Here is a 144179-nt window from a genome sequence, read left to right on the forward strand (position 1 = left end):
GTGAGTGAACAGGCACTACTACAGACATTAAAAATAGCCATGGCTTCAACCCCCATTACAAAGTTTCAGGAAAGCGAGCAGTATTCTCACTCCTTTCTTGGGAAAATTATGTGTCCATGCCAAGTCCTTCATGGGATTCATCTTTGGATGTTACGATGGCCACAGCTATTATACTTACAAATTCCACACAGAACCACAGAACCAGAAACTGAACAAAATAACCTTTGTGTTTTAATACAAAACTATGAAAATATTAGAAGGATAATTTATATTTCTGTAGAATGGGTACTGTTCTGTTGCATAGACAAGCATAGACATTGCATAGTCTTGGTGCAGTCTGGCTGGTCTGTTCACGGCTTGTGCGACAGTTGATGTTTCTTTTTTTCTTGAGAACCATATAACAAGTGGATAGACATTTTCCTTGAACTTAATCAGTACCATGACATTTTCTGGTTAAATCTCGATATAGGAAGTGTAGCAATCCAGCTTCTGATGTGGACTTTTGTGGCAGGAAATATATTTATTTCAAGAACATTCCTTTTCCTTTTTAATGAGTCCATTTCTCAGATATGACTAAATGTTTTTCATTCCCCGAGACATCTCAGCTGAATTGCGGAGGGGTTGCTTGTTCAAACTGCAGAGCACTTGCGCATGTGAGAGCATGCACACAGATGTGCTCCTTCCCGTAAAATAGGGATCAATCAAGTATTGACTCACAGAGCTAACTAAATGGTTTATGTCATTGATTGCTGTGGCATGTGATGAGTAGTCATCATAATAGCTAGTGGCCATAGAACAAAAACATCTTTTTTCATTCCAGGGACCATTTCATTACATCTCCACTCCACTTGGGGTTTTAATTCATTCCTTTCTGTGAAATAGGTGAAAGGGGTGGTTTGTGAATCACCTTGTACCATTCCTGTGTTTTTATTTAATGGGGAGAAGGGAAAGGAATTTAGAGAAAAGAGTTAGGGTGTGGAGCAGATGGACATAAATTAAGGGACTGCAGGACTAGATATTCACCAGAAGCATACCCTATTATCTACTATATGCTAGCTGATGCTGACTGTCTGTCCACACCCAGTAGTTGACCGTTATCTGTAAATTTGTATACAGGCAACATTTATTATATTATATTATATTATATTATATTATATTATATTGTATTATATTATATTATATTATATTACAGACAACCAATGTTGCATGTTCACACGCATCCTAGTTAGTATCTGTACATTACAGACAGTCCATGTTATCATTTCACAGAGATTGTGTGTAATACAAATGCTCAGGTAATATTATCTTTCCACATACAGTATATACTCAACCGCAAGAAATTTCAAAATTCATTCAGTATATTTAAGCTGTTCTGTAGTTTTACCCTTAGGTTATTTCAGTGCTTGATCATGATGTGGAAAACGTTCCTTCATTCTTTCACAATTTATATAAAGGCAGTTCCTTCCATTAGATTCTCTCCTTGCATTAATATGCTGCATTGTTTTCTTGGTGAAGTGTGCAATAAAAAGGTAAAAGTGCCTTTGTTGAGTGTCATGTGGTCACAGTGCTAAACCTCAGTCAGCATTATTTACCTTGACTGAACTAACCTTCCCTTCCATTTGGCGGTGCCTTACTTTATAACACACAAAGCATTTGTCAGCCTGCTTCCCAGACTTGTCTTGCGGTTTCCATGGAGCGTGTGCGAACCGTGGCTCATGTTCAAATGAGTCTTCTCATCTCCAGGCTCCAGCGAGTACCAACGAGCGCAGAAGAGAGCTGTTACAAATAACAACAGTTGGATTCATTATTCTCCGAAAAAACAATACGCCCCATCAAATCTCAACAGCCGGGTCAGGGGGCACCTCTGAAGTGCCTTTTAATCACGCCTTTCTAAATATTTCAACAGCGCGGGTAGAGAAAGTCAGCTCACACTTTTCTGAAACACTGGTGAAAATACAACGCCGTCGACTGTCATTAACAATTTCATTGGGTTATCCGAAAATAACCACAATGCCAATTTACATCTGCAAGGCATAATTAGGCGACAGATTTTTGGGCACAGTTCCGGCACTGTTCATTTTTAGGATTACATTTATTTATTTTTCAGAAACACATCTAAATAATGTATGTGAGAGCATAATACATAAAAATAAATGAGTTTTTGTCTTTATGTCCTGAGCTTTAATACTTTCAATGCTCATTTTTTCCTCATTAGCACATTTTGATAGAACACAACTTTTGCTTTAATAAACTGCATCCAAGCAACATATTAAAATACAAAGGCGCATTTTTACACATATAAAAAAAGGTTGTTATTCTAGCAGCACAAAAATGCACTGTTTCTGTGATACATTGTTTAATCTATTCGTCACAATGCCCTACTTCTACTTCAAATAAAAGCTGGTTTCCTATCTCATCATTTTTTGCTTTTAACATGTGGACTTACTCATGCTGCGGTCTGGATGAGGAAGACAGCAGCGGAAGACACTCATCTGGTAAAACCTGCCTTGTGTAATCGCGTAGAAGCCGCACTCAAGACCCTTTTATGCTGCAGGCCTTGCTGGAATAAAATCAGAGGGAAAACCTGCTGGAAAAAAGTCAAGCACTGTTGTTGGATAACCTAGGGAGAAAAAAAGGAAATACCATATATATGGCACTGTACTCCACAATTTATGTAATCAAAGAATTCAGATGTGGTTAAGTGCATATTCTCAGCTTTTATTTAAGGGAGTTTGTATACATTTTAGTTTCACTGTGTAGAAATTACAACACTTTGTATACATAGCCCCCATTTTAGGGCACCATAATGTTTGGGACATGTTAATGTTATGTAAATGAAAGTAGCAATGTTTAATACTTTGTTGCATGTGCTTTGCATGCAATTACTGCTTGATGTCTGTGGACACATCACCAGGTGCTGAGTATTTCTGTTGATGCTCTGCCAGTCCCATACTGCAGCCATCTTCAGCTCTGACTTGCTTCAGGGGCTAGTTTCGCTATGTTTTCTCCTCAGCATATGGCCAGGCAAATATTTTACCATTTTTGGCTTGAAAAAACAGTTATTGCTTTAACAGTACAGTATGTTTTGGATCATTGTCTTGCTGTAGGATGAAGTGCTGTCCAATGAGTTTGTTGGAACATATTAGCTCATTACAGACATGACTATAAAAAGCTATAGTGAGCTTTTCACATTAGTGACCATGGCTGTGCTAGCACTGTTGGAAGACCTTGTGAATGTGGTGATACACCGTGAATGTGCTTTTAGGGACCCCGGTAGACCTCCTTGCACATGAAGACGAATGTCTCATGAGCCGATATCATTTAGCCAGCACCTCTGTCAACAGCTCAATCTGTGATTTACATTTGTATGCACATTTTATGAATCATGCGTAAGCTATGCACAATTTATTAACTGTTTGTACAGTAAAATTTAGCATGAAATCCACGCAAATTGTTTGCATGAGACCCCCAGTGTCTGGAGCTGGCTTACAGCCTCCAGCCTCAAAAGGGGAAATCTCCAGTTGGCATTTTTATATACTTTCACATAAAAATACCACTATTTTTGAAAGCAGACAATAATAGCAAATAATACATAACAAATTATGTCGCTGAGAATTTATCATATTAAAGGTGACGTGATGCCCACACTGTAAGTTCGATCAATTTTACAAGCTATGGTACTTTGTCTTTTGGAGCTTCTTGTTCCATTTCACTCCACATATAAATTCTCCGACTGTGGTTTCATAAGGTGGTAAACCTGTTTTATGAAAGCCCAGACAAAGGGCATTGCACCCAAGTAGATACAGGGTTGAAAGCAAAAAAAAGCAACATGTGGCAACCTTACCTCCAGCAAAAATGCAACTCAAGACTTCAGACCAATCATATCATTACATTACAGTGAGAGCATGTGAGGTTTCTCAACGATGATGCAGGAGACAACAGGGGATCCCCCCACAACCAACTAGTCCGCCCTAGAATTATTACCACCTTTCTCCTCACTTACAACAGCACTGCCTATGGAATAGTTTATATTGGCGTATGGGTACAGCATTACCCCAAGACAGACATACCAGCTCCCACTGAAGGGACTGCTAGGGACAGATTTTCCACAAAGGCAGTCTCCGCGAAGCCCAGTTCCTAATCTTAAACAAAGCATGACTGCGCAGCGGGCGGCTAAAGGCCACCGCATCAGTAAGACGGGTTCGCTTGAGCGACGCGGCCTTTCTGCACAGATCAGCTCCTGGCGGAAGACCAGCCGCTAGCGCACGAGCTGGAGCAGCGTGAGGAAGCGGAGAGCCCGGTGCTCAAAAGCACAGCCTCATTACCCTGCCTCAGCAGGCCCTGCATGGGCTCAGGCGGGGAGGTCTCCACGGCTGAGATGACGGACAGCCTCCCGCCTGCCTCGTGTCACCGCTCTGCAGGGTAGAGCAGCTCCCCGCACGAACGTCTCAATCCTCAGCTGCGATGACAGCGCCGCTGCGAGCTTCAGAAGTGGGCTCGCCGCGCGGGACAAACTCCGAGGCTAGCCAGAGATTAGTCACAGCAGTGATATCCCATGCACAGTGCAGGCTTTATTAGTCCAGGGGATAAGAGAGAGGGGGAGGCTCTCGTCTCCCCCAAAAAGGCTCATTTCTGCAATCCGGCTTCCATGAAAATTTAATTATCTGTAGTGACCAAAGTTTCAAAGGGCAGGCAAGGAAATATAATAGTTAAATTCTTAACAAAATTACTAGAAAAACTATTTTGGATATGCGGTGACTTCTAATTACTGCAGAAACACAATTTCCACAGGCAACTGCAAAATTACAATAAATGTAATGCCCTGCAAAACGTGGCGTAATCTACATTTGCATATACAATTAGAATGCATTCTTTAGTTTGTCCATAAAAAATAATATATATATATATGTATAGCCTAGGTACTTTGTAATTGGCAAGCATTCTTCAGGATCGAGACATAATAATCCAAACTTTTTCAACATACATGAAATTGAAAACAAAGCCTCTCAAGAATTAAATAAATGTAACCATTTTATTTGTGAAAAACTACAAGCATAATTCATAAATAGACATTTCTATTTGAAGCAGAAGAAATGATAAAGTGGCCTCTAACAACAAAGTCGTGCACATGCCAGGTAACATGTATATATCAACATTGTATTGTATATAGCGAGACAAGGAGCGGTGACCATTTAAAATTCCCCAAATACATAGAGCACAAGGAAATGAACCTGACCATTCCACAAAATCACCAATGACACTTCGGCAAAGTGGGGAAAAAGGACCAATGGGGAAAAAAGAAAAACGGGATAAAATAAAATATATATTTATATTTATACTTTTCATGTACTAACAGACCCTACATAATTTTACAGAGCAAAAACTTCAAAAGCATTGTACAAGACATCGTATTAGAGAAAATAAAAACAGAGCTTGTATAATACAATAACATTAAAAATTCACAAGATTGTTAGACCATAATTGAACAAGCATTCTATATTTGGGTCTCTGACAAACAAAGCTAAAGAAAAAAATGTAACCATCTTTACACAGTAAATTAAGGTTACTGGTCATACACAAGAACAGAACTGCTTGCGTGTTAAAACCTGTTCAGCTCCATTGTCATTCTCATAATGTTGGCTCTTGTGCCATTTCAAGTTACATACAAGCAAAGTTCATATATTCAGCAAATATTCAATTTTCAATAATTTAAGATACAATTGATAAGTTTTACAAAAGTTGACTCAATATGCATGGAACTGGGTAAGGCAAGTGAAAAAGATGGCTATATGAATTATATGAATTTAATGTATTGCAATACATTGTCAAGCATGTCCATTGGGAATAATATTCTTATATTCACATGTTTTTTTTTTTTTTTTTTTCAATCAACACTGCCCCACTGTATTTGATTAGTCCCATACAGGATATTTCATCCGCAGTTCAACAGGATGTCGCATTTATTCTGTTCACATAACATGTTAAACGAAAAGAAAAGAAAAAAGATTCTCTAATCACATGTAATGCAGACATCCTAAATCTTCTCTCACTTAGATACAAGTCGCTTAATGCAGTTTAAATAGTACATTAACAACAAATAAAAAAAAAGTTTTAACTCCTGGTTCTCAGTTACATCAGCGCTGTCCGCTTTAAGTATTTTATACAAAGCCATGGATCATTTCACAACTGAAAAATGGTGGAACGGCCTTTGCTAATATGCTTTAGTCAACAGCCACCCCTGCGCATGTTCCGTGTGCTATACGCTCGATTACATTTCAAGTGTCCCTGTAGTGTAGTTGCCATCGGTGCCAGGTTTTTAAAAACTGTTCACAGAATTTCAGAAAGCAAACGGGATTCTGTCCCAACCTCCGATCGGAGGAAGTTCATCTTATTTTTTATCACCTCAGAAAAACTAAACAAATATAAAAGAAAAGGAAGAACACAGTCCATCATTTCAGTTCCCTCAGCGCAAGAGACTGCCCAGATTTATTGATGATTTGGATTTGGATCATTAACAGTGCCTGATTGCATACTTTTAACAATTATTTTATTTCGTTATTTTTATTTATTTTACCAGTTAAGCCAACAGGAAAAAGGCCGAAGTGCACGTGTGTGGATGTGTGCACATGCGTGCATGTGTGTGTGAATGCGTGTGTGCGTGTGACTGTGTGCGCGTGTGTGTGTGTGTGTGTGTGTGTGAGAATGTGAGTGTGTGTACGCATAAGGTGTGTGTGTACGTGTGTGTGTGTGCACGTGAGCTTGTGCGTGTGTGTGCGTGTGTGTGTGAGCACGTGAGAATGTGTGTGTGTGTGTGTGTGTGCACGTCTGTGTGTGAGCACGTGAGTGTGTGTGCACGTGAGCGTGTGTGTGTGTGTGTGTGTGTGTGTGTGTGGGCGCTGCTCAGTTGTACTGACACACACAGGGCTATAGGAGCCCCAGGGCTGAGGTCACTGAGCGCAGGTCAGCTCCGCCTCACAGCTCACTCTACAGCTGCAGCTCCATTACACACGCACACACTACTGAGAGAATGGGCCAGCGTCCCACACACAGACTACACCGAGCATGGAGTGGTCCGCTCATATCCAGGTACGTTTTACACACAAAAACAACCGAATGCATTCTTTATATAAAGTGGACAAGAATTACACCATTTAAATGGATTATATTAGACTTTATTTAAAATGTATTTTATATCACACATTTTATAATAACATTTTAAAATTGTTATTAGTCTATGTAGCATATCATCAATATCAAATTCCTTTGGTCCTTCAATAAATAAAACTAAGATATTGTATAAACATTTTTTATTCTTTATACAGGTTTAGTACAATTCAAAACAAAATGTGTTGATCTTACTCTACTTTAACAGGAAACTGAACTGTAGAGAACTTGCCATTTCCTACAAAGGTAGATAGTGAGGAGATAAAAAATAAAATTTTAGGGAACGAAAAGCCGTTTTTATTTGGTTAAATCAGTCCAAGGTTTGCGATCTGAGCACTGGGCACTGAGAAGAACGCTTCATCGTTAGTACTGTTACTAAGGTTATAATCATTACGTTTTAGTTCCCTTCACTAAGATATTGGAGTCTCAATACATTTGTCCATCACAGGTTGAAAGTATTCTTCATTAAATGTCCGGCTGCATTAGCACTGTTAGAACACAAAAGAAACATCTGTACATCGGCCTTCGCGCTTCAGGGGCAAACTGACTCTTTAAGTTCGGAGAGAGAATTCCAACGGTTTAAAGATAAAATAAAGAACTGAATCCAGTGCAGCGAGGGCTGCAGTTTGGCTCCCAGGTCTCAGAATTGGACCGGGTCCGTTGGTTTTGTTCTAGCGTGCGGAACCGAACGTTGTGGTATCCCTTTCCCTCTGTTCTGAAAGGACCCATGTAGCACCGATCGTGAAGCCGGCCGTGGCCGCGGACCCGAGGGGACATTAGTGTTCTCTTTCCTGCGCGTCGCCAGGCCGACGCCTGCAAGCGGGGCTAGCGCAGCGTTAGCGGCAAATTAAAGTCCAACCCACCCCCCTGTGAACGCCGCGCGCGGGACCGTGGCGCCCGGCCGCTCTGCCCCGGCAGACCGCGCGGGGCAGAGGGGTCTCTCAGCGCTCCGTCCCTCTCAGTGGACAGCCACCCCGGAGCTGAAGCCCATTCACAGTATAGCCCCATCTAGCACCAGTGTTTGAGATTTCTGCCGTTTCAACTTTTTAACAACAACAGGAAAGAAGGAAAGCCTTGCTATTTAGTAAAAGTTGAATGAAGCCGAACGAAATAAAAAGAAAGACAAAAAGAAATATTTAAATGTGTACAGGTGCAACAAGCAATAAATAAGGATGAAAATGGGCCAGAATTGTTAAAAAGCAGGTGGAAAACTGCACAGCATATTTTACAAAATAAAAAAAATTGATTAGGCCGCACATCCACTTACACATATAAAACAATGGAATACATACAAGTGTCATGGTGTCACCAGGGGGCGCCATTCCCACAGGCCCCCGCTGTCCTGCCAGCGTCATGCTCGCACCCGTGAGCGCAGGTCCCGTGAGGACAGATGTGTGGGTGAGGCGTGAGCGCAGCCGTGTTCTGTCTGCATCCTCCAAATCCAGGGACGAGGCCGGGGAAGGGGCGGGAACGAGGGGCGGGGTCAGGAGGAGGAGGAGGAGGAGGAGGGGGCGGGGTGTGGGACGGGGGCGGGTTCCACTCAACCCCTTCCCTGGGGGATCCCAGCGTGTGGGCCGAGCGTCCGGGGCTCAGAAGGACTCGTCGTGCCCCAGGGAGAGGTCTCCTTTTGGGGTGGAGGCGCGGGACGAGCCCTTGTCCATGCTCTCCGAGCCCGAGCTCTGGTGCTGCTGTTCCGAGCCCGTGCTGGACGTGACGGTGGACGAGGACGTGGACGAGGTGCGCGTCTTCTCCTTAAAGTCTGTGATGATGACCGTCACGTTGCCCACGGTTATGGCCAGCTGCTGCGCGGTGCTCCGGTCGATGTTCTTCAGCTTGGGTCTGGGGCGGGGTGGGGTGGGGGTGAGAGGTGAGAGGGGCAGGGGGGCGGGGTGGGGGTGAGGGGGGCAGGGAGAGGGGGCAGGGGGGCAGGGAGGGGGGGTGGGGAGGAGCAGAGAGTTCTTTAAGCGCTCAGATAGCGAGGCCCTTATCTTACCCCACTGCTCTGCCCTGACACCAGCAGCCGTGTGTGCTGAGGACAGGGGGGGTCACTCCAGTTCACAAGCACAGATCTGCTCAGGGAGACGCCAATGCTGACTATCCTGCAGCTTCCCAGTGCGTGTTCAGCTCTTAACAGCAGTATTTAATGAGAACCACCGCTTACTACACAAAACAGCACTGCTGTCAATCATCCTGATAAATGTATACATCAGACCACCCTCTGTTTCTTCAATTTCCAGTCAAATCAGTCACTCATTGCCATTTTGTTTTTTTGTCCAGTGGCAGACAATAATGCATGAAACATATTTAACTGAAAATGACAGAATAGCCTCCACCACTACATGTACTATCAAATCTATCAGCCTTTGTCCTTTGTGCACCCTACCACCACTAAGCCTTCCATCCTTCCAATCAACAAACAAGCAACAGCTGTGTCCTCCCCACAAAGAATTGTTCCCAAAAGTGTCAATGACATTATGCTAGAACTATTTGCCTTCAAAAGTGACTTCAGAGTCCAGACGTCAACATCGCTGAATGTGTTTGGGATTACTCAGTTCGAGATGAGCAGAAAATGCAACCAACTTCTGAGAATGAACTGGAGGTGTTTACAAGAAGCATGGAAAAGTATCCCTGTATATTTCTTTAAAAAACTCAAAGAAAATCAAAGAATGGAAGCTGTTATAAAGGATGGACACACTAAAAACTCAATATTGCACACCAGTTGTGGTTTTAGAGTAGTTAAAACCACAGTTGTGGTTTTAGAGTAGTTTTGTGTTAAATATATTTTTGCTGCATCATGTTCTGAAACTAAAAAATAAATGACTTACACTTACTGGCTGTTTTCACTGGAAAGAAAATAAAAGAAAGGGTGGCCTCGGATCTTTATGCAGTACTGTATATAAAAAGTATATGCTTCAGAAAGGAAGAACAATGCAATCAAATTTGCTCCTATGGATGACTTCATAGGAACTATTGCCAGCATGAACACCTGCATCTTGCAGATTCAGAAAAAGAATGAATAACTGATTCCATCTGCCTTAAATGGTTGAGCAGTTGTAAGAAATAGGCAACAGAAATGGAACTGTCCACTTCACTGTTCTGCAAAAATAAAGGCATTTTAAAGCAGGGATAGTGATAATCACAATGACTCATGTTTATCTAGACACACTAAAGACAAAACAATCCATACTTTACCTCGAAATGTGGGAGTTGTTGGTCTTGATTGTTGAATTTGCTGACTGAATGCTGCCGGGTGGACTCTGATGAAAATCTGACTTGGGTCTACAAAGAAAAAGGAAACACATCTTTGTCCGAAACATTGAGTCCAGCCTACGGGTAGTCCACAGGTCCCAAGACGGGATCATGAGTATGTCCTCCAATGATCTGGACAAGCCTCACTTCTCTTGGGTTTTTCAGTGGATAAATGTAAAAAGGGCTTTATTGGATAGATGACAAAGGCATACAGGGATTCTGGCCGGACCATGGAGCAACACCGATACGTTTTAGTGAGGGAACAGGAACATTGAATTTCCACAGCAAATCAGTTGAAATGTCTCAAGAGGAACCTCCTACAGTACAGTGTCTTGGCTTTGAGCCACTAGATTTAGACAGAATACAGACAGAAGAGCACCCCCTACTGGTTTAGCACTTCTAGCGATGTTGTGTCTGAGCAACACCTCAGACACAGGGGCTTGTGCACGGGCTGTACTCACTTGGTCTTTTTGCTGCTGGGTTTTTTGGCGACTGGGTGGCTGATGTCTTTCTCTCTGTCCGGTTTCTCCTTTTCGGGCCTGTCCTTGTCGGGCTGCACCCCCTCTCCCTCGGGACGGCCCGGGTCGGGCCTCTCTCCGTCCGCGCGCTCCTTCTCCGGTCTCTCGGCCTTCTCCTTCTTTTCCTTTTTGAGGGGCGGGGGGGTGGCGTACTGCTGCGCCACCTGCTGGGCCACCAGCTGCGAGTTTATCCTGGGCTTCCTGTGGGGTCCAGTCAGGGAGGAGCGGTCAGTGAAGAGACCGCAAAGCGAGGAGACCAAACGCAAGCGCAGGACCGCTGGGCCCCAACGCTCTTCACCTGGCGGTGCCCAGCCAGTCGCCAGCAGCCGTTAGTCACGCCGGCCTGTTTGAGCTGCAATGCTATTATACGGGCTCTTTAATGAATGAAACTCATGATTCCACACCGGGACCTTTGCAGTATGTCACTCCCACTGACTCATCTGAAAACTACCAAGATAGCTGTGTTTGGAAGGGGCCAGACTGGGATCTCTCTCCCCCTCCCCAGATCCACACTAGGGACTTTAAAAACTGACGGCTGCAGGTACAACTATGGTGACCAGAAATAAATCTGTGCTCTCTTCTCTTTTGCTCTTTTCTGTGCTCACACATGTGCTCTCATGCGTGAACTGGACTTGCTCCCAGTAGCTCCAGTAGCCTGCTGATCTGCTATGGGGGAAACACTACTTTCACCACTTTTGGTACGTGTTTTCTTGTGTTTTGAGATAAAACTTGTTTTACAATAGATGATGACATCATACTTTCAATGATTTCAGAGCACTTTTTTCCAAAGACACTAGCTAATGAAATCTACTTTCCCATTCTTCCGAAGCCATGTCATCTGCACCTCAAAATGAATGTGGTGGTTGATTCCGAGGAATTGTTGTTTAGCGATGCTTTGATTTCTGCGGCTATGGCGTAAACACAGATTTATTTCCGGTCACTGCAGCTGACGAAGCTGAAAATCACCGCAGCACTACACAACACTGTGTTCAATTCCACTCATCTGTTCAGGAAACTCATCTGCTCAACAACTGGAAATTTTGAGAATTGGCCATGGGAGAAATCAAAGTGAAAACATCAGTGCTTTCAACACCAGTGTGATACATCTCACAGCAGACCAGTGAGAGGGTGAGTTTTTCCTGGAAAGGAGCAATGAGGCAAACTTTCTGAAGATTCAGTGCGGTCTGAGTGAAATGCCTCCTCAGGCTGGTGGCACTGCTCGCTTGTATTCGCGTGTGTGTCTGCGTGTTTGTGTGTCTGCGTGTGTGTGCGTGTTTGTCTGCATCAGCATGTGTGTGTGAAGGTCTCATGAATCAGCGGAGATTAAAAGGCTCTCTGAATAGGACACATCAAAGTCCTTTTCTTTGACAGTTAGTGCCATTATAAAAAGGTGAGGTCCCTGTTTTGCATTTGAAAGCCTGCAGGGAGCTTTGCTTCTCTTCATGCCTGCGTACCTGCCTCTCCCTGGCCTGCCTGCAGAGCTGATTAAGAGTTAAGGGATGTGGAGATCAGAGGGAGAAAGCGTCTGCTCCGCTCCGGCCTGCTCGTGTTTCTCCAGCGTAATGCTCAACATCTGGCAGCAGCTGCTGGAGAGAGGAGGCGAGGAGGCGAGCGCACGGTCCCGCCGGCCCTGCCAACAGCGCCCGCCGCGCAAATAATCACAGCCCGCCGTCTGCCAGCGCGCCGAGCGCCGCGCCAGGACACACCGCACACGCACGCGCCGAGCGAGCCCATTCACATACAGCACACACACACACACACACACACACTACCATGCACACAGGCACAGACACACACACAGACACGTACGCACACACACACATATACACACACATACACCACACACACGCACACACACACACACTCACGCATGCACGCGCACACACACACACACACACACACACACACACAGACACACACACACACAGACGCACGCACACACACAGACGCACGCACGCGCCGAGCGAGCCCATTCACATACAGCACACACACACACACACACACACACACACACAGACACGTACGCACGCACACACATATACACACACACAGACATGCGCACAGGCACAGACACACACACAGACACGTACGCACACACATATGCACACACGCATGCACGCACACACACACACACACACACATCCATACACGGAGACAGATGCACAGACACACACACGCACAACCACACACACGTGCATACAAACCCACACCGACGGAGACCGACGTGCACACACACACACACACACACACACACACACACACACACAATCAGCGTCCAAGGAAAGGGCTGTGATCAGACTGCCGGGCTGTGAGGAGATCCCCAGGCGACAAGCGCTTCGGAGAGCGCCAAACGCAGGAGTTTCTGCTGATTTAGTGGGAAACACGGCCACTTGTGAGAGCGTCTGCGAGAGCCTGCTCTAATTACACAACCTGAGGGACGCTCACTGTGAGTAAGTAAACATGCCCCTTCCCTAACCAGCAGGCTGAGGAGACAGCCAAGCTCAACAGCAAAGCAGCTTCTCTCTCATTCCACCACACACTCCAGTCCACTCACACGCACCAGGAAGCAACACTCCGCCCCGTACGCAGAACGGGACTGACACACAGGTGGAAGTGATGAGTGCCGATTAGTATGAGCGCCAGCTTCCACCGCGCTTCACAAACGCATAAGCAGAGCCACATAAACGCCACCCTGCCCGTGTGCTCCAGGGCTCCCTGGCGGCTCTGGCTGGTGATCACTGCTCTTGGCTTGGGGGCGGGTGCTCAGGCTGGTATCGCCGTGGAGACCGCGCGACTCCCGCCCGCTCGCTGCCTCCACTTGACTGATGGCTCGCAGACGGCGGAGATCCTCCCGCAGGAGCCCAGCCAATCGCGAGGCGATCAATCGGCTCATAATGGGCAATCATGTCACAGCGCCGGCTCGATGCGGCGATCGATGCGGCGTCTGCTCTGAGTGCCGATGAGGGCCGGAGCGGCCGCCTGGCCCCGCCCCGCCCGCCTGGCCCCGCCCACCTGGCCCCGCCCCGCCCGATGCTTGTCCTGTCCGCCGCCGGCGAGGGGACCTCCCGCGTACGGAGCCTTCCCTGCCAGATTGCCAGCACCACAGTCACTGCGCCGTTTACGCCACGCTTTCCGATTGGCCCGGCTGAACGGGAACGCCGTCTGAAGTGGAACTGAGAGCGCAGATCTAACGCTCGACAGGAAGCTGTCAAAGCTGCGTTTGAAGCTGCATCACAGGACCCGGGGCCTGCTCGGCCAAGACTGTGATGAAACCCCAATTTCATCTAATAAGCCGAGCGACAAATTACAACCTCTCTACAGAGAGGTGACCATCAACAACAAGATACAGAACCTTCCAGAAAAATCGACACACTTACATATCTGGAGTTTATATAACAGGAACATCTGAGACTAACGTTCCCGGTGACGTATCTTCAATAAATAAGCAAACTGGTGCATGAAATGTGAACGCAGCTTTAATATTATATACCCCTGATTGTGCGCTCTGTTTCCACACCCACATCTGTCACCCACATCAACAGCAGTGCGCTGAGAAACAGCCAGTGGTCCAAAACGTCACACCGCTGCCTTTTAATGTTGAAACAATGACATAAAAAGTACAACCCACAGCCGGTACGACCGCTGAACCAGAGGACTACAGAATCTCGCTCTTTAACCGCCGCAGTAAATCACAGCTGGGATGAAGCTCGGCAGTGCTCATCTGAAGCCTCGCAGCTTCCTGCCTGAAGCTGCTGGTGATAGGGTTCATGTCCAGAGCTGGGATGAAGCTCAGCAGTGCTCATCTGAAGCTTTACAGCTTCCTGGCTGAAGCTGCTGGTGATAGGGCGCATGTACGGAGCTGGGATGAAGCTCGGCAGTGCTCATCTGAAGCTTTACAGCTTCCTGGCTGAAGCTGCTGGTGATAGGGTTCATGTACAGAGCTGGGATGAAGCTCGGCAGTGCTCATCTGAAGCTTTACAGCTTCCTGGCTGAAGCTGCTGGTGATAGGGCGCATGTACGGAGCTGGGATGAAGCTCGGCAGTGCTCATCTGAAGCCTCACAGCTTCCTGGTTGAAGCTGCTGGTGATAGGGTTCATGTACAGAGCTGGGATGAAGCTCGGCTGAGCTCATCTGAAGCTTTACAGCTTCCTGGCTGAAGCTGCTGGTGATAGGGTGCATGTAGAGTTGGGATGAAGCTTGGCAGTGCTCATCTGAAGCTTTACAGCTTCCTGGCTGAAGCTGCTGGTGATAGGGTGCATGTACAGAGCTGGGATGAAGCTCGGCAGTGCTCATCTGAAGCCTCACAGCTTCCTGGCTGAAGCTGCTGGTGATAGGGCGCATGTACAGAGGAGGCGGGGCAGCTGGACACCAGTCTGCACTCCTCTTCCTCTGGGTCCTCTCTTTAAAACACATGACTGCTCTGTGCGATCGGGCCGCTGGCATTAGCCACACTGCGAGCGCTCATAATCTCATACTGGAGCCGCAGAGCATGCATCACAACAATGGGAACAGCAGTGAGACGAGTAGGATTACATCAGTGTTAAGCTGCAGCAGCTCTCAACACAGTCATTACAGTGGCTTACCGCTATGAAACACAAACCAACGGAACGAGGAACACAAGATTCCAAAATGCTGCGGCTAAATATAAAACACATCTCAAAACTTTGTTACGCATCTAAACCTCCAAATTCACTGATGAGATAGTCTGTTGGTGGACTTAAGTCAAAAACAAATTCCATATGGGATTTAACATTAAGCATATTTCCACTCTATGCTATGTTACTTAAGGTTTTAAAGTTTTTCAGTTAGGCATTCATCCAGTTGTGATGAGTGCCAAAAATGATGAAACAATTGAGGAATCCATCACAAAACAAAAACAGAGAAAAGGATTCCTGCTTTAGACACAAGAGACCAACCCAATCTCTTCAGACTGTGATGTGGACTTCCATACTGTTATCTGGTGTAGCCCGAAAAATGGAAATCGCAAACAAAAAAATCTCAACCTCCACAATTTACACGGGAGTCGAGGCGTTTAATCGATATTTTCAAGTGAACGCCGCGGATAGCTCCAGGGAAAGTCAGACCATTCACAAGTTCCTGAGGGGGTGGGGCATAGCCGCCAGCCACCGCCTGGGGGCATGGCATCATGCACAGGGAGCCGGGGCTGTAACTGAGGCTCTGCTGACTGATGCCTTCCTGTTATTGTAATGCTTACGGAGGGCAACTACTGCTGGTGGGAACCATAACGGATCACATTTTCATTTTAAAAAATGGCCTGAGCTCATGTTCTCATCTGCTCAAGGAGCTCCATTTGTAATCTGAAGAGGGGGACAGGATGACATTATCTGCAGATAAGGGGGAATGGGCCATTTCCTTACAGTGGAGAACTGCTGCGTGCAGGAACAATTCGGCTACTACAACATACAGCTCCTACCCTCTCCCCTGTAGTCCTAGCCGTACTTTAAAACAAGGCGCCCAACTGCACCGCAGACAATGGACGACTGAACAGATCTCCTGTCCCAGTACAAACAGCACTGACTGCTCTCAGTGGATTTACTACAGAGATCAGTGCCCCGTCCTGCCTGTGGATCATGTCATCCAGCGACAGCGCGCAGGGACGCCCGCGCGGCGTAGCGCCGGTAATCTGTCACGCCGTCCTGGCGTGCGTTAGCGCCGCCCGACCGCGGGGATTTGCAGGATAAGCGCTCAGAACCACGTGTGCGCGGGCCCTCCGAGGAGCGCGGCGCCGACTGCCGATTGGACGAGTGGGCGTGTCCGCCCGCCAGGCGGGTTGAGCTCTCTGCAGAGAGCAGCGGGGCTGGACAGGAAAGCGAGAGAGCGACGTGCCTGCGCCCGTGCCGGACCGGCAGGGAGGCGGAGCGCAGCGGCAGATGAAGAGGAAGGCGGCGGCGGCGGCGGCCGTACGTCAGCAGCGGTTTCGGGCTGGAGTGTAAATACTGGCGCACAATGGCACACCGCCGGGCTGTGGCTGACACGCCGGACCAGTTCATCAGAGACATTAAGCGTGCCGATCGTCCTTTATTATTGCTGCCAACAAGGATACTATTGAATCATGACCTAGGCTAGTTAACACAAAACAGAGAGCTAGCAAGGAGATGTTGGCCACTGTCACAAAAGACTCAGGTTTGTTCAAGAGCTCATAATTTTCCATTTCTTGAATGAAATCGGTCTTCAAGGATTTAGCACGGGCCAACACAACAAAAAGCACAGCCCCAGGTGCGTAAACAGGTCAGTGTCACACAGGGCAAGCCAGGACTGCAGGGTGTAATAATCACAGTCATAGCCACAGCAGCATTCTGCCTGTGACTATTACACACTGTGACTAATTTTCTCTGCAGTCCTGGCTGACCCCTCTGTGACACTGACCTGTTTACACACCTGGGGCTGCGGAGAAGCACTCACAGTCCTTCTTACCCCCCCCACCCACTCCCCAAAGCGGACAGCCCATTCTATGCATGCCCCTCCCCCATACAGGACAGCCCACCATACACAGGCTGCTCCCCCATAGAGGACAGCCCATCATATGCAGGCCCCTCCCCCAAAGCGGACAGCCCATTATACGCATGCCCCTCCCCCATACAGGACAGCCCACCATACACAGGCTGCTCCCCCATAGAGGACAGCCCATCATACACAGGCCCCTCCCCTATGGTGGACAGCCAATCATAAGCAGGCCCCTCCCCCATAGAGGACAGCCCATAATTTGCAGGCCCCTCCCCCATAGAGGACAGTCCATCATATACAGGCCCCTCCCCCACAGCAGACAGCACATCATACGCAGGCTCCTCCCCCACAGCGGACAGCCCGTCAAACGCAGGCCCCTCCCCCACAGTGGACAGCCCATCATACACAGGCTCCTCCCCCACAGCGGACAGCCCATCACACGCAGGCTCCTCCCCCATGGCAGACAGCCAGTCATAAGCAGTGCCCTTCACTTCCTCTCCTGCTTCCTGTGTTAGGCAGTAAGCGGCTGCCCCAGCTCTTCCAGCTTCAGCAACTTCAGCAGCAGCGGCCGCCACTGAGCGCGCTCAGATTACCTCCGCCCACGTGCTCCCGCAGAGTCCCGGGCCGGCGTTTGACCCGCGCCCCCTCGCTCCCCGCGGGGGATGCGCTGCTCAGCGCCGCGGACGGGGCGCGAAAGTCAATAAAGCAGCCGCCGCGCGGAGATGAATAAACAGACCCAGAAACGTGAGCCGGGGCCGCGGCCAGATGACACGGAAACAAAGCGCTTTTCCGATACGCCCCGCGACAAGACGGAGCGCTCCAGCCGAGGGCCCGCCGCGGGAAAGCCCTCGATTACCGGCCCTCGTGTTCTGGAGCGCGCTCAGGAGGACGGGCCATTACTCACGGGCCCCGGACTCCTCACACACGCCCCCGGACTCCTCACACACGCCCGCACTAACGAGAGACGGGCTCTCCCCGCGCCGGGCTAACGGCGCTTAGCCTTTCCGTTATCTGCGGGTCGTGTAGCGGTTCTTATTTACGATGTTTCCTTTAAAGCCGGTGAAAGTTGGCTGAGGAAGCGCGGGCGCGTCTCTGGAGCGGGGCTGGAGTGTGCGCCGGGAGGCGGAGGCGTTCATTGGCGGGATAGCGCCGAGCCGTGGCGTGGGCTCTGGGGAAGAGCCTGGCAGCCGCCAGCTGTGCCGTTCACGGCTGGGACTGAAACCCCGCCGCCCGCCAGCGCCGCGCAGAGCGTCCTCGGGGATCCCGCCATTCCGCTGGAGCGCGGCTCAGCGGCCCGCCACGCTCACCCTACCCCTTCACCCCCCCCCGCCCCCCCCCCCCGCCTGGGACTTAACACGCAGAGGAGAAGCCCTCACACAGCCCACTCCGCCAGGACCATGAGACAGGAAGCAGCTCCGCCCGTCTCCTGTCAGGTACAAACAGACATCCATTTGAGAAGAAAACAAAAAGGACGGGTGTCACCCTGCTCTCTGTCTGTCTCTCACTCTCTCTGTCTCTCACTCTCTCACTCAAATTGTCTCGCTCTTTCCGTCTCTCGCCCTCCCCATCTCTGTCCGTCTCTCACCCTCTCCATCTCTCGCTCTGTCCATCTCTCGCCCTCTCTGTCTCTTGCTCTGACCTTCAGCCTGTGCAGGCTCCCATCACTGCGCGGGACACTCACAGACTCAGGCGATTCTGAGCATGTGGGAATTCTGTCCATCCACAGAACGCCACACTCCTATGTGGAGAGTCTGTCGTGCTGTCCGTGATCTCCGGTGACCCTTCAGCAGTTCATTTCCCTGGCCCCTCCCAGGGGAGATGCTCCGTGGGGGGTGGGGGTGGACCCCCCCGAAGAAAATGATAAATGAGAAAACACACCTGCCGGGTTCCTTTACATGAAACAACCCAACGGCAACATGCACAATGCACAACACTGAGATCCACACAACTGTGAGCAGCAGTTTTACAGCTTCACACCTCCTAATCAAAACATAAGAGGTAGATTACATTTATGGTCCACCATGGCACTACCCCAAACCCTCCCCTGGTTACTCAAACACATCCCCCAATGAGCGCTTGTGCACATTCACATTATTTTCGCATACACACGCATGCACAAGTACACACACGCACGCGCAAGCACACACGCACACACAAGCATGCACACACACGCACGCACGCACAAACACACACACGCATGCATGCACAAGCACACACGCACGCACATGTGCGTACGCATACACACACATACGCGGAGGTGCACACACACACACAGAACAGACACACACGCAGCGCAAACACACACGCACACACACACACACACACACACACACACACAGCGCACACACACAGAACAGACGCACACACAGCCCGCACACACACACACAGTGTAAATCTCAGCGGAGTTTCTCGCCATCATCGCTCATCCTACCAAGCAGCCGCAAACAAGGTGCTGAAATATCCCTCCTCTCACGCTCAGTCCCTCCAGCGTAAAAGAGGAGACTCATTCAGATTCCAGTCTGTGCAGCACGCTCCCACTCCAGGGGGATGAGGACCTGTGAGTGCTCAACATCTGTGCAGGCCTGCGCAACATGCTCATATTCCACTTAGCAGCTGAGAACCACGCGCTGTGCAGCTCACAGATCGCAAAAGCTGTAGCTGTGTGACAGCGCCTTCCACGCTGAGCGTCCTCACTGCTAATCAGCATTGCATCCGCACGCGACAAAAGCTACCAGCGCCTGCATATGCTTTACATGTACCGCACACGTGAACACAATACACACCCTACATGCAAGAGTGATACCACACGTATACGCAGCGTGCGCCCTGCGCATGGAACAAGCAATGACATCCTGATGGTTGTTACAGTGTGTAAATGAGCAGCTCGTAATGAGGATTAGCGATTAGCCTGTTATTTAAAGATAATGCTCGTACTTGCTTGGATGGTTACTGAAGACGATCGTATCCCAGTGCAGTCATTTCAACCCTCGGCTTGCCCCATTATTTCAGGCTGCCGGCTGCCGCGCTGCGAGTCTGAGTGTGTGTGACTCAGTGTGTGTGTGTGCGTGAGAGCGCTGTGCTGCTCCTCTCTCAGGTAATGATGTGCTGCATTTTGCCCCCCCCCCCCCCAGGAGACGCGTGGCAGATCGAGTGTGAACCACAGCCGCCATCCATCACCCTGTCCAGCCACGCGCCTCTCTCCTCTTCCCCTCTCCCCTTAACTTCCCCCCTCCATCTCTCCGATTCCCCCTCTCCTCTTCCCCTCTCCCCTCAACTTCCTCCCTCCGTCTCTCCGATTCCCCCTCTCCTCTTCCCCTCTCTCCCCTCAACTTCCACCCTCCATCTCTCCGATTCCGCCTCTCTCCCCTCAACTTCCCCCCTCCGTCTCTCCGATTCCCCCTCTCCTCTTCCCCTTTCTCCCCTCAACTTCCACCCTCCATCTCTCCGATTCCCCCTCTCCTCTTCTCCTCTCTCCCCTCAACTTCCACCCTCCATCTCTCCGATTCCCCCTCTCCTCTTCCCCTCTCCCCTTAACTTCCACCCTCCATCTCTCCGATTCCCCCTCTCCTCTTCCCCTTTCTCCCCTCAACTTCCACCCTCCATCTCTCCGATTCCGCCTCTCTCCCCTCAACTTCCTCCCTCCATCTCTCCGATTCCCCCTCTCCTCTTCACTCGCTCTCCATCACTTTCTACCCTTCCTGCCTGATGTCAATCTGCGAAGGCTTTTCATCTCATCAAAAGTCTATTTAATCACCGCTTTGAGTGATGCCTTTCAAGGCAACAGCAGGATCTGTGCTAATGGTAACAGGAAGAGTGCAGAAAAGCCATCCATTAGGAGAGCTGTGGGTAAAGTTTTGATAGACGCTGTTAATGACGAATAAGCGGCAGAGTTTCCTGAAAGGGCTGCTGGGGTGAGGGAGGGTTCCAGGCACAAACGGAGTGCGTCAGTGCGTCACTTCTGCGTAATTATCACAGAGTCGGCGTTAATGCAGTTATGAAATTTCCCTGATAATGATGACTCCGCTCCAGCGGGTAAACTGGTGTGCTCATTACCGCTTTCACAGCTGTAAAGGGCTATTTTGACTTGCCAGGTTTCTGGGGGAGATGCTGCATTTTGTCACCGCGCCGTTACTCAGTAATTCTTCCATCCCGCTTTTCGTTGCTCTAACTGAAGCCGCGCTGCTGCCAGACCACACATACCAGATGAGTAACCGTAGCGACTGCAATACCATGACAACTGCAACCACCCCACCCTGCTTAATGCCATTAATCGCGTATGCATCACTCTAGCCTCTTTCACACATGGAACTCCCAGGTTAGGTTGTGGTTTTCCCCATTCACAGATAAATCATCTACACAGAAAAATTCAGTGATGAGCCTGTTCACACATTACATGACCGCTCTGGATGGCTTAGGCAAGGCAGGACGTCTACCCTCCAAAGCAAAGCACAACAAATACTAGCTAATGTTAGGTTATTTCATCTTTAAAGCAGCTAGATATTTCAGTGGCAGTCAGCTTCCTTGGAATACATTTTTTTTCTTCTAACACAGCCAATTTGGTAGCCAGCTGGCTAGCGAATACAATCTAGTTTGCCATTACGCTGTCTTGCGCTGCCTTGTTAACATAAACCAGTAGCCTAAGTTAACTCCTGAATCGGAAGTCCAGTAATGTTCTCCAAACTTCATAAAAGCTTTTATGTGAAACCTAGCCAATGTCATAAAACGTTTTAAGTAAAATATTTAACATTCACTGTTGCACATTTACCTGTGACCACCGAGCAATAGCCTACCTTCTCGTGTGAATCTAGCCAGCGAAAATGTAGATAATTCCTTGTTTGTTCGGTTCCGATATACATGAACACGGATTCCATCATTTCTATAAAAGTTTTGTAACACTGTTTACACATGAGGGCAGGTGCAAGACTTGGAGCACCACACTGAGGTGTTGATGCAGGAAATTTGAGTCAGTTAAATGCATGGAAAGATCAGGGGTCAGTCAGCTAATGGAGCAGAAGTGACATTTTCTTTAAGGTTTAAGCTTTACATATTTGCTTTATAAATGCCAGGCACATAAAATGGCCACACGGGCACAATTCCTCCCATTACTGAGGAGCCAGTGAACTGCATCTGCACTCCAAATCCCATATTAAATGCCACATCATCTCCCTGCATTTACCCTAAGATTCAAAAGGTGAACCAAGAGAAGAATAATCCATAGCAATCATTTCTGTTCACTGCATTAGCTGCCGTTAGTTAAAGTTTGCAGACTGCTCTGGTACGGCTGTTGTCTATCAGCCTTGAGAGCAGAAATGATCTCAAATGAGTGCACGCAGCTGTGCGATCCAGTTAACTGCTCATTCATAGCCACACAACCTTATCAGAGAGGCATGAATATTGAAAAATCATGCTAGTGTCAAGGAATTTAGCACGGGCTTCATGTCTTCATGCAAAGGTAAAGGTAGCCTCCGATGCAGACCAGCTTAACAAAGACGGCAGGAAGACCCCACGGAAAAGCCTCTGGCAGCCAGTGAGGAAACAGCAGGCATGGCCGTTGATAACCGTCACGGTTGTTCACCAGATCCAGCTGGGTGCATCTCCCTGTCACACCGTAAGACCGTAAGCATCGCGCAAACAGGAGTGAAGACAAAGCGCAGCGTAGGCTTAATTCAGTTACGCGTTTGTGGCCCACTCCAGCTCTGGCTCGGCGGCAGCATATAGCCTAGGCAGCAGCTAAGTCAGCCACACAGGGCACGGGGTGAAGCTACAGGTCGTGTGTAAAACGAGCCGCAGTCAAAGATTAAAGGGACACTGCACAGCCATCAACACTCCCCTTCATCTGGGGACACGTAAATGGTCTTAATGGACACATTCCATCAGCAGCACGTCTTTGAGACCCAGCCCATGTGAAAGCAGACACTGAACTGAGGTGTCGCGTTCTTTTGGCAGCCCTCTGGTTCTGCATGGTGAAAGCCCGGAGGCCTGTGGCCACAGCAATGCGAGGCATGCCTACCTGCCCCACTGCAGGGCTTCCCACGGGTGCTCAACATGAAGAGGTCTAATCACGTTCGGCTATGCGTTAACGACTCTGTCGCAGACGAAATGCATAAACCAGCTGTGAAATTCAGAGGTCTTCCGTGACCCACGCAGAGGGCGAGTAAAAAGGCAGGAAATTAGTGCCACGTGACCAACCCCATGGGACTGGGGGGGGGGGGGTGGTAAAAAAGATACACCATAGTATAGCAATATTTTCTTCTGCTATACGGTATTGCTACAGCAGTGCCATTAATGCTCAATGCGGAGGCAAAAAACCACCCTCCGCAGAGTGCATTAAAATCACGTAACCACGCGTCTTGTGTATTACCTCATTTTTAACATGGTAACTGGTTAAAAAAATTTATAAGAGCACTCACTTTCATTACACATGTTCAAAATTAGAGATCACCAGCAAGAGAGGAGCTGTTTCCCTGGCAATACATGAGGGTCAGACTAATGTCTGGAAAACAACCACTGCAATCCCGTAATAATACGGGAATAAAATAAAACAAGAATTTTCTTCTTTTTTGTCACTTCCTCCCAAATTCATCATGACTTAATGGACACAGCAACAGGAACACAATTCAGGAACTACCAAGGTTTCCTGTACGGATGGATCCTCAACTATTTTGTACAATGGAAAATGGCCATTATTTTACAATGAAAGCACCCCCTCCAACACAAAAACAAACACACACACATGCGCACAATGCGCACACACACGCCTCCTTGTTTGCGTTGTGGTCTCACTGTTGTTACCATAATAACAACAGAAGTCCCACAGTTAACTTGTTGAGAATTGCTTCCAGTATTGCTTCCAGTAAACGTGTATGTCTGGAGTGGTACACAGTGCTGTCCACAGAAGTGCACAACAGTGCAGGGCCAGTGAAACCAGCTGTACTGAGCTCTGGAGTGCTCAGCGGGTCATGTGCAAGAACACAAGCACAGGCTAACACAGGCAGCCATGGGCACAGTGTACTGAGCGACGACAACAGAAAGAGCAGCACTGCTTTTCTGAATCATCATTTGCCCTCAGAAAACAAAAAATAAACAGTAAGCAGCAATGAGAAACATAAATGAATTAACCGGTCTGAGATTTACTGCAATACTTATAAGAATCAAAACCTGTTTGCCAGTGAGGTTGTTATTAGCAGGTGTACCAAAACGATCAGGCCATAGCAAGTTAGCAAAGTCTAAATATGCCCACTCACTATGTAAGTCACCTATTTGCTGACTTACTGAGTGAGTGTAGTCAAAAAGAATACTTATATAAAACCAAAATTGACATGAATTTGGTCACTCTTAGACACCGATTGAATCAATTAAGTCATCAATAAAAGTCCTGCTATTAAGCATATGAGCTAGGAAGATCTTAAGATCTTAGACTGGTAGGCAGTTTTAAGGGCAACTGATCTTGCAATATAGCCTAATATTGAAGCACATGTACAAGTTATATGTCACACTTAAATGTGCTTTCTTTTCCATTTCCTTTAAGTAACCGGCAGAAATCATACAACTTCTATTGAAAGTACAGCATTTTTGATGATCCAAACTGATGGGTTGACAAATTTGAGAAATAACCCTTTAAACAGGCACTGATATCAATCTCAAGTACTCCAACAAAGGTCTAGTTAGCTACACCGAACCCACACAACCAAGCTAGGCTATAGAACATAAACCAATAAACAATACAATTAGTGAACCAAGCAGGTTACATGAGCCAACAGGCCCAGTTACAACATGGGAATGCAAGAAAAAAGGAGGAGGGGGAGGGGGAGGCTCATAAATGTGGATCATTTAGCTGAAAGCATGGCACTTCTGTATGCATGACTGGAATACATCAAACACAGAGGACAAGATAGCTAATTAGCGTTCATCATAATACGATTCTGCTTTCTTATACAAGAACAAAATTGCATTAATCAAAGACTTACCATTTATATCAAATGAGAATATAGCAACCACTTGAGAAGTGTCATGAAATTCCATTCACCATACTAAGAGAATGGGACGGTTGCCAACAGATTTTTGGTAAGGGGCTAAGATAATTGTCACTTCCTGGCATTACTGTAACTGACAACATTTCCCAATTCGGAGTTGAAAGCAATCAGCTGGTTTCTTAAGTAGGCCTACCAGAAGACAAACACTAAAGGAAGACGGCAAAACCAAAAACAACTAACAACTTTCAAAAGCGGTAAACTCCTCTGTGTTTCCCCCAGTGCAGTGTGCGTTAGTAAACACTCATTCGAAAACCACAACAGCAAAAGGTTAATTCGTGGGGCTTTCGGGAAGGATTACACAGTACTGATATTACTCAGTGACATTGCGTCACACAACAAATCAAAATTTTAAACTCTCCAGCTGTGTTTGTACACGTGGTTTTTTTTTTCTGGGGGGCGGGCGTTATTGTAATTGACATATCTGTGATTCTGCTCAGAGGAAGAACTGCATAAAAATGTATCATTTGGAAAGGTTATGTATGCCAATATCACAATCTCTTACAATGCTCTCAAACCAAATTGTGGTTTCTCTAGATCAAATGAAAAAAACATCTAGCCAATCAAGACCTGCTTTGTAGGCAAATCAGGTAAATCAGAAGAGACAATCATATTGCAGGAATACTACCCCTAAAACAGAAAAGTACTTCAACAATCTTTCCAAACTCAAAGAAATCCCCCACGTGCATGTTTTCACTGAAGAGGACAATTACATTATACACAGGGACTCTACTGCAGGAAGACGGTCTCAAACCAACGCCTCGTTAAAAAAATAAATAATAAAGAAATAAAATTGCAATTAAGAAAATGATTTGCAAAAAATAGGGGTGGATCCCTCGTTGTGGAAAAGTGGTCTACAATCAACAAGTGTGCCATTTAAAATATGAAATTTTTCATATTCATATATTTTGAATGGCAGGTAGCTCATTTATGTATTGGAAAGTGCTAGATGTGAATAATTCAAGGCAAAGAAAATCTGAACAGTTTGCAAAATTTAGACCCCATGTAGTCAAGGAAATACACAAATGAAATGCCTTAACTCAAATTTGAGCCACACCGCACTTAATTTGTGAAAAAAACTGACAATCCATACATGTTTTTTCTTCTGTTCTTTGTTTCACTCAGAATACCATCCTTTGCTTCATCTATTTAACACGTTCTCTGCTGCTCAGTTGTAGTGCTTGAGCGTTTCTTTGTGTGCAAGTGGCACTGAAAACAGTGAGTGCAACAGTAGTCAAGGAAACAAGTTCAATAATCGGCATCACTATTTGAAGTGGCCATGCATATGGCACATATAGTCAACTGATCAGAGTCAAGGGACGACGTGGTCTAGCCTCGTTTTTTCAATAGCAAAGAATGCTATTTTTGGTAGGAATTTGTATTAGGCTAGGTTTTGGAATGAAACATCGAATACCTTCATTTGAGCCAATAATACATATGAGCCTATATGACTTGCAAATTGAGTGCACATTCTAGCTGTACGTGGTACCCAATCGCAAAAATATAACATTAGAGATGCAAGCGTCGCTGCTGGACAGTGCGCTTGTTAAATTACCTCATAATAAAGAGATTTTACCCCATGAAAGCAAGATAGGATGGCGCTGGTTTACAAGCCATAATGTTACAGCTTAGCTATTGCATATATAAATTTAAAGGTCATTCGACAGCAAAGATGCGATTTTCGCATTACACCATATGTACTATATTGTTGTTAGCAGAACCCTGAAACAAAATGATCCCTACTCTGGGCAAATAAACGGCATTGAAATCTCTAGCTAACTCGCCAGTCAGCTTTATGGCATTGCGTCTAGCCACACCGGAGACGCAGTCGGCGAGTAACGCTGGCTAACGCAACGTTAGCTCACCGACTTGCTACCTGTAGAGATAATAAAATATTGCTGCCAAGCTTGACATCTCGTTAATTTGTACTACGGTCGTTGCTGACTTGATTATGCATAACACATCAGCAAGTCGGTTAGCAAGATAGCTACCAAGCTAAATGTCTGCAATCTCGTAAATCAACAAGTCATAATCTCACATTGCTTTAGTAAAGCTTACTGCGTTACCTAGCCAGAATCGTTAGCAACGTAGCTAGTTAGGTGACCAGCTGGTCAACATTAGCGAGAGCAAACTGCTGGGAAAAACAAGCATGCGGGAAAAAGACGCACAAACCATTTCCTAAAAGCGAAGTAAAAAGCCATACCTTGTCGATGTGCCCTTCCGCACATCACAGATGCTGCATTTGAAGGCTTCGGCACTGTTTCTGAAGGTGCAGACACTACAATCCCAAAAGCCGTCGTCTGCCGTGGGTTTGGCTTGTCTTTTTGGCCTTAAGAATTTAACAAAATAATGATCAAAACAGCGTTTACTGCATTCACACCTAATCATAGCCCCAGTAAAATACACATCGTGAATCCACAGAGATGAGCTGTCAGAGGAAAACATCGAATTAGCAAGACAGTCAAATTAGCTATGTAGCTAGCTGGCTAGCTATCTCGCGACCAAGCTGGCAAACCAATAGCTGGGTTTTCTCGGTTACCCTCACTAGGCTAGCTAAGCCACCTACCCATGTCCATTTAATAAAGACGTTCGTCGTCGAACGTCGAAAATGTCCATTCCACACTGGACTTTAATCGAGCTATTCTATGACCAAACTGCACTTCCGAAAAGAGCCAGGCGTATCCCCAGTAAATTTCCCTTTGTCTGAAAGTGAGTCGAGAGTAGAGAGAGAGCAAGGCAAGCCGCCATAGCTGCACTGTTCTAGCCCTGGCTAGAAACTGGAAAGGGAGAAACACTCCTCGAGAAAGCATCCGAATATCACCCCCAAAACGGCACGGAATCCTTCCATAATTTCCATTAATTGGCAAAAAACGTTCTGAGCTAGACGGGTTCCGTACCTGCTTGGGCTTTTCTTGTCGCCCATGATGAAAAATGTCTTCCAAAAGAAGAAAAAGGTTTCTGTAATTAATAGTAGACTAACTGTTACAGCTTGTGTGGAGGATCCAGATAGAACCGCTGCTAAAGCTGCCTGGCAAGCTCACATTCACTGACCGACTCGAGGCAGGGCAAGGCGACTGCGCACGTGACTCCAGTTGTCCTATCACCGCTCGCCTCGGTTTAAAAGTCTTGCTGAAATACAAAAGCGAAAACGGTAGGCTATCAAGTTATATGCCGAGCTGCTTGTATGACGGTAACATTAAGGAGACATTAAATAGCTAACATTACCTTTAACCAAGGAAAGAAAATATATAATAATAAATTCCAGTTCTGGTCCGGTGTCATAATTTCGTTGAGACGATCTGCTTGCCAACAAGCAACAGATTATTCAATGCAGTCTCACATATTAATCGGGATGGGAGTGAGGTCATTTTGGGACACGCGGCTGAACATTTCCTAAATTTGTCGTTAACTTTTATACCAGAAAGAAACACGTTAGAATAAAGCAACGATCCCATAACATGTATTCCGTTTCAACTCTAAACAATACATCTCAATTGATGAGGGTCATTTTCAGCACCGACGTCCAAGACACGGATTTTATTTGCCTGTCATCGGCGCATTCCTCATTCACCTGGACGGTGCATGACAAACGAAGAGAAAAAAACACAGTAGCCTATTGACAGCCATAGTCCCCGAGGTAGACCTATAATAACGCGAGCCAATTATATAGTTAATAGTGAGCTCATAAACTAGTCATTCACGTATTAGTCTACATGGAATGCTTGCATACTTGGCTGAGTGAAGCCTATGGCTTTAAAGTGAAGCATCTCTTAATCTGTTATGATCTACTGTATGCCCTGTGTATGTATGCAATGTCTTTAGAAAGCACAACGATGTATATACTGTATGAATCACATCACTATTATTACAGTGTGCTGTAGGACATTGCACTGAAACACATAGGAGCGGGGTGCCCTCATACACCATACATGTTTTGTTTTTGTTTTTTTCACGAACGGCACCTTGTTACTTAAGAAGTACAACCCATTGGGGCTTTTGCTGAAAATGCAATGTAATACAAATTGATTGTTTTTTTTTTCTGTTTCAACCATGATTCAGACAAACATTAAAAAATTTAACCAGAGAAACAATTCACAATTACTGCAAATATTTAATATGTAATTACAAATGTGCATAATTATTTAAAAAAAAAAATACTGATGACATTTTGAAATTAAAATATCTAAAAAGCAAAACTGCATGCTAAATTAACAGTTAAGTAAGCAGTTCCTTTGATATTTGATTAATTTATTCATTTATTTTGGAATTTTATAGTGTACTCTTTGCTTTATCTTTTATCCTACATATATACACGGACAGGTGACAAATTAAAGAAAAAACTTGAATAAATGAGTGGAGAAACCTAATACAAAGTTATTCCGAGTGATCACCTTTATCCCATGATGAAACATTTCTATCTTGATGGGAGTGTTCTCTTCCAGGATGACAATACCCCCATCCACTGGGCACAAAGGGGTTACTGATTAGTTTGATGAGTATGAAAATGATGTGAATCATATGCTATGGCATTTGCATTCACCAGATCTCAACCCAGTTGAACACCTATGGGAGATTTTGGACCGTCATCAAATGAGGGAATATCTTTTAGAAGAATGATGTTCCATCCCTACAGTAGAGTTACAGAGAGACTTGTAGAATCTATGCCTAGGTGCATTGAAGCTGTTCTGGTGGCTCATGGTGGCCCAACACCTTACTAAGACACCTGTTTGCATATGCCTACCAGCTTTTCAATGATGTGAAAAAAAAAACTGTGGAAAAATGTTGTCCACTTTTCCACAAAAAAAAATAAAAAAAATAAAATGAAAAGAAGCAAGCAAGGTAACTGTGGTGCTTCTGTGAACAGAGCTATTAACAATCACAAGTGCTGCGAGGGCACCTTCTCTGAACCATCAAGAGGATAAGACCTTGAGGTTCAATTACTATTGAGGTCTGAAGACGAGTGGCAATTTTCCCTTTCACAAAACCAGCTTTTCATTGAAGCTATCCATGTAGACTTTATTTTTAAGATGAATGATGAAGTGGCCAATGGTAGACTAATGGAGAGAAACATCAGCAGAGGCAATACATTTAATATTTTTATGGTGTAAATATATAAAATAACATAAACAATATTACATTTAAAAAAAAAAGAAAATTAATTTAAATTTAAATTCAGTGTAAAATATTTCAAGTGAACATAGTCAAGAAAGTGGAAAATATTGGGGGAATTGTTGGCTGTTCCCTCTGAAGCCTTCCTCTATTCCAGACAAGGCTCACCCTATGAGAGGCGAAGCCTAAATCAGGCAAGCCGTTAACACGTTCTCATAATTCTAAGTACTATTGTGCATTTTTTTCTGCTCCACTAAAGCCGCGTTTCCACCGCAGGAACTATACCCCGGAACTAGGAACCTTTTGAGGAACTCAGTGCGTTTCCACCGCAGGAACTAGGGTCTAAATTTAGTTCTGGGGGCTTTGTTTTACCCCCCAAAACGTTCCTGCTCGGGGGGTAGTACTTTCCGAAAGTACAGGAACCTTTTGGGTGGAGCTTGCAGCGCTGAACATTTCTGATTGGTCGAGTACTCGTAGCATTTGTGTTGTATTTATTTTCCGCCATTACCCGCTATGTTTGAAAATATGCAGCGGCAAACCAATTTATTTTCATAATAACTTCAAATCAAACTTGTATGTTATGCGGCGCAGTAGCCTACTTTTGGTTATAGCCTGTCAACGTCTTGGAATTATAACGTGTGCTCTTCTGTTCTTTTCTTGCTTTAGTATTCGTTTTATAAAATGCTAAGCATTCATGCTGGGACAGCATATTACGTAGGCTACCAAAACATTCAAACGGATTAATTCGGTTGCTGAATATTTTCTTCCGGATTTTCTTTGTTAGCCCGTTGTAATTGACTCAAAACGTTTGATACAGTTATGTGAGGTATGCGGTAGTTCTGCATAATTAACATTGGTGATACAGTACAAGCAAACTGGAAATCACCTTCCGCACTTTTTATCCGGGTAAAATAACAGGTTAATTCTAGTAATCTTCCCTTTAGCTTTTTCAGACTGCCGTAATTTTACTCAATTTTACTGCCATTTTTCAATTCCACGAAAAGACCAGGAAGACTATGGACTCATTTATGGTGCATGGTTCGCATCTGGAGGGCACACTTCGCTGCTCGGCTAGCAGTAACTTCGAAGGAAAGCAAACGGTGGCTGTACCACTACTAATTTACATTTTCACGCAAGTCCGAGTTTTCGTTCTATTCTTGTCATTTTGCGATTAGCCTATATGGAATTGACGACGAGAAAGTAATAAAACAGCAAATTGTTTACAACGTGTGCATGTTTTCTGCTGTTAATGAATGTGTTTGAGAGGATATATGAAAATCAATAAATACAAAAGTAATCATATATAGTCATTGTTGGTAACCCGTTGTATATAAGTGGAATAAACCCCTCCGGGCTGTCCCGGTTATTAGAAAATAATGTAGGCTACTTCGGTGGTAGTATGGGGTTATAGAAGAAATCATATGACAGATGGACCGACGACAACGTCAGTGGGCTAATTTGCCTAATCTTCGCGGTACTTTAGACCCCGGTGGAAACGCAGACAACCATTGGCTGAAGGAACCTTTTAGTTCCTGGTAAATTAGTTCCTGGGACTGAAAGTTCCGGGTAATTTTGGTGGAAACGCGGCTTAAGTAGCACATTTTGGCCTCAAGCTAAAAAGACCTCCATATTACATTTTAGGCACTTTTTTCTTACTTAAAATCCACTATTATTTGTCAAAAATGGAACCCCAAAGCATTTGCCTCCCAAACATACTTTTGTTAAAAGTTATTTTGTCAGTCTGTGAACTCAATGTTACTGCCTCCAAACCCCCCCCCCCCCCCCAAAAAAAAAAAAAAAAAAACATTCAATTAATTTACCTTGACATTTGCACACACAACTGTAACATTGATATATTTAAGCTCATGCATCAAATTTATCAGATATGCTCTCAGGTTGAATTGTTTTTTACCCTCTTGATGAGAACAGTATGCATCAGTTATTATTTATATCTTTATTTAAAGAGAATTCAAGCTAAAATCTTCAGGCACAAAATTTGAAAATCAGAGCTGCAATGTCACAGTGCATTGTAATCCCAGTTAAAAGGACTTTATTGGAGGAATTATCAGAGATAAATATAAATGTTAACCAAGAATTGCAAATGCCATACCTAGACAAATAGCTCTTAAAAGAGAATATAAATTAGATTGAGATAGACGTTAGGAATCCTTAAGCACACTCCCCTTTGGTTCAGTTAATAAAATCTACCTCAACTAAATTTTGATATTGCAAGAGCATGCTCTATGATTGGCAAGTTGCCAAGTTGTCATTGACAAATTGTATTGTTAAAGTGGCTTATACTCTCCTCACTAACTGACTTTTATAAGTCAGCGAATAGTGCTGATTTTTTCAAAGTGAAGCATACTTTAAAAAATTGTTCCAGATAAGAGACATCAGAATATGACAGGGCTTAAGATTCAACAGCTAAACAAAGCTGAGGCCTCTTTTCTCTGTAATTGTTAGCTTTGAGACTGAAACACTCCCAACTCCGTACCCTAGCTTAAATGACATAATGACTATTAAAACAAAGTCTGTCAATAAATCCACTCAGTTCCTCTGTTAGCACAATTGCCCATCCATTATTTCCTCTTTTTCTAAGTCCACTAGGGAGAGACTGGTTTTGAGTGAATTTCTCTTTCATAACTTTTCATCACATGAAGTGTCCCGATTACACATTATTATTTAAAAAAGATTTGAACTTATCCATCATGTAAGGAGAATCTTAAAAAAGGATATGCGAGTCCTGAATGAAAATGAACGACAGCATTTTATATTCACTTTAGCAGTCACTGTTATTCAAATATTCCAATGCATAGGCATGGCAACTGGCCATCCCTGTAAATGTCTGGTCTAGTGAGGAATGTGTAGGAAACCAAAATGTAAAGTGTGTTGCACTTTACATTTTTTCAATGCAGAAATAAAAATCAAATGCATTTTACAGCAGTAAATTATCAATGTAAGTTAAGAATAATTTAATATTATTCAGCCATTGCCATGTTGTGAACCCAGACATTTATACTGTATTATATACCAATCCAAATCATTTTGGCATTTAAAACTATTTGAAATTAATATCTCAGATAAACTAAATGCTTTTTTTGCACCTCATATGATTACTTATCACATATTTCTAGATCATTTTAGAGGGCAGGGGAGTAACAGAAACAGTGGCAGTAGAAGGGGGGAGTAACAGAGACAGAGGCAGTGAGAGAGGGTGGAGTAACAGAGACAGAGGCAGTAGGAGAGGGGAGTAACAGAGACAGAGGCAGTAGGAGAGGGGAGTAATAGACACGAGCAGTAGGAGAGGGGAGTAACAGAGACAGAGGCAGTAGGAGAGGGGGGAGTAATAGAGACAGAGGCAGTAGGAGAGGGGAGTAACAGAGACAGAGGCAGCAGGAGAGGGGAGTAACAGACACAGGCAGTAGGAGAGGGGGGAGTAATAGAGACAGAGGCAGTAGGAGGGGGGGGGGGTAATAGAGACAGAGGCAGTAGGAGAGGGGAGTAACAGAGACAGAGGCAGTAGGAGAGGGGAGTAACAGAGACAGAGGCAGTAGGAGAGGGGAGTAACAGAGACAGAGGTAGTAGGAGAGGGGGGAGTAACAGAGACAGAGGCAGTAGGAGAGGGGAGTAATAGAGACAGGCAGTAGGAGAGGGGGGAGTAACAGAGACAGAGGTAGTAGGAGAGGGGGGAGTAACAGAGACAGAGGCAATAGGAGAGGGGAGTAATAGAGACAGGCAGTAGGAGAGGGGAGTAACAGAGACAGAGGCAGCAGGAGAGGGGAGTAACAGACACAGGCAGTAGGAGAGGGGGGAGTAATAGAGACAGAGGCAGTAGGAGGGGGGGGGGGGTAATAGAGGCAGAGGCAGTAGGAGAGGGGAGTAACAGAGACAGAGGCAGTAGGAGAGGGGAGTAACAGAGACAGAGGCAGTAGGAGAGGGGAGTAACAGAGACAGAGGCAGTAGGAGAGGGGAGTAACAGAGACAGAGGCAGTGAGAGAGGGGGAGTAACAGAGACAGAGGCAGTAGGAGAGGGGAGTAACAGAGACAGAGGCAGTGAGAGAGGGGGAGTAACAGAGACAGAGGCAGTGAGAGAGGCAGGGTTAACAGAAAGAGAGAGAGAGAGAGACAATCAGAGAGGCAGAGAGAATAATGAAGACGTTTCCTGGCTCAGGAACAGATCTGCAAGCCTACTATAAGTGAAGCTACTGATTAATTAGAATCTTTCAAGCAGCTCCCTGATGAGGTCCCAGATCAATAAAACACTGTCACACCACACAAACAAAGACAGAATAATGCCCAAATGGACCCTTTTCTCTCTTTGCTTTATGATGCTGGCACAATGAAGCCCCCCCCCCCCTCTTATTCTTATTTTAGATATATCTTGCTCTGCTGATGAAAGCCAGATACTTGTCTCAGCACATGTTTGCTGTCAGTAATAGCTGAAAGTGATCTGTCTTGCCTGACCTCTCACTTACGCAGGTCGAGCAGGGGTTGTATTCTGGTTTGTTTGTTGATGTCTTGTTTCTGGACATGCAGCTGTTTGACTGGGGGCACATTCTCAGTTATTGACATGTTGTTCAGGGCAATGGGAGCATTTTGCTTGTCACTAAAAGCAAGCAAACAGCAAGCACAAGAAGAGATGATCAGGATTGCATTTTTGAAGATAGGTGGCAACAATTGTGCTGACTGTATCACTTTTTCCCTTTGGTTCCCTATGTCCCCTTTTCAAAAACGGATACTATGGCTAAATGCCTCGGATGGAGACAATCCTGACGAACCTGCCCTTGGTGGCTCACCATCCATATCGATTTCCCATCTAAAACATGTGCATGCAGACAGACTGGCACACAAATACTTGCATACGCATGCACGCATGCGAGCACACTAGCACACAAGCACACGCACTTCAATTTGCATCACAATGCCGTTCCGAGAGAATGGGACTAGGGAGTGGGTGTAAAGGAGTTAAGCTGAGGTCGCAACCTCAGGGAGTTTGGTGGTGAGAAATGTCCTTAAATGTCTGGGGAAAACGAAATGGAGCGAGAGAGAAAGAGAGAGAGAGAGAGAGAGAGAGAGAGTGTGTGAAAGAGAGGGGAGGGGGTAAAGATGTGGCTTCCTCCAACAGGGGAATGTCTCCCTGCCTGTTCCTGTTTAGAGAGCCTGCTTACAGTCGGTGCGCTGGAGCTGTGGTGCTGGCAGGAAACCAGCTGCAGCTTACGCGCTGACGAGTGAGCAGCGATAAGGAGAGGCAAGGGAAGGCTTGCCAAATCCTCAGGAAGGGAGATTATTCTGCGAAGTGCTGGCAAGCTGTGTGTGCGCGCGTGAGTGAGCGTGGGCATGTTTTTGTGTATGGGCGTGTGTGTGTGCGCGTGTGTGTGTGTGCCTGTGCATGCGCGTGCGTGCGGGTGTGTGGCTGGCTCCACCAGTTTACACAGCAGTTGGGAAAGATTGTGTGCACCCGTGTGATTACCGAGCCGACCTCACACAAGGCAGCTGACACCAATCCCAGCAGGGTGAGTGCACAAAACGCACAGGAACCAGCCAGCCTTTCGGTTTGTAACACTGCATAAAAATCACAAAGCCAGGTGGGGAGAGCATTTAATGCTGCTTTTGCCAAAAGATGGCATTAAATGTGATTATCTATTTATTTGTGTTGCGCTACTAATCCAAGGTAACTCATATTGCTCATCATATTTCATGATGCACAGTCTGAAAACCATGTACATAGCTTATGTTTTACTGAACCGATGGAGGCCAAGTGATGTGCACAAAGGGAAAAAAATTGCTGGCCCATCTATGATGCAATATTTTCTCAGAGCATGTTTTTTTTTTTAATGGTGAGGCATGACCACTTGTCAACAGTTTATAAATTTCACAGAAACACACGGAACTGAAATGCCGACAACAGCACACTACAGTGATGTATTTCTGTTCACCATACCTACGCGACTGCTTTCTCTCAGCTGTGAAATGACTGGATAGGAGGCTCCAGTTTTCTTCAGCGTTCTTATACAGTAATTCCCACAAAAGCAGACAATCCCCTGGATTATAAATCATGGCCTCGGGGGGGAAGGTTTCAGCCAAGTATGGATTATGTTCATGGTGTGGTTAGAGTGGATCCAGCTGTTGCAAAGCACAGTTTTGAAGAGGTACACTCAATGGTGCCAATTAGGGCATTGACAAAGGTTTCACAATCACTCTGTCAATCAATACTCCCCCCCCCCCCCCCCCCCCCCATCAACCTATTCACACAAATGAGAGCGTTACATTCGAGCATGCTTGCGCAGTAAGATGTCCAGTGTTAATTCAACTCTTAACAGTGCACACATGGATCCAGCTGGGACCATAATGCTCTCTGTAAGAGCTGATTCAGCACTGAATATTTTTCTGTGTAGGGCAGGAGGTTGTTACTTGTTGCCGCTCTGTCCGCATTCCAGGAATGGCTCTGGTGCGGTTCATCTGTTCCGAGGGCGGCTGGAACCTCTCCGGCTGGTTTCCGAAGGGTCTGCAGCATCTCCCTGGGATCAGCTGCCCTCTGGATAAAGACGTTCCCCACATTCGGGCCCTGCTGCGCACGCTCTGCGCGCATGACGGCCAAATGGAGCTATCAGAAAACACATCCATCACACTCGGCGGTGGGTGGAGTAAATGACCTTGACGCAGGCTTTACGCTCCATTCCAGATACCCTTGGGCTCCATTATAGAGAGATTTAAAACTGCCTGAGAGTAGACAGGCTTCACGTTAGATTGTTACAATACAGTGCGATAAATGGACACAGCATTTAGAGGATGCATAGGAAAAGGGAGACAGTAGACTGGAAAGCAGGGAGAGCGTGAGAGAGAGAGAGAGAGAGAGAGAGAGAGAGAGAAGTGTAATAAGAGAGTAACCCAGGAAGAAGAGGAGGCTCCAAGAATACAATATCACAGCAGGCATCGAACGTGAGATGTCAGTGTAAGCTGCGGATCTGCAGGAAATACATTCAAAAGAAGCAAAATGATATGGGCCGACCCCTGATTAAACCGTGAGAGACATGCAGCTCTCCCGCCTTTCTCTCAGGAGTCTTTAACACAGGGCAAAGCAGAGAGAACAGAAAGATAAGATGGTGTGGGAGTGGAGGAGGACGGCAGAGAGAATTGAAGGCGAGTGGGAAGAGGGAGAGGGAGAGGGGCAAGAGAAGGGGGGTTCAAGAGGAGCTGGAGTGGGAGCTTGGAAACACATCAGAAAGACTATATTCAATTCCCTCTCAAAGGCAACACAGTAACATGGCATGTGGGGAAGAATACTATAGTTTTGAGTTACTGATGTATAGAGCACAAAGCTGTTTTTAAGCAAAATTAACCAGCTTGAATGGGGTGCATGAATATGGATCAGTCTAACAGAACAAAGTGTCTCGATGATGTGTGAATGCGCACATTGCTTTCCCTGCACTTGACACACTTGAAGGGGAACTCTAATTACAGAAACTGCGGAGTGATTCATCACAAACCAGTATGCCTGTCGTGAGAGTATAGAGACAGGCAGCGAATGAAGAGGCCAACCGACTTCATTCAGCTTCAATTCAACAGAGCATTTCCACATGTAGATAAATTCTCATGAAAAAAAAAATAAAAAATTCAACACAGGAGCAGAGAGTGATGTCTACCACTGCTCCAGAAACATCTGTGCAAACCCAATGACATTTTTGTAAATAAAATACCTGGGATAACAGTGAGCAGCAGTATAACGCACCTTCAAAATGTTTCCGTTCTCCCCGTAAAGATGTACCTCACTTGTAAGATACTTGGATAGTGACTCTCTATAATTATTAATCGTTTGAATTAACTTGCTGTCAAGGTTTTGCATCATTTTCAACACACGGGTGGATTACAAAATGATGGTTATGGGAGGGTGAGGCTTCAGACCTGGTTATGGGCGGAGTTGCTATGTGCTCATCAGTCTCTGATTGGTTTGAACCAAGTGCATTTTGCTTCTCATAATGAAATACTTTGATTGGTAAATTTCAGTCAAAGACAATTACTGATACAAAATGAAATTGAAAGGAAAAAAGAGGGTAAAAACAACGGACAGATAATGATTGAAAGAACAAGGTAAATATAAGCAACACTGTTTATTAAACAAAGAAAAAACCTACCGGTAGTGTGAATCAGGAAATAAAAAATTATGAAGCATTCCATTTATTGGCCTAATGTCAACTAAAGAAAAACTGCAAGACAACAAAAATGTTATTTTTTAGGGGAGCAATCACAATGTTATCAGCTATTACCTTGAAAATCGCACTAGCACTGCATTCCACAAAACAATGTTATACAGAATCAATCAAGCAAATAATAATAAAAAAACGAGTTTCTTTTCACACTGTTCTCTATCTGTTCTCAATGGGAGATGGCTGAACTCGCCTGGGGGCTGTGTGGAATAATGTAAGCCCTCTCTTTTCCTTGAACTGCTCACTGGGAATTTTCTAACATGAATTTAACATAAACCCCTAAATACACCCCCAATTTATTTGTCTGAGTGCAGGATACAATAGCAGCCTGGCTTAGGAGAAAAACTCTGTCAGTCTCATTTATGTCTGACATGTAGGCTGCTTTGACTTCTCATAGACTGGGGCACATCAAACTTAGGCAACCCCACAGAATAGTGAAGAAATCAAACTCCTTTAGAGTACCCCTCCAGATGTATTCTAAAACCTTAAAAAATATTCTAGATTGAATAATAATTTATGGTTTTTCCACTAAATAATATTCAATAAACTACTGAAAATAGCTAAGTAGCATCTGTATACCTTCACCCTCACTGAGAATGCCAGAATCTGCAAATTGGCATTTTTGCAGCTGTGGTCCTGGGATATATAATAAGCATGGCATCTGGATTCAAAATCAATTTCTTTGCAAAACCTATCGACTTCTGCATGAGGTTCTGGAAGCAGTCATCTGTAAAATGTGCATTACAAACATGGATTCCCGCTATGCAGTCAGGTACATCCAAACGATTTTTATTAACAAATCCCACCCATTTTGTTGTAGAATGGGCTCCTTTGGTAACAAATGTAACAAAGTTTGTACCTCTGGAACGCATCCTAAAACTGTGCTGATGCAAACATCAATCTGTATAGTGAAAGTCATGCTTCCAAGAGGAGTTAACCATTAAAAAAAACACATTTTTGAGCGGGAGGGTTCTTTAAAACCAGTGGGAGCAACTCAAGACCGAAACACCCATACACAAGCTGAGAGTATCTTTAAATCATTCAGTTCAGTGAGGTTTGGTTTATGGCTCTACTTGTATTCCCTGGGGTTCAAGGGGCCATGTTGTCTGCACTCTTGGTGGCCAGTTCCAGCAGAGGTGATTGATATGTCCCAGCATTGGAAGATCAAAGCTCAGGCCCCGGGAGACCATTCACATACAAACATAACTATCCAGAACCGTGCTAACCCAGACTACTCCACGCTACGCTCTTCCAAGTCCAACATCATCAATCCAGATGCGCAACTTTCAGTTGTAGAATTTGTGAATGATTCCCCTCTGTCTTATTTATAGATAAGTCAGGGACAGAAATTGCTGGCTTTCAAATGAGCAAAGGCTGCGCTGCGTGACACCGCATGACTGTTTCAACAAGTGGCAGCGCAAAAGGAATAATAATCATAGTGATAAGAATAATTAAAATATGTCATGTCTACCCTCGCATGAAAAATGGCTCCTTAATGACACCCACAGGGACCTGGGCATGTAGAGACCTGGCTAACAAGGCACATCTGTAATGAGACCATTGGATCTAACAGTGTTACCCGTGGGGGCACCTGACCACTGCTATTATGGGTTCAGGGATTTACGGAGAACTGGAAGATGAGAGGGAGGAGAAATATGAAAATATCAGTTCTGCACTATCAGTAAAAATAGCTTACCAGCAGAGTTTCTGTACAGCCAGACCTGGATCAAATATTCATTTTGAACTCTTTAGATGCAAGTAAAATGCAGTCCTATGGATGCCTGAGTATTTTCAATATATTACTTTTCAAAAATGTATAACTGCATGAAATGAGATATTTACTTTGAATATTGCTTCTTTCTCATAATAAGCCAGTAATTTATCTGTGTCTGTGTGAAGTATTTTTAATTATTTGACCAAGGTCTGTGTGTAACATGCTTTGCACTCATTTTTTAATCAGACATAAATTGTCAGACACCAATGGATGAAGGACACTCTTGATCAGTTTGCCTCAAAAGTGTTGGAAGCCAGGATTTGTAGAGTGCAAAACATCCTCTTTTTGTTTTTAGGAAGAAATACAGTTTTTATGAACTTGACTTAAGTAGAATGGACAAGTTGGCCTGTCTTAACAAGCTCCGTCCGGTTGGTTTAATTTAGTCAACAGGCTCCTTCGCAATTTGGATGGACAGCTAGGCAAGATCACTAGCTGTGACACAGCTGGCTGTTGTTTAGCATAGCTGAGATCAGGGAAGGAATGCGTTTATTTTGAAAAAGCACAAAGTGAAAGTGCAGCTTTACTTAACATCCAACCCTGCTTCTTACAAAATGGCTTCCCACCCCTGTCGCATACCTACATTTAACCCACGTAAATTTTCATTACCAGTAAATCTTCTACTAGCTGCTAGTCTTGCTTCCCGCTCTCACACACACAACGAGGCACACAGTGTTTGAACATGGCTGCCGACAGGTTTTCACATGGTGAGCAATGGCCAGGGGAGCCTGGGGGAGATGTGGCCAGGCTGCTGGAGTGAGACACTGCACAGTAAACATGCATCCAGGGCAGACCACGTGTCACACAATGATCCACGTAACTGCCAGGGAAATCCCACACAGACGCTTTGTGTTCCAGTGAAGCACACATCCGTTTGAAACATGTGGGGATGGCCCCGGGCCAAGTATTTTTCTGACCTGATCACCACAACCCAGATTAATCACCGTAAAATAATGAGTGTAAAATGATTGCTCAATTAATCCCTGATTTACTCTGTATCAAATATTAACACAACTTAACAGATGTTCCATGTCACAGGTAATGATTGAAATTGAGCAAATTTGCACCCATTTTCTTTGTTTCATGCATCAAATCTATTCACACACATACGCACACACAGTTTTAATTTATGAACATTTCACTCCATTTGGAGAGCACAGCAATGACAATTAATTTGTATGCATGAATGTTACCTTACTGCTTAGCAAAGGATTTCCTTTTAAAAATGATGTTTGTGAAATTCTCAGGTGGTGCATCCAGCACTGGCTCTCAGCATAGTGTTAAGCCCCCAACGTCTGGAATGGGGTCCTGGCTGTCTCGCAGTCGTGTGTAATTGGTCATAACATCACCCAGGGCATGTTTCATCTCACTGTACAATAGCGACTCTTCTGCTCGATTAGCTGGCTGCTGTCAGTGTCAGCTGTGCAAGTCATGCTATCCTCCAGCACAACAACATTCTGGCTCAGTAAGTTGCAATGTGAAAAATGGCGCGTGTATACCGTCCCCAAACAGAAGGTGGCTGTTTCCATGATCTAGCAGGTCTACAATTATGACTCAGCACTGCAAAACAGAAAACGAAGAAAAAACAAGGATGCTTTTGCCATACAGAACGCAGACCTTGTCATTGTGTTGTGTTCATCATTAGTGCCTAGCGAAAAGCAGCAGGCCAACTGAATGGAAGGGGAAATCTGGCCAGTTCCTAATTTGTTCTTTTTCATGTTTCTCTGCTATCACAGGCAACAGTGGTTGTTTTCCACAGATTTCCCAGCTAAAGGCACAGCCATTACATCTCCACATTCTCTGATTTTAGAAAGGCAGTTTTCCAAGTTTTAATACCGAGGCCATCTTGGAGTGATGTCACAATGAATCCTGGCAACTGACAGGCATGACACCATGCTAATCCTACAGTAAACCTCTGCATATGTTATATTTTCGAGCTGATTACTAGAGGCTCAGTTGACTTAGTTCATCCATTGAAACAACGTTTTGGTATCATTCATGACTGACATATTATTACTTAGACCCACATAGACCCAATGGGTCCTCTGAATCTGTAACACATTTTAAATTAATTTAAGTTTATTCTTGCTTTTTTCTTGGAAGATTTAATGTATTCACCGCTACTTATTCACTACCTTCAGCTAAGCATTGGAATTTTGTTCAAATAAATTATGCATTTTTTTTATTGAATACTACAGGGCTTCCATCTATCAGGTCCAACTCAATTTTTTCATCACCTATCCAAATGTTTTCTAACACAACCAAAAATTTGCATACATTTCCATCCCAGTTAAGAAATGTTCAATAATAAATGTTACTAAAGAAGTACTTTTCATACCCCCAAAGTGCTGAATCTCTGTATCCCAAAATGCACTGTATAGTACCCAAAGTGTTCATTACAACTGTGTTTGGCTTAGGAACCTTGTAAGAATCATCAGCATTGTACATGTAGAATATTGCCAGATAGGTTCAGTAATCTCCTATACTCTTCCAACTACCATATTGCATTACCTAATCAAGTCCTGGTAACCACTGAGTCCAGAGTCCAAGACTTGTTTTTCCAGCCTAATATAGTCATTGGTTTTGCAGTTTTGCAATTCAAAATGTTGACTCTGCAGTCTATCGCAAGGAAGCAACATTTTGTTGGAGGGAGTCTCATTGATTATGTGTCAAAAGCAGACGAGTTCACATTGAGCTTTCACAATCAGGGATCTGACATATGACTGTAGTGTGTGCTACTTGAGCCCCGGTGCGAAATCCGTCCCCTTTCAAACCGGCGAGCTGGCCCAGGACTGCTGTTCTGTGGCAGCAGAAGGCTCAGACCACAGCAGTACAAACAGTTGCTGTCAGCATGCAGCCCCACGACGGCTCATCGGTATGCATACCTCTGCAGTGCATCGCCATCTCACACCTTCAGCTGCGCAGACCAGCACTGAGGCCACAGCCAAACAGCGCCGGCTGGTCTTCCGGCTCTTCCGCACATCACTGCCAAGCCAGTGTCATTATTTATTTTCCCACTAGGCTATAGTAGGCATTGTAGATTCCAGTTCAAGTCTTTGTTTCAAGAGGTCATCACAAATCAATAAAAAATTTTTGTCATCCAACATAAGTAATTTTGGGTTATAATTGAAATAAACCTCCTGAGCCTTTTTAAACTGGGGCGATGCTGATGCAGACAAAAGGTCTACTGAACCTGGATTTGTAGACTACAAATACAAAATGTAGTTACCTACTAGTCTGAAGTCTACTAGTCTGAAGGTTAAACAGAAATAGTGACATCTGAGTTTTGTGACATCGATAGCAGTGTACCGCATGTAACTGGTTAAACTAATGATAAGCAACAGCTACTCTGCCAAGGAATTAATTTCAATAAGTGCTAAGAGTTCCACTGGTAATAATTTTATTATATATTTTTAATGAAATGAACAAGCCACTTAACAAACCATTGTCAAAGTCTTAAAATGGGTCAAAGCAAGCCGGATAATTAGTGCTTCTCTTAAGAATCACTTACATGCAGAGAAATGTGCAATGCAGCTACTAATAAGAGATGCAATCACAGATGTGAACATAAGTGGTTCACCACCAGTGAATACCAAAGGATTAAAGCAGAGAGGTCAGAGATTCAATAAAATCTTCTCTTGAGGACTTATGTCTGACATTATTAGAATTTCTTTCCAGAATCAAAGGTTGTCAAGTCAAACACAGTGACGGCTCCGTGTCTTGTACAGATATCCGCAGCACAGGCACATTTAATCATCAACAGGCATCATCATGCTTCTTCTAAAGGTCAGCCGCGCTAAGCGCTCCGCAAAGGTTCAAAAGCTGGCGTCCTCTGAGTCAGGGTAATAGATTCAGTAACCTTATCGCGGTTTATGTAAGAATTGATTGGCCTGTGCGGCTCTTCCCCTGCAAAGCATTCAGAACAAGCAGATGGGTTTTATTACCCATTTACATCTCTTATCTCATTTGACATAGTTTCCAGAGCCTGACGCACTGCGAACGCTTCGGGGGGGAAGTGTTTGGAGTAATGCCCTCTCGCTGCGCTCGGGCCGACAGAAATGCTTTAGCCTGCACGCAGCCAGGCCCGCACGGCCCCACGCACTCGTTGACATTCAGTTCTCCCGCTCCGGCATGCCGAAGTAGCACCGGCGTCGGAGGCTTTGAAGTGAGGGGGGGCGGCCCGTAGACTCTCTCAAAGAGACAAAGGAATGCGGGCGGGGTTGAGGCGGCATTTCGGAGCATGCTAATGAAGAGCCACCCGCGAAGCCGCGCGCGCGGAGCGACGTGATGTGAGGAGGAGAGACAGGGTGGGAATCCAGCATCCCACCCCCCCCCCCCCCCCCACCCCACCCCCTCCGTGTTTGTGCCCAGTCCACTGGGACTCTGCGCCCTGGAGTTGGGCTTTATGGCTTTAGGCAGAGCTGGATGAGCTGACGTTCTGACAGCCACGGTGCTAGGTCTCAGCGGGAGACTTGCTTTGTATAAACATCACCTCAGGGGGCTGGGGAAAGAGGGAGGGACACAGAAAGTGAGAGTGAAAGAGAGAACGAGAGACGGGAGAGAGGCAGAGAGAAAGAGTGGCTCCATGCGAGCGCTACAGCTGATGCAGTCTGCGGGTAGAGAGGAGAGAGGGGGGCTCGCGCCTGCAGAAGGCAACGGGGACAGCCTGTTCGGAGCGAGCGGTGTGCAGACTGGCCTCAGAGCGCGGGGGGAGGGGCTGCTCGGAGCAACTGAGGACAGCCTGTCTTCTGAGTGTGTGGCGACTGCATTCTTTAAGGGTGTAAGGGAACTGAGCATGTTGGCAGCTGGCTTAGTGCCTGCGAACACGCTATTCAGAGCATGTGGGGAGAGGAGACTGTCCATACTGTGCGCAGAAAAGATGTAAACAGAATGCGGAGGCAGACTGAGCAAAATGTGAAAGGGACAGCACGGGGACAGAACAAGCAGAAATGAATGTGTCCAGGCCAGTGCGGAAATGTACTACGTTCTGTGTGCTGAAACAGCGTCTCTCCTAGTGTAAACAATGTGCTGAGAGCACAAGGGACAAAACTGTGTTCAAAGTACACAGGGACTTTCTGCTGCACATTACAGGACAGCCTGTTCATGACGTGCAGAGACTGGATTTATTCATAGAGGGAACTATATGAGGTCAGATTCTGTTCAGAGAGGGAGGGGGCATTGGCTGTTTAGAGCAGAATTGCTCGGATGGATGCATGGCTGGAAGGACGGATTATTTATTTATTTGATTTATTATTTTGTTGCCCGGTGTGTCCATACAGTTTGTCAGACAAATGATTAAATTCAAGCCATATCTATTGCCAATGTGTACACAATAAGATGGTGCTTTATGTGTAACAGTGTAATCGTATATTTTTGAACATTTTGAAAACTATGTGGAAAAAAAAAAATCATAAAGAGGAAATACACACATATACATATGCCTTGCACAACAGGATGGATTTGAGGCAATTTGCATCTGAGTACATTCATGTGCGTAAACCCTTTCTCTGCAAAAGAAGCCATCATGATCCAGAATCTGATCCTGATCCTGAAGTTGTTTATTGAAATATATAATTCTTACGGATAAAAAGGAATCATATTGCATTAAAAAATATATATGTGTATCTTATAGAATAATAATAATAATTTCTGATTTTCACCATGCGGATAGGCAATGTAGAATAACGCTTTCATCAAGAAGAAAACACAACAATTTCATTGCATCGAGCCCATCTTTAAGCCTATTCAAGTTCATCAGGTTTTGAGTAAAAACAGCATGATAACAACCGGCAAAAAAATATAATGAACTCTATGATAGCAGACGGCCAATTTAGGCTGTCCTTTCGTTTGTGGCGATACTGCATGGCATGGAAGGGGGCAGCTGCTGACTTGAAACTGAATACGTCAGTGCATCTTAGAATTCGCATTAGCCTTGTAACCTCCTCCAGCAAGTGGCCTCTCTGTGGGGGTTTTGATCCAAAAGAAATGTTGAAGGGGTACTTGAGCTGATAACAATAAATTGCTGAGCTTTTCAGACAAAATAAGTGAAATTCATATTTGAAATTGTAAGAGCCATTATTTAGACTGTAACCTTTATTTATTTATTTTGAAATACTAATAATTTTTTTACCAGCCAAAAACATGCAATTGTCAGGTAATTGTCAGCTAGGGAATCACTACAATAAACCTTGTACATGGAGAGGTATCATGCCGAACACACACAGGCACGCTCACACACAGGCATACACGGAAACACACAGGCACGCACACACACACACAGGCACGCACACACACAGGCACTCACGCACACACACAGGCATGCACGCACACACACAGGCACGCACGCACACACACACGCACGCTCACACGCACTCAGGCTCGCACGCACGCACACATCATATGCCCTCAGGACACCGCACAGAACAAACACAGATCTGTGCTCTGCTTTCCCTCAACACAAAAGGGCAGGACTGCTTTGAAGCCCAAAAGTGTGTCAAAATGTGTAAACGGCACTTTAATGACTACCATAAACTGCACACTCAGCACTAACACATCAAAAGCTTGCTGACATCATGAACTCTATGTTTATGAGAACCATTTGCATATGTCCCCAGACTTCAACTTTCACCCTCAAGTAGTTTACTTCCAGGTTTGTGACATACAATTAAAGCTTGCTTATGAGACTAAAACGTCCCTAGTCTATTCACAAAAACCCCACATCAAATCCCTCGCTATTGTTGTGCTGTTTAAGTGTTTTTTTCCTGTTTTCAGAAAACAAGTCACAGATGAACCAATCATCTCTCCATAAACGAGCAGGACAGCATGTAGTTTAATCCTCTTCCATCCAATTTCAACCCTAAACAACAAACCTCCTCTCCCCCTCCCTCCTTCCTCACAAACCTCTCCATCTGAAGTCTGCCCAAACTCTGAGAAACATTAATCATATTTGATGGCTGTTTACAAAAATGCACTGATGAATTCTGGACCCGTCTCAGTAGTCTGGTTTAACAGCCGGGGAAGCTGCTGGCAAATAAGGAAAGGACAGATAGGCATGTCTGCCTGTAGTCCAGAGGAAACACTTTTCAGATGTTCAGGAAGAAAAAACAAAAGAAAAGAAAATGTAATGAACAATGCAGTAATGTCTGATGTTTATCATTTCACTGCATTAAAATCATTATTTATTTTACTTTATTTGAAGTTTCGTGAATGGAATTATCTAATTGCGTGGGTTGCAGGTACTCGCATGCATCTGTCGCTAATGAGGAAAAGTGCTCCTTGGGTTTGGAATGCCACTCAAGTGGGAATATGGACTCTCCCTTGCATTGCACCTGCCGAGAACGTCTGCACATGGCAGAGATTTACATCGCTGTCTCTGAAACCCTGCCATCTTCCGCGAGATAACTGATAATGATGCCGGGAGATGAGCCAAGCCACTCAAACACGCACAGGTTCCACAGCGACGGATACGCCAGAGTAAACGTCTCCACTGTGCAGCCAGGCAGCGCCCAGACAGCAGCGAAGCGACTGAGCGCCACTCGCGCCAATTAACGGGCAGCCCCGGGAGAGCTGGAGCAGCGCAGCGTGCGCGCAGTGTGTTCTGGAACCTTCCGCTGCGGCGCAGTCACAGCGCGAACGCTGGACAGTGCCACCCAAAGGAGAGCTAGCGCAGCAACGTCAACCGATGGCACATATTCATGTCTCTCATGCACCATTCAACTGGCGAGCTAAGAGGCTGCATTCTAATTGATCCAAAGGACAAACTTCGGTGGTACTATCCAGAATGACAATGGATTCACCACATCAACCCTCTAACAGTTTTCTCCCATGCAGTTTATATTGATCTGAAAGGAAAAAAAGAGGAAGATGAATTTTAACTGCATGGGCAAGCCAATTGGTTACAGAGGGAACACTTACAAAACTTTATCACTGAACACGTACATAAGCAAAGACAAATATCCTATCAAATATCAAGCCTTTCCAACTTTGACCTTAGTTTGAAGGCGATTTCCAATAAATTAGTTCTTACTGTATATTGCATGCGCTATTATACTTTGATGCAAACCAGCAAATATTGTGTTTGGAGCTTCTTTGATTGAACAAAACTGACAATAGCACAGACCATACCTTCATCAAAGTGACATACAGACAATGAAATGCATATAATATAGTTCTATGAGAAAAACAATCACAGTATGAGAGTTTAGTAGAGCATAGAAAGTACTTATAAACCTGCTCTACGGAGGCCACTTACCGGCAACATGCACACCACATCCGCCCGAATGCTTGCCCTGGGTTACATCACTCTTCATCACCGACACTCCAAAATTTTCAAATTCATTAGAATTGCTGACAAGATAAGCACGGTCAACTGCAGTAGTACACTAAACGAACCGTGCTTTCAGTTAACAGTATTGTTTTTAACTGAAACCCTTAAACCCTGGGACCTTTCGCGCACACCCCCGGTTTCCATGTGAAGATTAGTATGTGCGAGTGTCAAAGGGAATGATTCAGCTCCGATGGTGAAAAATTTAACACAAAACACGCTGTGGGAGGGCCGCGCGGCGTGCATCAGGGGTAACGACGAGAGAGAGGCGACGAACGCACACTGAAATTCTATTTTGCGCGCACACTGGAGGAGTCGGCCCCCCCGAGACACTGATTCATCTCTTCTCCGGGGCTATTCATCTTCTTAAGCACTGGAATCACTTTGGCTCTCACAAAGGAGAGACAAGATTGAGTTTTCTATTAGTATCTGGAGCAGGAGCGCCTGCCACTCTGTGTGGCTGGGGGCCATACTGTATTCTGGCTGTCCCCCAGCACAGCTGTGGTGGATTCACCAGCAGGAAAAAAGGCTATGCTGGTGCCACCCATTTACTCATACATGACATCTGTATTCCAAGTTCAAAAAAGCAATGGCTGTTTATGATTGAGATTTAAGTACAAAGCAGAAATGATTTCTAAATGACACTGAAAGTGTAGTTTTTAACTGTTTATGCTACAGCCTTGTTTCAGACATTTTAAACGAAAGTGAATGGTACAGGTATAAGCTGGGTTGCCTATACCATGAATGGTAAAGGTATAGGCCAGTTTGACACCAGCCATTTCTCCAGCTGCTCCATTTGAGTGCAGTTGATGGCATTGACTGCAAGCTCATCTCTGGTGATTATAATTTATAGTTTTCTGGGGGACCAGTACACTAGAGAAAACAGGAACACGTGTTGGATACAGAGGAGTCAAGGTGGATTAGAATGAGTGATTTTTGATAGTGTTGCCCTACAAAGTTTAAACGATTCCTTGTGAGGCCTTCCGCTGCCGTGCTCCTCTGGAGAGGGGCAATTGTGCTGATGTCCTTCTCCAGGGAGATTGATGCCTCACAAAATCAATCTCCCAGCATGCCGTTCAGCGCTGATGGAGGATGGGTGGCAGCTAGGACCAGAAGCAATCTGACACAGTAGACCTAAAGCCAAGAGCGATTGCCGCAGCGTGTCACCTGCCCGCGGGCGAAGGCCAATTGCTTTCGGGCCTTTCCGCAGCGCCAGCCTATCCGCTCTCCGGGCTGAGAAATTTGGCCGGGCCCCCACTGAAGTGCCCGCGTTGACAAGCGGTGCCTCACGTGCACAGTCCCGGCCAACTGACACATCGCCGCGTGACTCGTTTGGAATGACACCGCAACGGCCCGTAAACATGGAGCCAGATTCTCCTGCGAGCTCAGTAAAAGAGCCAGAACGATCCGCCAGCCGCCTGCCCCCCCCGCCCCCCCGCCCCCCCCCCCCCCCCCCCCCACGGCTTCCCTGGCTGCGGCTCTCTCCTCCCGCGCTCTGCAGAGTCTCGCTGGTAGGAATTATGGAGGCCGCTCCGGCATGAGAAAGTGCAGCGTAACCTCGTGTCGTTTAATCAATGTGAAAACGCCACGCGGGAGGACCCGGCGCTGCCTGCTGGTCCCCCAGTCAGCAGACATATGTCCCGAGAACACCGATAGGTTTAAGCAGCCAGGATTTAATACTGCAGCTTAACCCAGAGGAACAGAGGTGATTAGCCTCCAGGGGACGAGGGCAAAAACGCATCACAGGTTAGTGATGGTGAAAAGAGGTGGGGGAGGGGAGCAGGGGGAAGTGGGGGGAGGGAGGGAGGGGGACAGTAAGATGGGGGGGGGGTATCTCTTCTTCTTTGGAGGCCCTTAACTACACCATCCATCTCCCCAACCCAATTCTTCAGAGACGATCTGCCGAGAAGCCATCATTACTCCTGCTGCTCCTCGCAGTCCAGAGCGGGGACTCTGCATTATCGAGAGACGGCACAAGTTAGCGAGGCGTTCTGTGCGGCTGGCTGCCCGGAGGGGCGGCACGTGCAGCCGCCAGAGCGCCTCACCGCACAGCACAGGCACTGGGGAGCTCTACTGGAGGCCTGCGACTCGCCCCTCTCTACAGCAGCCTGGCTCTGATAAAGCCCCTTCTCAGAATTCAGCCATTTATTTATTTTTTTCATTTTTTTTTTTTTGCTTTTGTTTTCATCAAGTTTTCTTTCTGCTGGATTTGATTTTGTCCCACATCACGTAAACACCGTCTCACAGAGAAAAAAGCAAAGTGGGGAGGAGAGGAAAGTCGACGGAATTGCCAGTTTGGCAGCGTCTCCGCATGATTTCATTTCGGGTTCTGACCGGGCATTTCAACAGCGTTCGGGTCGGTGAACTGAACAAGAGCAGCTGTGTTTTCACAGTAAGCCAGCGATGTGCTGCGCTGGACTGGTGTGCGTTTCAGGGTGCTTCACTTCATTTAACACCAGACTACATGAATGCTCAGACACCAAAAAAAGAGCTATAGTGCTGCCCTTTTGGGTGTCCCATTTCTGTGTATCAACAGTTTCAGCTTTGACTGAGCGTAAGTTTAGGTTGAGTTCTACATTGGAGGGGTACACACCATAATCCACTTCAGCCAAAGTCACGCCCCTCTGGGAGAGGTGATATGACCCTGGATGCTGAAATGGCAGTTTGTCTGAACGCTGCTCTCTGGCACCTCTGCCCCATTACTTTACTGTTTGGTGCGGGAGCCCTTATCGCCGAAACAAGCGGCTCCTGAGCGCTGACTCCGGGGAGAGGAGTCGTTTATCTGCCCGCCGCGCGCCTCCCGCCTCGTTTTCTCTAGAGCCGCGTCGAGAAGGCGCTCCCGCCCCCGCCCCCGGCTCCGCCCCCCGCTCAGGGCGCATGAATCAATCACCTCCACACGCCACTCTCGCTGTTTAATGCCCCCGATCGTCCGCCCCTAAATCAAGGCGCCGTCGCTCTCGGGCTCGTCCGGCCGCATCACCGCGCGGCTGGTCGCGGCACCGCGAAACACGCCAGGGCGCGGTAACGGAACTCCACGAGCCAGGCGGAACATCAGACGCCTCGCCAGGGCCCCGGAAAGCACAGCGGAACAGGAGGAAATCCACCAGAACAGAACTTACTGAACATCTGTCATACAGCCAGTGATGTTCAGAGTAATTAGGCTACTGCAATGAATGCAATGGCCATTTTGTGCCTACGGTGGTTTCTGTGTGAGGAAAAAGAAAAGCAGGGACATACTCAGTTAGGCTTCTCAGGAGTGAGGCTCAAAGTCGGCGGTGGTATTTCCTGTTGATGTTTGTCATGTGTTACAGCCTCATGCAGTTTCTCTCTCACTTACACAAAGCTGAAAGGAGAAAACTGAGGGATATGCTCTATCCACCAGCCTGCAGAGGTCACACAACCTATGCATACAATACACCCAAAAAATCTTTTAAAATCTGAAAAGTTCCAGAGTCAATTTAGGGAAGGCAGTCATATGCAATATTTCTTTAATTTGCTTACTCCTGACAGAAAATATTATCAAAATCAATTGTTAATTTAATTTTTGTTGACTTAATGTTTTATAAAACAGCTCCTTCAGAAAGCTAATTAAAACATTTAAACATTTACATTATAGTACATTACATTTAGTATATGTTCAACAAAAAAATAAATCAGAAGCAGTACAAAAAAAACAAAAAACATAATACATGGTCCTCTGTACTCATTAAAAACTAAAAGAGCGAGCCAGGATAGGGTTGAGTGTTCTCCAAAATCCACAGAACGTCTATTTTTCCTGTTCTTCACACCCTTGTGTCCTGAGCATCCATTTCCTCAAGTGTGAAGTTCAGTCGGATAAATATCTGTCTTTGAGTGCGAAAAGTCATTCCGCTGAGAGACTCTCCTTTCTTCCTCACCTTTCCGCTCTCTTCCTCTTCGTCGCTGCTTCTCAGACGCAGCCTCGTCGTGATCAATCCAATCGACCGTCACCGCCCGCGTCTTCGGGGATGGGCAGTATGAGCAGCGGGTTTCTGCGAGGACACACCTCTAAGAAAGGGGCTGAGGAGGAGGTGTGTACGTGCGCCTGCACTGCGGTAGTGTGCGGAGAGCCGGCGCGCTCTCCCTCGCCCCTGCCGCTCTCTCTCTCTCTGCCGCTGCCGGAATGCTCGCCCTCGGGCGCCTCCCAGATCCGCAGCTCCGCCTCCACTCTCTCTCCCAGCTCCTGGATGAGCTGCCTCGAGGCGCCGTGAGAGGGGGGGCGGGCCTCCGGAGCCGGGGGGCGGGACAGAGCCGGGGCGGGGGCGGGGCCGGGGGCAGGGGCCGGGCCCAGGGGACCGCCAGCTGCAGACGCCCCTCCCCCCTGCTCCTCTGCCCCGGAGTCCTGGCTCTCCTCAGAGTCGCTGCTGCTGCTGCTGCTGGAGGAGGAGGATTCCTCCCTGCTGTGGGAGCACCGAGCCCCCCCGTCTCTCCTCCGGCCCTCCTCCTCTTCCTCCCGCTCCTCCTCCTCCTCCGCCGCCACCAGCGCCGCGGCCGCCTCCAGCTCCTGCAGCTGCAGCCCCAGGTCAGCTTTCTGGAGGAACGCCTTCCGCAAGGGCTCTGCCAGCGCCGTCACTTTCCCCGTCCTGCAGGGAGACCAGACCCAACGTTCAGCCACGTACCACACAGGGGCTGCGGGTTTCAGTCCTAAGGCACAACCCACAGCTACGGGAAAATACATATAAACTCTATAGACTGAAAGGCCTGTTCTCTGTCTCTTGGGACAAAACAGTAATCAGAACTAGCATTTACAATTCAACTGGAGGATCAAACAGCAGATGAAGTCATGGAAACCTCTGGAGTTCACCGTTCTCCTCACAACATGGAACTGAAGCATCTACCCGTACACAGTACAGCCAGCCTGTGTAGCCCACACACTGCTCCAACCTGGGCCTAAAGCAGCACCTGTTTCATGCTTACAGACGCAGAACAGACTGAGCACAGTCCGACTCAGTGAGGTGCTGCAGTCCCCTCCACACAACATCCAGCTCAAAAGCCCACGCGAACACAGTTAGCAACAGACGGAGGCAGAAGACAAAGACTCTGCCTGACTCTCGAAAGAAACCCTGGCAACCTCGCTTCTTCCTATACCCTGGAGGAGAGGCACGAGGCTCTCTTAACATTAACCCTTTCCACTCTCGTATCCTGCATACTCAGGAAGACTCGCAAATAAGGACCTGTCGCAGTTAACACAATCCTGACAGAGTCTGCGTTAGCAAGAGCACCGTGGGGCGCCAGATTGTAGCCGGGAACCCCGCTGAGGCATATGCTGAAATAACAGCAATCGTGCGAAACGTGCACTCTATCTGCTCATTAGTAAGAACAGGGGGGGATACGGTCTCACTCCCAGACTCGTGCTGAGCGCTCGTTCTATGGTTTAGACGCTCACGCTCATCCCTCTCCAGCTCAGAAGGGTGCAGGACTTTCCCGAGCTCTCCGTGGTGGGCAGTTTTGTGCAGAGGAGATTGGTGTGCAGATTTGGCTAATTGTCACAGTGGGATGTTTGGATTAGTAAGAGCTCCTAAGCAGGGCTGTGTGCTGTTACCAGGACAGCTCCCCTGGGTGCTAATCACAGCAGCCCCACAAGCCTGGCTCACTTTCACTCACTCTTAATCATTCCCCCACACGCGCACACACATACGCCTGCATGCGCGCACACACACACACACAAACACACGCTCCATCATTCTCCCATACTCATACACACACACACACACTCCACCATTCTTCCATACTCATACACACACACAAACACACGCTCCATCATTCTCCCATACTCATACACACACACACTCCACCATTCTTCCATACTCATACACACACACAGAAACACAGACACACTCTACCATTCTCCCATACTCATACACACACACATACACTCCATCATTCTCCCATACTCATACACACACACACATGCGCTCCATCATTCTCACATACTCATACACACACACACACACAAACTCCATCGTTTTCCCATACACACATGTGCGCGCGCGCACACACACACAAACAAACGCACACAAACACAAGCTCCATCATTTTCCCACACACACAAACACGCACAGGCACACACAAACACACGCTCCATCATTCTCCCATACACACACACGCATGTGCGCGCACACACAAACACACACACACACACACACACACACACACACACACTTCATCATTCTCCCACACACACACTCATTCTTCAACATGCACTCACCCACACATATTCCATTATTCTCCCACACACACACACCCACATTCACACATACACCCGCTGTCACTCCCACAAACACACCCATACACACTTTCCATTATTCTTGCACACGCACACAAACACAATCCATCATTTTCTCAGACACACTCATACACAAACACTCACACACGTACTCTTTCTTACTCACACACACACTCTCACATATACTCTCTGTCTTCCTCTCCGTGTCTGTCTACATCACACCCACTGTCAACGAGTCGCACTGTGAGCAATCTCTCACAATCTCAAATTATCTCTGACATACTGGCACGCAACCTTAACAAATGAACATTTAAATTTCTTACTCACACACACATGCATGCTCTCTCTCACACACGCGCACACACTCTCACATACACACACACACATATACTCTCTGTTTTCCTCTCCATGTCTGTCTACATCACACCCACTGTCAACGAGTCGCATGGTGAGCAATCTCTCACAATCTCAAATTATCTCTGACATACTGGCACGCAACCTTAATAAATGAACATTTAAATTTTAATCTTTTACTCTAAATGCACCCGTTTCCAACCATGTAACCCTGTATAATGGAAAAGCTGTGATACATTACTGTGGTTTTCACTTGCGTGCAAGGCCTTTAAAATTACATGAAGGACTGACAGTATTACACACATTGTAACGCATCCTCTAACACGTCTAGGAACACATACATATTTATAACACTGTAGCACAATAGGGGTAACCTTTGATTGACTACAATGTAAAGAGTAGATCCCCCATGTGTGGTGGGAGGGCCGGGCTCATGAATAATTCATCCGGTTAACGGCTGGGATGTGGCTGGAACAGAGGCGGCCGCGGCTCCGCTAACGCGGGACAGCCGTCCCCAATGCCCCGGCGATTACTGGCTGACCCGCGGAGGTCACGGCCCGGCTCCGCCCCCGACCGCGGCTAATTCGGCGGGGATGAAGAGAGCGGACTCCCGAAGAACGGCCTCACTTCTGCGCTTCTCACACAGCCCTTCATTTCAGTGAAATTACACACTGCCGTGGGCCCAAGAGCTTTCCCATTACAGCACGCGCTCAGTGATCGCTAACAAAAGGTGGAGGGAATTCGCTGAGAGCACGCCGGACTGCACATTCATTTAACGCCTTGTTAGATTTGTGAACGTTGTTCAGTAAGTAAAAAAAAAAAAAAAGAACATCAACAGTGAACGTTTAAAAAAAAAAAAACAACAAAAAAACAACAACTATGAAATACCAATGCATTGGTTCTTAAAACGAGAGAATTTCCGCAACTTTATTTTTAAATCTGGATCACCATGACAACCAGAATAAGGCAAAATGTCACCGTAAGCTTTCTTTAGCACTAGTCTACAGCACACCGCCACTCAGGGTCAGTGGTGGCATCTGTGTGAGCTTACTCTGTGTGTGTGTGTGTGTGTGTGTGTGCGTGCGTGCGTGCGTGCGTGTGTCTGCAGTCTCTCAGGAGGGAGGATCGTTTGCGTGATAAAACAGAGAGGAAGGCTGAAATCACTTCCAAAACACAACTCTGAGGGGAAGAATAAAATTAAGCAGCTAATTATGTGGCTTCCTCCAGCCTGCTCCACAGAGGGATTGGCCTTATCTGGAGCTCTGTCTGCTCACGGGCAGCGCGGCATGCTGGGAGCTCAACGCTGCGGCCTGACTGCGCTCCCGCTCCAGGTAACCTGAGGAAAGAGTCTACCGCGTGCTGCTTCGCCAAATAAAACAACCACCCCTCCCCCTAAAGTTCCCCCCGGCCCTCCCTCCAGAGCAGCAGTATCGCGGAGCCGCCCTGAGCTACGGCAGCAGAGTGGACCCAGAGTGGGCCCAGCGTGGGCCAGGGGCCCGGCGGTGTGGCCCCAGCGTGGGCCAGGGGCGTGGCACCGGCGGCTCGCTGGATGAGGCCTGTCTGACAATCGCCCCCGGAGGAGTTCCACTTGAAAGCCCCCTCTGTTTGCTCTGCTCTCTCTCTCCCCGTGGGAAGCCGTTATTCAGTTAGCGCTGCCAGCGCCGCCACCGCCACACGCTCGCCGCTTGGCTCCCTTCCCTCTCCGCTGCGGCGGGAGAACCGACGTTAGCGGTGGAAACAAAGGCCCCTTTCTGACCGACGGGTAACGCTCCGCGCGGTGTAGCCGTCACCGCGCGGCCGCGGCGGCCTTGCTTTAATTAAGCGGGGAGCGAGGGCGTTCGGGGCTGGAGAGAGAGCCCTGACAGACAAGCTTTGGTCTGATGCGTCGTGAACGGGAGAGGCACCGAGCTCGTCCGTCGTGTGATCTCGACCGGCAGATGAACGGTTTGATCCTTCGTTTTCAAACAAAGACCTAAAATGGTTTCCCGTATAATCGGACAGAGCTCGCCTGAGCCTCTCATCTGGTGCATAGAGCTCCACCTCATTCCACTTCACTTCTGAAGCCTTATAAAAACACACAGGTCAGGGTCACAACAGCTATTATCAGGGGGCATTTGAAGGCAATCTTTTGTTTAACAATGTCAGAACTTGGCAATTCCCTTGGAATGAATACATATATTAATAGATTCATTCCTGACTAAAGAACATCAACAATCAGATAAATGTATAACTGTCCAGACAAATAACAGTCTGTCAGTTAAACGCTCCATTACAAATCTTAATCTAAAGTCAGTTCATAAGTCAATCATAATTAAATGCACCAGTTCCGAAAGGAGAGTTAACTTTCCCTGATGATAACGACCCAAGGCAAATTCATAAAACACCGCTGACAAGCATCTGTCATTTACGAGCTAAGATGATGAGAAACGTTCAAAGTCTAACAGGCTCTGATCATTTGATCACTGTCTGTCAATCACCAGACTGCCACAGCATAATTCTATGGGATAATGATCTCGTTACGCTGACGTTTCATCTGCAGAGCACAGTGCGGGAGAGGCAGCTAGCCTCAGCACGCTAGCTGGCTCTGCGTGACAGCACGCCGCCGCCGCCGCTGCAAAGGAACAAGGTGTTGCAGCTGGCGCGGTTCACCTTGTTAGCGTCCCGATTTGGAAGTCAGCCATTAGAAGGCCCGAGTGCTGTACTCAGCGGCGTCTGCGTCGTTAGCGGACAGGAAGCGGATAATGAGGCGTCTGAGGGATCGGCGCGGTCGCATTCCCTCCCGTGGGGCCATCCCAGCACACGGCACTGAGGCGTCCGGCGCCCTGGTCTCCTTCGACCGTGGCCTTGCCAAGTTAGCCGACTCCCGAGCAGGACAGTTACCTCACAGAGCACAGAGCACACAGTACTACAGTTCTGAACTACAGTTACCCCAGCGAGGTGACTCACCACAGAGAGAGTGCTCACTGAGTGATTTAGAGATACGCGCTCCGGTTTAGGACACTGGAGTGTGAGGGTTTGTGGAGGAATGCCCAGACCCCCTGCACCGCTCTGGCAGTGGAGACGGGGGGAGATTGGGGGGGGGGGGGGGGGGAGTCTGTTTTGGCAGGAGATTCAAGTTCACAAATGTTGAGCATCACAGTGGGACTAAATCTGCATGAGTTACCAGAGTCAGCGAGCCTACTGAGAGTTCCCTTTATTCAGCATGCCAGTATACCTGGATACCACAACACAGAGATGGTAATCCTGTCTCTGTAGATACAGCTTTATAACTAATCCAGTTCTGTATGTACGCTACATCACACACGCAGTCTATTGTTTCTGTAAACAACACGCACAGAAAAGGTCATGCTGTCTCTACAGGCACAGCGCTACATCTCTCCTATGTATGTACGCTACATGGGAAAGCACAAACATATCTTGTTCATATAGATACTGTGAATGCATACACAGGTCTCATATCTGTATATCGGTGGGTACAGCAAAACAGACACATCCCATTTCTGTAGGTAGAGCACACACATATCCTGTTTATAATGAGACTGCAGGACACACACACAGGTCTCCTAGCTGTAGATAATACATGCACATGATCTCCTATCTTTAGGTACAGAAAAACAGGCGTACGTTCTGTCTCTGGCCACAGCACACACAGACCGGTCTCTGGTCTCAGACACAGCATGACACAGCAGTCTTCTCTTCAGAGCTCGTTTCCAGGCACGTGGACAGTGCCGAGCGGGGGACAGGATCAGAGCACGGCAGGAAGAGTCCGTTAATCAGACAACAGTCGCTCAGAGAACTGTCCGTGTGTCGGCATCGCCCCCGAGACGGGAGCTTCACTGTCTTTACTTCCACGTCACGTCCGTGTGAAGAGTGCCTTTATCACTTCTGAAGAACTGTGACCATCTATCCAGGCCTTCTCCAAGTTATTACAGTATTCCCGACATACTCCGCAGATTCTTCTATGCTCCTTTATTAAAACGGTAAGCTTGGCTGTCTGTTGCCTGGGAAGGTAGTTAAGGCTTTTCTACTCAAGAGAATAACAGTATACCATATCCACCTATACAATGGTGCTCATCCTCATAACAGAAGCCATAATTAACTGTTCTTAACCTTTTATACACTCTAAGGCTAAATGACATATAAAAGAGCATCTGTCACAGCACAAACATGTGAGGCTGAAGAGACTATAAAGACAAAGCACGGCAATGTAGAGGTCATTTCAGTCTACCCGGAAAAACTATCACTGTCTTAAAAACAAAGGTCACCAAATCTTCAATGATCCTTCAGCTGAAGAACAATATTTCAAATACCATGGGACAAAAAAAAAAAAAAAAAAAACTTGAACAAGTAATATGCTCTCCTTCCTGTCATTCATTTTAAAGTATTTATTTTTTGGTGACCATTCTTATAAACACTAAACACTAAAAAAACAAGGTTAACAAGGCTGACAATAAAGTGACCACCTATTGAAAGCAGCCAACCTTTGAGCTCTGTTAGCTCACCGTCAACCTCCGCTGAACCAGCACCTTCAATGTCAATTTCTCAGAATGTCCCCAGAATGTAGACACACCCACAAACAGAAATCCATACATTATACACATGAAAACAACAGAAAATGGCTTTCCCAGCACAAGTGCAAAAAGAAACACAACTTACACTCATGGCATCTTACCACAAGTTTTTTTCATCAGAAATATTAATTTTAAAGCAATGATAAGGAGGCAAACAGACCCCACAAAGACATTTAAAATGTATTAGACCTAGGTTGAGCTAAATTTTGAGAGGATGAAAAATTATTTTCATAAATAACATCCCAATCAAAAATCACATTAAAAGCATGGAGCTCCCAGTCCCTATCAAAAGCTACACTTAGATGGGTATTTTTAGAAATAATGAATGTGCTATAAAGGAAGAAATGAGGCCCAGAGTGTCATAAGCAGAGAGCCTCAATAAGGCCATTAGATTCCAAAGAGCTGAGGCAGGAAACTCTTCAAACTCAAAGGGCAGAGGAAAACATAATGATTAGATTTAGATTTTGGAACAGCTGAGACACTCAAGGTATGTGCAGTTCTGCTGAACCCTGTGATACGAAACAGACAATTAACGATTAGAACGCAAAGTTCAGGTATTTTATTGATAAGTCTACTCGCCTGCTTCCATATTTTAGCGATGACAAAAAATTAATGATAACACCCCATAATAGTAGATGACCACTGTTTTAAACGAGTGAAAGGTAGATGTTGAAGACCATTTGCCTGCCAATCTCCAGGCACTCAAACCCTACAAATACACAGTCTACCTTTCCCACAGCACTTAAGCTGAGGTTAAATGCGTGACGACAATGAAGTCCGCTCCAAAGGTGACAGAACACAAAGCTTTATTTAACCTCTGGCCCCGCCACCCTGGGGGCACTTGTTGAGAGCTGGAGGAGTCCCTTGGAGAGCCCGTGGCCCCTGGGGTCATGCTGGGATCTGGCAAACACTTCACTAAGCATTGTTGGAGGGACAAGGCAAAGTTTTAGTGGTGGGGAGACCACCTTCACACCCTCACACTCCCATGCTAAACAGCTTAATTCACTCTGCAGTTGCCATGGATTTGGGCTGGAATTCAATTGACCGTTAATGACTGCATAGACGACAATAAAGGAGAAGTGTTGGAAGTGAATAGAACAGATTTCTGGAGATGCGAGAGTCCTGCCATTTCACTGTGGTACAGTTACAGACTAGAAGCTAACCGGTTTTGTTTCTCTGGATGAGGGAAGTGTCTGGCTTCATTCCAAACTCTCTGAAGGAGGGGAGAACGACAGATCATGAAAAGCATGTAACTTCATCTTTGTAATCTGGCAACACCACAGGGGATGTTGTCTACACACAGTATTACACAAAGCTCCTGAAATGAGACAGGAAACTGAACAGTAGTTTGTTCATCAGGTCAATGGAATTTACATTCTGACAGCCACTGATGTAAAATTATGCTGATGGTCTACTCTCAACCTCTTCAAATTCAGTTGAGTTTGTCGCTAGACAATTGCTCACTAACCAGTTTTTTCATGCCAATGGAATATAAATGAACCATGAGTAAAAATAAGATGAATGGACCTTCATGTATAGCAAATTCTTTCATCAAATATATTTCAGGTTTCAAGCACAGACAAAAAAAAAAAAAAACGGGAAAATCTGAAAGAACACCTGCCGAGAAGACGTGATGGGACGGCTTCAGTGGCTCTCACTGTGTGTAATAATTCCAGAAGAGGCATTTGTGTTTTTAGTGGAGAGAGAGAGGAGGAAGGAAGAAAAAAAAGACACAAAGTGCTGTTGTGGCCGAGCACAGACCCAAATGTGTTACAGTAGCTCTGACACACTGGTCTCCGAGGCCACTGAGCGAAGGAGGATTTACTTTGAAGGCCTAGGCGTCTCAGGAAGTCGAACCCACCCAAGCAACATTTGTGGGATTACCTCACGACTGCCCGCACACAGTTAGCACTAACCCTAGGTACAGAGAGGATAAACGGAATAGGGAGATAGACTGCCGTGTAGGTCACGCAGCTGCTGTAATGCGGGCATTGTATCGGACGGTAGTGGTGAAGGAGGTGTTGAGTCAAAAGGCAAAGCTCTTGATTTACCAGTCGATCTTCATCCCTACTCTCACCAACGGTCACAAGCTATGGGTAGCGACCGAAAGAGTGAGATCGTGAAAACAAGTGGCCAAAATGGGGTTTCTCCGCAAAGTAGAGCCACTACTCCATCGCATTCAAAGTGCAAATTCAAATTTTAAAATGTTGTACAGGAGTCTCATCATGGAAGTGCAGTTCAAGATTTTCATAAATTAACTGCAACATTGTTGAATGTTCCACAAGCTGAGTACAGGCAGATACTGGACAACAGAGTGTCACAGTTTTGTATTATCTACAAGATTACCTTAGAATGAGCAAAGACAAAGGTTCACAGCTATACAGAACAATACATCTCTGAACCAGCTGCATGACCACTTCATGTGCAAAAGGATTGAAATAGAGATGATTAATTATTAATTATCAATGCCCATTTATCGGCAATTGCCTGAAGTAGTGAAAACAAAATCAAGGAGGATATGAAAAGCAAGCCTTCATCCACGTGACAGACTAGTAGTTGGCCAGGAATCGCTCCTCCAAGATGTAATGGCTTTTTAAAAAATGTGCATATGCTTTCCCACAGGTTTCTGAAAAAAACACTTTACAGCCAACTTGCTGGGCATTTCAGTGAAGGGTCCACGCTTGGGTGTACATCATGGTGACGCCTTTATGATGCAGTAAATTTGAGAGCCGTGTCCCAGCAGACAGGGGGACTTAAGGTGTATAAATGCCAAGGGGACAGCTGGGATTTGCTATATCACCTGCCTGGAAAACATCTCTTAATACCAGTGGCCATCATAGGGGGCTTGATCATGTCTATGGACTGACTGTATGCCAATCATAGGGGGCTTGATCATGTCTATGGACTGACTGTATGCCAATCATAGGGGGCTTGATCATGTCTATGGACTGACTGTACGCCAAAGTAAGACTCACACAAGGGAGTGCTAAGAGCCTTACAGCTCATCCAGCTGCATCCAACCTGAGACAGTGAACCTACTGAGCAGGGAAGTGGGGGGGGAAGTCCCTCTGAGAGTATATGGAACACTGACAAGAATGGTGTTCACACATTCTGTCACTGGAGCAGATAAAACAAAATATGTGTCAAAACAAAATAGCGGTTTAGAAATTCTTTAAATAACGGAATAAATTAAAAAAAATTTTTTTTTTTACAAATCAGGTGTTAGATCAACAGCATAGTCTAGTTGGATGATTTAAATATATATATATATTCGGCAGCATAAAACAGGATAGAACAGCGCAGATTTTTCAGACACATTCATGCTGTGAACCTCCCATTCTACCTAATCCCAAAGGAACTCTATTTGGATTGAGATCCACCAACAGCCTGCACCGTTGACACAAGGCAGGACTGACCTAAGGATTCATGCTGTTTATGCCAAATTCTGTCCCTACTATTTGCATATTGCAGCACAAATTGAGATTCATTAGACCAAGCAACCTCTTCTTGTTTTTTTCTCAATTGTCCAGTTTTGGTGATCACGTGCCCACTAGCCTTATCTTCCTGTTTTTAGCTGACAGGAGCGGACCCCATTGTGGTCTTCTGCTGCTGTAGCCCATCCACTTCAAGGTTTGATGCATCGTGCATTCAGATGTCCATCTAAACAGCTATTTGAGCATTGCTGGCCTTTCTGTAGGCTTGACCAAGACTGCTCATTCTCCTCTGACCACTCATCATTCACAATAACTCTTGAGACTTTAGTGCGTGAAAATCCCAGGAGGACAGCGTTTCAAAGATGATGGAACCAGCACGTCTGGCGTAGTCAATCAATTTCAAACAAGCTCTTCACCATGTCTGCATGCTTTATATGTGTTTCAGCCACATGACTCTGTTTGGAGAAGCATGCTATTTGTGTTAATGAGCAGGTGGACCTAAGTGGCCACTGAGTGTAAGCATTGGGACAGACAGCTTCTGTTGTTTGGGCTGTGTACTCCAGCACATTGGATTTAAAATAAAACAATGAATATGAGTTTAAAGGGCAGACTGACAGCTTTAATTTGAGGGCATTTACACTCATATCAGGTGATCCACGTAGGACTCACAGGACACAATTACAGTACAAAAATCAATCACACCAGAAACTGAAAATGAGCAGTGAAATAATTAAACACGTAATAAATTTGTTTCAGAAGCACGCAGCAAGTAAAGATGTACTCATGTAAGCTCGGGGACACTGTGGCCCTGGCCTGCTAAAAGTCACTATCAACTGAATGAGCTGCCAATAGCTCTCCAGAAACAGCTCTGTAAGGAAAACAATCCTTGCTGAACATGACAACTGTAAGCATTTGCTTTCCATGACATCCATGAACTAAGTTATGGGTTTGCTCTGGGAAATAGCCTAAAGCACAGCGTGCAATACTTCCTGAACCCTCCCTGGAGTCAAATAACAGACGTGAGGGATCCCGGTACTTTCTTAAATACAGCCATCTTGTCTGAAGGTCAGAAATCATTTATATTTTTTCTCCAACGTTCAGGAATACAAAAAGCAGACGATCTTCTAAAAAGGTTTCTGAATGTGATGTTATATATGCTTGTTTAAAAATAAAATAGTACAGTGTGATCCAGACATCAGTTAAGCAAGCAAATTTTTTTTTTCTGCCAAACATACAGTCTACAAACATATAAACTGACAATGTGACAGATCATTCAGAAATTTGCTGTAATCAGTTAACAGGCTCATGTAAATTGTGATTCTACTGCCAGTTTTTATGATATTACATTATAAGCAGTGTGAATTTACAATGATTAATCTTTACAATATTTCTGGCATACCAAAAGGCAACAACATTGCCTTTACTAACTGCCGCAGAGGTCAAAGGCTGGTTGCTGACAGCTAACCAAATAAAATCACAAGAGCCAGCTCCAGGCTACAGCTGTTCAGGAACAACTAGACTATCATACCATCTCAGCCAACAGTTTGGTAGTCTGCTCAGTTTTTTTAGTGGCTTTATCACATCTAACAGGCAAACTTAAAATTCAGGCCGCAGCCAGGGAATTTATACATGTTTTATTAATTGACTTTTCAGGCATTTTCTGTCCAGAGATCCTAGATTCGCCAGGAAAAAAGAAGAAAAGAAAAAAAACCTCCACGGAATCTCAGCAGACCCTTTATTGAGTCTGCCTCTGGGCCCTGGGCCTACAACATCAGGCTCACATTTTTCAGTCCAGTCCTTAACATACGGACGCATAGCTCCGCTGAACCTCGGCCAACAAGAAAGCATACCTCATTACTGAATTATGTCCGCGCAAGCCTCCTTTTCTAAACATGCAAGTGATTATAAAATATGGACCCGGGTGAGGACGAAGGCTTGGATGAAATAACGTTTCTGCTGAAACTAAACAGAGCAGACCAGTTTTCTAGCAGAACCGCAAGTCAGAACTGTACAGAAACAAGCAAGGGCGCATGTGTACACAAGTGCATGCAGACACATACACACACATGCAGATTGTGAGCTCAAGGTATCAAAGCCCACAGCATAAGCTAAGCTTAAACGCGGGATCAGCCTTGGAGGCTGCGAGGCAATGCAACTTCTGTAACTCTAACCAATCCTCAGGTTTTTTATGACCATAGCCTCACAACAGGAGAAGGGGTAAAGCAGGGGTGTATTTCAAAGGACGTGTCAGAGAACACCCCATGTAGTCACAAATAGCTTCCATTTACATAGTTACAATTTGCATGAAAGTTGCATCATGGGAACTGTAAGTCGTGAACTGTAATTCTGAGGTAAAGACAAACCGTAAAGAAGAGAGACTTACTTGACTCTTTGGATCCACACACAGTAGTCGGTGATGTAGAGATCATTCAGGATGTAGGCAGGATCGTTCTCCCTGAAGATTTTGTGAATATCTAACAGGCACTTCAGGACGCAAGCCTTCCCTGGAAACAGAAGGGGATACACAAACATAAAGCATAACGTGAATGCTAAAAACACTCATTTTTCACACTCATACTGAGTTTATAACAGAGCTATTTTTCTAATAATTCTCATACAGTAAAGAGCCAGGTAATCAGCTTCATACCATTTGTCATTTTGTCAGCCATAGAAAAATTATGTTAATATATTGCACCGCTGATTATTTTATTAAAATACATTTTTCCTCCTTCAAAGAAGGAGACCTGAAAAAGTAATTTATTGTGAACTAAATATCACTGCCAAAATGTTGAAAGTAAAAAAGGGAAACTTCAATTAGTACTTTGCTTAGTAACACATAGCAAATAACAAAATTGGGGGGGGTCTGGATTTGCTCAGAAAATCGTTCAAAGAAATACCAGATAAGCCCTAACTGGTCTAGAATTCTAAAAAAAGAAAACTGAAATTACGGAATAGGAGCAAACAGGACTACTCACACTTTTAACCTCTGAAGTGGCTTCCAATTATTTCTCACAAACAATTATATTCCTTCCATTATAATGGTCAAGCTTTTCACCAATATGCCAGCATCACACCTTCATGTCTACCATGACTTCATATGGCTTCATTTCAATAAAGATTCAACCCTTCCTCTGCATTTTGAGAAGTACATGCTACATATGATTCAGACAATACATTTTCCGATGGATCGCCTTCAAGAGACCAAACAGAATACATGCAATAAAGTCAACACAGAATGGCAGGGAAAACCAGCTACGTTCCAAGTCAGGTCAGCAGAAATCTTTACTCAGTGAAATGCAGTGCAACACCCCTTTACAATTGATTTCCCCTACAGCATATAGCATTGCCAAGGTTATTATGTGGAATTATCCTCAGAACTAATATCCGATTAGCATCCGATTAACATGAGCATTCTGTTTTTCATTTCAACATGTAGGTTATGTCAAGCAGCAGTTACGGATATAGTTTATATTTATGAGCACTAGTCTTGAAATACGATCATTTCTAAGAACTCAAACTTGATATCGAAAGTCAGACTTACAACTCCGCTGCATTCTGAATAACAGCCTAAGGACTGCTCGACATCAACAGGGTATTTTTGAACCGAGCCTGAGGTGACTGTGCGGTGACAGCACCAGACAGGTATCAATCAAGTCTCACGAAACGGTGCGCGTATTTCACACGAGGCCGAGCCGGGCGTCGCCTGGCCACCGGCCCGCTCGTAAATAACGGGGGGGGAGAAGCTGCCAGCGAGCGCAGAAAAACAGCGGTTAGCGTGATCGCCGCTTGGCACCACTTCATTGTTTCACATCCTTCCTACAAGCCAAGGAGAAAGGCAGAGGTGCTATGCAGGTCGACACCCTGTCCATAAGCTCGCACCTAACAATGAGCACAAAAACAAATGCTTCACATTATAATGACCGTGGAAGGGCAAGGGATTAAAAAAACAGCTCGAGTTCCCCACAGTTTCCCAGCTGAACATTAACAACCAGCTAACTGTCAGAAAATAGCTGAAAGGTGTTCAAGCTTAGAATTTTCATCCTAAAATATTCCACATATTTATACCCTGAATACATGGAATTTGTTAAGAGGCATAAATATTTATTTACAGGAGTGAGTGATGCATTTCTGTTTACATCTGGCCAGGACTCAGGGTGCACAAGGTTCCAGTCTTTGGACACATTTCACAGAGGTTACCTTTAGCCACTGAATGTGCATTTACACATGAGCAAATAAAGCATTGGAGGAAGGAACCAAGTCCAAGGTATCACTTAACGTTGCCACAGCACTGTTTTCCAAAACACGGTTTGGAAACCGCCCTTCGCTGCGACGCATTGGCTGAGATCGTCCAGGGAGGGACTTTGGGAGGGGAGATGACCCTCCTCCACCCACAGAATTAGCTGGCCGTGGATGGAGGCATTCCAGCCCTCTGAAAACAAACAGTGCACTCTGGCTGAGGAAAGCCTTACACAAACATTTGGTTCCCATTTAAACAGGGCCCTCGCTCCGAGCCCCGAGAGCTCAGCTTCCATCTCGAGGACCTGCAGCGGGGCTCCAGAAACCCAAACTCTTCTCCTCATCCCTGAAGGTTTTGCTTTTCTCTCTTTCTCTCTCTCTCTCTCTCCCCCTCTCGTTCTCCCTCGAGAGCTATAACAAGCGGGTTTTTGTTTCATCACCAGCCCGGAGAGCCGGGAGTCTGCTGTGGCTGTTTCTCTTGCTTTGATGACAAGTTGAGCCAGTTAATCATGCCCCGGAGAGCCCAGGGGAAGCACCGCGGAGAGGAGCGGCAGACAGAGCGGGGGCTAACCCTAACCAATCCCAGGCCGCTCGCCAGCAGCCCGGCCAACCATGTTTTACTGGCCCCGGCTTCCACCCGGCCACATACAAACTGCACACTGCAATGCTGCCTATTCAGCTGGGCCTGCAACTTCAAGGCAGGAGGTTCACTCGCCAGGTGGGCTACTGGCATTTACACTTCAGCAATGTACCGAACCTGAACTGCTTTTGAAGTCGCTCTGGGTTAAACGATCTGATGAATAATATGCAAACAATGCTAAATTAAAAGATTGACTTTGTGGATGTCATTTCCTGGTTAAAAATCGCCACCAAAGAGCACACAAACGACGAGGCCGAGCTCCGCGCGCCGGCTTGGCGAGTCTGGCAGGCCGAGCGTGCGGCTGCCTTTGTGGACTAAACACCGCCCACCGCGTGCAGCTGGGAGCCTGTCTGTCAGGACACGGCAGATTAACTCTTTACCTAACCTCAGAGAGCGGCTGGCTGCGACAATAACAGCATGTTCAGTTCTGTCTGTGCGAGCGTCAAACAGACCGTCTCCACGGCTGCCAGCCGAGCCCGTAAGACGCTCCCCCGCAGCCAACCGCGCAAGAGCGCCATACGTCTTCACACTCTCTCCCACAAGCTGGCCTCATCAATATGGCCCTCTCTGGGTAAACACACAACAACATACAAGCCTGAACCCTCCGGCGGTGTTTCTGATGACCAAAACCAGGACGGGAGAGATTAAACAGGCCAAACTTACACCACAAGGGAAAAATGTTTAACTTGAGTCATTCAGCGCATCTATAATTTGCAGAAAGGACAGTTTTCACCAACTGACACACATTTAATTCACTAAATAAGAAATGACAGTGACAATGGCCCGAGAGGGAAGGAATACTACGACTCCAAATAGTGAATGAGATGTCAGAGGAAAAGAAAGTCTAACTCCTTTGAATGACCATTACTCCTTTGAACGGGAATAGAGAAAACCTGTAGAAACCTCACCACCTCACACTCACCTGCTCTGTCAATCTCTCAATCCATCCTCTTAGCCCTATTGGTCAAGGCCACTTAACGGCAGGCTGGCAGAGCTCCTTGAAAATAACTGAAGTGCTGCCAGAGAGCTATTCAAATATTTACTCTTGTATAACATTTCCTGAAGGCTTCAGCCTACACTGCAGTATTAATGCATTTGTTTCCCTGTTATCACTAAATGTTTGCCTTCACAGCTATTTAACAGAAAAAAATCATGCATTAGACTATTTTTTTTTTCTGACCAGAGAAATTAATTACAGTAGAACGTCTTCACAAACACCCATTCAGCATAATTCTGTGTTACTTTACCTGTTTAAGCAGAAATAAAGCTACTCAGGCTACTGTAAACATACAAAATCGGCACCTGTGTCAAATTCAATTTAGTCATAACAAACCAACCAAATCAACGCATTCAGGTGTCTGCAATTCCACTGTGTTTTACCATGTGTAATTACAGTGCAACTACAAATCTGCAGAGAAAAAATTAGCATTCGCTCTACAATGAAGAACAGAAACTAAAGTGTTTAAAAAGGTACAGAGCAATATAAAGATATACAGCATGACAGAATGGCACAAAAACATGTATGAATGCCCCAAGTACTTCTGAATCATTTCTGTAAGTACTTGGTACTTCTGAACACCTTCCCAGGGGTTCGTTCTGAAACACTTCCAGACTTATTCCAGAAATCTCAGCCGTTTTGTCGCACCCCAAGGAGCCCTTTACAAAGCCAGCAATGTAGATCTGACTGTGACCACCCTGTTTGCTGAGCGTGGAGAAAAAAAAAAAAAGAGAAAAAAAAAACAAGAGAGCTGGCTGTGCATCCACGCAAACACACTCTCAGCTTCCTGCTCAACCCGTAGAAGACTCAACATCTAAACGAAGCGCAGAGATGCTAATCCCCGGCTTAAAGGCCTGCCGTTTGCAGACAGTTACTTGAGTTAAGTCAAAATGAGCTGGATAATCTGGCCGAATATGTTCTGAACATATTTACACAGCAGAACCTTCATCTTTGTTTTGATCTTAAGATTTAAAGATTGCGTCCCACTCACAAATATCAAAGCAAACAGGCCTTGCAGTACAAACCTAGTCTTCCCGCCTCAACAACTCTCTGAGTCAGAGAACAACCTTGATTTAGTGCAGTGTTTCACAAATGTCAGAGAAAACTTCTGTACTGTGGCTAAAAAAACGTGGAGGCACGTGGTTATAATACTCTTTAACAGGAATCAATAAAAAAAAAATATATTAAAATAAAGTGCCTATCGTACAGGATGAATTCAGCTGGAAATTAAAATGCTTGCATCAGTAGCTTTCACACAACCAATCCGAGGTCCACTGTCACTTAAAAAAAAAAGTCTTGCATCCATTCAGACTTTAGTATGAGGGAAAACGGCAACTGAATTAACTTGCCAATTCCCAGCTGATTCACCTGTTAGACAGGTGCATTTTTCAGGTTATTCTTCCAGCTGAACGGAATGAGCAAAGAGTTTGCCAGCGAGCACTTAAACAGAGCTGGATCTCTCCCTTGACTCCACATTCTTTAGGCTGACAGGAGGGTGAGATAATACAACCTTAATGAAGTTCTGCCAATGACTGCGTGGCCACTGGAGTACAGCAAGTGAATCCAGGATGTGTCACCGTGAGTTAATGGCTGTCTAAGGAAAGAATAACCAGTAACACAGATTTTAAAAAGGAAAATATATTTTTCCATTTCAGGCTCCATAAGGTAGAAAGAAAATGAATAAAAGAGTAATTTACCACAGCTAATCATGCATTCCCTTCTCAAACACAACCTGAATAGAAGAGTAACGGGGGACAGGGGGCTCTAACGTTTCTGGAACATTCAACACCACTATCGGATTTGAAATCACGTGCCGCATACTTCCATAATAAATGCATACAACCCTCACCGTTAGGAGTACAGTGAGGAAACCTAATCTAAAACACCGCTGAGAAGCGCACGCTTAGCTCTGGGTGACGCACGGCAGCCATTTTGCACTTGAATGCTCACCATATGTCAGTTGCTGTAGAAGGCCGATGAATTATTTAACCAATAAAGTGAAGGGAAGATTATGGGAACAAGACTGAGAAACCCAGGGTTGGCAAGCGGCCAGCACGGCAGAGGAGGAAAGGGGGGGGGGGGGGGGGGGGGGGGTTGGCACCGGAGAATGCTTTCTGGTGTTGTACAGGTCACAGGGGAACATTAAGGGGCTGCTTAGCACACGGAAATTCCACTGACCTGAGCGCAAAATCAGCGCGGCATCTTTGATGGCGGCGGTGACCAGCCCAAAGTGCCTGTGCAGCGGGTAGCATAAGACCCTTCTTCCAAAGGACACCAGGACCTCCTGCACAGAGCTGTACGTCTGAAAGGCAAAAAAACAAAGGACAGTAAAAAAAAACAGGGCCTGCTTACCTGCAGACTGTCAAATGCCATGACATCACCAAACAGCAGAACGGCAGAACGGCTTGAACCTGCCCAATTAGGTGTGGGAAGCGTCAGAGAAATCTTTGCCCGGCTGAAAGCAAGGTGTTCAACCAGCTGCCTCCTGAACTGAGAGCCAGGCTACGCGGCTCCTAATTGCAGTCATTTATAAAGTAATTACTTCTAACGACCTCCCTTTTATGAAGGGGAAAATGTCTGAGAAACCCCCGAACAGCACAACTGCCGTTTTAATTGTTGGGGGGTCTTTAATCTCAGTGTTAATTCCGGGGGTGTTTCCAGCGCCAAACACAAAAGCAGCACAGGGACAGCTTTAGCATCCTCAGACTTGCCCGTTGATGTTCGCTCACTTGTTGTGAGCGCTCACCCCCTCCCCGTTTAAGGGCTTCCATGGCCAACGTGCAGATGTGTCCAAAGTGGCAGGTGAGGAGAGAGAGGGATGCTGTTGGTTTAAGTGGGAGTGGGCGTGGTGTAAGGGGTAAGAGGAGACGGGAACAGTCTGTCACAGACGGAGGAGCAGTGAAAGGAGGTCGGCGTTAGCACCGCCCACTCCTGTGCCCCGCCCACTCACACCGGTATCCAATTACCCAGCACTGAAGGATTCCCCTGTGACACAGGGAATACATGAATCTGGAGGGTGAGAGGCTAGCCAAATTCACGCGCGCACCCCACTTATCTTTCACACATGATGGACTGGGGTCCAGCGAGTCAGGAGCCTCTCTCCCATTCGTCTGTCTGTCAGACCAAGCTCCAGCCTGTTCCGGGTCAGTGCTCTGACACACGCCCAGACGTCCGTCCTCCCAGTTTAATTTAACTAACCCTGCACTCTCAATGTCTCATGCATTTATAAACTACATTCTGAGAACTCAACACACATTCATTCAATAAGGGACCACACAATGAGTTTCCAGCCATAATGCATGTTATATTTCTCACAGCTTGCTCTTGTAAAAAGGTAGAATTTCTACCCTAGTTTGAAAAACCAGGGAAAGTCAGTTAGTTTGTACATCAGCTGCATAAATGAATTGACACAGTAAGAACATCATATAAACTTTATCAATTCATTTCAGCAGTTAAAAACTAGATATTGACATTTTCCTGATGACTTCTGACTGTTTACATGATTTTTGACGCCTTGGTCTATCAAAAAATGTTTTTTCATCGATAGGCTTGTTCGTCAGTTGTCGAGTGGTTGCAGGCAGGCTGTCTGTGGCTGGGAACCACCGGCAGTGATTCCAGAGCGACGCCCGTGAAGCCCGCCGCGCGTCAGGCTCCAGATACGGCCTCGTGGGATACCGTCCCCATTTCTCATGCGGAGCCTGTCAGGCACGTGCCTGTTCGCCGGGCTCCCAGCGCTGGCTGCCAAATGCCATCCCAGCTCAACTCACAAACACAACGCTGAGCTCAAGTCTAGCGAGCAGGCATCTGCGACGTGCTGCACCGCACACACCGTGACTGACACGTCCGTATAGCCGACAGAAGCCCATGGTTACAGGAACACCACAAAGACATGCAATATCCTTCTTTCCTGTCGTATCGTCTACGATGAACAAGCAGCGAGGACAGCGAGTCTGGCTCTTTGATCAGTAACTCGATCAATGTACTCTCGGTTAAACATGAGTGTCTTTCAATTTTATTTAGAACTTACACAGCATAGTATTTTAAACATGGTATAGTACATTAAATATGAACTGGGCTGTACGTGTGGCCTCATTTTTATTCTGATCCTTAATCACGTACAGTATTCACATTCACATAGCCAGTCACGTCCACAGGCCATCTCGCTTGAACGTCCCCTGTCTCCTGGACCGTTGTTCACTACAACGACCATACGGTTCTGGACACTCGTTTGCAGCCGTAAGTATTTATTCATGCCGGAAAAGGACTTGACAGGTCTTCCGGAAAACTCAGCAGAGGTGCCGCTGACACCAGCTCATTATGCTGCATTATTGATCATTGATAGGCCTGCCCAGCGTCTGACTAGCCTGAGCAACAGAGCCATGTAGCATCATGCAGCTGTAGGATTTGCTGACACCTGCGGTTTCAAATGCAGTGAGAAAATGCAAGTGAAGCATCAAGCTGAAGCACCCTCTCTGAGCACAACGAGACGCGGTCCACGGTCCACGATGCCGACCAAATCCTGACCGAGCGTCTGCAGGCTGTGACCGGGAGTCGCCCAAGGCCAACACGTAATTGGCCAATGAAGGACGACATTACAGGCACGGCACAGAGAAAAGCTGCTCTCCCTTACCTCTAACCAGCAGAGTGTGCCACTCAGTTTCCTGATGTTCCATGAAGATTCCACCTGAAAAACAGTCGTCACACCTCAACACATACAAAGTCACAGCAGAGACCTCATGCCCTCCCACGCCCACCCCCCCCCCCCACCCCAGAATCTTAAATGTATTTGAGCCAAAATGTATCTTCAAATGCAAATGCTAGGTCCTAAAATAAACCAAAGACCTCAAGTATATTTGGGGATTCAAACGTCCCAGGGGCCTCAAACACACAAGGGGCCACAAACACAACTCGTGTTTAAAACACACCGGAGATGGAAAAGGCACCCAGGACTCCCATTAAAATCGTCCTCCTCTTACAGGGCCGTGCTGATGTAAGTGCAGCCGGGCGCCGCGGTCTAACATTTCATAGGCTCAGCACCACAGGGCCCGATTCGCGGCCAATAAAAGTGATGCAGCGCTTTCAACAAAAAAATCCATCGCCGCTTAAGACCGACATCACCGCTAAGAGTGCGAAATAACAATAACGCATTCATCAAGGCGGGAGATAACCCCGTCCGCTTCAGACTCGCGGGTCCGCTTCCAGAGGCTAACGACTCCCGCCAGGAGGCAGCGGGAAACCGCGCTCGGTCGCGGCAGCTGTTCGGCTTGCTCCTCCGTCCAGCACATCTGTCTGCGGCAGTTACGCTTTCGCAAACTGCAATTACAGTTCCTCTCAAATTTACTGCAACGAAAACTGAAGAACTGAAGAAAAGCGCTCTCGCATCCTCACTGCTCGCACATTAACCTCACAGCCGGCCAAGTGCAGCAACGGTGTCCATCAACAGAGATATGAACCCAACCCACTGCATTCTGCCCGCTCTTACAAAGCTACAGGGCTAGCTGTTGGCACCACTGTTTGAGGAAGAGACGGGTAACTCCTTTGCTTTGGTTGTCAGAGGCAGTGGAGCCACGCATTCCTTCAGGGCCAGTGGTAACCTACCCTGTTCCTGGAGGTTTTCACCCCAACCCTAACAAAACACACCTCATTCAATAGCTACAGATCGCATTGAGCTGCTGATTAGTAGAATCAGGTTTAGCCAAATTATGGTTAGAATGAAAACCTACAGGACAGTAGGGTTGGTTACCACTGCTTTACGGTGTGGGACTTGTGACTTGAGGACAGCGTGTGGGTTGAAACTTGGGTAAAATTTTAAAAAAATAATCCAGTATGCATTCAGTGGGAGGGGACAGCCGTTTAGAAAATATCGCCTCTGCATATCGCCCCCACCCTTTCCTGACCTCCACTCACGTTGTGCTCGCCCTCGGTGGTGCGCACGTCATACGTGTACGCCAGGATGATGTCCAGCAGGCCGAGCCATGTATGGAGGCGGGACTTCCTGTCCAGCAGGTACGATCGGTTGGTGAACTTCCTCAGCTGGTCCTTCTCCTCTTCTGAGAAGGTCAAACCTGCAAGAGGTGGAGCAGACTGTTAATGTTGGGAAAACAACTGAAAAAAAAGAGCGCTCCAGATTCTCAAACAGACCAGTCATATTCGGCACAGAAACACGTCTTGACTTAATTAAAAACACGAGACTAGCGCTGCTGGGACCGGATTGTGAGCCTGAACGAGGAAGCCCAGCCGTGAGGCGGGCGGGTTTCGGAAGGCTACTGCGCTTTTCTGCCGCTGTTGTTTGGGAACGCTCGACAGCCCCTGAGCCTTCCCCTCGAAACCAGCCGAATGTTTAACAAGCAATTATCCCGGAGCCAAAGCCGCTAAAAGCAGCGCGGGGAGTTCGCGGCGACCGGCGGGAGCTCGTTGAATCTGAGAGGCTTCATCCGCGGCGCCGCGGCTCTTGATCAATGCGCCGCAGACTGAAGTGATCGCCGCGCGGATTCAAACGCGCCCCCATGCTGGAGAACTAAATTAGGATGAATATCACACACCCCACGAGCAACAGATCGAGCAGCTCGCCTTCTCATGCACAACTGCTTCTCTCGTGCTCTCTCTCATCTCTCGTTCACACACACGCATGCACACACACACACGCATGCACGCACGTGCACACACACACTCACACACAAACGCACACACGCATACACACCCTCACTCACACACAGCTTTTGCTTTCTTTAAGCAGACACATAAACAACGTCCATACCAAGATTCACCAGAAAAAAAAAGAAATAAATAAAAACATTTGGAGCTGCTTATCTTTAAGCACCAGAGGGTTGGGTGTAGGCTAAATATAAATACAGGGGACGGTCTCTCAGGCCAGAGCTGCTTGGCTTCTGGCACACGGTCCTTAGCTCTGGCCATGAGGGACAGAGACTGCTGCAGCAGACAGGAGAATGAGACGTGCAGGGACTGGTCTATCCACTCATCACCACTTCTCTAAAGAAAGCTCCACATCCTCCTGCTGCACTTTAACTCAAACTGCCCAGGGAACCGCAGCGAACAGTAGTTACAGTACCCACAATCCCCCCCCTCACAACCCACAATCCTCCCCTCATAACCCACAATCCTCCCGTTTCAGGCCCAGTCATTAATGCAAAAACTCTCTTACGACGGACGCTGACAAAAAGACTGGTTCCATACATGACACCAGGGACAAATTTGAGAATGTCATTGCCCGTGGAGTAATCAAATGGGGGAAAAAGGGAAAAGGAAGGATCCACACACAAATGAGGTGAAAGACAAGATCTCAATTTTCAGGACTGAGGCGTGATCCAATAAAAGGGAGGGAATGAATAATTCACTCGGTCATTCCCTCCCTCCCTCCCTCCCTCCCTCCCTCCCTCCCTCCTGCCCTCCCTCCCTCCCTTGAGCGCTTGTGTAGTGCTTTGATTCCGCGATCGTTCCACCAGCCTCAGGAGAGCTCGTGACAGTTTCACATCTGTCGAGGAAATCTGTCCAGAGACGGAACGATATGGATGTCTTTGTCTTTCGGAGAGCCAGATGGTGTCTCCGACACCATGTTAATTCTCTCCCTCAAAATCCGAATTAGAGTGGAGACAGATTCTGCTCCAAGGTTCTGGAATCTGAAACTTTAATTGCCTGCATCCTTCTTGGTAACACCGGGAGATGCGTTTTCTTTTTTTGTTGTTGTTGTTGTTGTTGTTTTTTTGGAACTTAAGACTACAAAAAAGGCTCTCTGATATTATAATTACAATAACTGGTGCCAACAGAAATTCACAGCCTCAGATGGACAGACAGTGACCACCTCTGACTCTCATTCAAAGCAGCTCAATTTCACAATCAATCTAGAATAGTATCCTTGTCATTTCGCAAGGAAATTAATTACGGAGTTTGACACATTTTAACTGAGGAACCTTAAAAGAAAAAACAAACGTGAAAGATGACAAGAACGAAAGCTATGGTGAACTGAATTGACAGTTCTGAACGAAGGCCGATGGGTGACACTGTTCGTTCTCACTCCTGCTGTGGACGAGGCCTTGTTTTGATGCGGATGCCATCTGTCGCCGGACAATGTCAGGGTTCCTTATTGTGCCAAAGACCTTGCTACACCACTGCAATAAATCGGCACTTACAGAGGCCAATTTGAATTTTTAACTGTATTCAAATTTTAAACAGCAGTTCACAGGCAAATGAACACCGACACCATGCCCTTAACTTAACCTACCACAGATGAACCAACCCTATAAACGTATGAGATTCAGGCACTTGAAGATTTAAGATTCAAAGTCAAAATTTCAAAGTAAAAGCCACAACATCCTATATTGTACTGGATAAGAAAACAAACAGTTCTGAATGATGTGGACACACTGGCATGCCTTAAAAGGTGAACTTTCAATTTAGTATGTACAACGCATCAAGCCATTACCTGGAAAGCACTCAACAGCAACCAGCAGCAAAAAAACAAGCACCTCTGACAAAAGACAACATTTATCCAGACAATCTGAGCCCTACTGAGCCCGTCAAGTGCCACCAACCAGGCGAGCTAGCAGGAAACGGTGCTGTCAGACATCCTCCATCATTCACTGGTCTACGACTGAGCCCCTGCTGTGCGTTCTGCTGGCCCGTGTTAGAGAGCCTGACGGACGGCAGCCCAGTTAAGACGCGGCAGAGATATCCGTGTCATCTCTGCTTTTGTAGAAGGGCGGCGGCAGCGGCTGCACAAAGCTATCTCTTCCATCTAAATCGGCCTCAGGCGGGAACAACGGCCGGCGGGAACATAATCTGCGGCTGTTAAATTCATCTGAATTAGCGGGCTGTTAACACCGCGCGCACGCAAGCCAGCGACCGGCTACACGATCCCTTATCACCTCCATCTCAGGAAGAAAAACTCCACGGGCTCAAGTCAACAAGCCAGAGATCTCTGAGGAGCATTGATTTCACAGAGAGAGAGAGAGAGAGAGAGAGAGAGAGAAAGAGACTCATTTCATAACTGACTATCCAGTCTTTTCAAACATGAAATAGCTCCATATGTGAGCCAAAACAATCACAGTTAAAATTTATTTTTGAATCCCCTTTCCAAACTTGAGCCATTCATTCACAGTGTTCACACCTAGCCAGCCAAACTTTGGTTTCAATCAAATTAAATTAGCGTAAGGTAACGGAACATTCACTTAAATAACAGAATTACAACGATCTTGAACAGAATACAACACAGACCACAACTTCACCACTTAAAAAAGCACAGTCTGCACCAGTCATTTTTGCACCTGTCGTCATTTTTGGTCTGATTTTAAAGCATTTTACATTTGTTAAGTGAGAGCCAACATTCACATGAATGCACAATAATTCAAACTGACAGGAGTAAAAGGAGCCCTTTTTGTTTCCAGTGATATCACACCACCTGCTGGTAGAAATCCATAATTGCATTATTTAAAATACATATATTTTTTCCCCACAGTTGGGACACACTCCTGCAATCCAACCGCAGTATAATCATGACCGTGTTCAATAAGAGTGCGTGAGAATTACGCTAACACAGCAGTCTCTGAGTGTGTCTCTTGCCTTCTTTGTCTCACCAAATTTGGAATTGCCCATTGCGCCTGGAAGTACCAGTGAGCCCACACAAAAAGCACTGTGGTTGAAACGTCTGCCCTCGCCACCCTACAGTTACATGATACTGCAGGAGATGCTGGTAGCCAGTGGGAGCTTGGCATCTCATTTACAGCAGCTAAATAACCCTGCCCAAATGAAGCCAGCCCTACCCACGTGAGAGGAAGTCAGCTGCACCCTCACTGCTGCAGACTGATTTCAAGGCCCAGGCTAGCCTGGCAGGAACCTTTCAACTCATTAGGAGACTATGACAAGCGTGATTTGTGTTGCCAATGTCTAGCGTTATTTAACACTACAAAAAGCTTTAACTGGAAAGGTGGGAAACACACAGGTAATCAGGCACATTAAAAACTGAATGGGAGGGAAAGAACCGACCAACAGAAGATTAGAAGCATCTCCCATGATTACGCAAATTTACAGGGAGGGGAACGCACTCACCTGGGTCTTGGCTTGATTCACACCACCATGGACAGAACTTAAGCAGGTTCTGGACTGCATCATCTTCAAACAAGTCAGCACTGAGGGACAAAAAACACAAGCACAACCTCAACAGAAGGGCCTCCTATTTCACCATTAGACCCAGAAAAACGGATCAGGACAGAGAGCACAGGGAATAAATATTCGTCACTAAATATTATTTCCACACAGCGAAATCTCACATCACATTTATCTGAAATTTGGTTTTAGCATTGAAATGAAACGTGCACTAGGGGAATGCTTAACCAAGGGTGCGCAAAAACGACGACAGGCTGGACTCTGCTGAGGCAAGGCTCTGGCTCGCAGGTGATTGGTCGGGGTCTGCTGAGGCAAGGCTCTGGCTCGCAGGTGATTGGTCGGGGTGATCTGCGCTGGTCCCAAACTGGGCCCACCTCATTATTTTTGAACACATAATGCTGCATCTACATTTAGGCTACCAAAATGTGAAAGTCCATCTGGCTTATACTGTGCCAACCGCTTTACAGCATTTTACTGAGCCAAACAAGTCAGCGCCAACAAAACCTGAACACAAGAGATGGGATCTGTACTGGGGTTAAAATGGTGCAGCTTGGTTTGGAGTTTGGAGACTGATTAATTAATACAGAAAGCCTTAAAAATGGCCATACTGTTCTCTGCATATGCATTTTCGCAAGTCTAAGATGGCAGTAAATGCACAGGCACACCTTTATTTAATGAAAACATGCACTCATTCATTCTCTGATTGGCTGGTAACATCCCTGACCCCTCCCATGTGTTTTATAAATACCAACTGATGCCATTGGAGTGATGCTACAGAATCTCCCAATTCAGACTCAACAGGCTGAAGCACTCTTGTACAAGTACTCAGTGTACTGGGCAAGTGCAATCATGGGATCTTATTCAAGAAAATGGCCAGGTTCGATATTTCTGAAAATGGGAAGCACCAAATGAAGGGGGAGATAAGTGTTGTGTGTCATGTGATGTCTATGTGTGCAAGTGAATGTCAATATGTAGAACAGTGCTGTTAGTTAATGAACAAAACACTGCCTTGTAATAGTTTTTTTTAAATGTATATAAAAAATTTTTAAATGGTGAATTAAAGAATATTTGAGGTCCAAAGTATCCGTGGACAATTATCTATAAATCCTATTTAATCCCATTCATTTTATTAAATTTTGTCATCTTCAGCAGACAAGCTTCCCACTGACAACCAGCCAGTTAGAATTCTGAGATGGTATTGTATGACAGACAGCAGTGGCAGTGAATGAAGGTTGGAATACTATGAGATTTTACACTGGCACCTAATGACATGGATGGCAGGCACTTGGCTTTCCTAGCTCGTAGCAAGGAAAAACCCAAGTGGTTGGTTCAAAGCAAATCCTCACTTTTTAATTCTTAGAGTAGTCTTGTTTCCACAAGAGCTGGTTGATAAGTCTACTTTGAGTAAATTTATTTTACAGAGCGCTCCAGGGTCTCTCTGGGATTTGTGTAATGTTGTCTGAGTATCAGGACGGTAAGACGGAGGCTCTAGGATCTGAATGAGCCTTTGTTGAGGCTGACTGAGAACGATGCGGGAGACAGGGAGACAGACTCCTGCATATTTAAACAGGCTGGCAGGAGAGGAGAGGTTCCTGCTCCTGTCACTGGGGGGGTGGCAAGTCCCTCTGCGGGCTGACTGTTCCCCCAGCCACACCTCCACTTCCCTCCATCTCTACCTCTCCACCTCTCTCTCTCTCTCTCTCACCATGACTGTCTGTCTCCCCCCCCCCGCTCTCTCTCACTTCCTGTCTCTCTCTATCTTCCATTAGTTCACTCACTATCTCTCCCTGACTGTCTGTCTTTGCTAAAAAATGAGGTGCGAGAACACAGTTCTGTCAGTGCCCGGACACATCCTGCTGTTCTGTGCTTGTGCTGCTTCTGTTTCTCAATGCTCCAAGCCAGGGGTGTAAGCTACCTGCTGGCCTTAACATTCTTCTAAATAAGCCAATCTGACACACATCAAATAAAGAATGCCGGCTGAAGGCTATGCTTGTATCCTTTTCCAAATAATTTCATTGTGGTTTGGTACCAGAGCGACCTAGTGATGTTGAATACAACTAATAAGCAATTTAAAGTTATGCCTGGGCATGCAGTGCACACCAGCAAATGCTGCTACAAGCAGTGCAGAAAGGCTCATTATCCAGATAGACTTGTACAGTATGTACAGCTGCTTTGGGCAGATAATCAGAAAACTGAACTAAATGTGCCGCAGTGGCTCACACACCCACAGCGTTGAGGCCGGTATACTGGCTCACACACCCACAGCGTTGAGGCCGGTATACTGGCTCACACCCACAGCGTTGAGGCCGGTATACTGATGGGAGGAAAGTCTTGGGACCAGAATTAGAGTATATAATACTTACAGATAATGGTCTGGGTCAAACTTGGCGATCTCCGCGGCAAGACGTTCCCGCCTCCTCTCGGCTGCCGTGGCTCCGTCAGGCGTCTTCACGTCCACGACGTCACTCAGCTCATCCTGATGGGAAAGTCGGACGGGGTCACCGTCCGCACCCGTGACCGGTCTGAGCGTGTGCGAAACCCTGGGCCCGACGGTGGGACTGATGCTCTCTCTGCCGCTAAACTCTCAATCACCACAGCTGAGCTGCAGGAAGACCTCAGCCCTGCCGTCACAATCCCTGTCATTAGCCTCCACGCTAACGCTAACCCGTTATCCACTGGGCCACAACATGCATCTTCTTCTGTATCTTCCGGATACAGATTGACAGTAGGAACAATGGAAGCACCTGGCTGTCTGTACTGGAGGGGGTGGGGTGGGGGGTGGAGTGATGATTTGTCTTGAGGCCTGTCAGGCTGGAAGACTGAGTTCACAGCGAAGCCAGGTGTGAAGTCTCACACAGTTTTCCCTCAGCAGTATCTGCACCAGTTCCCCAACACTTCTCTCTCTCCTGTCCACACACACTACTGATGAGATCATTATCTGCTTTTAATAGACTCGCCAAACAGACTTACTATCACACTTTCAGCAACATGTTAACACCCATTTACTGGTCACCAGGCAGAATAATTAAATGGCTTAATTCACAACCAGAAGGCTGCGAGTTTGAATCACATACAGGGAGTGTCTTTGCCCTTACACCACTAAGTAAAGTACAGTAGTTGACCTTGAACTGCACTCAGTAAACACATCCTGTAGAATGATTGGACAAAATGTAAGAATGATGGCAATGAGACTTCTGGAAGGATCTGACAAAGCAGTTTAGCGTGAAGTGCTATACCAATGGGTACAGCAGTGCTACAGCAGAGCAATAGTTTCTCACCCCAGAAAAGATTACCTTCTGGTTCACTGCATGGTGAACAAAACTTAACTACATAACCTTCTGCCCTGCTAACAGGCCGGGTCGAGCCAAAATGGTGCCCGTTTCACGCAGGGCCAACAGCAAGCACGGGAGCAAAGGAACAGCACACCCGACTGAAGCGACCCATATAAGGAAAAACTAATAACAAGAAGCTACTGCCAGGACTGTCTGAATCCCAGACGGAGAGTTATACTCGTCTGTTGGAAACCAATAAGATGATAAAAAGGACTGTCAAAGACAATTTGTGTTTCAATGCATGCTTGTTATGAGCAAATGAGAAAATGAGATTTGCATTCAGACAGTCTACAGTAAGCTGAAAATATGAGGCCAGTGAAGAGTGGCCGCAGAGGGAGATTTCTGATGCAGTCTCAGTGGAATTGGAACTCTGACACATATTCTGATTCTCAGGAGTGAAAATGTATGCAAAGCTGGCTGGTATTCACTCCAAAAAAACAAACAAATGAAAAACCCTACGGTGCAGCAACAAAGAACTGAATTTAAAAATGCAAATGCAGACAGTTTAACAAACATTCCCAGCTTGTTCTGAGATACCTGCAGTCTGGTGAACACGCCTGATCTGAGATTCCCAAAGCCGTATTTCTGGTGAGCGTTCATTTCTTCCTCGGAGGTCTCTTCGTACACCTGCTGATCGACCTGCCAGTCAAACTCTTCCTCATCATCCTCCTCTTCCTCCTCACCATCCACATTCCCGCTACAGGCTTCTGAAGAACACACAAATAAAGAGCTTCAGCGCTGGAAATCAAGCATTCCACTCAAGTGCACTGTGCCAGTAGCTTCATTCAATAACCAGAAACACAAGGTTTATAAACAATGTCCAAGGAAGGTCATACTGGCTCTCTCAGCTTTTTTGCTGTGGTGAATAGCATTTGCCTTGATCAGGAGACGGCAAATGCGCTGCACTTACCCATGTCCTCCACTAGGGGTTTGGCTGATCGAGATCCCTTGGGGGCTAAAAGACTGGTCAACATTTGTAGCCCTTCAAAGTGCTGGCCGGGGGTCTCCTTTGGGACACGCAGGGTGAAAAGGCCTGGGAAACACACAGGTCATACAGAGGCAGTCAGGACAGGCCAGATTAATGGTCACAGAGTGACAAGAGATCAACAGCAGAGGGAAGACCTTCCCAAGCCAAGGTCATGGGGGCTACAGTTTTCAGCCGGTTTCACATTCCCCTTGAGCAAATGACCATCTATTGGCACCACTAACTATATGAACCGAGAGACATAGCTACTCATGGGTCAAAGAATGTTATCATTTTACACAGCTGAGCTGCGGCCTTCTGGGACAAAGGTTGGGCACCCTCTGTTCGTCTATACACAAAGCACTTAGCTCTGCGTAGTCCAGATCTCTCAAAACGGCGTGTCTGCTCTGTAAATGGTCTACATGGACACTAAATCTCAAGCCCACAGCAATGCCAGTTTGGTATCGAACGCAACATTTGTATATCTGCAGAACCAAGATACAGTACTTCAAAAGTGATCAGGATCGGTCTCGTTTAATTTAATCACGACGAGACGAACATTTCACAGTTTCGTGCATTTTAACGACAGCATAAAACTTTGGGCGCGGTGTCAGATTATTTACCTTTAAAACGCATTAAGCCTCTGATTGCCTCGGCTGTGGACCTTTAATGAGGCTCGTTGAGTCCAGAAGAGGCATCTAAACGGTTTCTAATTACTCGTGTAAACAGGGACACACATTACAGCTGCTTCACTGCCAGCTGTTGCTGAATTATTTAAACACTGTGTGTCAAACAGAGCATTATGGGAATAAGGCGCAGGGGAGGGGCCAGTACACAGACATATAATTCCTTCTGTATAAACCAAACATAACTGAAACCACTAATTAGCAACTCATTAAAGAAAAACTGAGATTTTAAGAGTAAACCAAAGGAAAACCATGCCACAGTTTTGTTTTCATGTTGCACATGTTCATGTCAAATGCATCCACATTCTTGCATAAAATGCAGGGGGAAAAAAAAAGACAAATTGCGAGTGTGATACACAGCTGTTCATTAATAATTATGCAATTGAAATGGAATTGTATGCAAGTATCCACTTTGTGAGGCTTTCAATAAATAATACTGTTCTGCACTGTCAAAGCCATTTTTAAAAAATGTCAAATGCATATACAAATATACATGTATACTATATACAGCAATATATAATTAATATAACAAATACAATAGAAATATAAATGGTAATAACATGCCAGCTGAAGTAGAAAGAGACTGCAGGGGGGAGGCGGAGCATTTATTACCACATTAACTAAATCAATGGCCTACTAAATCACAGATAACTCTACATTTAATTAAGACCATCACCAGCATTTAGTCAAAAAGAAAGGCACAGGGGATCAATCAATTAACGCCTGATTGAGGCTATAACTCACACACCCATAATGCTGTGTACCACTGTCTGGTGTCCAGGATGAGAGAATCTCCAATCACTATGAGCAGCAGCGCAATGACATCACAGATATCTCACAAAGAGAAGATGGCCACTTCTATTGTTAAAATAATGAACAGCCATGACCCCACTGTCACTACATGCTTTTCTTTCTTCTTTACTTCTACGGGACAGATGGATGGTGACACTGACGGTCAGTGAAATCATGTCATGACATCATATCCCGATATCACTAGACATCTGTCAGTGAGATTATAATTTTTTCTTTTCAGTTGAAAAGATCACACTTGGTTTAGAGTACTCTTTTGTTTTCCATTCTCTAAATGTTCAAGTGGATGTCTATATCCAGTTTTTGATAAATTTTTCAATAATAACAATATTTACAACTGAACAAACGGTTTTGGAATATACAGGTATGGGTGGTGATAGTGATAAACGTGTTAAAAAGCAATATTGAGAAAACACATTTCGTTTAAAAAAAGAAATTAAGACATTTCTCAGTATGAGTGTGTCTGGTTTTCGAAAAACCTTTTTCTTTTAACATTTTACTACTTCACCCATTTGTAGTTGTGAAATCTGGATTAACACAAACAGTTAAAGGGTTTTTGTTTTAGGACACACTTAGATTTTTTTGGTATCCTTTTTTGGAGGGGCTGGACATGACGTAGATTTGGTACTTGTCCAGTTTTCATTTGTCTGGACCCTGTCTTCATGTGTTCTGTTGCTTTACAAAACATGCTGAAGATTAAGACTGCCTCTGTTTGTGGCACTGGAGAACAGGCAGTATGACCATCTGACACATGCGACAAACCTGTAAATTCGGAATTAGTTTATGCAGTTTGGCAAAAGTCTTTTTGGATTTGAACAGCAGGATCACTCAGGACACTGCAGTGAAAACTGTCATTTATATTGTGCCGATTCCTTACAATTATAGGGGGTGATTGCATCTCTGGTGTTGCATGATTACGACACAGCTCCTAAGCCAGGGTAATTCATTTCTGAGATGGTCCATTTATTTTTATTGCCCATGATGTGTTTTGCTGTGCACAATATATTCAGCAGCAGAATCTCTGATCACCCCCCTCCCCCCAACAACCCTTCTCTCCTGAGAGCCCCCCCCCCCACCCCCCCCCCCCCCCCCACTAAAGATGAATTGCAGTTTTAAGTCCATTTTATTTTACCTCAGAAAGGCAGAGGAAAATGTCATCTGCACGTGTGCACTTTTGTGATGTATCTGCCATTGCGGCTCTTAGACATGGACGTGAATCACGCATGCTGCAGGTTCTATTGTCGTGTTGAACGGTAATAGTAAGAGGGCACGCCTTTATTTTCCAGCAATACATGCTGAATGAGAGTGATGCAAACCTATGTCAATATTAATGCGTGTGGAGTGGGACAGAGTGCAAACACCCACTTTGTAAGGCAGTTTCAGGTCCAACTATGCCTCATGTTTTCAATCTCGACTGCTATTCTGCCCTGTAAAAGGCTTGTTTCATGTCAAATGCACAAAAATTAACATCTAGGACTCTTGTTTTAATGGTGAATAATATTAATGTGTTTTTTGTTAGATTAGCCATTTCCTTCACCACACCTTTTTGGTGATTGCTTGGAAGTTATGGTGCGTAAGCTGACAAGGGTCTATGCTACTGTAGCTGGGAGCAGTAAATATCTGGTGATAGTGTCACCAAGGGAGGAAGGCATTCACTTGGCAGTGTGCTTCCTACCTCATTGCGCAGTAGTTTCTCCAGCTGATCAGGCACCTGTGCCAGCTGCATTAGTAAAGCAGGGCTTTGGTGAAATAAATCACTAGCAGAATTCAGAAGGAAAAGAAACTGGTGGCTGCATGTAGTTCAGATGCATGCATTCAATCTGCACAGCAGAAAGGGAATTAGGAATACTATTAGTACTATTAGAATACTTTCTGAAATGGGGCAGAAAATTGTTAAAAAAAGCATATTACCTTTGTCAACATCAAATGAGGCCTTTTCTCTCCCATCCTCCACTATTCTTCCAGGTAGGGTCAACCTGGTGAGAAAATGATCAATAATGAAACACAGATATATGTTTTAAGGTTATTGGTTCAAATTCCAACTGAGCCTTTGATTTAAGCGCCTTGAACAAGTACATGTATGGCTCCCATCTCCTTTGCACTTGTTGCATTTGAAAATTCCTCATTTGAAAATAAGCACTTTTCACCCCACAACAGTCAGGCTTTAACACAGCTACAGTCTGTATTTCGACTGGCACAGACATGCTGAAAACAGAGCATAGTGGAGCTGCCAATAGAGGAAGACTGGAAAGCTTATGAAACCACTGCCAGCTCTGCAGTTAAAACTCCACACAAAAAGCCAGTGATGAAGCACACAGACAAGCAGACAACCTCTCTTTTCCTGAGCAGGCAGCTCACCTGAGGAAGTACGGTTTGGCGTAGAACTTGAAATCCTCTCCGTCGATGTAGAGATCAAACTCTGACGTCCGGGTGTAGGGAACACGGATGCTCAAGAGGAGGAAGTCTGCCTCCTGGCTGAGCTCAAATGCTGGGGTCAGCATGATGTGGCCTGCGGGCAATCTGAAAGACAGGCCCAAGGGGATCTGTGGTGCAGCAGTGTTGTACAGTGCTAAGAGAACTGGACAGCCTACTCAAAGGTAGTGGGTTTAATTCCCAGCTGGGGCACTTCCATGGAGGGCAGTCCTCAAACCTTTATGAAATATTACTCTGGGGAAGATTGTTAACCAGCCAATATGCTAATCATTGTGAACCTTCTGAATATTCATGCAGGGTTCTGTCCATGACAATTCCCTGACAATGCATTTTCTGTCCTTTCACATACCTCTTCACAAAAATGCCTATTTATCAATAGAATAACAGCACCAGGAACCCTTGATAACCAAAACGCACATTAAAATTTTAAGTCATTTCAGAGGTAATATAAACTTTAGACACCAGGGGGCGCTGAATTTAGTAAGTTTCGTCAGACTTAGCCTGATATCAGACAGAATTGTCAACTCGTTACACTCCATTTCCATCTGCAGTGGGCAGGATTCAAAAGTCTGGACCCAGTAATGGTTACTTTACTGGTATGTAACAGACACTTATCCAGAGAGACTTGCAATACAAACCCAAATGAAAAGAACAGGGCTCAAAATAATTTTTTGACAATTTTTAAAAGAACCTTTGCCTAGCAATAAATGCATTTTCAACTGGGTTTAATGAGCCTTCTAAACTAATAGGAATTATAAATGAATTAGGGTAGTTTCATCATGAATTGGTTTTACCATATGTGTGTATGCAAGTGTGTGTGTGTGCGTGTATGTTCCCAACCATGAACAAAAGGATTTTTATTTTATGTACTCTATTCAGTTTGGCTGATATCCTGAGGTAAACACATTGTGTGTGACCTATCTGTAGCTACCACAAAGGTAAACAGTACTATAGTATAGTACCATGTACATGGAGGGTTAAGGAATGTGTATTATAAATGACCTGATTAGAAACAGAAAAACATGAGCATGGTCTGATTTCACATTGAAACAAGCCAAGTAATTTTTACAATTGGACACACTGCATTTCCGGTGTCAACTTTATGAAAAGCACACTAGCACAGGCTCAAGGAGATTAAGCCAAGACAGAAAATGTGTCCTCTATAAAGTCCAGTGGTGAGAGATATGCATGCATGAAGCTCTGATTGGCCAGTTTGTTTGAAATTCCCCTGACCTATGAGCTCAGCAGCTTTTTTCCATCCTGGTAAGAAGATCCATCTGGCCTCCTGTTAGCTTCTCCCCATAAAACAATGTATGCACATACTAAAACCCTACAGACTCCACAGCAACCAATACTGGTGTCCCATGCAGAGCTACTGGAGAGTGATTTATGAACACTTTAGGGAAAACAAAAAAGGTTAAACTACGGTATGCATTACAACTGAAATCATTTGAAAAAATATATTTGGTGTCTCAACATGACAGTAGACTACAGAATGGACATTTGTGACCGTATCATGAGTTGTTTTCTTTCCACTGGTAGGGTCACTCAACCCAAAACCATGACCCATCCTCTATACACCCCAGCTACACAGAATTTTAGCCAGACATGAGGAAATAACACTGAAGATGCTCACAGAGAGCTAACCTCCCCCTACAAAAAGGTTACAAGGGGCTGTGTTTCCATTTGTGCACTTATACAATAAGTAAATATTTGAACTTTTTTGTTCCTGTTATCTGATGAATGCTACTTTTTGAGAATTATGTCGGTGCATGACAGAACAATCTGGAGACCGCGTTGATGACAATCGGTTCAAATCAGATCAAAATTGTAAAAACAATGTCCATGGAAGGGTACTCTCAGGTTTCATAAGCCGCATTGATTGGTGGTATACGTGGAGAGTAGTAAAACATGCCTAAACAACGCATCACAGTAAAGAGCTCAAGAACAAATCCTGATGTCATTAGTTGGTAATGTAGTCTAATTCCAGTTTACGCAAACAGCTACACATCGGTTTAGTTTGGAAAAGTAAGTAAAGTTAGCAATTGCTTACTGCAATTTGCAAATACATGCGACAACTGTGGTACAATACACGCAAGGTAGCATCTTGCAGCAAAGCAGGTCGTATAATTAACTCATAAATTTGAGTTGATCCAGAAGAGGCAGCCCATCACGCCAGTCATTCACGTAGCTAGTCTAAGAAACGCTTGCCAGCAATTTGCTAATGTGTGGTTTTAGTAATTTAGCTAATGTACCACGGATCAGCTAACTCTACTGGCATACAAAACGCAAAAGTTTTCAGTGAAAGACAGCCGGTCCTCCTCAAAGAAAGAGGCTGAGAATGTAATGGTTATTCAAATCTATAATCCATTATATGATAATAACGGCAGCTAGCCATCAAGCTAATTTGGCTCAGGGTGAGCGAAAATCATCATTGTAACGTGTAAAATCAGCCAAATGCGAAGATAGCCAGATAGCACTTAGCTCGCCAGCTGTTACAACAAGACAACTACAGATAGACAAACAATTGCGATTGTTGTTTATCGACCTTGTTACTTACCGACAGACACAGAATCACACAATCAACAAGGACTAGGGGAAATAATATATCTGGACCAATTTAGCTACCTGTCTAAACAGTGTTCTAGCTCGCTTTCAGCATAACCACGCGGAAACGTGTAGCCCTTCTACTATTACACATTTCAGAAACCATGTTTATACCGTATTACCACATATAAAACCGACTGATAAAATATTTCTTCATTCTTTTTTGGTGGTATTTGATGGCGGGGTTTACCCTTCGTGTCCGACCCACTACCGCCATCTACTTTGCAGGAGTAACCAAATGAGAGTGTAGCTTACTCGTAAGCAGGGCTGGTTTACAGTGTTAAAAAAAGAGAAAGGAAATAATAATAATAATAATAATAATAATAATAATAATATTTTTTGTTATGTTTGTGTCTGTGTATGACTCTGGGTATGTGGCTTTGTTTCGAAATCTATTTTTAAATATCATTATTGTAAATTGGCTACATCTGTGAATTAACAAAGTTGGTTTTTTTTTGGGGGGGGGCAGACTGGCAATGGAAAATCAGTTGTTATAACACGAAGTCTTACTCTTTAAGTAATAGATGTAACTGACCTGAGTAGCACAACTTCGTCCTGATCCTCATTTCAGCAAAATAATATTTTACGCTAAAATAATATTTTGCCATGCTGTGCAAACAGCAAAAGCAATGGTACTAAACAATCAGCAGACCTACATCCTTTACCCAGACATTTCATTCACCGTCTCCAGAATGTTGTTAGGTGCCAGAGGGTGGCTTTAGGATTAAAGTACTCACGAATCCGTACAGCTAAATTCATGTGATGGCCAGGCTAACTTGGGTTTTGGGATGCCTTGTAAGCCAACTCGGTTTTTTAGACACGAATTTTGGGTCTAGAACTTAGCGTGAATGATTGTATACAAACCCACTCACTTCATCCAATTTTCTTGAATTAATTAATTTATTAAAAACTCCCACGTGGGAAATGTTATGTATGTGCTCATTTTTTTGCTAAACCATTTGCATCACAAGTGTAACTTTTTTTACGATGTCCTCATGTCTTTTAAATCCCTTTTAGGTAACCATTCTTCTAAATATTACGGTAAGAACAAGTAGGCCCTCCTCCTGGAGTAATTTTGTGTGGATGTGTTCGGTGGCGCTGCGCTCTGTATCATCTTTTGCACAATGCAACTAGGGAGAACAAATCATAAAATGTCAAGTCTGGTTTTAATTTCCTATCCCCAGCCATGAAGGAAAAATCTGACGTCTTTTCACGGAACCAGGACACTTTTTCACGATGAAAATTCATTGCAAGTTTGTGGTGATCGTTATATGCTTCGGAGTTTTGCTACTTTTGTACTTCTTAGTGGGCAATGCTGCAGACGAGCCGCCTTTGAAAGAAGTTGCGAATGATAACTCTTTTCCACCTTCATCCGGACTGGGAAAAATAGTTTCCGTGAAGTTGGGAAAAAAACCTCGACTATCTCGCCTTTCACAAAATCAGCCACGTCCGAACCGAAGGGAAGGCAAAGTAACGCACAGAGGAGGCTTTGTAAATGCGAAGCTTAGGTAAGAAATCTTCGCATCAGTTCTTGCTTGCTAATGCTGATGATGTGATGCATTTTCTTCAAACTGTTCTTTCTGTGCACTACAAACCTCTGTTTTTGTCGTCACATATGTTCTAATTCTTGAGACATAATAATAATAATAGTATTGATAGCAATAGTAATAATACTAATAATAATAAAAAAATATTGTTATTATCAAACGGCATGATTACATTAAATCCTTATGTTTTCTATTATAATTAAAAATGTTTCTTTATTTATTTATTTATTTATTTATTTTAGAAAATGGCTGTTAATTTACCACTCAATTGGATATGATTTTGGAGGCATTCATAGACATGGTTATTTGCTTTTTAAGAAGTTGCAGCATATGTCTGCCTGTAATCACTTTCTAGCCATGTAGGTCGACATGATACTACTTCAGTTATGGTCATACAGAGAGGTGCATCTAATTGTCAAGGATCTATTGAAAGTAAACTGCAGCCACTACAGGTCAATTTGCATATATAATTATATTGAGACTTGTTTAACAAACCACAGTGTGTGCATGTGCGTGTGTGTATTATATTATACACGTACATACATGCATACATACATATTTGAAATAGATGCATTGCATTGATAGTCAAATATCAACAAGGGCATCACTTCAGCCTTCTATAGAATGGATTAAATCCAAAAATTGCTTTGGATTCAACCTTGTTATGCGAGTATTTTGTTATCATAATTTAGAACGGCTCATTATGTAAATCAAATATTATTTTTTTCTTGTAAGAATGTTTGTATAATTGGCTTGGTGATTTGATTACAAAAGCTCCTCTCCTATCATCACGTTTAAATGTTAGTATCTGAATGGTGAGATAAAGGATATCACCCCTTCTTTGTCTATTGGCATCAGCATGCAGGTCAGATGGATAAAAAGACATTTGTGAGCAATTACTTAATCTCTGTTTCACCCAGATAAGGATTGTTCTACTATGCTGCAAAAGTTAATTTATCATGTTGGGATGAACTAAGGTCACCTTGAGATGAGTTAAGGCTAATTCCTAAGGAGCCACATGATCTGCCGAAAGGAATAGAATCACTGCTCCGTTTTGCTAATTAAATTTACATATTCCCTCATGGCACTTTTTGATTGCTGAGAAGAGGGTAAGTCACAGTTGCTGTTTAAAATATGATAGCAACCGTGTCAACGTTTATGCATATACAAATGAGCTTCTTTGCTTAAGGTTAAGATATCTCCCCCAACAGCTGCCCGAGCTCATGGTAGAGTGTCGTCTGCTGCGATCAGCTCATTTGTCTTTCTGCCTTTTACACAGTCAGTATTATAATTATTTTTTTTGCCATTCACCATTTTCCGCTTCTAAAATTGGACTGCATTTTCCGCTGTTATCTCCACAAACCAAATATAAGTCTTCTGTCAGTGTTCACGCCCACCTGCAGTTGCTCGCTGCTGATAAAAGTATGAATTGGAACAGCCCATCACCGGGAGAGGAAAACAATGACCAAAACAGGTCTGCCCGACACACTGTCTGATTAAGAAAACACAGTCCACAGCCATCTGAGGTCTTGGGTTGAGATCTGTGGAGAAGGACGAAATAAAGGAGAGTCAGGGTTGCATTTTTTTGGTGGTTATATTTTCTCACAATCTTTTTGCTCATCTTCCCTTTCATCGTCTCTTGTGGACACCATAACATCCTCTTGTAAGACTGCCTTTCACAGGCATCTATAAACAGAAATACGTGTTTGTCATACCGAGCACTTGTCTTTCTCTGGCTTGATAACAGTGCTTCCTGCAGATACAGCCTTGAGCACTCCGCATGGTTTTTGCTTCTATTTTGCCCCAGTAATCGGAATGGAGTTTTCTGAAAATATTGCTTGAATCCAGTGAGTATGCGCTGAAATAATGCGTCAGATTGCCACTTGTGTCAGGTGATTATCAGCATCGGTAATTGCACTTGCAAGCATTTATGAGCTGTTACTTTGCTTCTGGCAAGCAAGAATAATTTCACCAGAATTGCCATTGGTATTGGATTACACAAATAGAACACATGGGAGCCCCTGCCCAGAGCTAATGAAGAATGACCACTGAGCAATCCAAAATTCTAAAAGAAACATATCTAACATGAAAACCAAGGCAAACATTTCACAGAAGAAAGATATGAGCCTGCTGAGCTGTGGCCAGGGTAAGAGTGTTTGTTTGATCCATCCATAGAGACGGATCAAAAAAAAAAAAAAAATGTGCTAAAAAAACACATGCCTGAAAAGTGGAATGAGATGGCAATGAGATGCAGGGGGATTTGGCAGGTTTTGGTGTTAGGCTTTATATGTGACAGGTATAGTCATATTGCACTCAGAGTCATTTTCCTCACTGTTTTGGGTTTCAGAGTGCCACCAGTCACAGAGGCATGAACCGTACTGTCATTTCACGCTAGATGTAGGAGATTTCTGACTGCTGTAATGAAGAGTTGCATTATTGCCGTTTTTTTTCTGTTGATCTGTGATTCCGATGTTGATTCAGTGTATTGTTTGTCTGCTATTGCAGACTGTATGTACATCACAAAACAAGGAAGCCTCCACATTTGCTGAATGCAGTCCTGATTATGCACATTTAGCAGGGTTTTCATTTCCAGCTCAATCTGGTTTGATGGTAAATATAGGTAGCTGCGCCAAGTCTTTCTCGCAGCTGGTGAGTGTTTATGTGCCAAAATGAGAGTAAAGCAACAAACTGAAATTGTCCAGAATAGTCTGTCCACACACACACACACACAAACAAATGAACGCACAAGAATGTCAGTTCAGCCACAATTTCTTTCCACTCTTCAAAGCAGCCTTCCAACCGTTGCTTTCTAAGCATTACATCACGTCAAACGTACCTTTAAACAAACAGAGCACCTTTCGTCCAGCATTTGCAATGCAGGTGAATAATGTGTCTGAAGCCACATGAAGCGTTACGTTGCAGGCACATTATGTAAAGCTGTTAAAGCGTCATCCAGGATGAGTGAAGGCCTGGCTCTCTGCAGCGGTCTGAAATCTCCCCCACTCACCCATACACCCGGGGGTGGTTCAGGAATTTACTCCTGTACGCCCCGTCAAAGGAATTCGTTTACAGTAACTAGCTTTATCTGCCACGAAGCCAAGAGTGCGTTAAAAAAAAAGGTGCCCTTGGCACACAGGACCACAGTTTCAAGTTGGAAAAATCTGTTAAGCAGCCTGCCGTGGGAGATGATCTGTACTGCGGGGCTCGTTTAAACAGGCTGGCTCTGTTCGGCCCATGGGGCATGGAGAGCATTTTCATATGAGGAATGAATGCTGCAGCCTTTTCTGATTACGGTGAACCTTTGATCGAATCTCCCAGGCTGACTAAACGTCCTCACAGCCCTGTGGCTCACCTCTGAAAGTCGTGATTGTAGAAGCATTGTTTTTGCTTAATTATTTTCTGAAATTAGTTACTTAATATTTTGATAGTTTGTTGTACCTGATATCTAAAGATGTTTTTAGGTACAGTGATTAATTCCTCTCCTTTTGTAGGTGTAATTAAATAATGCATTTATTCACATTTTCTTCTGCTAGTGATGAGTTAAATCCCTTTTTGTAACTCATCATAGCCAGGTTAAACCTGTCGTACCTTTTATAGAATTGTTGAATGAGGGACCAGGCATTTCACAGAGACTCCTCCTTGCATATATGCCACAAGCTCCTTAGAGTTTTACAGTTGTGTCTGTGTTCACTTGTTTTGTGTTGTGTTGTTCAGGTGACAAGTGTTGTTTACATTAGAACCCTATTGAGGAGAAATGTTGCCTGTGGAAAAAGGTAATTGCTGTACAGTATGAAGAAACTGTCGAATTTGCACCAAGAAATGAAACAAATCCACTGAAGGGATTTTATTTTTTTTTGCCAGAAACTGTCATCTAAGTTCTGCTCGCATGGGACATGACTATAACCGTTCCTTACAAATTATCAACCAGGCTCAATTTTCTATGGTTGTCAATGTCTGTCTGTGGTAGTTTATAAATCCTGACCTTCAAAGCCTTCTACCATGACAGGTTTCTCTGGACCTTCCCATCAATTCTAATCAGAGTCTCTCAGCCTTGCATCAAAAACAAACTGGTTCACTGTGAAGATTGGCCCACTTTCCCCATCTCTGATACTGTGTTTCATCTTATAAAAAAGTGACTTTTATGTAAAAAAAAAACAAAAAAAAACCAATTCTTTATATCTTTGGAATTCTGTGGGTGTCCCTGTGTTTTTATACCTTTGCTAAGAAGGGGCGCCTGCTCCCCTCCAAAGAATAAGGGTAATTTCCTTTACAAACTTAGAAAGAGCTGTTGTACAGAGTGTACACAATCTCTCCAGGTACAACTTGTGAGGGTTTGCATTTGCATGAACAAAGAAAATGAGTCATGAAACCAAACCACAGGAAAATAAAAAATGACTTGCTGTATATCATTATTGCAACATTGACATTCAATTTTTACAGATAGCTGCATTGTCATTTTTGTGTAGTCTTCCAGCCCCTCAAATTCAAAGGCATTCACACTATGTGCTGCAGTGGCAGCAATTCTCACATCAGATACAGAAACCCCATGGCTTCCGGCATGACAGAACAAAATCCTCAGGGTATGGTTCAGGACTACAAGAGATGTGGAAAGGAAGAAGAATAAATGATGGACTGCAACATTTTAAAGTGTCTGAGTGTGTGCATTAATCTGCTGCCAGACACCAGTGTGCTGGGAGATGGCTGGAATGTATCTCTGGCATGCCAGCTCATGTTTCTGATGGAGTCTGTGGCAGTGAGGAGTTCATGCTGTACAGTGTGTTGCTGTTTTCTGTGATGACATGTTCTGAGTCATTTCATGTGAAATGGAACAGCTAGGATTTTCGAGTTGCCATGTCTGTAAGCAAATTTCATTTTGAGCCTGTGAAGTGCTGTATCAAAACTGAAATCAAAAAAAGGTGGGACTTTATAAATATTCATTATCATATTTTTGACATTTCTGAAAAATTTCAATATGCAGATTCTCACAAAAACATAAAGTGCCAAAAAAATTACCAGTTCACAAGAGCTGTAATAAGACACCAAGTTCCTGACAGCATATTAGCCATTTTGTGTGGATAAAAAAAAAAAAAAAAAAACTAGCGATTTCTTAAATAATTCCTGGGGACTGTACAATATGAATCTGAACTGTTGGCTTTTTTTCCCACAAAAACTGCATGTACCAACCTTTGAGATAATGTGAAATGGTCATGCCATTTTCAGTTCTACTTCACATGGAATTGCTATTTTCATGGGCTTGTTGAGGCTGTTGTGGTGACAGTGTCATGATACTGCATGTTGGTGACTTCCTCTCAGGTCAGGGCCAACCTTCACTGTCCTGTTTTTGTACCTACCTGTCACGTGCACCTCAAGCGAGCGCGTGTTCACCTGTTTTCCGGCAGGCAGAAGAACGAGGCGGGACGTCCTGTGTCCGGGAGTGCCCTGTCGGAGGATTGGATGCACCTGGCCGTGGTGGCCTGTGGGAGTCGGCTGGACGAGACGCTCACCTTGATCAAATCTGCTCTCCTGTTCAGCGTGAAGAAGATTAAGTTCCACATTTTTACCGAGGATGCCCTAGCCTCGCCTTTCCAGAAAGGGGTGAGTTCTGTGATTAATGGAACCCAATGGGGTTCACTCGCTCTTTAGGGGACAGGTTTCTGTGAGGTTGATTTGTCAGTGCATTGACACTTCTGCAGTTTTTACCTTTATCTATAAGTCATGTTCATTTTCTGTGATCCAGTGAGTATGCCAATGCGTTTTATCATTCGCTCTGTAGCCATCGTGTAAAAACTAAAAGGTAGTTTCAGATGTATAAATAAATTCACTTAAGGTTGTGGTTTGAAACAAATGTTTTTTTCTTTGTCCCTGTGGTTGTGGCATCCCATGCGTTTCTGACATTTTTTTATCACTTGATGAATTACCCCAGGACATGCTTCATTAAATTACTAACTGCAGTTTCAAAATCACCTTGGAGCTTTTTTTATTTTTGTTCTGTGAGGCGTCCTACAAGGTCCTGAATCACTGTGCAGATTATAAATGAATATTCTACCAACCAGCCTATTGGTACTGTTTACAGTTATATGTCATAGCGCTGGGAAGTTGTCATGACAGTGTATTTTTCTTTTCAAGTATATTTTTGTTACTTGTGCTTTGAACTTGGGTTTTCATCATGTTTAATTGCTATGAAGGCATTTTCTCCTTGACATATATATTTTTCTGAATCAAGAATTTCAGAAGGTTCAGGAGTGCTGTGAATCATGTGTTCATAGCATTTGTCATTAAAAGTATGACCCAGAAGGTCCTGTACCTTATGTTTACATCTTAAAATATAACCAGCACTTTAACTTGAGTTAAATTATTTATGATTTGCTTTGTTTTGTTACCATTTTTTTAATCCAATTCTTTAAACCAATTTTTATTTCTGCAGCATACAATACTGCGTGCAAGACTGCTGTGGTTCTGTGCTGAACTAACGGCAGACCTGCACAGGCGATAGCTAAGCCCTGTAATCAGAAGCAGATGTTGCGCATGATGGTCTATTTTCAGTCGTAGCAGACGGCGAGCACATGTCCAGGATGCTTGTGTTGTATGGTGCGCTTCGGAGACGAATAAGTCTGTTCTATAGCAGGAAAGTTAGCTGTAGCCTAGCTGCTTTGATCTTTCTCATTCTCAGCAACAACTCTGCCAGCTCGACGTGTTGTGGTGTTTCTGTCTGAGACCAATAGTTTAATAATACAGGCAATTACAGAGGGCTCAGCATTTAACAGAGCAGAAAATTGTGGGCTTCACTTACAGCGAGAAGGCTTTAAGGGGGCGTCTGGTGAAATGGGCCTCCTCCCCCAGCACACACCATCGTGGGGTTTTCCATCTCTTTTTTGTGCTAGACTGCAGCAGATGGGGAACAGCAGCACAATATGCAGCACATAGTTTTTACTGTAATTTTCAGCGAGGATGATGACAAGTAGTTTTGAGCGTTCTGAGGCATGCACACACGCACACACACAAATAAAATTAATCCATGTCTCCATCCTAAGAACCCCACCCATCTCCCTTCCCTCAATTCTTATATAACCAAAACATACCTGTATTGAGATTTGTATACTGGTTTGTTAATACACATTTGTATTGTTATATTCTCCTAAAATTACATGTCTCAAGAAGTAATATTTATAAATTACTCTTAACAACTTTGTGACAGTTTATTTTATTTTTGAGACCGTGTTAATGAAGTGTTTGGCGTATGCTAAACCTGAGGTACTATTGATGATGGTGTGATATCTCTCAACCAGTGCTGATGAATAGTTATAAAAGTGTACACAAATGTTTGATGTAGAGAGAACAGACCATTCAACCTAATCTTTTTATTATATAGAATGCTATCAGAACTGTGTCAAACCTGTTAATGGTCTCAGCTCCTGCTCTTAGAAAACAATTAGGCTATATTTATCAATAACTGTTTGTGTGTGAAAAAAGCCTTTTGTAACAGTGCAAATGCCCACCAAAGCACTCTTTTTCTGCAGTTAGAAGATAGGCTATGTCATCCTGAAAGAATTTCTGCAGTCTAGTCCTGCTGTTATTTAATTCCTTTGAAATAATATCACATCCCCATTTTTTTCCCTGTGACTGAGGAAATGAAGTGATTTAATCTTTCTTCGTACTCTATAAGTTTAATAGTTCAGGTCCAGTCTTACTAGTCTTTTGTGTACTATTTTGAGTGCTTCTTATGTTGAGGTACAGAACTGTGCTTTAAATGGGGCTGGGTGGTCTTTACGTTATTTCCTCAGAGCTGTATGCCTGGATCATATTTGATGAATCTTATTAGCTTTATTACCTCTTCACTGCAAAGCAAGAAAGAATTTCTGCTGTTGATGAAAAGTGTTGATGATGAATTGTAACAGCGTGCTCTGTTTGAAGTCATGTTGAAGATAAGTTATACTTATAACTACTATGTATTGTTCTCTTCTTTCTTGAACATGTGGCCGAGAAACATTTAACCTGCATCACCCTAGGTACTCTAGCTGGAATAATCAGTGGTTAGTAGTCAAAAGAACATGACTAAATATGCTATCAAGGACCACTTAATGAACCTGGCGCAAGGGTGAAAATCCCTGAACAGGGCTGCCCAGTCCTATACATCCATACGATAAAAGATAAGATATACTTTATTGAACCCTGTGGGGTTATTCTGTCCTCTGCATTTTGACCCATCGTAGTCACTTAGGATCAGTGGGCAGCCACAATGCATTGCCCGGGGTCCAGTTCTGAGGCCAGTGCCTTGGTCAAGGGCAACTGCAGGAGTGCACCTAACATGCATGTCTTTGAGTGTGGGAGGAAACTGGAGTACCCGGAGTAAACCCACGCGAACACAGGGAGAACATGCAAACTCCACACAGCAAGGCCCCAAGCCGAGATTCAAACCCACAACCTTCTTGCTGTGAGGCAACAGTGCTAACCACTGTGCCACTGTGTCCGCCCAAAATGTTTACATTCTGACCTATCTCAGTATTATTATAGCCCATGCCTACTATTTCTAGCATTCATGACTTTACTAATAATTTATTGATTAGTTTAATCAGGTGTTGTAGGTCTGCTGTAGAGCAAAAGCTGGCATTGTCTGGCCCTTTGTGGATAAGATTACACACCCCTTTATTAACCCTTTGAAGAGTTGATTTCTTGTTCTTTTTTCTTCAAAATTCTAAATCAGTGTTCTAGAACTTCACTGCTTTCAGTTACCAGTAGTGATTGTTACATCAGCAGAGAACATTCTAATTACATATTTGTGATACTATAAAAGATTGATTGAATGATTAATTGGCATGGTTAATGTGATTGCTAGGCTGGCTTCAAAAGACTTGTATTAATGTCTGGGGCTGGAGGATGGAACTACAGGTTAAAAAAGAAACTAAGGAATAACCTTAGCTATAACAGTCTTTTTTTTTTTGTTCTTACAGCTCAGCAAGTGGCCCCGCCATGTCTCCTCAAGGTTTCAGTATAGTGTTTATCCAATCACCTTCTCAGTGGGGAATGCTGAGGAGTGGAAGAAGCTCTTCAAGCCTTGTGCTGCCCAGAGGCTCTTTCTCCCAGTAAGACTCTCTCAGTCAAGCAGTGCCCACGTCAGTCTGCCTGTCTCCTGGGCTTGCTCTCTCTCTCTCTCTCTCTCTCTCTCTCTCTCTCACTCTCTCTTTTTTCTTTATCCCTCCCTCTCTCTCCCTCTCTCTCTCAATGCATTTATGCATTTACATATTTACATGCATTTATTTAAAATTTGTGATTTATTTCATAATTTCTGGATCTTGATTTATACTGAAAGGTGGAAAAGTACTCCGCTCAGGATAAATTTTGATTACAAATTTGAAACTGCTCCAAACTAATGCTTTAGGGATATTGCATGTGGCCACAACACTCCCACATAACATTTATTTATTCTTCCTATTGCTCTATTTTGGAACTGCATGTTTAACGATTTGCTGGGATTGTGGGTAATCTTTTAATGACAAAAGAAAATTCTTCTGCTTCTTATTTGACATTTTTATACAAACTGGTTGAGCAACCAGAAGACAGAACAGAAGAAGTAAGAATAATTTGGTACAAATTCTGATTTAATTTAATTTTGGTCAGGGAAGCCAATCTGTTTCTTTATTACGAATAATGTCTCTACATGCCCAAGACCCAACCCCCCCCCCCCCCCCCCCCCCCCCCATCTCATCACTTTGATGCTTGATTGTATCTCCTATTTTTCATTTCTGTTTTGTAGAGGATTAAATGCATGAAGCACCTGCAATTATATGTTCTTCGTTTTTATGTCATCATTCTTCAGAGGGAGACCTTGAAACAGTGGGAGAGTGCTTCCTGGAGATGTAGCTGGAAATAGAATGTTAAAATGTGTTTCTTTTCTACTTGAACATGGCATAACAGGCTTCTTAAGTCATTGTGACACTAAAGCAAGCGTGGCGCATGAGGGGATTATGGCTTCTCTGAGAATTTAAGCCCTGGCTATTTTGTTATTGTTGCCTTTTTGCCCCTTTTTAAGAGGATGCCTCTTGGAAATATTGCACATATTGTTTTTAGTTTTAAAACTTAGCTCTGGAGGTTATGTGACAGCCTTTTAATCTCAAGCCAGATTCACGTATCGGATATATATATATATATATATATATATATAATTTAATTTTTTTTTGCATGGCACACCTTGTCCCACACAGAGCATAAAATAGGAATAGAGAACACACAAAGTAGAGTCAGAAATGAAATTGCTTTTATTCAAGACTGACAGTCTTAGCGAGCCATTCATTAAGAGATGTCATTTTGAATTTATCTCCTGTTTTTTTCCCAATTATTTTTGTCTTTTTTTTCTCCAAGAAAGAGGAACTATGTCAAGGCTCTGCAAAGCATTAAATTGGCATATTAATACGATATTACCCCACCCTTTCCCTCCTCTCGGTCATGCCAGTACCAGTTTTATCGTTGTGAGTTTACTCATTTTGTACTTAATTTGTGTTGCCTGAGCTAGTAGCAGTAGCAGATGGCCACATTACAGCTGCATTCTGGAGGGCACAGCTTGAACCACAGCACTTTTTTTTTTGTTGTCTTCAGCAGGTCATCCCAGAGGAGCTATGTTCCTCTACATTCTGTTCTAATGTTTTGGATTATTTTTTTCTTTTATGAACATTTTTCTTTGTTTCATTTTTTGATTTGTTACTACGTTTTGAGCCACACAAATTAGATTCTCAATTTCAGTTTGAATTCATTCAGTGTATTCATTAACTTTGAGATAACAAACTGCTTTCATTGAACACAGTTTGTTTCACAACAACCCATTGACACATTCCTAATATGAAATGCCACTGCTGTTGAGAATAGTTATTAAAAAATATAGCAAAAGCCAAGTTTGTGGTTGAAGCGCAGAGAACAGAATGCTCTCCTGTTGTGATAACAGGTGATCTTGAAGGACGTGGACTCCCTCCTGTACGTGGACACGGATGTTCTCTTCCTGAGGCCCTTGGATGACATCTGGAGCTTCCTGAAGGAGTTCAACAGCACCCAGCTGGCCGCCATGGCGCCCGAGCACGAGATACCCAAGATCGGGTGGTACAGTCGCTTCGCGCGACACCCCTTCTACGGGGTGACGGGGGTAAACTCGGGGGTGATGCTAATGAACCTCACTCGGATACGCAGCACTCTCTTCAAGGTGGGTGGACACCAACATTAGCCATGTCCTTGTCTGTTCTGCCATCTGTTCCTCTGTTTTCCTCTGACTGATGACCAGTCAGGAGCTTTAGAAATGATGTGTTCTTCTAAAATAACTGAAAGCTGTCATTATGCCCTGACTTATTTCTTACAGAGCAATAGGTGTGGTGTTTGAGTCTTAGTGTTTTATTAAAGGTCAGATGATCCAAACAGTTCTGAGGAGGTGTCCCTAATAATCACATTCTTTTGAATATAACATTTTTACTATTTGGAAATGGAGAGTAACATCTATTTAAAAGAAAATGAGTGATGCCATTTAAAGGGTGACTTGTGGAATTTGAAAGCACTTGTTGATCTTGCAGAACAACATGATCTCTACTGGCCTGTCATGGGAGGACCTCCTTCACCCCCTCTACCAAAAGTACAGAAACCACATCACCTGGGGTGACCAGGACCTTCTCAACATCATCTTCCACTTCAACCCTGGTACGGTACATGCTGTGAAGAGTTGCACTGAAAAGGAGCACCAGGATGTTTTTTAAACACAGAGGGGCTTTGGTGAACATTAGACAAAGTGTGCAAAAGAAATGATCAGTATGCAAATTTCAACACAGCAGGTACACTGGAATTTAAACACATTGGGAATAAGTGTTGTTCAGAACTCAAAATGCATTGATCTTAATATGAATACTTTATTAGAATGCTTAGTGTTATTACTTTTGCCTTATTTTTTTTAAACAGGCTCTCATTTTTATACATTAGTTTATGTTAATATCCAAGTAATCAAACAAGCGGTAAGTGGAATTTCATATCAACTCACCCCCTGGTAACTCACAAATGCATATAATTCACGCTTGTGTTTCCTGCCAATTAACAGAAATGCTCCAGTGTTGAAGAGTGGGCATGATGTAATTAACATATGCACGCAGCATAACAATAACCAGTTTGCTGTTGATAGTTACTAGCAAAACGGAAAAAAAAAACGAAAAGGAAAAGAAAAGGTAAAATTTGTGTTTTGGGCTACTGTTAAGACACTATTACAGTGCATGGATGGGCCCCACGGTCAGATATCCATCCCGGACTGTGTCAGCACTGACTGTGGCTGGCAGCCCCATGGGACGATGCACAATTGCCTCTGGTGTTGGCCAGTAATTGGATGGTTTTAGTCAGTCCGGTCAGTCAGGATGCAGGGCGCAGTGTCTTTGCGCAACAAAAACCCCCACTGGTTAATTAGTGCCTGCAAGTCCATCTCATAAGCCACACATGAAGTGTCTTCCTCTGACACGTCTGTGGAAGATTGACTTTCAAACTTTGGTGTGATAATACATGTATATGTTGTATAAGTATAGATATACCCAGACACACTATGGATTATGCTAGCTGCCAAGTGACTGGACTTCAATAGTATCTTTATATTGACATCAAGGAGGAGAATGGCTGTGCTCTTACACAGATGATTGCTCTTTTAACCAGAAAAGAGAAGAGGGACATGGTCAGGTGGCCAGTGAAACTGTATAAGATGATGCACTTACTGCCTTTAATTTATTTGAATGATGGATGATGAATAGAATATGCAGGTCTGTGCATTTCCTGAGAGAAGTCTTTTGAATTTAAACATGACTCACCCAAAATAGTAAATCAATGCGTTGGTGAAATTTCATACTTCTCCAGGGGAGCGAGTATTTTCACACTCTGCACCTACAGTGACAGATACAGGCACAGGTGTTGCCTGCAGAAATGGGTATTAAATATTCAGAGGCAGAGCAGGATTTGGCAAGGGCATTGTTGTTCTAACATCAGTAATAGGAAAAAAGTCATTAAAAACATATTCCCGCAAGTACCCACTAAGAGAGAGGGGAACATAGGGAACCGTTCAAAAGCAGTTGTAGCTGAATATGCACTCATTTCATTAGTGCAATTCTCAAAGCAACAAAGCATTGTTAGCCAGGTGTTAAACCGAAATGAACTAAATTTGATTAACCTTAATTGTTATGTTAAACTTGCATCATGAAAGTGGCCATCATTTTTTACATTTCTGTATTGTCTCTGTTAGGACAGCCTGTGACTGGTATCTGTAATAATGTGTGCTGTTACGATGCAGTTCATTTATGCTTGTCTTCCTGTATCCCAGAGTGCCTCTATACGTTCCCGTGCCAGTGGAACTACAGGCCTGACCACTGCATGTATGGCAGCAACTGCAAGGGGGCGGAGGAAGAGGGCGTGGCTATTCTTCACGGCAACCGAGGAGCATATCACGATGACAAGCAGCCTGCCTTCAAAGCAGTGTATGATGCGATACATGATGTGAGTAAACCGTATTTCAGCCAATCAATCTTTATTGTAGAGAGGGCAGAGAGAGTAGCTATGATGAGCGTGAGCTGTTTCATATTGAGCTTGTTGATTGCAATAGAGACCTTGGATCTCTTAGTCCTCTTAGTCCCCATGACAGGCACCCTAAAATGGTGGCCTGAGGGCAATAGCTCAAACTCCTTCTGCAGGGGATGGTCAGGACGGTCTAAAATTGCCTTGGCCTTCCTAAGGACCTGCTTTTTATCTGAAGAGTGAGAAGGACTCCCTATGGAATAGGGATATGTTTATATGCAGTACTGGTTCAAACATATACTTTTAATGTTTTATATTCAGTACATTTTGACCCCCAAGCTGGTCAGCGTGTAACAGGTTTGAGGTCAATTCCATAGCAGTGCAGTCAATTCACAGGAGGAGAAGAAACTGTGTTCATTTTGAGTTAGTGCACAGTCATACTGAAAACTATCACACCTTATTCATAATCAAACCCTGTCTACTGCAACTTATGGGATGCTTCTATTAGTTGGACATTGTCTGTTTCATTAATAATTTCATGCCTTATGTATTTTGTTACTGCATCGTTTCCTTTTTTCCAAATGCACTGTTTCGGACATAATAGATCATAAAACCACTCAATAAAAATTTGACTGAATGGTTTTCTATCAGGTGTGATTTTCTTTGTTACATTTTGTAATCTGAAATTTTACAGATGCGGCTAAAATGTGCTGGTGTTATGTATTACATTTTTTAAAAATTTGGCAGACACAGTAAAAAGTTCAGCGTTAATTCAGCTCTTAACAGAGTACATACTTTATGGTCCTACTCTGGACCAGAGCAGTTGATTTAACACTGAAAATTTTACTGTGCACTTTTATCCAGATCAATTTACTTGGATTACACTTCTACATCCAATCCATGTATACAGCTGGATATTTAGTGATGCAATTCAGATTAAATACCTTGCTCAATGGTACAACAGCAGCAAACCAGCTGGGAATTGAACCCACAACATTTGAACAAGTTTTAGTTACAAACCCAGTTCCCTAATCATCACGCTACCCTGCCACTCGTTTATGACTCATCAGAACAGAGCTCCATCTGCTGGTCAAGTGAGAAATGTAATACTGCATATATACAGTAAAAGCACACGTGGACACCCCAACCATTTTCATCTTAGTCTGGCTTTGTCTATTAGTTTGTCTGTATATGCATGCCTCTGAACCATATCTGAAGCTGTGCACTGAAAACAAAAGTCCACACGCTAATTTATAATATATTTTCCTTATTTTCAGTATCCCTTTGATGACAACATATTCCAGTCTTTGTTCTATCCACTCCAGACGAAGTTCCTGGACACTGTCAACACATTGTGTGGCAGGATACCCCAAGTGTTCCTCAAACAAGTGGAAAAGACTATGAAGACGTTGTACGAGCAGAAAGTGATCGTTCGTGTGAAACGGCCCCACAAATAATTTTTTATGGATGGGGGGAAAAAAATACAAACTTATCTCAAATGTTCTCTCTGTGCATTTTAACTGGGAGGTGCATACAGAGTACCAACAGAAAGGAATATGAATTCTTGGTCTGTGACATTACAGCTGAATCTTTCCAAGGAGGATGTGCAATGTAAAGAAATAATGCTCCTGATGTGGACGGGCTGCATCCTGATAACATGGCCATGTGTACATGTTTGGGGGCTTGGAAAGGATGGAATGGATCTCCATCCCTCAGCATCAGAAAGGATCTGCAGGGTGTATACTGGAGGAGGCCTGACACCCAGATTATGGGTTCCCAGAGTATAACATGCAACGCAGAAGCTGAGCATTTTGGCCAACAGACCACTCCACAAGGAGTGGCTACAGCAAGGGAAATAAACGGGAAGAACATGAATCCACTTTTGAGAGCCGATGACCATTTCTAGAAACTTGCCGTTAACATGGCTTTTCAACTTGCCTGTTCCTGATGTTCACAGTCAACATAATATTGCATTAAAGCAACATTTTACAGTGCTGGTCATCTCTGTTGTTACATAAGTTTCTATTACTCACAACTCTGCTCAAAAGGAATAATGTGAAATGGAGTATGTGAAATCTTAAATGAATATTTCTTAGAGCCATTGCTGGTATCTTTTTTGAGTAAAAGGCGAAGGCAGCCAAAGAGATAACACTCCCAACGGATGGGCAATTATGTACTCAACAAAGGGGACATTTTTCAGTACAAAGGAGCCATTTTAAAGTAAACAAAAGATATGGAAAGGAATAGTTTCCTTTACCTGAGCACTGCTAACAATGTAAAAACATTGTTGATTGTCACATTATGCTGTCAGAATGTGAATTTCGCCCTGTCATTTACATTTTGGCATCATGTGACACACCCCAGATATCACTTTCACTTCCAAAATCAGATCAGCAGTGGGCTCAGAAAGGTAATGCTATCTCTGATTGACCCTGATGATCTAAACCATAGAAAAATAGTCAAGTAAAGAAATGCTAATAATACTACAGTAAATACAAGTAATTGTGTCATCATCTCTTTAAACGATCTGTTACTTTCACAGCGTTCTAACAGTATTTTTGGCTGGACCGCAACAGCGGATGTCTGTGACTGACTGACTGAGTGAGAGATGTAGTTACACCATTGGTCGGCCGAGTTATGAAGTTACACCATTGGTCGGCTGGATCACGTATGTTAGGTCCAGCCATATACTAGGTTTTGACCTGGTCTTGTTTAAATATTCTTCTCCAACTCCATGATGTCAGAATTGATGCCTCATAGTGATTTAACCTGCAGATGTTATTTAAGCAGTGTGCCACAACGCATCCATAGCAGAACTTTCACTAAGAGGTTTCAAACGAGCCCCCTCTTTGCCTGAAGGAGTCTGTGATTGATGTCTTTATGTCCTACAGAGTTGATGTCTGCATTAGTCATGTATAGCTTTCGGAGGCATCCATTGTGATGAAGCTTCATTAAGTCTATCAGAAGTGTTATCATGCGACACAGGCTGGTACAGTATCGCAGTGACTCCTAATGAGTATGAGAATTCAGTGAACAAATCGCATACTCCCTGTAAATGTGGATTTTGGTGCTGGTGTGGGAGGGGGTGTGCGGTGAAAGATGGAGTAACAGTATTATATACACTTTTAAATTCATTATCCAATAAACAGTTTATCTGTGCACTTTATATCATGCCTGGCTTTTGGATTTTACAGTACCACAGTCGGAGCAGAATTCACAGCTCTGATTTTTGGTACATCTGAATTAGCTGCATTCTTTAATTTAGAAAATATATGGCCAAATACTAGGAAAGCAAACCCGGGGTTCTGTGACTCTCAGATAAAGAACCTGTCCTGTTAAAGCTATGGTATGTGTAATAACTTCAAAGTATTGTGTATATGTTCACAGTTCACATTTGGAAGTCCGAGCACACACACACATTAGTTCTGTAGTAGAATTGTGAGGGCTGGAACATGCACCTGACATGTAAATGTGATACAAATATTTATAACTGAAGAGTACAGCAAAGCGATCGGAAGGATGTTTGAATATTCAAACCTAAACACCTTTTTCTGTTGAGAAGTTGTGGTGGAGAAGTATAGCATCGCTGTGATCATCTCGTCAACTTTGATACTGAAGACATTATTCTCCAGATTGATTGTATTTCCATATTACAATGTTTACTTTTTCTGTTCAAATTAAGAAAATGCACTTAAGGTTAAAAACTTCCAAAGCAAATGAATGTTATCTTTCTGTCAGGATTGCTTTTGTTCACATTTTTGGCAAAAAAAAAAAAAAAAAAAAAAATTTGCATTGCTATATTGTTGCATGAAGTCTTTGTAATAAATGAACATGAAACACTGATCGAAGTCATTTATTTTTTCACTGCGGACAGTGCACGCATGTTAAATGTCCATACATCAGTTTTCTATTTCTGCTTTAACTGAAATTTTATGAATATGAGGGAGATGCATAATATTAACATTTTTTCGCTGAAAAGTCATTCAAGAGATTTGTGGTTGCATTGACTGTGATGTATTTACCGTATTTAAACTCTGAAGTTACAGTATCTTATTCTCTGTAGAATTCTGTTGATCGGGGCTATTATGGTTGACACTGGCAGACCAACACCACTTCCATCTTTCCCAGGGGGTTTCCCATCCCAGTACTAACCAAGCCCACACTTGCTTAGCTTTAGCCATTCAGCAGAGCAGGTTACATGGTAAATGGACTGCATTTATATAGCGCTTTTATCCAAAGCGCTTTACAATTGATGCCTCTCATTCGCCAGAGCAGTTAGAGGTTAGGGGTTAGGTGTCTTGCTCAAGGACACTTCGACATGCCCAGGGCGGGGTTTGAACCGGCAACCCTCCGACTGCCAGACAATCGGTCTTACCTCCTGAGCTATATCGCCCCACATGGTGGTATGGCTGCTGACAAGTCAGGGGCAGTGCAGCCAGCTGTGCTCTCTCCTGTCTGAATTCCACTGTTTGTTCATGGCCAAAGACAGTGAGTGTACAGAGACAAATGTCACTCATACGACACTGACACAGGGGCAACTCCTTCTATCCACCAGTGGCTGTGGTGCTGTGGCTGTGGGCTGCAGGCAGCATCATTTGCCCCTCTGAAAGCCTGTGGGCCTCCCCAGGCAGTGCTGGTAAGCAAAAAAAAAAGATGGCTCTCTCTGGTACTGTGTAGACAGTGCAGTAATTGAAAAAGACTCTTAACCGCTTCCCCTTATTGATGATCAGACAGCATAGGGGATTCGTCCTGGTTTAGTTCACTCGACCTACATAGAGATTACTGGCAGGTCCCCCTCACTGCCGCTGCATGCTCCAAGATGGCCTTTAATGTGGGGAAAGGCCGTGTAAATTTAACATAATGCTAATGGCATTCACGTTCAAGCGGCTGATGAAGTGAGTGTTGCAAGGTGTGCCAGCGACAACATTCGTAGTCTACTTAGAAGATACTGGTGCATGCCATTATTGAACACTCCGATACAGTAGGTGGCGGTATGTGCCTTTCTGTTGGTGTTTTAAAATGGCCAGAGAAGTAGAAGAAGTTGTTAAATTACCTAAACGGTCTTTTTTTATTTTATTTATTTTTTATGAACAAAAATGAGGATACGCAGCAATGGGACAAGTTACCCTTTCAAAAATACACAGAATTTCAAGTGATTTGTGCAGACATTAGAAGTTTTTAAAAGGAGAAAGAAAGAAGAGAAAAAAATGCTGGGGTATATACAAAAAAAGAAGAAAAAAGAAAAAAAGAGCACAACATATATCAATCATTTTAAGCACTTCTGAAGACTTCATAATAGTGTCCATATAACGTTTAATCTCCATATAGAGTATTTAGAATATGGGTTTCTTTACATTTATTGATATGAAACTCTGTCATTAGTATTAATTTAAATATATTTATATAATACTTTTTTTCAAATTCTTATTGCATTTATGGACACAAAAACAATGCGTTCAAACAAAATAACAAGTAAATATGGTCAACAGTGAAACGACAGACATCTTTTCATAGTATTTTGGAATAAGGGCAATCCCAAAAATAGGTGCAATACTGTTTCCGGAGATGATTCACAGAAAGAGCAATTAACATTTATGTTTGCTGTAAAAAAAAAAAAAAAATAGGTAATGGTTAACTAGGTATAATTTATGAATTATCTTTTAAGACACTTCTTTTATATTAATAACCAGCAAATATTTTGGCAACAGCCAAGCTTTTTCCCAGCAAACATTCTCCACAAACTGATTCCAAGAACACGCAACATGTGGAAGAGAGACTATTTATTTTTGTAATAAAGCTCGTATTGCCTTGTTGCGTACCTAAACAGTTTGTTGTAACCAGGCTGCACTTGGGTAGTGACATCACGGGCGCCATATTGAAGTGCTGATTTTTTGTGTCTCGAACGGTGCTGCCAGCTTTCTGTTTCCTGTTGGACTCAGGAGGAGATGGACAGAGAAAACACCACAAACATGGAAATCGACACGCTTTTGGAGGCTCTGAAAGGTTGATAGACGTGCCTTGGTCGTTAACTAGTACTCGGGGAAAGTGAGAGTTTGCGTTGTGTGAAATTGTTTAGAATTTCAACGCAGTTCCCAGACTAATGTAGTTGCTAGCTAGCTGGCTAGCTGAGGTGTTGAATGCTTCTGTTAGCTAGATCGCTATTTAGCTAATAGTAACGAAGCTACATGTAATTAAATATAACATCCGAGTTCTGAAACACTATTGGTGATTACCCGTAGTGATGGCAGTTGTTTTAAATTAGTGAGAGTATTACGATCTGCCCTTTATCCCTGAAGCCGGTAACGTTCGCTAACATTGCCTTGCTAGCAAGCTAGCTAACTAGCATGTATTTTTCAACGTTTCTTATTCGCTAACGAACGTTAGCTCAATATGGTTAGCTAAATTAGCTTGTTAGCTTCATAGCTAACGTTAGCTGGTTGGCTAACTGTTAGCTAGGTATATGGCATGATAAAATTGGCTAACGTTTTCAGTGCTAATGGTAGACAGTTGTTCAGCTATGTGTAGGCTTTCCCCAAAACTAGTCGAGTGTTTAACCATGTAGCTCTAACAATAGCCAGTTAATCGCTTTTGGTCGAGATGAAGTCGGGAAATTGTGGAACGTTGGGTAGGTAATATACATTTTGTTAGTGCTGGCTAAACTGATAGTTTGTAATTAGCTTGCTAGTTGGCTCTTTAGCTAGCTAATGTTTCCGTCTTGGCTAGCTGGCGAGCTAACTTTTTTCCACTACAGACAAGGCATACATGATTGAGCTAACGTTAAACTGTAGCTATGGTGCTTCCGTTTTCTTTTCTAAATTAGTGCCTAACCGTTGAATATGTCAATTTACTCCAATGCAGATTTCGATAAGAAAGGGAAGAAAGACGTGTGCCCCGTTTTGGACCAGTTTTTGTGCCATGTTGCGAAGACCGGAGAGACGATGTAAGTATTTAGATATAGCTCGTTTATCGCAGGTCGTTCCTACGTTAGGCCTGTTTACGTCTCCAGAGTAGGGAATGGAACACGCTCTCCTGGTTGTACGGCGAGCTTGTGAGTATGCACGTATTTAGCTAGTTCCAATAGTCGCCACCACTTTTGCACGGCGACTCCCTTGCATTTTATAAAATGCATGATTTGTGCAATCATACTACTAAAATCATAGTTTCTTAAATGAGACGCACGACAGAAGCACACAAACGCATGTAACAAGTTTGCATTTAGTTCTAACGGGAAACAAAGAAAGTTAGCTCACTTAATTTCATGACTTGTGGACATTGACATTGTATGCACAATCCCAGCAGCGAATGAAACCATCGAATAGCAAGTTCATGTCGTAGTATGGCAGTTGTTTGTCATTACTTTTCTGATATCTTAACACCTCAAGGCTTTTTTGTACAAATATTGTAACCCTAAATAGCAACACCTACTGTTAATCTCTGGTCGTGTTACTATGTTTATTCAAGAGTTAAAAAAAATATATATATACAAAGATTGAGATGTGCCAAATTGACAGGTGCAATAATTCAGGTGTTTGTTCGAGTTTTGGAGTTTTGCTGTTCGGGATGTGAAGATTTGTTGGCTAAATCATACTGGTGTTCTTTTATGGCTCTCTGGGATTTAACCACTGGTTTGTGGCTTTGATTTTAAAAGTAACCTATGCATATTGCATGGCCATTTAGGTATTTTGACAGTCATAGTAAACCTTGACATGAACTAAAATCTTCGGATTTTTAGACTCTGCTTTGAATGTTTATAATAATAAATTATTTTGAGCCTAGTGTGTTCCATGTCAATTATGTTGACAGCATTCATAAAATAGCCTTGTGTGTGTGACATCCCGTTTAATACCATCTTCATTTTAAAATTCTTCACATGCTTAGGCTTTCTCCAGAAATTAACGGCCTACCTGCCTTTTAAGCAAATCAGTTACCGCAACTATTTATAAAAGTCTTAAGTCTTTAAAAAGTTGTGTCACTTTTTAATGAGATATGCCTGACAACCTCTCCATAGCCTGCTGGATTCGCACATTCAAATGTAAGAGCCTGAACTAAACTTACTCTGATAAGGGTGGCCCAAACTTACACTAGGGTGGAGTTGATTATGCAAGCCTATTCTAGAGTGGCTCTATGAGCTAGGTATTTATGTAACACTGCATCTGCATGTGCGTACCGGTCTAATACTCTGTTTTGAGGCAAATAATTGTTGTTTTTTTTCTTCTTTATTCACAATTGGTCACTTCTCACCCCAGTACTCACTATTATAGTTTGATTTAATATTTCCTGTCTAGTACAGATTGTAGTAGGCTTGCTCCTGAAAGTTGTGAGTTGGTTTCTGCTCTTATGGTCCTTATAGTTTGATGTTCATGTCTTTTGTCACTTATTTACCCCTCTTTTTACCTGTTGAGGCATATACATTCAGTGTAGTCTTTTTTCCCCCCTTTAATTGTCCCACAGTTTCTGTCCATTCACTTGTCCTCAGTCAGATGAAGGAAGTGAACTCTCGAGACACAGGCTAGCTTATGTCACCCCAGACCACAGTATTTTAATTATTATTAAAGTTAACTCAGCATTTATGGTTTGTAAGTACTGGTATTTTTTCTCAAAATAAATGGGCATTTCTTTGTTACTTTCAGTTTCGACATTCCTTAGCTCAACATTTTACTACCTTTCAATTTAAATTGTGCCTATTAGGATAGGGGACAAGCTGCATACTGCATTTGGATAGTTTAGCCCCGTTCCATTTCCAGTTCATGTTAGGATTAATGTATTATGCCCTGGGTAAATATCTCGTATCCTGATTTTTTTTTTTCTTTTCTTCCCATGAACCAAGAATGTTGAGTTAATGTTTCATCACCATTTGTTGCATCTCCACTAGGCTCCTGTACATAGGACATTACTGGTGTTTTCATCTTTTTGGTTTATCATATGTGTTGCAGTTCAACAGAATGCCTCAGTGGTGACGTGTTTTTGTAGGGCAAACCCGAAAGTTTCTTCTGCCATGGGTTCCCTTGGTGTATTTCAAATGCTTGTTTCCCATAGGGATTTCGATTGAATTTCAGTTCGATCATGAATCTGGTCCCACAACTTAATTGTTAAGGACTAACCCTTGAAGTGTGTGCACTCTGATTATCTAATTAAGCGCTCTTATTTTTTCTTATTTTTCTCTTATGAATTCTTAAGCTGTATTTTCGTCTTTGCTGTAAACTAAATTTAGCTTGGAACAATGAAGTTAAAGTTAGGTTTGTTTGTATGGAGAGTGCAATGGCCCAGATCTTATTGGAGTTGTGCTTAGGAAGGTGATGGAACATCTCTCTTGATGGAGTGGTATGGTAGTTTTCCCTCAGTGTGTCTATGAGTATGTCACAGAAATCTTGCATCAGTGAAAAGGAGCATTAAGTTTATTAGCATGGGGTGTAAAAGCTGTGTTATTTTATGCTAAATAATATGTTTTTATTGTAAGTACTCTAAAGTTGTTGCATATTTAATATATAGCAGAGAATCTCATGTTCAAAGGCATATCCGAATAGAAACAACGTTACATTACATTGCAATGGCAATGAATGTCCTTCCTAGGAATCGAACCTGTGACCTTTTGGTTACAAGACCAGCTCCTTACCCGTTATACTGCACTGCCGCCCACACGCTAAATAAGCAGCTGGCCCAAAGGTATTTACACTATCCATGGTAGAACTTAATCGTTTTTCTGCCTTATCAAAGTCCAAAAGGAGTGTTTTGACTGTTGTAAATGACAAGTCCCATTTTGGCGGATGCCGCTGTGTTCAGATGTAGAATTTGTTCGAGCTGGACTTCATATGGGAGTGACACTTACAAACAGATGGCATTTGCTCTATTGTTTTCTAGTGCTCCCCCCTCCCCAAACATTGATTAACAGGATGCCCCAGTCCTGCCTTTTTAGGCCTGTATTGTCTGTTTGAACGGGTTCCATCTGCACTTTGTTGCCAGGGCAGTCTGCCTGTGTATTTTGTTGATGGCACTCTAGATGACCTAAAGCATTTCCTCTGAAATAAACTGTGGACTTGCTTGTGTAACACCACTTTGGCCTGTGAATAGCCTTTGCAAATGTCATATTAAATGTACTGTCATAAATATCTGCAGTTCTGTATTTGCCCTTCGAAAGGTTGCTTTAACGCCTCAAACATGCATGCTGTTATAAAGTCAGCCATGTTTATTTGTTTACTTCCTGTTCCCTAAACTAATGGAACCGACCTGAGAGAGTACAGTATGTGCTGTGTATGGTTTAAGGCCTCTTGGACTGGCGTTTTACTGTGTCCGGTATCTCCCTAAAATTCCATGGGTGCTTTTTTATTTTTTATTTCTGCTCTTCCATTTTGGATTATTAATGAGCACAAACTAGCTACAGCTTAACTACTTTTTGGGTTAGACCATTACCACTTCGATTAAGTTTGAAAAGAGCGACTTGCTTATGTGCGCTTTCCTGCCTCCCCAGGATTCAGTGGTCACAGTTTAAAAGCTATTTCCTCTTCAAACTGGAGAAGGTGATGGATGATTTTCGAGCTTCGGCCCCAGAGCAGAGGGGGCCAGCCAATCCGAACGTCGAGTGCATTCCTTTTGAAGAGATGAAGGAGAGGATACTCAAAATAGTGAATGGCTACAATGGGTGAGTCGCCTCGCTATGAAAGAAACGTTAAATGCCAGGAATTGTCCCCAAATGTGGGTTAACTGTCCCTCCGCAACGATTACTGTCTCAGTTGATCGGTGTCTGAAGCTGAAGGTTATCTGTCTGACTGACGGCGCTCATCTTGATGCAATGGCGCCATCTGCTGACGGTGTCTCAGAGGTTGAAAGGCACGATGGTTTTGAGCTTGCTGTCATCGCACAAGGTTTACGGAGCACAGTTCCTCAGCGTCTGCAATTTAAAATCGCAATTTACGACGCAGTTTCTCGGCCTTACGCTCGCGCTATAAAAGCCGCAAAGTAATTCGATTCTTTCTGCACCACAGGTTTTATGTTATTGAATTTCTGATTTCTTCTCGACCCAGAATCCCTTTCACCATCCAGCGCCTGTGCGAGCTGCTGACGGAGCCCAGGAGGAACTACACGGGGACGGACAAGTTTCTACGGGGGGTGGAGAAGGTGAGCTCAGTCTCCTCGGGTCAGGTGATGCCCTACCCCGTATAATCACAGGTGGTGGGGAAAAAATTAGAAACATTCTTCTAAAATGAATCATGAAGAAAGGGAAGGAGCAGCCTTTGAACTGCAGCAGTTGAATGTGTATTGATTTTTAGAAGGCTGTCAAATGCTTATAGGGCTGATAGACAAACATAGAATACTGCGATTATTGAATACCTGAAGGATAATCGTGTTCTTTTTAAATCAAACTTTGCACTATAAAACTTTGAGTGTGTGGAGAACATTGAAATAAAGGGAACTTTAATGGAAACTATGGACTGGAATGTAGATATCAGAACATGGAATGTTCTCTGTAAATGTCTGAATATAATCTCTGGCAGGTGGGAGCCTTTCATGATAGCCCCTGTTATTAACAAATAGAAGGCTATGCAGTCTTCTTTTAGGTAATGTTCATCTGTTGCATTGAACACATTCAGCTTGTTAATTATTTGAGTGCAGTTATGAGTGAAAGGTATAGCAAATTTTTACGCATGAAATTTAGTGACACAAGTGCAGTGTCAGTTTGCATTTAAAGATTATATCCATGAGAATAGACTACTTTAAGGTGCTGTGGGCAGGTAGTCTGCGAGGTGTCTGTTGAGCTGTAATAAGCTGTTGAATTCCTTGTTTTACAGAACGTGATGGTGGTCAGCTGTGTTTACCCCACGTCTGAGTAAGTAAACACACACGAGCACACGCGCCTGTGAAGATCCTGCCAACCGAACGCTCCTCGCAGACCGCACGCAATCAATGCTAATTCCCCCGTGATCCCGCCGCGTTTGTCTCGCGTTTGATGATCGTGCCGGTCTTGTGTAAACGCGCACGTCCTGCCCCTAAGGCTGCGGGTTTTACAGGCGCTCGGCTCTTAAGTGTGGGCCCGTGCTGTCGGGTGATTTGTGTTTTCCCCATTGTCGCTCAGCCTGTGGAGGGAGGAAAAAAAAAGGTGTTATTTCTGGGTGAATATGCATTACAAATCTTAGCCTTTTTACTGCCTGTTGTGAGCAATGCCGCTTAGCTTATGTAACGCTCCTGAGCCTGTGCTAAGCTCCCCTGAGCCTTTCATCAATTGGTGTGAAGAAGCAGGCGTGTTAAATCACCTGCGCTTGTTGATTTTAAGACTTGTTTTCCTGTTCTGAAGGAAAAATGGATCCACCACTGTGAACCGGATGAACGGGGTCATGTTTCCCGGGAATTCGTCGACTTATTCAGACAGGTGAGAAGAGTAGGCCTGGTTTACGGAAAGCACAGAGACTCCAGACGCCTTTCAGAAGAAGCCTTTGATTCGTGTGCTGGGTCTGTCACTATGAGGAAGCAGCTTGTGTGCTGAGACTGGACACTTTATTCCTTTGTGTTTTTACTGTTTTTTTTTTTTTTTTTTTTTTGAAGGAACGTGAACGGGCCAGGCACACCCAGACCACTCAACCGACCAAAGCTCTCCCTCTCCAGCTCGCTGGCCACGAACGGCCTTCCGGACAGTACGGAAAACAAGGCGCCGGCCACAGAGATGGGAGACGGCAGCCCTCTCAGGTACTGCACAGTCACCATCGCCATTCTCACCATGGTACAGCACAGTCACCATCGCCATTCTCACCATGGTACTGCACAGTCACCATCGCCATTCTCACCATGGTACAGCTCAGTCACCATCGCCATTCTCACCATGGTACAGCACAGTCACCCTCGCCATTCTCACCATGGTACAGCACAGTCACCATCGCCATTCTCACCATGGTACAGCACAGTCACCCTCGCCATTCTCACCATGGTACAGCACAGTCACCATGGCCATTCTCACCATGGTACAGCACAGTCACCATCGCCATTCTCACCATGGTACAGCACAGTCACCATCGCCATTCTCACCATGGTACAGCACAGTCACCATGGCCATTCTCACCATGGTACAGCACAGTCACCATCGCCATTCTCACCATGGTACAGCACAGTCACCATCGCCATTCTCACCATGGTACAGCACAGTCACCATCGCCATTCTCACCATGGTACAGCACAGTCACCATCGCCATTCTCACCATGGTACAGTACAGTCACCATCGCCATTCTCACCATGGTACAGCACAGTCACCATCGCCATTCTCACCATGGCTACAGCGGGAAGAGGCTGCAAAATGCCTGTAAACAGAGCTTATGCCTCAGCACTACTGTCCACATCTCTAACAGTACCTGCAAAATGCCAGAACAGAAGTGAGCTGTACTCATGCCACTGACCGATTTAGGCTTGACACCAGTTTGTGTTTTTGCCCCCCTTTAAAGTGTTTTTCACAGTTGAGCAAAATTATGAATAATATGAATTCTGAACCCTCGAATGGCAATGACAAGCATATTAAAGGCAAGGGATGGGGGAGTGTATTGGTTTTGTTTGTTTAACTGGAGCTGTAGGAAGATATAATTAACTTGCTAATGTGGCTCGATATGTCAGGTGTAAGTTAGCTGGTGATTTATGAGAAGCAGGAACAGAATTGATTGTGTGTGTGTGTGTGTGTGTGTGTGTTGCGCAGCGATTCGTCCGTGTCAGAAGGAGACGGCACCCCGGGGGGCCCTCTGAAGAACAAACACCAGGAGGACGAGGACGCCATGGAGGCCGAGCAGCACGAGGTCAAGAGGCTCAAGTTCGACAGAGACGACGAGGACGAGGACGACGACGAGGAAGAGGAAGGGGGGAAGGAGGCGGCCTGTCCCGCCCAAGCAGAGAGCTCGTCGGAAATGCCCGAGGAGGCGGAGTCTTCCTCCGACGTGCGCGAGGAGGGCGAGAAGAACAGCGAAGCGGCCAGCAGCGTCACGTCTGAAGACCAGGGTAGGGTTTCCGCTCGTGTGTGTGTGGGTGTGTGGGGTGTGTGGGGTGTGTGGGGTGTGTGTGCGTGCGTGTGTGCGTGTGTGCGTGTGTGCGTGTGTGCGTGTGTGCGTGAGTGTGTGCGTGAGTGTGAGCGTGAGTGTGAGTGTGAGTGTGAGTGTGAGTGTGAGTGTGAGTGTGAGTGTGAGTGTGAGTGAGTGTGAGTGTGAGTGTGAGTGTGTGGGGTGTGTGTGTGTGAGTGTGAGTGTAGGGGGTGTTCAGACAGACAGGTGCATGCTGCATGGGGAAAACAGAGCAGCTTCTGAGATGATGGTGTAGCGTCTCACCGCCCCTGCGTTCTCTCCTCAGAGCCCTCCAGCACGCAGACGGAGCCCTCCTCAGGAGGCAGCCGGGAGGAGGAGGAGGCGGCGGAGAGGGAGGTGTCCTCGGCCTCGGCGGAGGCGGCGGCGCAGGAGGAGGGCGGAGAGATGGACCAGTCCCAGCAGCCGGCCCCGGCGGACAGCTCTCCCAGCCCCGAGGCTCAGGAGGGGAGCGAGGCGGGAGACCCGGTCAGCAGCAGCAGCAGCAGCAGCAGCGAGGACAGCGCGTCCGGAGAGCCCGGCTCCTCCAGCAGTACGCCCGAGTCGGCAGCAGAGGGCGCCGCCGAGAGCGGCACGCACGTCGCGGACACCTGCGAGGAGCCCATGGAGCAAGACTAGCGACGCTCCCTCCACTTTATACACTGTATCAGACAGCAGCCGCGAGATCCATGTAAAAAAACAAAAAAAAAAAACAAACAGTGGACCTTTAGTTTCCATGGAGAGGGCTGCCCTTCTACGGGCTCCCTGAGGGTTGGTTGGAACCCCAGCCCCCGCCTCCAGAAGGCCACTCGTCGGTGGTTTGTGTATAGATTTTTTTTCTCTTTTTTTTTTTTTTGCAATTTAAAATGTTTTCCAACTGGAAAGTCGTTATTTTGACAGTAATTTTTTTGAAGCTCATGACATTTGTTTCCATGCAGGCCTTCTTTCTGTTCCCGGCAGGTTTTTCCACTCGGTCGTCCTTTCAGCATTTGTCACTTTGGGTGTGTGTACCTCTTCGTTTGTACGAAAAAAAAAAAGAGAGAGGAAAAATAAGCTGCCTGGATGCCTCCATTTCACATCGTGGTTCTCCGGTTCTGTGGGTTTGTGTGCGTCAGGAGTACCGGTGTGCGGGTGGGGTTGGGTTTGGGTGGGAGGGTGGGGGTTCTTGGGGGGGGGGGGGGCGGGTGGGAGGCCACTGTCCCCTGACCAGTTAACCCCTGTGTGTTTTCACCACTCTCAGACCAGGATTAGAACACATTCCAGGAGCGCTGCTTGGTCTGAGCGCCCGGAGACGCTCCCCGCACTGACGAGAGATGCAGCTTCCGCCCGCTAAGTGCTCGAAAACATGACTGATTTTATTTCCCAGAGGCGTTTTGTTTGACTCGAGTTTCGGTTGTAGCGTGAATGCTTTATTTTTTTGTTTTTGTTTTTTTTTTTAGGTTTGTATATTTGCATCCATTAGAGAATGTTTGATTTTTTGGGTGTCCCAGAATTGCGTCTCTCTTCACACTAGCTCCCCCTTCTCTCCTTTTTTATGCGCAGGTCATCATCGCAAACAATTACACTGCTTGATTGCATCAGATGGCAATCTTACACAGTAACTTTACCTTGTACCAGAGTCAGATACAAGATATATAATTTTGGGGTGCATTGAACCACCGTAATTTATATGAACTTTTCAACCGAATGACCTATTTTTTTGAACATACTTTTTTGGCAGCCAGTTATTCTTAGCTATGTAATGCCAGCTGAAAGCACAAAGATTGCTTTACTCACCTTTCTCAACTGTCACATTGAATACCAAGTTCTTTCACGTACGGATACCCGGACAAAGACACTGGCTGCCAAATTTGTACCCGTTTCTGCAACTGTACTTTTTTGATATTTAGAATTTTTAAATTTCTGTAAAGTAGATTTTGTAGATTGTAATAAGTGTTCACTGCCTTTGTGAAACGGTATATAATTGTATAATTTCTGTGTAAACTGAATGCTTGGGCTTTCAATACAGTATTCATATAAAGCAATAAATGTCAATGTTCTAATTATGGGTATTCCGCTCTTATTTGTGTGTTAACTTGCCGCCTGTATAGAGCATGAAATGACAAGTCTGTATGTGAGGATCTGGATCTGTTTATGCTGGGCAGATGGTAATTTTCCTGACACGCTGTTGTCAAAGGCTATATTCCAGTAATACTGAAATCCTCATTAATATTCCCTGATAATCGTAGACATTTTCTCGCCAATGCGTTGTCTGCACTGAGCGCTGAGGTGCATGTCTATGTACTGAACATCAGTCTCGCACTGTCTGACTCATTGCTGCGTGTTAAGTGGCAGGTTTCGCCTGAATATATTCTGTGGGACATTAACTTGGGAAAAGTAGTTTTTTATGAATTGTGTGATGCCTTGAAATAAGTTTGAGACTATTGTTGGGGTGCGTCTGTTTTTTCTTTTTCTTTTTTTTCTTGTCAAGTGTGTCATATTTAGTCAGACATTTACTTTCACAATTCTAACAGAAGCAAAATGGGCAACAGCTATTGAACTGTAAAGTTATTTAAATTATTTGAAGGAACACACTCAAGTGCAGACACCCACGTGATTTCCTTGTTCAGGGAGTCAATAAGCTGTACTATCGGTTGCTTTAATTTCTGTTGAAATCTGCTGGAGCTCACGGTGGAAATAAAAGGTGGATTTGAGAAATCCTTGCAGCACCAGACGGCTGTGTAGTTCAGTTTTTAGCGGTGGTTTCTAGGGAAATAATGACAGGCCAGGAGGGAATACCGGAGAGATTTAAATCAAACCAGCAGCAATTTGGCATGGCACCAAAAATGCCAGCCTTATTAAAATGCTTGAGCCAATAGCCGTCGAGCAGAATGTCTCGTAGAAACCAGAGTAGTACATTCATATGTGAATCCAGTACATGATCCCTTGTCTGTAAATGAAAGGAATCTTGCTCAGTTCAACAATGCTAGACATCCAGAAATCTGATAATTTATTTTTGATTATTAAATGTTTCAATGTAAATAATTTTCCAAATGACTGTACCCCTCCAGCAACTTTGAATGTCACCTGCTGGAAGATGCAAACAAGCCACAGGGTATTATTTGAACAGCAAGTTTATAGAATTACACCTTTAAACAATACAACTGGTCCACTCGGTTGTAATAGAAGAGGTTGTACAAACTAATTTCTCCACAATAACGTGTTTGGTTGAAAGAGCCCTTTGATAATTTTCAAATGTGCTTAAAGATGGTGAAATGGCAGGTTTTCAATACCAGGCTTGCGGTGAATGTTCCTTGGGGAAGTTTAGATTCATTACACATGGATACGGTCGAAGAAGTTAATTTCCAGTTGTCAAATCCGCAAGTGCTGGCGGCTTCATTAAGGTCTGCTTCTTCTATGGTTCACGCGGCATTTACATTAAGTTGGAGCCTGCTGTGTACAAAGCTTTAACAATTCCTTTCTAGCCTATCAAGAACAGAGCTTTGCTTGAACCAAAGCCTCCATTTTGAATCAGAAAAATATAATAAATTTTTTTTTAGTTATTTAGTAATTTTAATAGTTATTTCTTATCTGTAAAGTGTGCAACAGGCAAAATAATTAAATATATATGCTTGCAAGTATAATAGATCTGTTGCACACTTCAGTGAAGCCCAAAGCTGGCATTTAAACAGAAACTAAACCGTCATGCTCTGAAGTAGTTGACATTGAGCGAAGACTTACTGTTATGAGCCATTTATTTCGAATTTCATCTGGGTTGGTTTGATTCTGCGTGTTTCTTAAAGATAGTTTTGAGAGTTCAGGCTCAATGATATCGACACACAGTATCTGTCTCTAAAGAGGCTGAACGTTAAAAGTTAGCTGATCTCAAGGACATCAAAGTGTTTGTTCCGAAACTTTGGCTGGCTGCTTGAGGGCTTTGATACTGCTTGTTTTCTGAAACTGGGATTCATATCTTACGTGTAGTCTTTGGCAAAGCTCCTATGGTATGATTTACACTGTTGCTGGCTGTGTAGCTGTGATTTATAGGGTATGTTATGAGGTGTCAGGAATGGAAAAAGACCCAGAATGAGAATGCCATTCATGTGGAGCTGAACTTCTTTTATCTGTCTGGACAGTCTTACCCCTCCGTTGTGCTTCGCAAAAACGTGTCTATATGCAAATGCGCACGTGCTTCGACTGTCCCGTGGAACTGAAGTTGAGGTAAAACTGAAATGGAAAAAACTTTCCCAGCCATGGTGCATAACCAATCAGGCTAATTAATTCACTTTCAATTTAATTATTGCAATCTCTTCAACAGAAGCCATGCCTAATTTTCATATTACTTCCACTGATTACATTATGGTAAAGCAGGCAAAGTACTGACATGAGTGGGAAACCATGTCCTAGGGACTATGAGAAGCAATTGCCTTCATAGGACAGGAGCGAATAGAGGCCCAGGTTAATGGTGGCACTGTAATCTAAAGGTGTGTGCATGTTCTTCAGGAAGTTCTGCTTGAATCAAGAGTTTAAAGCCAACATGTATTTCCATTCGATGGTTAAGAAAACATGTTCTGCTTTTGCAACGACATGTAATAAATGGATACACAGGATCAGAAGATATTTCTCATGGCTTAAAAATCTAGGGACATGTCTTTGGGGATATGTGCCTGTACATTATGTTTAGTGTTATGCATGCTATAAAATTTATTAAGATATGAGTATGATCCATTTCAAATAATGAAAATAAATATTTGAAATTGCAACCAGATGTGGTAACATTTCTGTTTCCATTTCATTTGCTGTTCATCAGATAGACCACTGTGCCTGATTGGTTCCTCCTCCTTCCCTTTTGATGGATTGGACAGCACTGTGACAGCAAAGTGCAATGATGCCGTTGCTTAGTGAAATGACGCATTGCACAGTTCCAGTTTTTCTGCATTTAAATGTCTCAGCTGCCTACAGATTTCCACTTGTAAGGCAGGCGCTGGTCTGACATTTCTGTTTATTCACAACAGTCACAACAGAAATGATGTCTATTTTTATTTCATCATTTCACTCGGTTCATTTTTCATTTGAAATGGCTTTCATCACCATCTTCAGTCAGAAAATGAGAAAATTCAAATTGCAGAACTTCCCACAGAATGTAACAGTTGCTGTTATGCATTAAAGCAAGTCATATTTAAGGTAAGGATGCAGATTTGGCTCACAATGGATGACAAGCCTATGCATTAGGAGGCTTCGGTGATTAAACTGACATCAAGCTCACCTTAATGTCATGTCATTCCTGCGTTTTGATTGATGTTTTTGAGGGAAAGAGAGACAAGCGCAAGGATTTAGGTCAGAGACTTTTTCCTCAGTGTGCTTCTTGATCTTTGTTTACTTTTGTGAATGCGCCAAGCATTCGCCAAATGAACCATTTCATCAGCTTAAAGACTGGCTGATGTTTAAAAGGACAGCAGTGTGTCTATCAGGCCTCCCTTCCAACTGGGGAAATGATTGAAGATATATAACCAGCTTGCTAGGCAAATATGAAAGTGGACATAATACAGTATTTGTTATGTGGAAAATCCTGTTTCCTTTAATTCTATGCTAAAAATGGATTTTAAGTTCACTGACAGGGCAGGGCAGCGGAATGCTAATGTGGTACAGAGATCAGCTGGAGTGAAGCTTTTCACTCCGCAATCTCTGTGTCATCCAATAGAGGGTAGTGTTTAGTTTCCTAACAAGACTTAACAGGATTACCGGAACGCAGAATGAAGATGCAACCTGACTGCCTGCAGCTGCTGATATGAGTGAGAGCTCATGGCAATTAACCCATTTGAAAAACATTACATACAGAAAGAGAGAGAGAGGGAGAGAGTGAGTGAGAGAGAGAGAGAGAGTGAGAGAGAGAGAGAGAGTTATAGTAGTTAGTAATTTGTTACAGTACATTTCAGTTATAGTACTGCTTGCTAAATGAATCACATCAACCTGTCGTACAACATACGTGTGAAAATATGATATAATAGTGTCAACAAAATTAGAGAACTGCCAGACATTATTCTCAGGTGACTGTTGTTTACACTGCCATTTACCTGTCAGTCTGCCATATCCAGAGAGGCCCTCAGGAGTGCCAATATTTCAGTGTCATTTTAGTAAGCTGCACAAACATTTGCTCTTCATTTATATAACATCTGTGACATGCAAACAACTTCCAAAAATGGAGCAACAAAAATCTAATTACTTTGAGTTATAATATATTTACCTTCCACAGAGCTGGATGAGAACTTTCAATAATTGTAAAAACAAATAATAATAATAATAATAATAATAATAATAATAATAATTTTGGCACAACATAAGATTCATTTTCACATTATTAAAATTGAATTCTGTTGTTTATTTTTGGAACATGGAACAAAAGGCCTTGAGTGGAGAGCGAATCAGCTAATGACAGCTGCTCTGTTCCATCTGCTGTAGCACACAAACAGGTGAGCGAGCATATTGAACACGGCCTCCTCCGCTGCAGGGACAGCTCGTCTTCCTCTCCTCTTCTGCTGTTTCCTCTGCTCCATCCTGTCTTCTTCCATTTTATCATATTCTGCATTCCTCTTTGGTTTGAATGTTCATGTTTTTTTTTTTTCAGATCAAAAATATATACATTGGATATAAGCTGGGCTTCTGACATATGATACACGTTTAAAATGATGGAAGATCTTTTTGACTGGCTATGACTCGAATGATCAGATAGATAGATAGATAGACAGACAGACAGACAGACAGACAGACAGACAGAGAGAGAAAATGTATTAATCCCGAGGGAAATTCAGGTGTCCAATAGCTCACGTTACAAAGCATAGTGCAATGCACCAGGAAGTAAGAAATAAAATGTAATTAAACAAAATAAATAAATAAAATACAAATTTAAATAAAAAGGCAAAAATAAAAAGGCACCGTAGAACCAAGCCATGAACATAAACAGAGCCATAGTTGGAGAGAGACTCCCTCTCTGTAAGAAACCAGAAACTGGCCAATATTTGTGAGCTCCAGCTTTTGTCAGCTCCATGTGTAAAGTATACTGTGCACCAGTGCTTTTCCTGGGGACCCTTTGTGCATACTGGTTTTTGCCACTGCCATTATCTTGGTAATACAAGATTGTTGAAAAAATTTAATGGCAGCAAAATCTTGTACTTTCATTTATTCTGAGATAATGCCAGTTTGGCTCAATGCCATTTCCTAGTTTAACCTTAATGATTATATGACCACTCAATTCAGGAGTGTCATCTGTTTCTGAAGGAATCATTTGGCATACAGCTCATTACAGAAAATGAAAGCTCTAGTGGATCTTACTGATTAAAGTTCCTGTGATGTGAAGATAGAATATTTATTCTTCACTGCATACATCGCTATTAATGCCATCTTCACCCTTCCCCCTCATGGGTTCCAGGCAAAAACAATGAACTAAAACAACAAACTAAAATAACAAAGACAAAATAATGAAACTACAAAGCACTTTCCAGCCTTGTTCGTGCTGGTATGTTCCTCTCTCTCTCTCTCTCTCTCTCTCAGTTTGCGTCTTTCTCTGTCACAGACTCCTACTGGAAGAAAGCACACTTTAAATACCCGGATTTATTACTGATGCACTCCAGGTGCGTGTGCCTACTTAACCAGTAGGCGTGGTCCTCAGACTCCCCCGAACCTCTCCCACAAACCGAGCCCTGCCACACCTGGCTACTGAAATTGTGTAATTATTGATGTGTATCACTGATTCCCAACCTAAGGACTGCAGCCCACTAGTGGGCCACAAGGATATTGCAGGTGGGCCACCCAATCAGTTCTAGAAAGGTGGATATTAAATAAAAGTAGAAATTATATTTTTAAATAAAATAGATATTGAATAGATATCTTGTGCCCAGTATATTAAAAATATTTTAGTTAATATAAAATATAATCCTAGGCATGTAGAAATGTATGACACTGATAGTAGCTCAATGGATGTGTACCTGCACTCAGACGAATGGCACTAGCAAACATGCTGCTGGCATTGTGTAGCTTGATGGCTAATTTAAAATGGATCGGTGGCTGGCATTAGGAACTCTAAAAAGAAAAGAAAAAAAAAAACACTTATTGATAGTGGGTCAACAAGTGAGACCCCAGAATTAATAAATTAAGTATTATGAAAACATGAATCTCATTGTGATGAACAGTATTTTTAATGTTGTCTAGTGCATGGTGGGCTGCAAAATGTTTTGCCTTGTTTGAAAGAGTCTGAAAAAGGCTGGGAATGGCTGATGTGTATTATACCATAGATTTATGACATAATTACACATTCGAACATGCCATGATATCATTTGAAGAACAAGCAATCAGATGAACAGAACAAGCAATTCACTCTCCAGTTGTCTGTCTTGGAAAAGAGAATGATTAAAATCAATGAGGTCTGAGAAGTATTATTCATGAAGAAGAAGAGTCTGTTTTAATATGCATATGGCAGCTGTTTTCAAATTAGTGTAAATTCCTGTCACATGAGGCAGAAATCATACGGATTCAAGGGGCTAAAAAAACCCCACAGTTTGTTTTCCAGTTACCTGGAAACTAGGGACATGTGCGTGTATAAGAGAAATGTGTTCAGGGAGAGGTGTGTGTGAAAGAGAAATGTATTTAGATTGTCCCCTGTGAAGCTGAAAAGAATTACTCCTGACTAACTGACAGTGGGGTGAAGGTCCTGCCTGTGATTCAGTTGTAGGTGGCCAGGAGAGACATCTGAATAAGGAGATAACACTGTTCAGTGGCTGCTAGGGACCTCAGGGTGCTGGGAAAAGTAATCATATTCATAGCCTTAGGTCCATTATCCTGAAATGAAGAGACTCCCGTTGATGAGACATATCTAGAGAAATGCATGTGGTTTAGGGCCAACCCAGTGCTGGGGAGAGCGAGCGAGAGAGAGAGAGAGAATTAGTTACATTTTAGCTATAGTAGGGCTTGCTAAATAAATCACATTGACCTGTTGCACAACATGAAATTTAATCCAGGATGCACTGCTGATGATCTTCATGGAACAAGGGCACAAGGCCAGAATTAAAGCTACGACTTTCTCTCCTGTTCCAGTTACGTGCAAGGAGCACACTTCCAACACATGGGCATTTCCCAGCAGAAACACTGCACGTATGCTGTGGCTGAAGATAACATTTGCAGTTTCATGAAGCATGTGTATTTGGCCCTGTGAATATCAGAGGGCCAAATACACATGCTTCATGAAACTGGTTTTTGGCTGTGCTGAAAGTTCTTTATTACAGTGATAATTTGCAAAGGTAAAACAAAATTGATTTTTAGTCATCTAGGTGAATACTTTCATGATGATTTTAAGCAATTACATCTGGTGCCTCAAGAACCCATTATTGCAAAGTTAACAGCACCATCCCAATATACTGTATTTCCTTTATATTAAGAGCATTTACTCTTACACACTGGTATTATTACTCTCGATAGACACTTCAGATAGATGAAAATAACACACATGGCACCAAACTTGATGATCCCCTTGCTTGCACAGTATTGAACTGGATCTTTTCTGAACAACTGAAACTGGATTATATATTGAGATTACATCTCTAATTTGAAGTCTAACATGTACAGATTGAAGTGCTTTCCAAGGTTAGTAGGTTGTGGCCTACATTAGAATATTACAGCCTGATAAAGTGCTATAATTGACTTTGCTGGAAGCTGCTGTCGTGAAAGGCACTTTATTTTTCCCTCCTGCTACTTCGGCTAATTGGAGTGAAGAGTCTGCTTTATTATGGTGGCGGGGCTTTTAGGAGTCATTTTGTGGGAGGCCTGCTGCTCTTTGCATGGCACTGTAAAACCTGTGAATGGGCAGCCTAATGAAGACGCAATTTGCACAATTTGTCCCTGACACCAGTGAGTGTGGAACCGGTCCCTGGATCTGCCCGTCCATTAGCTGCTGTAAGCACAATGCTGGTTAGACCCCGTAATGGTAAAAGGGGTCCATTTTCGGATGAGGACAGCACTTATTGCCTTCGCTCTGCATGCAAAGTAACCGTCAGTAAAAGTGTGTTCACCTCAAAGTGCTCCAAGTAGACCCAGCACACATACACACACTCACGCACTCACGCACACACACACACACACACACATACATACATCTCAGTCATGTCAATGATGACCAATTTGAATACCATGAAATTGGAAAAATATCCACATGGCCATTCAGATACTATCTTGTACTGAGCAACTTTATAAGAGGTTCTGAATTGAGGCTAATGGCCAGACCTTTCCACTCTAATTAAGAGGAATGGACTGTCATTGTGGCTCAGCAGCCTTTCTCTTGCACGAAGGCAAGGGGTTCTAACTGCAGGAATCTCAATGATAAACGATAACTGCAGTCAGTCAACCTTGCAGGCTTACGCTACAGCTACTACTGTCTGATATCCACAGCATCAGAACCTCTCAAACCTTTTCTACTCTCTGCAGTCTCCCTGTGACAGCCTCATAATTAAAGGGGGGCTATGGAATTGCCACTCTGTCACCCAGAAGAAGGACTTCATCTGAACCTGCACCTCCCTCCTCTCCCTTGCCCTCACTGAGACATGGATCACCGCTGACAATTCTGTAACCCCTGCAGCCCTCTCTTCTACCTCGACTTCTCCCACTCTCCCCAGCTCTCTGGGTAAGGTAGAGGTACTGGTTTATTGTTTTCCCCCTCCTGGAAATTTTCCATCCAGACTCTCTCTCATTTCTCTATTTTTGCACTTGAATGTTGTGCTGCACCTATTGCTTATTCCACAAAATTGTTCACTGCCATTTTGTATCATCCATCTGGGCCTTAGGGAAGTTTCTTTGATGAGTGTGACACCCTGCTCACCTCCTTCCCTGAGGACCCCACAGATCCTGCTGAGAGACTTCAGAATCCACTCATTCAACCTCACCATGCTGCACCTACAGCACCTACACACAAAGCTGGCACCTTTCTGGACCTGGTCATTGTAAACAACTCTTTCTCCAATGATCCCACTGTAAATTCTTTCCATCAATCTGACCACCTCTTTTTATCTTTCTCCTTCCCTCTCTCGTCCAAACTTTGATCACCCCCACCCCCTGCACCTACTCCTATTTCTTCTGTCTGCTGTGACCTCCAAAACCTCTCCTTCTCCAAAGTTACTGCCTCCCTTCCACCTCTTGAATCTTTCTCTCCTCTCTCGACTGCTGCCACAACACACTCTCTGATTTATTCTCTCTCTTCATCCCTTGACTGCCTCTGCCCTCCTGTTATCAGAACATCTCAGCCATCCTCCTCAGTGCTTGACACCCTCTGGGATAAGAGGACCAAACTGCAGGCAGCCGAGAGGAAGTCACATCTGCTAAGGTTAATTTTTATCAAACCAAAATTCAAATTTTGTCTTCTAATTCTCACAAATTGTCTTTATCTCTCTTGACTTAATTTTCTCCCTCTAGGGAATTGCTGCCCTTTAATGCCTGGTCTTTGTACTTGTATCTGCATTGATAGCTTATAAAAAAGTCTCTGGAGCATCTTCTGGAATACCAGTGAAGTAAGGTTCTCAATTAAAACACATTTGTCCAATCTGCCAACTTTATAGGTGTGTGAAGATATACTAGAATACTCCATGTCAGTTTTCTCCATGACTGGTCCTCCTAATCATAATCTGCATAAATGTAGCTCTTCCATCATCCTTGTACAGACTAGAATAGTCCCTTGGCTGACTGCACTGCTTAGAGGGTAACTTGAAAGGGAACTTAAGCTCCTTATTCTCATTTTGGCTTTTTTGTTGTTGCTATTTTTAACCTCCTGGCAAATTAGCCAGGCAATGTTCCATATATCTATGGATAAGGGGAAAAAGAGCTTCTTATGTGATATACATTTACAACATTTAGCAAATGCTCTTATCCAGAGTGACTTACACAGATTATATTCCAGTTAAGTTCATTGCTAAAGGATACAATACCAGAGCCCCAACTCAAAATCTAAGGAACAGCCTTAGGGTTACAAGCCTAGTTCTGTAATTATTACACTACATAGCCACCATAAAAAGTGTTTTTTTTTTTTGCTGTGAGAAATAATCCATTACAGTAAAAATACTGTCTTGTGCCATGTTATCATACATACAGCTGAATGTTATCATTTTAACTGAGCCATAACAATGATGGGTGTGGAAAGCACAAAACATTCTGGGAAATATCTGTGACCCACAAGTCGCAAACAAGTTGAAAACTACCAATGAGGCAACTTACTGAAGAGTAGACAATCATTGGCAGGCATTGTACAGCAAGTTAACGGCAAATCACAATCATTAGCCTGGTCTATGTCAAAACGACAAATGCTTAATGTGATTCAACTGGGTCAGCTTATTCAACACCAACCATTTAAAATACTTTTTGAAATTTGCTTATGGCATAATATTTTTCTTACATTCTAAAAAGAATATTTTAGCTAACATACCTTAGACAGCTGCACACAATGAAGTCTCTTATGTGCAAAACAGTCGTTTCTAACTTGATCTGAACAATCTGTTTGGCGTCATTTAACAGCTTAATGAAGTACAGACTGAGGGCTGCAGTCTCACAATTGAAACAGGTACTTACAAAAGAAGTGGTTGACTACACAAAACAGGATATGCGATCACTGCAAGCAGGAAGAGGTTCAAGAAGTATACTTCCTTCTCTCCTATTACAAATATGGCCTGATAATGGACACGCAAACCCACAAAGAAAATCCACTGCTGCCATGAGAACCACAAGAAATTGTGAATTCAATAACTCATTAGAGAACAAATAATACTTATTTGTTAACATTATTTAAATTTGATTTTTTTAAATTTATATTTATGAGGCATTACTGTTATCTCTTTCATTTTTGCTTTTACTTAACCCCTCAACCCCCTGACCCACCAGCCTCAACCCATGTTCCTCTGTCTGGCCTTGCGTCATCACCCAAGAGAGACATTTCAGGTTCTAATGGTCAATAAAACACCACTGACCAGACATATAGCACAGACTTCACACAGCTTCGCAGCAGGAGAGACCAGTAACGCACAAGGTCGAACATACGGGCTAATCAGCAGGTCTGTGATGTGCTCGTAAACACATCTATAAATTTCAGCACGTCTTACTTTGTTTACCATACAGTCCCATTCTGACTGTAGTTCCTACAGACCATTGCCTGATGTATTAAAAGCAATACTCCTTAGCCAAAGCCTTCCTTTATAGAACATCTCTTGTGTCATGCTGCAAATTTAGTTTTCCTTGAAGTTGAATTCTGTGAATCCGTTGCATTTTACTGAAATGCCAGGGCAGAATAACTTTAAAGGGAGAGAAAATTTTAAAACTGTTTACATGGACGATTAAAACCTGACTCTGGGCAAATTGGAAAAATTTCTTCTTTGTATGGTGGCCATGGCGAAGTACTTGAATCTCTCAAACACAATGACTTTTGAGTGAAATACACTTGTGGACAAATTGCACCCTTTGGTTGAACTCTCAGATTAACATTTGAATTCACTCTTTGCAGACGTGCTTAAAGGAAAAGGAAGACGATGTGTCTTACAGAATGTCACTGTTTGAGTGAAAATGGTTGTAATAAATTACATGTTCGAACAAGGTATTGTGAGGACACAGAAAGCCCTCTCATAAAGACCCAAAGACATCTGTTTTAGAAGTGGATATTTGTGTGTGTGTGTGTGTGTGTGTGTGTGTGTGTGTGTATGTACATACACAATTCATTTAATTTATTTCTATACAGACTGACTAGACTATAACTCTACAGTCTGTGAGATAATGATTCAGATGGGACTATGAACTCAGCTGGGGAGATTTGTGTCCTGCAGCCTCAGATTTTTCTGGTTTGAGGTTTTTGTACATCCTCATGGGGGGATGCTGGCATGTCTGGAACCTGTCACTGTGATCCTATTGTCACTCTCACCAGCTCGCTTTCTGCTGGGGACCACAGACACGGCCTGTTAGGCACCATTATGTGCCCCTGTGTGCTTATTGCCAACCCCATGCTGAGAAGTTCAATTACACCAGGTGTGTTTTTACAGTCTCGCTGTCACTGTTTACGGTCATTATCAAAACCCTCACAGGGATTGTAAAATCAGGCATTGTACAGTGGCAGCCCTGCTGCAAGACAACCCCCCCCCCTCCCTCCGCCCTGTCTCCCCCCTCCTGTCCCCCTCCTCTCTCTCTTATCCCAAATCTTATATTTCTATCTGAAATATATTTTCATGTAAACACAGTGGCAGTAGCAGACTGTCAGGGTAACAGAAAGCTCTGTTTGAGGTTTTAAGATAAACAGAAACAAGAATGTGAAAAGAGACTGGCCCCAGCAGCTGTTTTTTTAGGTAAGAAAACAAAAACAAAACAAAACAAAAAGAAAAACTTGACTCTCTTTTCTAAAATACCCCATCATTGCTGGGCTTACTGGCCTACAAGCCACTGTTTGGCTGCAGAAGAAAAGACACCCTGCAGCCAAACATCTCAAACACACAGTTGTTTGCATTGCGATCAGATGATTGTAGCATAATAATATGCGCTTCCCGAACAGCTGAGGTCTTAATCGCACCCAGTGAGTCTGAATCGCAGCTCTCAGTATTTCTGTCTCACTTCACTTTAAATTTCTGCGCACTTATTAAAGAAGCTAATGTCCTGTCTAATCAGCAGTGAGGAGAAGGGGGCCGGTGGAGATCTGTGTGTACAGTAATACTGAAATGTAGAGCCACCCATACACTGTTACTGTCGTGATCTTATGCTCATTTAAGCCTCTGTATGCTAATTCACAGCATCTTCTTTATCAGTATATACTTACTCTGGAATACAATGGTGGTTGATTTTCTGTACCACACCATGCAATCAGGGAGAATTATAGTATATAGATTATGTTTCATGGTCAGGTCTGAAGAAACAGCTAAATAGGATGGTTTTCTCTGTAGTTTACAGGAACTTGCAGAATCATCAAGTTCTTCAACATCTTACATTTAGCTAACCCAAGAACATGCCCATTTTATTTTTCCCTTATCTTCATAGAATGAGCTCTGTTTTTGTTATATGGTTTTGTATGATTTTTGTATCCTTGTAAGTAAGCCCCAGGTGAGCAACATTGAACAGATTTATTTTGCCACCTTGAAGATCACCCAAAATAATTTTTTTTCTAATGACTGAATTCCTTTTTCTTGCAGATTACATTCAAATTACATTCACCTTTCTGAAACACACATATAAGCACACAGACACATCTTTGTTTATTTCTGTGCTTTTTAATTTTGTGATCCACAAGAGCAGAATTGGTAATCCAGACTGGTCTACAACATAAACAGAAGAGTAAAGTTCTACAGAGTGGGAGGTCTTGAGAGCGCCAGCCAGCATCAGGATCAGTATCTGAATCTGTACTGTGGGAATGGGAAAAGAAGTTCTGTGCAGACTGACTACAGTGATTTATAGTTCTGCAAAGCAATAAACAAAGGAAACCATGCAACCTTTGAACTTCACAAGTCCATGCAAAGGTCAAAGGTCAAAGAGGTAATAAGAGAGATTTATGTCCTTTTAGCATTCTGCTGGCCAAAACCATATTTTGCTAGTTATTTGTGTATGCTGTTGCACGCTCAAATAACGGTACTGTAACGTCATGTCTCAGGGTCTCAATTTCGCTAAATGTATTCTGACACATTCCTTTTCTTTGTTTTACACAGAAAGACAATGCATTGTCGGAGAGTATAAGGAGCACTGATTTTCTGAATGATGCTGACATTCTCTGTTGCTGTGTAGCAACAAGCCCTTCACTATCATGTGTATTGGCTTATTATAATCTAATTAAAGCAGATGCCATATGATTACGTCTAAAGACCACATTATTCACACTTCTACGTTTTCCAAATGAGAAAATACCCTTGATGTATGTTCATTCATTGCTAAAAGATCCTATTCTTAGCCATTCTGGATTCCTCAAACTGAGTTTTAACACATCAATGAGACAGTTTCTTTATAAACACATGGCACACTCCAGAAATGGCTAATCCTGCCATAATAATAGGATATTTTCATGATCACTTTATTTTGCAAAGACTGTAATTTAGAATGATATTTTCTTGAGGACAAAGATCCTTTTGTCTAACCGTTGAATAACTCCTGGCATTTTTCTGTCTGTATTCAGAGAGAAAACATTGTTTAAGATGGAGCTCTTCATTGAAATTGAGCTATTGTTTTGACACAAACATTTACTTGGAATTCTTACATTCTCTGTTCTTCAGGCCTTGTGTCCCTGTATACCTCAGATATAATGACAATGCAGAACCAGCAGTTCTCTTTGTGTGCACCTCATTCGAATACATACATGCACAATTACACTGTTCCATTCCGAGATTACAAGCTATTATAAACAGGCCATGTAGTAGATGCGCTACATCTACTGCATGGAATCACAGTACAATTGAATACTGGGAAGGCTTGACTTCAAAAATAAATAAATTGCTTTTGGTTATATCATAAAAGAAGTGCACTTTGACATTTCAAATTGTAAATTGATTTCTCTTGGTATTTACTATTCATACCGATTTGTCCATTTCTTTTACAGACTATATCCAAACTCAATTTATATGGCATGTGTATAGTTATGGATCTGTGATATGAAAGTATTGATTTTCAAATTCAAATAACTGCATTGTGATCTTCAAGCCCAAATGTGTCTGGATTTATGTCACATGTATTGCTTTTCGATTTAGATTTAACTATCTACCATACCCAGTGTTAATCAAAGTATGATCTTATTGCTTTGTGCAAATTCTAACAGCAATACTACAGTTGGTTAGGTGGTGAATGTACAGCATGTATTGCACAATAAACTCCTTTTGATATATTTCTTAAAAAGGAACTTAATTTTAAGATGTATATTGATGAATAAGATGTTCTCCTACCATGATAACTTGTCTTTTACGAATAAATTCTTATTTAAAGAAAATGAGCGTAAGTTTCTGTCTAAGAAAATATCTTTTGTGGTGTTTGGGTACCAGTTCAGAAAGAGAGGTGTGTGTTTGCTTGTATGTGTGTGTGTAATGATGCTCGCTGGGGAGTTGGGTACATGTGCCATAGCTTGTGTGCCTGGCACTAAGATTCTGACCAAATTTGGCTCAGAGAATTATGAACAATACCACATGAATCTCTCTCTCTCTCTCTTTCTCTCTCTCTCTCCATCGCTCTCTCTTCTGACTGTCCCAGTCATCGTCCTTCACCAGCTGGGGAGAGAGGAGGAGGCCTGGTGGTCCAGCTGGCCTTCCGGCTGATCCTCACCCCTCTCTGCCCTCATTGTGGTGGTGCCATTTCACCCAGTCAACCACAGGCCAGCGTGAAGGCACTGAAGGTGACAGTAATGCTGGCCACACTGCCGGACCCATCTGGACATGGCAAGGGTCCCCGGAAAGCCAAATTCAAGTTTATACATTGATGGAAATATGAGGACCTAATTTCATAAAGGACTATTAAGAAATGTAAATTATAGTGTTGCAGCTTTCCTTAGTTATTTAATTGGGCTTTTATGGCTACAGTTTTACGTTTCTTGCTGCCTGATCTTCCAGGTGATATGGTTAGACTACTCTCAGACACACAGTTGAGTGAGCTTGTAGAATTATAGCTTGTTTGCAGGGCAGGGAGATTTCAGACTCCAGCCTCTGTCTCACAAGTAATGAGAATGGTGACTGATAGTGAGGCATCCATCAATCACTGTGTAAGCCCTGTCATCCATATCTGAGGAACAGGCTACTCTTCCATTGAGGTAATAGCTATTTTTTCAAATTCACTCTACTTCATTGTCATAAAGAATTTTTGTGTAAATATGAATATATACACTGGTTGTTACACAACCACTACAGAAAGGGTATATCAATATATATAATAGTATAATGACTGGAATTATTTAATACATTTTACTATGTGGTTCTACTCCACAGTAAAATGGTCAGAGTTAAATCAGCTCTGATTAAATACATTTCACTCTATATACATATATTGAGTTCTCTTGGACTCATTTAAAGTTTGTTAGAGCTAAATTAACAGTGAACATTTTTCTGTGGAAGCAGACTTCTGGGATAATTCAGTCCATTTACAGTCAGTGGTTACATGCATGACCTTCACAAAAGATCCCTCAACCACCCATATTGCTGCTGTTTCAGCATTCTGCATTTCCCCACCTCCACGTCAGCAATCCCCCAGAGGTGATACCACACCGGGAATTTTCTGAAACTTTTCCTCCCCATTTTTGAATTCCCAGATCTCGCCGCAGTGATGCAGCATTCATTGCAGCCTCCATTGTCTATTTGGGAGAGCTCAGACAGGAATGTGCTCTCCTCAGAGGCACGCGGTGCCAGCTGCCACCTCATATCACGCCGCAGTGCGCAAGCCAGGCTTGCACAGACATGAGTCAGGAGGAAGACATTTCGTGTGCGGCTCAACAGACGCCACGTGCAGGCGCTCAACCAGCTGTGGTTACTGGTGCGTGATGAGATGCTGTCATCCCTGCCAACTGAAAAGCCTACTTCCATCCATGGACAACGCTGGAGCCGACTGTACGTTGCTGTGCAGGGCTGATGGCTACAGATGACAGTGGCACAGTCTGTATTTCATACCGGACTGTGTGGCCCATCCATACACTAGAACAATGCCTGAATAGGATGAGCCACCCAGCAGCCCCCAGACCTGCTCCTTGCAACCGAGTCTGTTACATTTATCCAAAAAACAAACAAACAGACAAAATGGTCCTGATAGACTGCCTGTTCAATCTGAGATTTTCCCTAAATCACTTTTAGATTTGAATTCCATGTGCCACTATACATATTACATGAAATAAAAGTTCTTCTAATTTCTTAAAGGTAGAGAAAACATTGGTTGTGTGTGTGTGTGTGTGTGTGTTTGTGTGTGCCTATGTGTGTGTGAAAGAGAGAGAAAGAGGGAGAGAGAGAGAGATTTTAACTCCACCAGCAACATGAAATGCTTCTCACTACAATTTAATCTCATTGATAAAGAGCACAAGGTTATTGCTGTACTTGAGAATAATATATATTTTGAAATGTAATACTGACATAGCGAACATCCTCATAAACAATGCTTTCTAAGTATATTGAGAACCCACATCTGATAATTTATGAATATTTGTTGACGGATAGTTGGTGTGCACTGGCTTTAGCTGAATTGGAAAACCACCCAACATTGTCATAAGTCTTTGTTATTTCTTCTGGAAATTGTATTATTTTTAATCAAGGTACCGCTAGATTTATAAGGTTCCCTGAGGAAATGGTATTCTGTCATCAATCTTTAATCTATATGGTTGTCACTCTTTGCCTGTGATGGCTAGGTGACAAGATGAAAGATGATAGCTTTGATTTTATTCTGTCACTGTTCATTCATTCAACTACAAAATATTTTCAGTTTTACAGATTGATAATATAATTTATGTTCATATAAATCGCAATAAATACATTTCAAGTTTAAAATTATATATATATGAAATCTAATAATAAATGCAAGATTATTTTAAGTGTGCATTGAATAATATGATCCCTACATCTGACATATTTATTTATATGTGATTATATAGTATATGTTTCAATGTGCTGTAGGGTATTGTTAAAAAAAGATTGTTGTGTAATATTAATGACTGTAGAGGGATTGACGGGAAGAAACATTGCATTTGTAGCAGAAATTGAATCTGTGCTGTGTCTAATAGCAATATTGCTGTGTGTGTTTCTGTGTATGTGTGTGTGTGTGTGTGTGTGTGCGCAGAGGGTGCTTATATTTACACAGCACAGGAGGTAGTACAGCTGCTGTGGGTACAGCACCACAATGCATAGACTCAAATCCATATGTTTACACTGCACTGGAGGTACAGCCATGGTCAAGCAGCTCCATTATGCCATAAGCCCTTGCATTCACATTTTATTAGTGGTACAGCTACTATGGCAACTCCACACATTCAGAAGCCCTCACATTCATGCTACACTCAGTGATGCAGATAGTGGAGAGCGACTCTTGCATTGTATAGGCCTGCATTTCTGCAGTTCAAATGTTCATTCAGTCAAGAGCAGATAACTTTGCAATTAATGGTTCCCCAACATTATTGCTGCACAGAAACTATTTCCACTCTTGATTTGATATGTTCTGATACTGTACTTTCTAAAGACTCATTTCTTTAAAGAATCAAACCAACCAGTCATTCAGCGTAAATATAACCAGCAACCCTTTTTATTTCACAAGTTAATATTTGGTAGCAACTAATTTTAGATATTTCAGGTTTGTGTGGTAAATCCTATTAACTGATGTCTTGAATGTTGTTCCAGTTTTAGTCCAAAACTGTTCAGTTTCAATCCAGAGTTTACAAATTTTTAGGGAACAAACACACAGAAAGCATTGAATGGTTGTTAGTATAGAGAGATGCAAGTACAACTTTGAGATGAAAGCATTTTGAGAAAATTCAGAACATATGTCAATTAGACACAACAAGATATATTATTCAAGGTATATACCAGGAATTCCTCAAACATGCATTCCATTAGTTTTGATGGAAAATTGTTGTTGTGTTGCAGATGGAAACTTTGCATATTTCCATCAGGCATATTCCATAAAATTTGGAACTGGAATAGTAAATTTGCATAAATTCTAACTAAGCCATGTAGTACAATTTAAGGCAGCTCCTGATTCTGATGAAGCTAAAATGCACAGGTAATGAAGCAGCAAAATTATGTCCCATGGCATAATGGTGATCAGCGGTTTCTGGAATGTTTCATTTCATGAAAATGTTACTTTCCAAGGAGTAGAGTGACTAATTTACTAGGACTAACAAATAAATTGAAATGGAAAAGAAATCTCATTGCTTTGTTGGCAGCATGTGAATGAGCTCACCCTGTATTTCTGAGGTCCAAATTTCTAAGACATTGCCTTTCCCATATAATGCGTCTTCAGGGCTTGATAGAGTGGAAACAATTGCTTGATCCTGTCTCTTCCCACAGGAAATAAAATTATCCTACAAATCTGTAGCTTGGCAAAATATAAATCTAAATTATTAGCCTTTGAAGTTGGAGTTGCATGCTTAAATCTGCCAAAGGGATTGCATTCTATTTAATCTTGTTTTCTTTGGTTCCAATTCCCCCCTGATTTTCCAGAAGCAGCAGTGTCTTTAAAAGGCTATTTTACAAGTAAACAAGGCACCAGTTGCAATGTATATCTTTGCAGCATAAAATATAATAATAGACTATTGATGGTTTGCAAAAAGCTGACTAAATGAAAGGCATTATGAAATACCATATCTCACAGTCCTGCTGAAGAGCTCGTGTAATTAAATCAGATCCCAGGTATTGAACAGCAGTGTTCAATAATAAGCCATTAATAACTACAGGTCAAAGTATTTATGCTCAATAAATTCAGACGATGAATGCGACCGCGAGTGAAAGAGAACGAGAAGGCTATTTATGCTTGAAGAATGTCAATGATCTTGTTATGGGCTAAATGAAATCCAATTTCTTTTTCTTTTCAGACTATTCTGCATTTATTCTTGATGGCAATCGATATCTAAAGGTATTTACGGGCGCAATGCATAAAGGAATTGGCTGAGATTTAAACCCAGAGGTATGGCACTGCACTTCTACTGGTGAGGAAATATACCTATGAATGGATGATGTGTAACTCTATGTAGTGGGTGTGAGATAAGAGTTTATGATAATTACAGTAAAAATAACACATTTTGATTATTTATTCTGGTCTTATGAATGCTGTACTAAGATGAATACTGTACCAAAGAGCATTTTTCAATAAAAATAGAAAATAAAATAAAATATAAAAGAAAGAGATTAAGATCTATGGTCAAATGATCTTTGTGCTGTGCTCAGTGTAATGACATGATTGATTACATTTATTTCATGTTTGATTAGCTAAACCTTTCAACTCAGTATTTTTGTTTTGGCATTTTTGATGCAGCCACAGTGATATTCTTGTTGTCTGGAGGTAAGAGATGTGAATCTCTCCCCTTACACTGAAGGCTTGCTGCCGCTGCTTGTGATTTAGATACTAAACATCAGGCCTCAGCATTTAGTCATACAACTGTCAGACAGTTTCAGCTTCAGTTAGGAGTGGGACTATTACACTGTTTATACTTTACCACTATTTTATTATCATCTACTTATATGGTTTGAAAGGAGATCTCTCTCTCTCTCTCTCTCTCTCTCTCTCTCTCTCTCTGTCTCTCTCTCTCTCTCTCTCTCTCTCTCTCACACACACACACTCTCTCTCACACACACACACACACACACCATTGGGTGATGAATATTGACTCTGTCTGGTTCCCTTAGTCAATACTAATTGATCACAGTAGCATATTCTGCTTCTAGTTAAAGCATAGGAAAGGCCAGACGATTAGAGCAGGCATAACCCCTGGCCATCCAGCTGTATTTTCCAATAAGTGGGTAGGACTGGCAGACTACTGACCACCATAGACTGGTTTAACTTCAGAATTAATGGCACTTGAAATACATAATTTTTTATGATGAGATTTATTTTCATGTCACAACATAGAAATATGGATCCAAACAATATGTAGTGGGGCTTCTTTCTAATTTGAAATATGTGTATAATAAATCCCCAAAAGTTTCAGAATAATTTTAAAATCTTGTCTTATGTCTCTCATGTCTTAATAGCCCTTTCTGTCCATCTCCCTCTGCATACACTATATGCCACATGCACATTTGAAAAGTAGTGTTACATTTGCAAAGAATTTGATCAGTGTAATTGTTATGTCATATACACTGTGTATCTTTAATGCCTGTCCTCCTATCCATGTATTCTGCTTCAGCAAAATACATCATAGTGGTCTTACATTTGTTTTATAATTGTCTTATGATGGAATGGTGGAAATGCGGAGTGCTGATTTGTCACAACAGTAGCATCAGATACTAGAACTTTCAGTCTAGGCTGAAAGCCTTTTTGGTGAAGTGCATTTTCCAGCACCAGCACCTAAATTTCCCTTGCGGCTAAGCTCTTTAAAAGCTAAAGGGCTGCACCCTGAAGTCCAGTCATCATTTATTGGACTGTAACCCTGGAATGTCATTCCTTCCCCTTTGGAATTCGAAGGAATGAGGAGAGTGTTCCTACAGGCACAGAGTGGAAGGAGGAGTAAAATACATTCATTCATTTGAAGATAAAAAAAAAAAAAAAAACTGCATCAAAGCAGAAAGTGTGATCGAACTAATCTCTCCGCATCAGGGGGAATGTCCCGGAAATTGATTGCAAGCGCTTTTGTTTGCCTTACATGCCATATTGTTATCTCCCATTAAAGACTGTGTACACAGCTTTCTCCCAGGACATAAATCATAGAGTCTAGGTTCAGTCAGCCCTGTGGAGAAGCAATCAATTACATTCCAACAGACAGAGACACTGCCTCTCCGGCTTCCCTGGCTTGTTATTATCACAATGATTCCGTTAAAGTAATGCAGATTAAAACCCACAATGAAAAACCATTCATAATAATATGTAGATAACTAAATATATGTGGATGAAGCATGAACAAAAAAAAAACAACGACTATGAACTTAAACTTGACTGTGTGGCCAGTAGCTATTAAGTATACTGTCCTAAGAATACTGGTACTGTAAATTTCAGCAATGTTTCAAGGGGTATTTGACCTTCTGGGGTTCTATATTAATTCAGTTTTACTGCATGATTATGATCGGTATTTTCTTGCTTTAAACCACAAACCCCCAAAGATACCCCTATGCCAAACATTGTAAAGCTGACATGTCGTCAGAAACTTCAGTACTTCAGAAAGGTTCAGTCAGTAACTGCAACCGTGTCTAAAACATCCTTCATCACATGTAAAAACTGTCAATTGAAAACGTGCAATAAAACTGAAATATATATATATTTTTAACCCAGAAAGTGAACTATGGCTTTAAAGGTATTAAGTGTAACTGTTGAATTTGTATTGTTTAACTCACTTTGTACTATTAATCTAACAGGCGAGTGGTCTGTGAAGCGATTAGACTGAGCCGTATCGGACTTAATTAGGCTGAAGTTCCGTTGAAGGGAGAGGGAAGGCAGAGGCTAGGTCGGGTCAGTGACCCCTGGCTCCAGTGGTCAGTCATGTGTGGACATCACTCACCTGTCCTCCCTGTACTCCTCATCTTTGTACAGCCAGAGGATTACAACAATGTTCCAACAAGGACATTTAAATTAATGATCTGCATTTTGGATACTGTGCCTTCTCTTCAGTTTGGGGTTTTCTGAGCACACACATGATCAGATGCGCAAAATGTCCAGGGTATTTGAAACGGATGGGGTGGCCATCTTGTAAAAGATACTCATAATTACCTCCAGTTTTGTGGTGTATCATGCAGAGTATTTTATCCCTGCCATTTTTATAACCTAATATACACTTAGGTTACACAGTCACTCTCTCTCTCACAGTCATGCTCTTACACAAAACAGAGAATGTTTTTTTCTTTTTATGGTAGTTTTTTATGGTAGTCAGCAAAGTTTTTTATGGTAGTTTTTTATGCTAGTCAGCAAAGCCATGACAGCTAAGCAGGTGTAATGTTATAGAACACCATGAAACTGTAGAATGGACAGAAAAAAAACAAAAAAAAACATAACATAACAATTAATGTAAATTTAAGAAATGGTTCTATGAGTCCTTTGACGGCCCTTGATGAATATTCCGATTGATATAAGTACAACAATGGGTGATCAACCGTGTCCTCACAGCCTGATGTGACTCTGAGAACAGATTAAAATAAATCATATGCAAAACATATTTATAGCTCCACATTTCTCTTGTTTGGGAATTCAGTCTGCTGAATTACATTTTTTTTCTATTCTCAAACTTCCTCAGCAG

General features: G+C 43.7%; 4 protein-coding genes across 5 annotated transcripts; 2 read left to right on the top strand and 2 right to left on the bottom strand.

Moving 5' to 3' along the window:
• Window positions 1-7156: 7156 nt before the first annotated feature.
• rybpb (RING1 and YY1 binding protein b) lies at window positions 7157-28503 on the bottom strand. The gene is made up of 5 exons (XM_035389048.1): window positions 28324-28503; window positions 27630-27755; window positions 10875-11132; window positions 10357-10443; window positions 7157-9003 (listed from the first exon to the last, which is right to left on the bottom strand). Exons 1-5 carry the CDS (start codon window positions 28347-28349, stop codon window positions 8754-8756), a joined length of 747 nt encoding a protein of 248 aa, XP_035244939.1. The 5' UTR covers window positions 28350-28503; the 3' UTR covers window positions 7157-8753.
• A 24279-nt stretch (window positions 28504-52782) lies between these two features.
• shq1 (SHQ1, H/ACA ribonucleoprotein assembly factor) lies at window positions 52783-90385 on the bottom strand. The gene is made up of 12 exons (XM_035388605.1): window positions 90282-90385; window positions 87579-87740; window positions 87132-87196; window positions 83671-83793; window positions 83298-83467; window positions 81792-81904; window positions 79372-79451; window positions 75217-75374; window positions 73940-73993; window positions 71488-71611; window positions 65820-65940; window positions 52783-53434 (listed from the first exon to the last, which is right to left on the bottom strand). The coding sequence occupies exons 2-12, from the start codon at window positions 87719-87721 to the stop codon at window positions 52783-52785; spliced, it is 1803 nt and encodes a 600-aa protein (XP_035244496.1). The 5' UTR covers window positions 87722-87740; window positions 90282-90385.
• Window positions 90386-91316: 931 nt separating this feature from the next.
• On the top strand, window positions 91317-109154 carry gxylt2 (glucoside xylosyltransferase 2). The gene is made up of 7 exons (XM_035389533.1): window positions 91317-91768; window positions 97207-97402; window positions 100756-100887; window positions 102741-102992; window positions 103354-103477; window positions 105123-105295; window positions 106591-109154. Exons 1-7 carry the CDS (start codon window positions 91497-91499, stop codon window positions 106768-106770), a joined length of 1329 nt encoding a protein of 442 aa, XP_035245424.1. The 5' UTR covers window positions 91317-91496; the 3' UTR covers window positions 106771-109154.
• A 2005-nt stretch (window positions 109155-111159) lies between these two features.
• Window positions 111160-120427, top strand: ppp4r2b (protein phosphatase 4, regulatory subunit 2b). Of its 2 annotated transcripts, none has more exons than XM_035389341.1 (9): window positions 111160-111316; window positions 112172-112253; window positions 115779-115949; window positions 116332-116425; window positions 117097-117134; window positions 117600-117674; window positions 117848-117988; window positions 118981-119276; window positions 119622-120427. In XM_035389341.1, exons 1-9 carry the CDS (start codon window positions 111259-111261, stop codon window positions 119969-119971), a joined length of 1305 nt encoding a protein of 434 aa, XP_035245232.1. In that variant the 5' UTR covers window positions 111160-111258; the 3' UTR covers window positions 119972-120427. The 2 variants fall into 2 exon arrangements, with proteins under 2 accessions (XP_035245232.1, XP_035245233.1); XM_035389342.1 differs by lacking the exon at window positions 111160-111316 and adding an exon at window positions 111350-111938.
• The last annotated feature ends 23752 nt before the right edge of the window (window positions 120428-144179 follow it).

The sequence above is a fragment of the Anguilla anguilla genome, chromosome 13, assembly GCF_013347855.1.
Source record: "Anguilla anguilla isolate fAngAng1 chromosome 13, fAngAng1.pri, whole genome shotgun sequence".
NCBI classification, from domain to species: domain Eukaryota; kingdom Metazoa; phylum Chordata; class Actinopteri; order Anguilliformes; family Anguillidae; genus Anguilla; species Anguilla anguilla.

What these genes read in the sequence shown, in the direction of transcription:
- rybpb (XM_035389048.1), bottom strand. Translation starts at nt 28,349, where the DNA reads ATGGGCGACAAGAAAAGCCCAAGCAG. An exon ending in CCCAGCAGCAAAAAGACCAA is followed by an intron (nt 10,444 to 10,874) that starts GTGAGTACAGCC and finishes TTTTCTTTGTAG; the next exon opens with ACCCAAGTCAGATTTTCATC. An exon ending in AACAACTCCCACATTTCGAG is followed by an intron (nt 9,004 to 10,356) that starts GTAAAGTATGGA and finishes ACCCCGCCCCAG; the next exon opens with ACCCAAGCTGAAGAACATCG.
- gxylt2 (XM_035389533.1), top strand. Translation starts at nt 91,497, where the DNA reads ATGAAAATTCATTGCAAGTTTGTGGTGATCGTTATATGCTTCGGAGTT. An exon ending in CCTCGCCTTTCCAGAAAGGG is followed by an intron (nt 97,403 to 100,755) that starts GTGAGTTCTGTG and finishes TTGTTCTTACAG; the next exon opens with CTCAGCAAGTGGCCCCGCCA. An exon ending in CATCTTCCACTTCAACCCTG is followed by an intron (nt 103,478 to 105,122) that starts GTACGGTACATG and finishes CCTGTATCCCAG; the next exon opens with AGTGCCTCTATACGTTCCCG.
- ppp4r2b (XM_035389341.1), top strand. Translation starts at nt 111,259, where the DNA reads ATGGACAGAGAAAACACCACAAACATGGAAATCGACACGCTTTTGGAG. An exon ending in TGTGTTTACCCCACGTCTGA is followed by an intron (nt 117,135 to 117,599) that starts GTAAGTAAACAC and finishes CCTGTTCTGAAG; the next exon opens with GAAAAATGGATCCACCACTG. An exon ending in GGAGACGGCAGCCCTCTCAG is followed by an intron (nt 117,989 to 118,980) that starts GTACTGCACAGT and finishes TGTGTTGCGCAG; the next exon opens with CGATTCGTCCGTGTCAGAAG.
- shq1 (XM_035388605.1), bottom strand. Translation starts at nt 87,721, where the DNA reads ATGCTGACCCCAGCATTTGAGCTCAGCCAGGAGGCAGACTTCCTCCTC. An exon ending in TGAATCAAGCCAAGACCCAG is followed by an intron (nt 75,375 to 79,371) that starts GTGAGTGCGTTC and finishes CACCTCTTGCAG; the next exon opens with GTTTGACCTTCTCAGAAGAG. An exon ending in CGCGCTGATTTTGCGCTCAG is followed by an intron (nt 65,941 to 71,487) that starts GTCAGTGGAATT and finishes TTCTGTTTCCAG; the next exon opens with GGAAGGCTTGCGTCCTGAAG.